Source organism: Giraffa tippelskirchi, chromosome 6 (assembly GCF_054371585.1).
Source record: "Giraffa tippelskirchi isolate mGirTip1 chromosome 6, T2T-mGirTip1v1.2.pri, whole genome shotgun sequence".
In the NCBI taxonomy this organism is placed as follows: domain Eukaryota; kingdom Metazoa; phylum Chordata; class Mammalia; order Artiodactyla; family Giraffidae; genus Giraffa; species Giraffa tippelskirchi.
In genome coordinates, this window is record NC_137280.1 from 37,745,839 (window position 1) to 37,890,017 (window position 144,179).

Consider the following 144,179-nt stretch of genomic DNA (forward strand, 5'->3'; position numbering starts at 1 on the left):
GAATTTGATGAGCTAAGACAAAAGGAATATAACAAAAGCAAAATAAACATTTTCATTTGAATCAAATAAGTAATTTTGTGTACAGATTAAAATCAAATGGATTTTGTGTATTGTCATGCTTCTCAACTAGGGTTTATTTGCTTCTCTATTCATTGAAGGAAGTATGGGCAATATCTGGAGACATTTTTGATTATCACAACTTGTTTGGTTGCTCACGGGTCTGTTGAGTAGGGCCAAGCATGCCAGTAAACATCTTACAATGCACAAGATAGCTCCCTCTATGCCTCTGGTCCCTATCAACAAAGAATTATCTAGTCCAAAATATCAATAGTGCTGAGGTTGATAAATCCTGATGTAATATGTAACAATCAATTACTCATTCAAAGCCTCCATTTGAATATTATTCTTCAAGTAAACAAATTAGATTCTAGGCTTTCCACAGTTTTTTTTTACATTTACTCAAATTTGCCTCTTCAAAAATAATAACTGTCTCAGGTGAAATTTTACAAACTTTATTTCCTCCAAAGTATTTCTTCTGCAATTCTGGTTTTTATCATAAGAAGATTGAATTGGAAATTTGATCTTGAAGACTTAGCTTATGTTAAAATTCTATTCACTTGTATTTTGACTGGAAACCATATAATAAGACAAACAAATGGTGTTTATCTGTCTAATACATTTGTGCTTAATGTGTATATTAGTTTTTTTTAAGAATGACAAAATGGACACAGATATTTGGAGATTTAACATACGTGTGTGCATGTGTGTTCAGTTGCTCAGTCAAGTCCAACTCTTTGTGACCTCAGAGACTGTAGCTGGCCAGACCCCCCTGTCCTTGGGATTTTCCCAGCAAGAATACTGAAGTGGGTTGCCATTTCCTCCTCCAGGGGCATTTCCCTACCCAGGGATCTAACCCAAATCTCCTGCATCAGCAGGCAGATTCTTTACCATTGAGTCACCTGGGAATCCCTTAACATATGTAAGTAATATTTTTTCAGAAAACTCTGTATTAGTTTTTTTCTAATTTCAATTATGACAAACTTAGTGTTAACACGTGTTTATTATCTCATCATTTCTACAGGTTAGAAATGAAGGTGGACTCCACTGAGTCCTCTCCCTAGCGTCTCACAGGGCAGAATTCAAGGTATAGACAAGAATAAGATCCTCACACAATGCTCTGGGCAAGACTTCATTTCCACATTTGTTCACATTAGGCATACCTATATTAACTAGAAATCTCCTTGTTTTATATGTTAAATAAATTTAATTCTACCTCCATGTTATTTTGCCACACAAAGTAACATATTCACAAGTTCCAGCCATGAGGGTATAGATTTTTTTGGCAGGATGAGGAGAGGGGGTGGAAATCTGCCTGCCACAAATCCTATTTTATATTTTTAAAATGTTTTAGAAATAATGACAACAATCTTTGATATTTAATTAATATTCATACGTCCTAGATATTTTAGTCACTTTCATACATAATGTATTTCACTCATCACTGAAGTGAATTATTCTAATGTTTCTAATACAAGCATCATTTGGGTGGATCTTATTAATAACACAGTAGTTAGAAATGGCAACCCACTCCAGTATTCTTGCCTAGAGAATCCTGTGGACAGGGGAGCCTGGTGGGCTGCTGTCTATGGGGTCGCACAGAGTTGGACATGACTGAAGCGACTTAGCAGCAGCAGCAGCAGCAGTTAAAATAGCAATTGCATTGACACATTAAAAATATCCAATGGAATATTTGATCATTTTTACCTAAACTACCTTGTTTTCCCCAAGTAATTCATTGCTACCTGGGAAATTCAGTGAGAGACCAGAACCAATTTGAATCCCATTCTCGAAGGACTTTAGTGAAGAGTTTTCTTCTCAACCAAAAATAGACTTCTGCGGTTCAAATTAAGGGCACTTTCCAAAGTCATTAAGCAAAACCGAAGTTCAGAATATCAGGATGGAAGCAAGAAAGGCCAAAAAACCTAGGATAGAGATAACAGAAGTGTGTAACCAAGACATAATGTCATATATACAGTTCTAAAGTAATAAAACACAGCACAAAGGAATGTGTTCAAAAATTATCATTGTTAATTTCTTCATGACTGCTAATTAAATTTTCTTGCTCTTTTAAGCCAATTGGCTCATAGAAAATCTATTTTTAATTTATATCTTGGAAAATTTCATAAATAGGTAATTATTTCAAAAACAAGCATTCACAGAAGTTAAAATGAAAAATCATAAAAATAGACTAAAAACAACTTTCAATGGTTCAGATGGTAAAGAATCCACCTTTAATGTGGGAGACCTGGGTTTAATACCTGGGTTGGGAATATCCCCTGGAGGAGGTCATGGCAACCCATTTCAGTATTCTTGCATGGAGAATCCCCATGGACAGAGGAGCCTGGTGGGCTACAGTCCATGGGGTTGCAAAGAGAATGACATGACTGAGTGACTAAGCACACAGAGTAGCTTTAAGTTTTAAAATAGATCACTAAAAGTCTATAAAATTTTATATTTAATTTTTAAGAAGAACAAAGTAAACGTCATTACTATAGAACTGTGTTTTTAAATGCCTCTCTATTCAGTTTTAGTCTATACCGTTACACTGCTGAGAGGAAAGATTGTTCGGAATGCTAGCCAATCAGATCAAATGGAAAATCAAAATGAAAATCTGACAAACTGCAGGAAACATTTGGAGCAACGTTAAGTGGGTTCAAGATGATAGCCCTCCTGACCGAAGTCCTTTGAGAACAGAGTGTCTATATACCAGAGATGACATAAACACTGGAGTTAAAGAAGTGAGAAAAGCACCTGTAAGGAATGCAAGTCTATCTTTATTATGGCTTTACAAAGTATAGCAGAAATAATTATTGTTCTTCAGTCACTAAGTCATATCTGACTCTGTGATTCCATGAACTGCAGCATGCCATGCTTCCCTATCCTTCACTATCTCCTGGAGTTTGCTCAAACTCATGTCCATTGGGTCAGTGATGTCATCCAACCATCTCATCTTCTGTCGCCCCCTTCTCCTCCTGCCCTCAATCTTTCCCAGCAACAGGGTCTTTTCTAATGAGTCAGCTCTTTGAATCAGCTGGCCAAAGTGTTAGAGCTTCAGCTTTAGCATCAGTCCTTCAATGAATATGCAGGGTTGATTTCCTTTAGGATTGATATAGGTTACTTTCTTTTTTTTTTCCACTTTTTGTTAGATCAAGGAAAAGGATATCCAGAACAGTATATACAATATTTGAAGGACGTTCCTTTCAGAAAGTAAATTAAAAGACATTTTTAACTGAATATCGAAGTAGCATTAGAAACAAAGCTGCAATTAAAGAAAAACTGCAAAAAGAAGAAAAAGAAAAAGATTGTGCTTAGCATTTTATCAAATGTTCATTTGATTAAAAGACAACATGCAAAAAACTCAAGAAGAAACACAGTAAATTGCAAAACGATATCTGAGGAGGTAAAGACAAGTGAGTTGCAACTGTTAACTTTACTAGCTAAAAAGACATTACACATCCAATGCCCAGGAGATAGAGTTTGCAACTTCTTTAGTTGATAATATTGTTTTTATGATACCATGATACCCACTTGTATTGAATCCATATATATAAAATTCTTAAATCTATCAATCAAATTTAAAAGTCTGGCCAAAAATCCCATGGGCTCAATGTTAAATTTCCCCACATTTGTCAAACCCGCTTATATTGAATTTCCACTTACATCAACCTATTAGTTCCCAGCAATACTGTGTTTTTATAGGGCTTTATACCACTTCCTGGTGCTGCAGAGAAGAGGCAGAACAACAGAGATTGACACTACCAATGTGCTTTTCTACAAATATTGAATTGCTCTGTTTTATCAAAATTTCTGTCTGATCTCCGAAAATTAGATATACAGTAAGCTCACTTCACTTTCTACAGAGTTAAAACTAAGTTGACTGAAATTGTTAAGATACTAAACGTTGATGAAATATTTAACTGCTTCTTTCTGTCTTGTCCTAGTTTTGAAGATTATTATTTTTAAAAATTCCTACAAATATTTCAGGACACTTTTCCTATTGTAGGAAAAGACAGTAGATGAATGTGTTTCCCTTTTAGATTCTAAAATGTGTTTTGTTTTTAATTTATGGTGCATAAATTGCATAGCATCTGTCTTGGGGTTATGTTTGCCACTTAAGACTTGAGAGTGGCTGTAAAAGACAGGATCTTGTAAAAGTGTGAATATTTATATCACAATATTATTTTTGTTGTTTAACCATTCTAGGTTAGGCACACAAATTTTACTTTATTATACTTAAGATATATTCTTGTTTTTGCATTTTTCCTGAAATAAGAAAATCTTTTTTAAAAGTTTCTTAAGAGATAGCATGTAACTTTCATATTCAGAGGATGCATTTGAAACTAGGTTGATTTCCTTGATTATAACATGTATTTTAATTTAATTTGCATAAACCCTGCCATTGAAAATATGTTTAAGGGGTAAATCATGATGAAGAATAATGCATTATATAAAGAATTGTCTATTTTTTTGAGTAAATATGTTTAGGAAATGAACATCCAAATTTATTCCAAATGGTAAGTATCTGACAAATGATGAAGAATAAAATAATTTAAGGACCCAAAAAGTGCCTGCTTATAGAAAACATTTTATAAACCCTGTTTTATGAGGTGTTAGTGCTTCATGGGAGGAGGGCATGGCAACCCACTCCAGTATTCTTCCCTGGAGAATTCCCATGGACAGAGGAGCCTTGCTGGCTAGTCCATGAGGTCGCAAAGGGTGACCGAGTGACTAAGCACAGCAGAATGTTTCATGGGGAGAAGACTTCTGAATTGTTTACATAATAAAATGGAAATTTTTATGTGCATTATAAAAATAAAAATCTGAGCAATATCCTTAACTATTGACATTAATGACTCCACTGAACATAATTCATTATTAATGAAATTATTTTCATAATTTTCATTTTATCAAGATATGTTCATGGTAAGTTCTTTTTATTTCATCACTTAGCAGGAAATGTTGGTTACCATGATTGACTTCTCAAATTTTCTGACACAAATTGTACTCCTAGTAAAAATCTTCAAAATTTTTGAATTCAGCTTAGAAAATGTTAACTAATAGTATGACAAATCTCATGAATGGATAAATATGATGATTTTTGCATTCATTGTTTAAATGACTACTCCTAAGTTTATTGATTCATAATCATGTACAAAACATTTGTGAAGTACCAACTGTGCATGCAATGGAACTAAGTGCAGTAATGGGAAAATAAGAATAAATAAAGTACAATGCTGTATTTTTGGCATTTTATAGTATACAAGAGTGATTGACATACAAATTATATTTTGATTCAAGATATCAGAAGAAATGTATGAATTACCATGTAAGCAATAAAGGAAGATAGCTTTTTTATGATTAAAGGAACAATGTTCTCTTACAGAAATCAGAGCCAACCTCACTCCTATCCCATGGTTAACTTTTTTTTAAATTTATTTTTTTATTGAAGGATAATTGCTTTACAAAATTTGCTGTTTTCTGTCAAATGTCAACATGAATCAGCCATAGGTAACATATACCCCCTCCCTTTTGAACCTCCCTCCCATCTCCCTCCCCATCCCACCCATCTAGGTTAATACAGAGCCCCTGTTTGAGTTTCCTGAGCCATACAGAAAATTCCCATCGGCCGTCCATTTTACATATGGTAATGTAAGTTTCCATGTTACCCTTTCCATACATCTCACCCTCTCCTCCCCTCTCCCCAAGTCCATAGGTCTATTCTCTATGTCTGTTTCTCCATTGCTGCCCTGTAAATAAACTCTTCAGTACCGTTTTACTAGATTCCATACATATGTGTTAGAATATGATATTTATCTTTCTCTTTCTGACTTATTTTACTCAGTATAATAGGTTCTAGGTTCATCCACCTCATTAGAACTGACTCAAATGCATTCATTTTTATGGCTGAGTAATAGTCCATTGTGCGTATGTACCACAAATTCTTTATCCATTCATCTGTTGATGGACATCTAGGTTGCTTCCATGTTCTAGCTATTGTAAACAGTGCTGCAACAAAAAATGGCATACATGTATCCTTTTCAATTTTTGTTTCCTCAGGGTATATGCCTAGGAGTGGGATTGCTGGATTATATAGTGGTTTTATCCCTAGTTTTTTAAAGAATCTCCATATTGTCTTCCAGAGTGGCTGTATCAGTTTACATTCCCACCAACAGTGCAAGAGCCTTCCCTTTTTCTCCACACCCTCTCTAGCAATTATTGTTTGTAGTCTTTTTGATGATGACCATTCTGACTGGTGTGAGGTGATATCTCATTGTAGTTTTGATATACATTTCTCTAATAATGAGCGTTGTTGAGCATCTTTTCATGTGTTAGCCATTTGTATGTCTTCTTTGGAGAAATGTCTGTTTAGATCTTTTTCCCACTTTTTGATTGGGTTGTTTGTTTTTCTGGCTTTGAGCTATATGAGCTGCTTATATATTTTAGAAATCAATCCTTTGTCAGTTGTTTCATTTGCTATTCATTTCTCCTATTCTGAGGGTTGTCTTTTCATTTTGCTTATAGTTTCCTTTGCTGTGCAAAAGCCCTTACATTTAATCAGGTCCTACTTGTTTACTTTTGTTTTTATTTCCATTACTTTAGGAGGTGGGTCATAGAGGATCTTGCTTTGATTTATGTTATTGAGTGTTCTGCCTATGTTTTCCTCTAAGAGTTTTATAGTTTCTGGTCTTACATTTACATCTTTAACCCATTTTGAGTTTATCTTTGTGTATGGTGTTAGGAAGTGTTCTAATTTCATTCTTTTACATGTAGATACCTAGTGTTCCCAGCACCATTTATTGAGGAGGCTGTCTTTCCTCCATTGTATATTCTTGCCTCCTTTGTCAAAAATAAGGTACCTATAGAAGCATGAGTTTATTTCTGGGCTTTCTATCTTGTTCCACTGGTCTATATTTCTGTTTTGTGCCAGTACCATACTGTCTTGATGACTGTAGCTTTGTAGTATAATCTGAAGTCAGGAAGGTTGATTCCTCCAGCTCCATTCTTCTTTCTTAAGACTGCTTTGGCTATTTGGGGTCTTTTGTGTTTCCATATGAATTGTGATTTTTTTTTTTTTGTTCTAGTTCTGTCAAGAATGTCATTGGTAATTTGATAGGGATCACATTGGATCTGTAGATTGCATTTGGTAGTACATCATTTTCACAATAATGATTATTTCTACCCAGGAACATGAAATATTTCTCCATCTGTATATATCATCTTTGATTTCTTTCATCAGTGTCTTATAATTTTCTATGTACAGTTCCTCTGTCTCCTTAGGTAAGTTTATTCCTAAATATTTAATTCTTTTGGTTGCAGTGGTGAATGTGATTGATTCCTTAATTTCTCTTTCTGACTTTTCATTGGTAGCATATAGAAATTCAAGTGATTTCTGTGTATTGATTTTGTATCCTGCAACTTTGCTAAATTCACTGATTAGCCCTAGTAATTTTTTAATACTATCTTTAGGATTTTCTATGTATAATATCATGTCATTTGCAAACAGTGAGAGCTTTACTTCTTCTTTTCCAATCTGGATTCCTTTTCTTTTTCTTCTCTTATTGCTGTAGCTAGGACTTCCAGAACTATGTTGAATAATAGCGGTGAAAGCAGACACCCTTGTCTTGTTCCTGATGGAATGCTTTCAGTTTTTCACCTTTGAGAATGTTTGCTGTAGGCTTATCACACATGGTCTTTACTATGTTGAGGTAGGTTCCTTCTATGCCCATTTTTTGAAGAGTTTTAATCATAAATGGGTGCTGAATTTTGTCAAAGGCTTTTTCTGCATCTATTGAGATGATCATATGGTTTTTAATCTTTCAATTTGTTAATATGGTGTATCACATTGATTGATTTGCATATATTGAAGAATCCTTGCATTCCTGGAATAAACCCAAATTGATCATGGTGTGTGAGTTTTTTGATATGTTACTGAATTCTGTTTGCTGAAATTTTGTTGAGGACTTTTGTATATATGTTAATCTGTGATATTGGCCTGTAGTTTTCTTTTTTTGTGTTGTCTTTCTTTGGTTTTGGTATCATGGTGATGGTGGCCTCATAGAATGAGTTTGGAAGTGTTCCTTCCTCTGCAATTTTTTAAGAGTTTTAGAAAGATAGGCATTAGCTTTCCTCTAAATGTTTGATAGAATTCTCCCAGGTTGCCATCTGGTCCTGGGCTTTCATTTTTGGGGAGATTTTTGACCACAGCTTCAATTTCAGTGTTTTTAATTGGGTTGTTCATAATTTCTATTTCTTCCTGGTTCAGTCTTAGAAGATTGAATTTTTCTAAGAATCTGTCCATTTCTTCCAGGTTATCCATTTTGTTACCATATAGTTGTTCATGATAGTCTCTTATAATCTTTTTTTATTTCTGCATTGTCTGTTGTAACTTCTCATTTTTCATTTCTAAATTTGTTGATTTGATTCTTATCTCTTTTTTCTTGATGAGTCTGGCTAAAGGTTTGTCAAGTTTGTTAATCTTCTCAAAGAACCAGCTTTTAGTTTTATTTATCTTTACTATTCTTTCTTTCATTTCTTTTTCATTTATTTCTACTTGGATCTTTATGATTTCTTTCCTTCCACCAATTTTAGGTTTTTTATTTTTCTTTTTCCAGTTGTTTTATTTGAAAAGTTAGGTTGTCTATTGGATGTTTTTCTTCTTTCTTGAGGTAGAATTGTATTGCTGTAACTGTCCCTCTTAGAACTGCTTTCACTGCATCCCATAGGGTTTGAGTTGTGTTGTCATTGTCATTTGTTTCTAGAAATTTTTTGATTTCCCATTGATTTCTTCAGTAACCTGTTGGTTATTTAGAAACATGTTGTTTAATCTCCATGTGTTTGTATTTCTTACAGGTTTTTTCTTGTAATTGATAACTAGTTTTATAGCATTGTGGTTGGAGAAGATGCTTGATACGATTTCAATTTTCTTAAATTTACTCAGGTTTGATTTGTGATCCAAGTTATGGTCTATCCTGGAGAATGCTCCATGTACACTTTAGAAGGTGTATTCTTCTGCATCTGGATGGAATGTCCTGAAGATATCAATGAGATCCATTTCGTCTAATGTATCATTTAAGACTTGTGTTTCGTTTTTAATTTTCTCTTTTGATGATCTGTCCATTGGTGTGAGCGGGGTGTTAAAGTCTCCTACTGTTATTGTGTTACTGTCAGTTTCTCCTTTTATGTCTGTTAGTGTTTGTCTTATGTATAGTGGTGCTCCTAGGTTGAATGCATAGATATTTACAGTTGTCATGTCTTCTTCTGGCTTGATCCCTTGATCAATATGTAGTGTTCTTCCTTATCTCTTGTAATCTTTATTTTAAGGTCTATTTTTTCTGATGTGAGGATTGCTACTCCAGCTTTCTTTTGCTTCCCATTTGCTTGGAATATTTTTTCCATTCTCTCTTTTTCAGTCTATGTGTCTTGAGGTCTGAGTGGTTTTCTTGTAGACAGCATATATATGGGTCTTGTTTTTGTCTCCATTCAGCCAGTCTGTGTCTTTGGTTGGAGCATTTAATCCATTTACATTGAAAGTAATTTTATATATATATATGTTCTTATTGCCATTTTCTTAATTGTTTGGGATTGATTTTGTAGATATTTTTTCTTCTCTTGTATTTCTTGACTATATTAGTCCCTTTAACATTTGTTGTAAAGCTGGTTTGCTGGTACTGAATTCTCTTAACTTTTGCTTGTCTGAAAAGCTTTTTATTTCTCCATCAATTTTGAGTGAGATCCTTGCTGGGTAGAGTAATATTGGTTGTAGATTTTTCTGTTTCAGTACTTTAATTATATCTTGCCATTCCCTTCTGGCCTTCAGAGTTTGGGCTGAAAGATCAGCTGTTAAGTGTATGAGGTTTCCCTTGTATATTACTTGTTGCTTCTCCCTTCCTTCTTTTAATATTCGTTCATTGTGTTTAGTCTTTGTTAGTTTGAGTAATATGTGTCTAGGCATGTTTTTCCTTGGGCTTATCCTGTATAAGACTCTGTGCCTCTTGGGCTTGATTGACTGTTTCCTTTTCCATGTTGGGGAAATTTTCGACTATAATATCTTCAAAAATTTTCTCATACCCTTTCTTTTTCTCTTCTTCCTCTGACACCCCTATGATTCAAATGTTTGATATTGTCCCAGATGTGTCTTAGACTATCCTCAGCTCTTTTCATTCTTTTTACTTTATTCTGCTCTTCAGAAGTTATTTCTACCATTTTATCTTCCAACTCACTGATGCATTCTTCTGCTTCAGATATTCTCCTATTGCTTCCTTCTAGAGTATTTTTTAATTTCAGTAATTGTGTTGTTTATCTCTGTATGTTTATTATTTAATTCTTCTAGGTCTTTGTTAATTGATTATTGCATTTTCTCCATTTTTTTTTCAAGGGTTTTGATCATCTTTACTATCATTATTCTGAATTCTTTTTTGTGTAGTTTGTCTATTTCCTCTTCATTTATTTGGGCTTCTGTGTTTCTAGTTTGCTCCTTAATTTGTGTAGTATTTCTCTGCCTTTTCACTATTTTTTTTTTTAACTTATTATGATTGAGGTCTCCTTTTCCCAGCTTCAAGGTTGAATTCTTTCTTCCTTTTGGTTCCTTCCCTCCTAAGTTTGGTCCAGTGGTTTGTGTAAGCTTTGTATAGGGTGATATTTGTCCTGAGTTTTTGTTTGTTTGTTTGACTTTGCTCTGATGGGCAAGGCTGAGTAAGATGGTAATCCTGTCTGCTGATGATTGGGTTTGTATTTTTGTTTGGTTTGTTGTTTAGATGAGGCATCCTGCAGGGGTGCTACTGGTGGTTGGGTGATGCCAGGTCATGTATTCAAGTGGTTTCCTTTGTGTAAGTTCTCACTATTTGATACTCCCTAAGGCTATTTCTCTGGTAGTCTAGGGTCTTGGAGTCAGTGTTCCTATTCCAAAGGCTCAGGGCTTTATCTTGATTTCAGCTGGAAGATGGGAGATCTGTTTTTTTTTTGTCAGATCCAGACTCACGGCTTGAAACAGTTCTGTATATTTAGGAATGATTTGTGTCAGAATACTGCTGATATGCCATTCTTTCAGGTGAGTCTGCTCCTTCAAAGAATCTGGGAAGCTCCTTCCAGTGATTGCTGGAAAGTTCAAACACAAACTCACATCTCCATTTGTCTCTCTCCTTGGAAAGCATGCTCTGCCTAGTGAGAGAGCTTCTTTGGATATGCTCCAGCAGCCTCATGCTGGTGTCTATGAAGCCATTCTTGCAGTACTTCGCCTGGGGAATTCCTTTCCTCCTGTACTCGACCATGAAGTTCCCACTCCTCCTTTACCCTAAAACAGGACAGAAGAGGTGGTGGATCACTTGCCTGGAGAAGCTGGGCAGGCCACCTGGTACATCCCATGGTTAATTCTTACATAATTTATTCCATTAATTTATTCGTTTAAGAAACAATTTGGATAACTTTTATGTGCAGGACATACACATATAAAAGCATACTGCAATGTGGTATGATAATCGGTTGCCATTTCCTTCTTCAGGGGGTCTTCCTAACCCAGGGATCGAACCCAGGTCTCCCACATTGTAGGCAGATGCTTTACCACCTGAGCCACCAGGAAAGTCCTTCAAGAACATAGACAGTTAATGAATTCTGTCTGATACACTAGAAAGGGGACTCAGAGAGGAAGCAGAGCTGCCCTTTGGACAGTCTCAGGAAGAAAAAGTCATTTTCATACTAGAGGAGAGGATGAGAAAGTGTCCTGGGCAAATGGGGAACACCATGTGTAAAGAAACGATGTGAAAGACCAAATGTTTAAGAAAAATTTTATATTTTTCAAAATGACATTATTTTTGAGGAAGAGTTACCTAAGCAAAATATATAATCCCCTGGTTCCTGTCCAAGGTATAAATCCTAAATTAAATATATGCCAGAAATTCATTATAAGCATAGTGACTTATTTGTCATGAAATATACATTTAAAAATAACATAAAATGGATGGTATTTTTTCACTTTTTAATTGAAGTATAACTTACACAAACCATGCTAATATTGTGTTCAGTTTCCTGTTCTTTTTACCTATATAATCACTCATATTGCCACCAACTAGATTATGGATGCAAATTTTCAGCATTTCTTTCTCTCTTACTCCTTTTCCTGTTCACTACCTACCTACCAAGTGTAATCATTAGTCTGAATTTTATCATCCTGAATTAGCTTTTGCTGTTTATGAAGTCCATTTAAATACAATCACACATAATGTATATTGTGTCTGGCTTCTTTCATCAAAATTATATTTTGAGATTCTCTTTTGTTGTTGCATGTATCAGCATTTGTTTTGCTTTGTTTTTCATTATTTGAGTTACATTTCACCATAATATATTTATTCTGTTTCATGCTGCTGCACATTTAGGTTTCTTCTAGTTTGAGGTTATTAAGAATTAAATTACTATGAATATCTTTATAATGAATGTTGGCATACATTTCTTTTGGGCATACATTTCTAATGGGTGTGTGTACATGCCACTTTAGTCATGTCTGACTCTTTGTGACCCAACGGACTGTAGCCTGCCAGTTCCCTCTGTCCATGGGATTCTTCAGGCAAGAATACTGGAGTGTGTTGTCATGCCCTCCTCCAGGGGATCTTCCAGATGCAAGGATCAAAGTGGAATCTCTTATGTCTCCTGTATTGGCAGGCAGGTTCTTCACCAATAGCATTACTTGGGAAGACCTTCTAATGGGCATATATCCTAATGAAGTTTTGGAACAAGTTTAGCTCCAGGAGATGTTAGATAGTATTATATTTGAACTTAAAATTTGCTTTTATATTTTCACACTGTAGAGTGTTACAGAAAAACTAATGCTGATGATGTTGTATTAGTTTCCTAGGGCTCCCATAACAAAATACCTGATTGAGGTGGCTTAAGTGAAAGAAATTTTCTCACTGTTTTAGAAGCTGGAGGTCCAAGATCAAAGCGTTGGTAGGTTGGGTTTCTTTCCAAGCCTCTCTTCATGGCTTGCAGATGGCACCCTACTTGCTGTCTTCACATGGCCTTTTCTTTATCTGCATGTAGGTGATGTCTCTCTAATCTCCTCCTGTTATATGCGGATGTCATATTGAAATGGGACCCACCCTAATGTCCTCATTGTAACCTAATTACTTCTCTAAAGGCTCTATTTACAAATAAATACAGACACATTCTAAAGTATTAGGGGTTAAGGCTTCAGCATACGAATGTTGAGAATGAGACACAATTTGGTTCATAACAGAAACTTAGTCAGACACTCTGATTGCCACACATATTTTAATCTCTAAAAAAATCCCTTAAAAAATCTCTTGACTTGGAAAAGAATAACTCCATGGATATTAACATTTAGAACTAAACAGATGTGAGTTTTTAAAAATTTTTTCAGAGAATAACTTAAAACAGTTGGCATTTGCTGTAATATTTAACTCACATTCTATGCACCAATGGGCTTACCAGGTGGCTGGCTCAGTGTTAGAAAATTCACCTCCAATGCAAAAACACACAGAAGATGTGGATTTGACCCCTGGGTCAGGAATATTGCCTGACCACTCAGGAAATGGCAATCCACTCCAGTGTTCTTGCTTAGAAAATTCCATGGACAAGGGAGCCTGGCAGGCTACAGTTCATGGGGTTATGAAGAGTCAGATGCAACTGGGCACACACATTACGTACCAATAAAACAATTAGAATTTCTTAAGATATATTAATCTATTAAAAAAAAAAGTGCTTTCAATTATAAAGAACTTTTACTTATAGTCACATGATTATATACATGTCACTAGACCAAAGTATCGGAGAAGGCAATGGCAACCCACTCCAATATTCTTGCCTTGAAAATCCCATGGACGGAGTGGCCTGGAGGGCTGCAGTCCATGGGGTCGCTAAGAGCTGGACATGACTGAGAGACTTCACTTTCACTTTTCACTTTCATGCATTGGAGAAGGAAACGGCAACCCACTCCAGTGTTCTTGCCTGGAGAATCCCAGGGAAGGGGGAGCCTGGTGGGCTGCTGTCTGTGGGGTCGCACAGAGTCCGACATGACTGAAGCAACTTAGCAGCAGCAGCAGCAGGCCAAATTATAGGCATTCTTTTATTTCTTAAAAATAGAGTCAAAAAGTAATGTTTTTTGGTGTCATCGTTGCTTAGAAAAAATTATTCAGAAGAAAAGTAATGGAGAGCTTAAATAATCTTATATGCAGTTTACATACATTATTTCTTGTTAATCATTCTCTACACTCAGTGACTGAGATATTATATCATCTCAAATTTACAGATGTGAGAACTGGAGACCAGATATGCCAAGAGTTCCAAGTTGGGTGGCAACATCTTTGCTTTTAAGTTAAGAAATCTTTTTATAATATTTAAATTTTAATTCAAATAAATATTTCCATAAAATAATGCCTCCAGTCCATAGCCAATAGACCACATACTTGTCATTCACGCATCATCACTGTCTATCTAAGCACAAAATAGGTATTCACTTACTTGTGCCTGAGACTGAGCTTGTGAAGATAGAGAAATGAACAAGATAGAAAAAATCCCTGTCTTTGTAGAACTTACAATCTAGCATCAAGTTACATAATTTTAGAGAATCAAGTAACATATTTAGTAAGCATATACTGCAACCAATTCACTGTATTATCTTCCTATAATTAAACTTAAATTATATCAGGTTTCCAATTTATTGCTGGAATCATTTTCTCTGAGGATTTTTTCAGATTCTGGAGAATGCTTGGTGCACCAGCTTAGACATGATAGTCAGTGTCATCAATGTGGTGGTCGAGGTGACGAGAAGAGAGGGTTTTCATAATGCATCCATTCATGCCTGCCATATCGTCAGTAATTTTCCTCCCAGCTCTACTTGTGTATATCCACTATATTTTATTCCTACTTATTTCAAATTACAATAACTGTCAAAGGAACATCTATGCTGCTGTTACCTATCTGCAGAATTCTAGGACCGTAATGGAGATCTGGAGCTATTTTAGGGCTGAATGCCTAGAAACAACATTAAGATTTTTTTCCTGCTTTCTCAGCATCATGTAAGGGTAAGGGAATTTAGGATTTGGCCAATTTCTTTTTTTAATTTATTTTTATTAGAGTATAGCTGATTTACAATGTTGTGTTAGTTTTAGGTATACAACAAAGTGAATCAGTTATATCTGTACATATATCCACTTTTTTTTAAAGATTCTTTTCCCTTACAGGGCATTACAGAGTATAGAGTAGGGTTCCGTGTGTTAAATGGTAGGTTCTTATTAGTTATCTATTTTATATGTAGCAGTATGTATACATTTTATCCCTTCTTCCCACCCTGATGCCCTGGTAACCATATGTCTCTTTTCTACATCTGTGACTCAACTTCTGTTTTGTAAATAAGTATATCCGCACCCTTTTTTTAGCTGTCACATATAAGTGATATTTTTCTTTCTGTGTCTGACTTACTTCACTTAGCATGACAATCCCTAAGTCCATCCATGTTGCTGCAAATGGCATTATTTTGGTATTTGTATGGTTGAATAACATTCCATTGCATGTGTGTGTATATATATAGATAGATAGATAGATACCTCTTCATGTACTACTTCATGACAAATATAAGAGGAAAAGGTGGAAGTAGTGACAAATTTCCTCTTCTTGGGCTCTAAAATTACTGCACATTGTGACTGCAGCCATGAAATCAGAGGACGATTGCTTCTTGGCAGGAAAGCTATGACAAACCTAGACAGTATGTTGAAAAGCGGAAACTACTCTGCCAACAAGGGTCAATATAGTCAAGGCTATGGTCCCCTCAGTGGTCACATACAGTTGTGAGAACTGGACTGTAAGGAATCTGGCAGAGTGTCAAGAATTGATGCTTTCAAACTGTGGTCCTTGAGAAGACTCCTGAGAGTCCCTTGGACCGCAAGGAGATCAAAACAGTCAATCTTAAGGGAAATCAACCCTAAATATTCATTGGAAGGACTGAGGGTGAAGCTGAAGCTCCAGTAGTTTGGTGATGTGATGTGAGAAACTGATTCATTGGAAAAGACTCTGATCCTGGGAAAGATTGAGGGCAGAAGGAGAAGAGGGTATCAGAGGATGAGATGGCTGGATGGCATCACTGATGCAATGGACATGAACTTGGGCAAGCCTTCAGGAGATGGTGAGGGACAGGGAGACCTGGCTTGCTGCAGTCCATGGAGTTGCAAAGAGTTGGAGATGGCTGGGTGACTGAACAACAACAGCAGTATATGTACCACATCTTCTTTACCCATTCGTCTGTTGATGTACATTTAAGTTGCTTGCATGTCATGGATAATGTACATAATGTTGCAATGAACATTTGTGTGTATGTATCTTTTCAAATTATAGCTTTCTCCAGGTACGTGCTTAAGAGTGAGAGTGCTGGGTCATATGGTAGTTCTGTTTTTAATTTTATAAGGAACCTCCAAACTGTTGTCTCTAGGGGCTGTACCAATATACATTTCCACAAACAGTGTGAGAAGGTTCCCTTTCTCTCCACACTCTCTTCAGCATTCATTATCTGTAAATTTTTTTAACTGGTGGCCATTCTGATTGGTGTGAGGTGATACTTCACAGTAGTTTTGGTTTATGTTCCTGTAATAGTTCATGATGTTGACCATCTTTTCATGTGATTTTTAGCCATCTGTATTTCTTCTTTGGAGAAATGTCTATTTAGATATTCTGCCCATTTTTTAATTCGGTTATTTGTTTATTTCATTGAGCTGCATGAGATGTTTGTGCATTTTGGAGATTAATCCCTTGTATATTGCTTCATTTGTGAATATTTTCTCCCATTCTGAGGGTTGTCTTTTTCTTTTGTTGATGGTTTCCTTTGCTGTGCAAAAGCTTTTAAATTTAATTAGATCCCATTTGTTTGTTCTTGTTTTTATTATCATTCCTCTACCTACCCTGACTCTGGGACCCAAAAAGGTATAAGCCCTCTTATTCCCTCTCTGATTCCTCTTCTCCCTTTCTCTGGTTGGGGAAGAGCTTTATGTAGCCATGGGCAAATGAAGGGGATGCAATGACTATTCCTTTAACTTATATATACTTTCTGGGTGGAAAAACTCTCTTTTCCAATATATTAAAATACCACATCACCATAAAACTAATCACAAAACTTTAAGAAACATGTGTTGTAGAACAGACTGACCAGGGCTGGAGGCTTCAGAGAATGTCCAGAAAGATTCAGAGAAGCTGAACTTAGGACAGAGATCTAAAGGGTAAGCAGGGATTGACTGGGTAGAAGGGCTGCGTGTGTATAGGTTGGTCCATAGGAGGGAGGAAGTTGGTGACTTTGAGAGAACAAAGTGTTTCTGGGGGGCAAAAGCAGTGGAAAAAGTTGTTAATGACGAAGCTGTTGAGGAAGGCAAGAGTGACATTGTGTAGGACTTAATAGGCATGTTATGACCAAACAGACATATTTGGTCTTTGCCCTAAAAGTAAATGAAAATTGTTAATGATTTTACTTGGGAAAAGAACTTAACCAGATGTGATTTTCTAAGTGATCCTTAAAAGAGATGAGTTAAAGGGAGTGTAAGGAAGATGCTGTAAGACCAGAGACTATTTTTAAAATTAGTTCCTTTCAAGAACAACAAAAACAGTACTAATTATGCTGCAGATAGATGAGAGCTGGGTGCTTCCCAGGTGCCAAACACCAGGTAGCTTTACGTATTATCCCATTGAATTGTCACGAAATGATAAGCCTCCTTTAAAGGTGAGAAAGATGAGTGAGATTAAAGAATTCAAATCCAGGCAATCTACATCCAGATCTCATATGCTCAGCAGGGTCATTGTTTGTTTGTTTGTTTGTTTTCTTTTCAATCAAAGAAAACTCATTCCAAAAGATAACTTTATTTCCTCACTCCCTTGTAATTAATAGCAGATATGTGCAAAATGGTTATAAAGAATTAAAAATAGAAGCTATAGAAAATAGTTTGTCTTCATGTAACCTTTAAAACATCTAGAATATAAACCTAATTAGATCTAATAGAGGATTAACTTGTAACTTAGCAAGTTTTACTTTCTGCTGCCTTATCAATTTAAAAAGAGACAACTTTTTATCAGTATTAGTAATGATCTATGTTTGTAATATAGAATATTTTCTCATATTTATTTCAAGCTACTAAATTGAATGATTTTACATATTTATTTATCAATTTCATTATTTTTTATGTTTAGATAATCCTACTAATACAATATTAAAAAATAATCATATTCCATGTTGTGTTGAACATTTACCTCTCTGAAAACGAAAACATTTACTTTGTACAAAATCACTTTATATCACTATCTGTTCATTGTTTCAAATCCATTTAGTATAGGTTATAGGTATAGTTTCCTTCAAAGTTAAAACAGAATGTTAGAGGAAATCTAACGTTTTGTGAGTAAAAGGATTCTTCATCATTAAAGCCTGATATCATAAAATATTTAAAAGTACCAGAATATACACTACTTTACCATTTTAACTCCAATCTATAAACACAGGATGTGAAACCTCAGAGGTGTTCTTGTTTAATATCAACAATTGAAAAGTGAACCACAACATCTGCTGTTTGTGAATTTTCTCCCCATGATGTCTATTTCAATTTTTAAACTGAGTTGTGTCAGGGCTGGGATTTTTCTTTTAAGATGTAGACTCTTTCCTCCCTTTTCATTTTGGGCTGTGTGATGCTATGAATTTGTATTTGACTACTAGAAACTAGTGGAAGGGAAATGCTGATTTCTACATTGAGAGAAGCTAATAATAGAGTTAAGCAAAATTCTTTACTAAGAGCCAAGTATTTTCCAATTTATTTAATAGTTCTAGCAGCAATCCAACACTATAGCATGGTGACTCAATTTCTGGAGGTGTTCCTAATTCAATTTTCACACATACACAAAATCATCAGATCCTCTCTTTGAAAAGATATAAAAATATGTAGAAAAAATAGGATAATACAATACAACTAAGAATTAAAAACATTTTGTTATAGTTGTATCTGATTATTTTATATGTTTGACAGTACATCAACTACAGATAATATTATAATTATCCATGTTCCCCTTCTCCTACCCTAGAAGCAATAATTAGGGTTAAATTTGAGGCTACTCATTTTTTTTATATTTAGTACCAACATTATCACAGCAGAGATCTATGTATGTACAATATTTATGATTTTTAACTGAAATACAATTGTTTCATAACAGTATAAAGTGTTCTGCATTTTGTTTTGTTTACTCAGTATTAGGTCTGTGAGTCCAATCAAAGTTGATATATATATATATATATGTATACATATATATACATGTATATAAAAATAGTTCTGATTTACTGATTTTTGACAGCTGTGTAATATTTCATTCCTCAGTTAGTCTCTCATTTCTCTTCTGATAGAGTTGATTTGAAATATTGTAATAAAATAGTTGTATGTCTTTGGGACATGTATAATAAATATTCTTTATAACATTTCCTTACTATGCACCCTAAATGTGAATTTTATATCATAAGGCATAACATTTTCAGAAACAATACATAATAATACAACATCCTGCAGGGTAGTTATGGTGATTGTGCCAGCTCTCCTTTTTATTTGTTGATATCTTGTTATTTTTTTTCTTGATATTGCATTTTCCAGTTTTTTCTTTTAAGCTTTTTTATATAGATGAGTCTGAAAAACATAAAAATAAAAAGGTAATAAAGACTATTTAACTTTGTAATAAGGAATTGGATATTTATCTTTATCTAGACACAGTTGGTATACTCATCCAGGGTAATTGCTTTAATACAATCTAATGTGCTTCTAATTTGGGCTTCCCTGGTGGCTCAGAGGTAAAAGAATCTGCCTGCCAATGAGGAGACCCAGGTTCAGTCCCTGGGTCGGGAAGATGCCCTGGAGAAGAAAATGGTTACCTACTCCAGTATTCTTGCCCGGGAAATCCCATGGACAAAGGAGTCTGGCAGGCTACAGTCCATGGGGTCTCAAAGAGACACTATGTAGTAGCTAAACAACAACAACGTGCTAATGACTCCTTAATTTATATTTCAACTCTAGGCTTCCACAAGAACTCCAGACTTATATAAATAATAAACTATTGTACTCTCAACCTGAATGTCTACTAGCATCTCAGACTTTATTATCCAAATACCAGACTTTTTCTTCCCAAACCCACTCCTTTCAACAGTTTTCATCACAGTCAGTGAGAACCCCAACCTTCCAACCTTGGCATTTGCTGTCATTAACTCCTCTTATTTTCTTGTATCCCACATGAAATTGATCATCAAGCCCTGCTGTCTTTATTTTCAAAATACCATAGATTTAATATTCACCCATATCTAATTATCTTCACCATCATCACTGTCACAATCCCCTGCTAAGGAAAACATCTCTTCCCTGCTTGTTACAATGGACTTCTAAATTACCTTGTTACCTCCATCTTTGCAGAGTACATCATGAGAAATGCTGGGCTGGATGAATCACAAGCTGGAATCAAGACTGCCGAGATAAATATTAATAACTTCAGATATGCAGATCACACCACCCGTATGGCAGAAAGCAAAGAAGAACTAAAGAGCCTCTTGATGAAAGTAAAAAAGGAGAGTGAAAAAGTTGGCTTAAAGCTCAACGTTCAGAAAACTAAGATCTGGTCCCATCACTTCATGGTAAATAGATGGGAAAACAGTGGAAACAGTGGCTGATTTTATTTTGGGGGGCTCCAAAATCACTGCAGATGGTGATTGCAGCCATGAAATTAAAAGATGCTTACTCCTTGGAAGGGAAGTTATGACCAACCTAGATAGCATATTAAAAAGCAGAGACATTACTTTGTCAACAAAGGTCCATCTAGTCAAGGCTATGGTTTTTCCAGTAGTCATGTATGAATGTGAGAGTTGGACTGTAAAGAAAGCTGAGCACAGAAGAATTGATGCTTTTGAGCTATGGTGTTGGAAAAGACTCTTGAGAATCCCTTGGACTGCAAGGAGATCCAACCAGTCCACCCTAAAGGAGATCAGTCCTGGGTGTTCATTGGAAGGACTGATGTTAAGCTGAAACTCCAATGCTTGATGCAAAGAGTTGACTCATTGGAAAAGACCCTGATGTTGGGAAAGATTGAGGGCAGGAGGAGAAGGGGACGACAGAGGGTGAGATGGTTGGATGGCATCACTGACTCAATGGACATGAGTTTGGGCTCCGGGAGTTGGTGATGGACAGGGAGGCCTGGCATGCTTTGGTTCATGGGGCCGCAAAGCGTTGGACACAACTGAACAACTGAACTGAACTAAACTTATCTTTTAGGACAGCACAAATTATATGAAAGACACATTCAGTATTTCTTAATTTCATAAAAAATATATCTACTGAATGTTAGTTTTAACAGAAGTTATACACTGTATCACATTTTTAAAATATATAAATTAAAAATTATTTGCCAATTATAAATGTTGAAATACTGTGAAAATGGTTTCTGAAGAGACAGCTTTACAGTATCTCTGAAACATGATTTTTAACCCAGTTGCCATTTAGCAAGTATCAGGTTATTTTTTTGGTTACTTTTTTTATCAATTTATATAGCTACTAAAAAAAGATGCAGACATCTTCCTTTTTGGATATAGTGAAAAATAAATTTTGTGTATTAAAATAAATATTTAAGTACAGAAGCATTCATATCTTTTCAAAATGCTGTTAGACAATATCCAACTCCATGAAGTGTGTCTGTGACACATAGGCAAAGGATATCTTTCATTATGTAAATAAGACATATATTGTTACAAGTCCTTTGCTTGCTGAAGAATTCTTATTCAAATACATTTCCCATATATACATACACACACACACACACACATATATATACATATATATATATATACACACACACACACACACACACACACACACACACACACATGATATACAAATCTGGCAATCTACCAACTTTTTGCTAGCCAAAAGTATTACAAAATGGAATATATATATATACATATATATATATTTCAAATATTTGAATGCCTTGTATAAATTCAGAACACATTACTGAGAAATAGGTGCAAGTTGAATTTATTTGAGAATGAAATCACTTAAAATCCTGCTGTGAGACAATCATTAGAGCATAGTAAGCTGTGGTGGTTGCTTCAGTTTTGCTCACAGTACCTAACTCATTATAAATTTATCCATATTTTCTCTAATTTAAAAGCATTCACTTGTCCACATCATCTCCTGCCTCTAAAATAAGTGAACCACAAACTTTTGATTATGATCTTGCAGCCATAGAAAACTTGGAAAATACAATCACAATTTTAAATTAACTCTTTGTCTTTAGGTTGAAAAAAATGCTTTGAATTGCATACCTTTTCTTAACCACAGGTGATATTTCATAAGTTTAAAGGACCATTTCAAAAAAAAGAAAGTACTTTCAAATAATTTTCCATGTCTTCATTCAGCAGGTAACCCAAACCTTCATAATCCCCAAATGCTGCACTTCAAAGTTATGCTTAGGAAAAAAATATTGAAAAGAACAGCCTCTCTTTCCAGTTGATTTAAAACATCACTAGCTTATTTTCAGTACACATATGGAGTTACTTTTAAAAAGAAATCTTGGAATATTGCCAGACTACATACAGGAAAGGCTTTTCTCCAGAGAGAGCTAAAATTCATTATCTGAGCTTTGGGACACCCATGTTCCTTCAAAATTTGGACACATCTTTGTTCCTCCATGATTAGTGATAGGAGTTTGACTTAAAATAAGAGACTACTCAGTGTGTAACTAGAGTGTGCAGAAAGCAAAGGATTGCCATGTTTTGAATTGAAACTGATTAATAATTATACACTTAAATAAAATATTAGTTCAATAATGTGATAGCTTTTGAAAAAAACTAGAGTATTTTTTATCTGAACTTGTTTACAAACATAAGACACTATGTATTTATAAATAACAGGAAGTTGAAGTTTGGACACTATGTTATTTCTCTTCTTAAATGGTTGGCTTCTTTTATTTAAATCTATCTGATTGGTTTTTTTTTACAAGAAAATCCCCAAATCCTACAAATCTAAAGACAATACAATTATTTTGTTATTGTTGTTAAGTGGTCATTCACAGCAATAAATTTTTAAGAAATTAGACCTATTTGTGATCCATAAAATAAATCCAACAAAATGGACAACAGGGTTACAAATTAAAAGGAAAAAAAACCAAAGTCAACATAGTGATTTCAGTAATAATCTGTAACATTGCACTGTGAAATACTACATAGTGATAATTATTTTCTAGATTACTTATCTAAGTATTTTTTCTAACACGTGGGATACATTTCATTTCTTTCTTTGGTGAAATGTAAAAATAAAATTTGCATAATTGATGAAGAGCCAACAATACAAAACAAAATTAATATACATTAACGTAATACAAATTAATAAGCACAAGCATGTTGTCTCTAAAGCACACAATACTAACCTATGCAGTGGATCTGTACAATAAAGAAGATGTTAAGAGACTATTGTTAAAATGTCAGTCTTACACATAAGAAAAAATAAGCGCATTTTGTTGCATGCTGAATACAGAAGCTAAGGGACCTGCTTATGCCCATTTTTAGTCACTGGGAAAGAAATATGCAGAATTTCAGAAACTACTTAAAGGAAGAAAAAGCTTCGGCATGCTGGAAGTGTAGTTATATCACAATTGAGCATTACATATCAGAGGAGTTTTTAGCCACTGTGATTTTGTCCACAAACAACGTCTGGACACTTTCTGTATCTGCATAATTTGATGGACTCAGGGATTCTGAGCTTAATGATGAATTATTTCAAATGGAACCAAGTGTAAGTTCTATTTAAAAGAGTAATGGTAGGGCTGGGCAGGATTACCTCTGTGAAATGAATTAGAACACTATGAACTGCAATATATCAGTGATAAGTCTAGCATATTTCAGTACTGCTGCTATTGGAGAAATGAGTCTGAATCACTTGAGCATCACAAATCCTAGGCCATATTTTTATTTCCAGTCGTACCCTTTGTGCTGCTTCCAAATACGCAGCTCTAGCTGATTTCAAAGGCAGTAAATGAGAGATAAAGAAGAGTAAGGATTGTTCTACCTCAGCAATTCACGATCCCTCTAAGGTCACTGATTTTGAAAGAATATGGAGACCTTGGTGTCTCAGCAGAATAGAAGCAGCTACTCTTTTCTATTCTACCCCCTTGAGGCAGCACAAACATTTATCCAGTTTACCATAGCAAATGATTCTCCACGTCCAGAAAATTACAACACTCTTCCTCTCTTCACTCCAAGGAGTCATAAAACCTAAATTAAACATAACTGTCCAAAGAATTATTTTCAGCTATGTTAACAAGTCCAAAAAGGGAAATAAATGGAGCTATTTGATTTGAATAATTTTATAATATGAAAAATAATAATTTATAACATTTACACATTGCTTATTAACTTCTAAATTCTTATTTAAAAAATATTTTATGGGCTTAGTGTAGAGCTATATAGTATATTATTAAAATGTATGTTCCTCATTCTAAAATCCTAAAAACTTTCCAAGTAATACTTCTTTCATGTTTCTTATGGATGAATCCCATTTTCCCTTTGAAATTATTCCTCATTTCCGTTTATATACATTTAAAAGACTTGTCTAATTATAATATTTTAGTAATATGTTTCAGTGTTCAAATTACTTATAACTTATCTACATAGTTATGCTAATATTTGATGAAATGGATAAATATTTATAGTTTTATGAACTCCATTAGTTAAAATATCATTTCATTGAAAAGCAGAGACTAAAAGCTACTGAAAGGAGTATACTTTAAGGTTAGAAAACTAGATATATGTACTAAAAATATCTAATATTTACTGAATAGTTCCCAGATTTCACTCACTATACTATTATTATATGCATCATCTCATTTAATCATTGCACAGCCCTGTGAGTTAGCATTATTTTGACCGTTTTAAAGATATTAAAATGAAGAATTACAGAAGGTAAGTAAATTGCTCAAGATGGCGGATGGGGAAGAGTTGGAGCTTGGATGCAGATCTATCTGAATTGAGTATTCTTTTTTTGACAATATTTTATTATTATTCTGGGCTTCCCTGATAGCTCAGCTGGTAAAGAATCCGCCTGCAATGTGGGAGACCTGGATTCGATCCCTGGGCTGGGAAGATCCCCTGGAGAAGGGAAAGACTACCAGTTCTGGCCTAGAGATTTCCGTGGACTGTATAGTCCATGGGGTGGCAGAGAGTCGGAAAGAGCCTCAAAGAGTGGGAATTATTATTCTGATGACACAATGTTCTGGGCTGGAAAAATTCTAAGATACAGTTTCTAGATAGATTGAGTTTTAGAATTATGGTTGTTCAATAAGGGCTTGCAAATTGAATGCATAAAATATATACTATTTTGAAAACATAGAGTCTGTTTTGTGTGTCAGCTATGCGTTGAGTGTAAACTAAAATAACTAATACATGGCCCTAGCAGAAAGGACTACTGAAAATTAGAGCAGTGCACTTTATCTGCAAAGGGTCAGGAAGTAAATATCTTAAACTTTTGGGGGTCACATAGTTTCTCGAAACTAATTCACTCCGTCATTTTTTAGCATGGAATTTGCTACAGAGAATCTATAAATGCATAAGCATTGTTATAGTCCAATGAATATTAAGAATACTGAAATTTAAATTTCATATCAAGTGTCAGTAAATATTATTAATCTTATTATTATTTTCATCAATATAAATGCAAAAATACAGCCTAGCTCACTGGATGGACTTGGCCAGTACCAAGTCACTAGCCATGCATAGCTACTAATCCTCTGTCTATGGGATTCTTCAGGCGAGAATACAAGAGGGCTGTCATGCCCTCCTCCAGGGGATCCTCCCAACCCAGGGATCGAACCGGTGTCTCATTCGTCTCCTGCACTGCAGGCAGATTCTTTACCACTGAGACACTGAGGAAGCCCAAGCACTTAAGTTTAAGTAACTCAAATTGAAATATATTGTAAGTGTAAAATATACATCAGATTTTAAAGACTTAGTATAACTTTTTAAAAATAATTTTACGTTGATTTTTTATTTTGAAATAATAAGCTTTTGATATGATTAAATATATTATTAAAATTAAGTTCATTTGTTTTATTTTTCCCTTTCTCTTAACATAAGTTCTAGAAATTTTAAAATTATACATGTGGATCACATTATAATTCTCTGTATTTTTAAAATGTTACTTTAGATGTAATCATATCTGTAGGTAAACAGACACCTACCTACGTTTGTAGCAATTTTAAGGATTTGTTAGCTATTGAACTAGCATAAAGTGTCATTAAAGAAAATTTTTAAAAGCTCAATCATGCTTTAAAAGTAAAATCAGTATTTTCTGGACAGAAAAGGAACCAAGCACTCAAGACACGGATTCCAGCACTGTTAGCATAAGTCTGGGGAATTAAAAGTTGTTCATACTGCTAGAAAATAAATTATAATATAGAAACAATTGACAAAAGATGATGCTGCATGAGTTAACCAAGATTGGATCATGAAGGATCTGTTTGGCATGCTGAGGATCTTAAACTTTATCTAAAAATGAAGGCACTGACAAATGTTAGGCCCTGGTAGGCACTCTGAACTATTCAGAAAATGTATTCATTTAGATAGAGGGAGGAAGTAGTCAGAGATAAGTCTCATGCCTGCTAATAGCACTGGGTGAACTTCAGTGTCATCTGATGACAAATGAAATACAGCACTAGAAAATGATGATTTCTGTGGTATGTTTGCAGGTTTATTTATCCACTTACTTGTTTTGTGGAGATTGGTGCTCAGGATTGTTAAGACAGTGAAAAAGCATTCAAGTTCAGACATATGGATACTTGGTAGTTGAACGGTAGTTTTTTTGGTATATGGATATTTCAGCTTTGAACCCAAACAGGACTAAGTCATTGACTAATTCTTCAGTCATTATTTTTCATTAAAAAGGGAAATAATGCAAATTGGCAGCATGTTTGAAGATAGAGAAGATGATGTGGTCAAATTTTAGTAACTGGAGCCCATCATGAATCTTTCGCTTCTCAAGATCCGCATTAAATTCTCTGCTAACATGTAACGTGTTAATAGAATTACAATGAAAGCAAACATCTCCATGGAGAGAAAGGGGAAGAAGAATAAGACATGCCTTTGGAGCTACAAAGATATATACATAAAACATGCTGCTACTCCTCAAGAAGGAGAAACAAAAGAAATACAAGAAAAAGCTTGTGTTATTTTGCTCTCCTAACAACTACCTACCTAACAAGCTAACTAAATCACAATTAATGCCCCTTTATATACTTTCTTTCTGCCTTTTCTGCAGTCACTTTATTGTTTCCTAATTGTTTTCATACTCTTTATTCTCTCCTCAGCATTGATCTGATTTTTAGTCTTCCTTAGAGTAAACCTTCTATTTGTCCTGAATCATATATGGCCTCTGGGAAAGAGAGGTCTTTCCATATATACTCTCATATCCAGTGGTTTCTATGGAAGGAGTTGTTTCAAGGGCAGAGAATTGGAGAGAGAAGGAAGGAGATTCACCTATCAAGCTTTCCAACTTTACTTCAATGAATACGATTCTTCTTTTCTTTTTTGAACAAAAGTCAGATTTTATTTTTTTATTTGATGAAATAGTATTACTGTTTAGAAACATAGCCAAATATTTCATTTTGGCTTCCAAATACTTACCAACTTAACTTTCTTCCTCTCACCTCTGTTGCAACCTACTCCAGTATTCTGGCTTGGAGAATCCTCTGGGCAGAAAAACCTGGCCGACTACAGTCCATAGAGTCACAAAAAGTCAGACACGGCTGAAACGACTTAGCACACGTGCACATCTCTTTCAACGAAGTTGTAACATAAGAAAATGGAAGACGTTGTACAGAAAACAAAAAATGTAGATGATTTGAAATGCACAGTTTACTATAGGGACAAATGATGAGTTTTGCAACTGTGGGACCGTGGGTCATATCAGGGAAATAAGGAAGGATTATAGTTTAAAGAGGGCTTCCCAGGGGTCCCGAGTGCTTAAGAACCCACCTGTCAATGCAGGAGACATAAGAGACTAGGATTCGATCCCTGGGTTGGGAAGATTCCACTGGAGAAGGAAATGGCAACTCACTCCAGTATTCTTGCCTGAGAAATCTCATGGGCAGAGGAGCCTGGCAGGCTACAGTCATGGAGGTGCAAAGAGTCGGACAAGACTTAGTGACTAAACCATGACACCACAATAGTTGAGAGAGAGTTGTAAAGCCACATCTTTGGAGAGAAATTGACAAATGAAGCCATTACCTTCTCCAAACTAGAGAGGGCTGAAGGTTCCACATCCTTTACCTTATGTTTTGTGAGAGGGCATTCACAGGCTCCTGGAAAGAATTTGCTCTGGGCCCACTAAACCTAAGTGGGGCCAGGGAGAAAGGATGGTGCCTGACTCACCCTTGGGAAAGCAGTAGGCCAGAAATGGCAGCATTAATAGACCTGCACACCATCATCGTGTCCTACCTAAGAAGAGAGCCTGGGCCACACAGGGACTGCAAAGTCGTTCGGGAGTGACACTGGGTTGGAGTCAAGAGGGTTTCAAATGTATCCTCTGGTGATGGACTCTGAATTTTCCACAAATGCCCTCAAAAAGGGCAAATGTCACCTTAATCAACTTCAAGGTCTGGAAGTGTGAAGTCATCTAGAAAATAAAAACTTCAGTTCTATCCCCAACCTCTCCTGCCTTCTCCCACCTCATCACTGCCATGGGAAAGGGAGGGAATGAATGGGGAGAGTTGAAGTCATTGAACACTCTCTTTCTAGAAAGACACCCCCAGTTACAGACCTTATCATGGTTTAGAGAGGGAATAAGCTTTAAATCTGACTAAAAATAAAATGTTGATGAATATATTGGACTGGATATATTCTAATCGCTGATTAAAGACTCTAATTTGGAACTTAAAATCAGTTTAGGATTTTTATTGTTTAGGTAGCTGCAATTTCAGAGAAACTTTTTATTTTAATCATAGCCCACAAGCAATGTATTTAATATACCATTTATTCAGTGGTTGCTTCAATCACACACATACACACCACACACACACACACACACACACACACACACACACAGACACTCATTCATACATCATTCACCTTTTGAAGAAAACATGATGCATTTCTATTCTTTCCACAGTTGCACTTTTTACATCTATTTTCTTCAGAGAAGACATCACAGTTTTGCAAAGGCCAGCTGTATCCTCATTTCTTATATGAAGGAAACTTAGTTCCCAGACTTAGTGTCTGTGTCAATGGCATTCACCTAGAACTTGGGATGGGACTGTATCAACACCAAGGTTACATTTAGAATTCTTAAAGGAACAGAACATGACCCCCATCCTCCAGAAGCTCACAAGCAAATGAGAAACGTTTGTGAAATACAAACAAGAGGCTCAGGAAAGGACTGGATCCATCATTTATTTATTTATTTATTTTCATTTTCTTATTTCCCAAAAGGAAGTACCAAAAGCTGCCTACCAAAATAAAATATACTGTATTTAACTTCATTTCACTGTGCTCATTCTGATTGGAGAGAGATTTTTCCTTCTCTCTTACCTGGATTGATCAAAAAGAAAAAAAATTGAGCTTAATTTCTGACAAAAGATGAAGGAAGAAATAATAAATTAGGGCATTTAAAATATATCTTATAAGTCCCTATTAATATTTCAACATGAAAAATCAGATATTCCTTAGCCCCAAACAATATAGAGTTTAACTACAATAGCAATCAAAAGAAGAATAATTGAAACTTTTATGGAAAACTTTTTTCAAAGGCTTGAACAATTTTAGTACTCAGTGATAAGTAAAATTTAAATATAAAAGCATTGTTACATGATCCTTAATTTTGATTGCTTATACTTTGCAAATCTTGGTTTTCTTTTCTAATTTTGTATGCTGCTGCTGCTGCTGCTAAGTCGCTTCAGTTGTGTCCGACTCTGTGCGACCCCATAGACAGCAGCCCACCAGGCTCCACTGTCCCTGGGATTCTCCAGGCAAGAATACTGGAGTGTAGCTATTTTCTTGCATTTTCATGTACACATCTCATTTGAATGCAGATTATTTTAGAAACTCATGAGAGTGTGCTTTCCAGATTGAAAATAATAGCTCCCTGTCCAATATGATTACATATATTTATTACGACATTTTTTCTAAACCAATTTTAATAAAAAACATTTGCTCAGACAGAAGCAGGAGTTGAAGAAGAGATTCCTTTGTGGGTTTATCATAGATTTTTTTTTTGGTTTAAAATATGTCAGAGTCTCTTTTGCCTTTACTGAGGCTATTTGGTTATCCTTTAGTTTGGGGTTTTTTGTTGTTGTTGTTGTTGTTTCGGTTTACTTTATTTGTTTTGTTTCATGCATTTTTTTTTTAACTGACAGTAAACTAGTCCAGTCCTGCTTCTATTGCAAGGAGGAATAAGTTCAGGTGCTGAGATACTCTGGGAAATTTTCGAACAACAAAATAATCTAATTTTTCAAACCAAAAATTGTTGTTGTTGTTTATGAGCTAAGTCATGTCTGACTCTTTTGCAACCCCATGGACTATAACTTGCCAGGCTCCCCTGTCCATGGGATTTCCCCGGGAGGAATACTGGAGGGGATTGCCATTCCCTTTTTTAGGGGATCTTTGCAACCCAGGGATCAAACCCATGTCTCCTACATTAGCAGGCAGATTCTTTACCACTGAGTCACCAGGGAAGTGAAAGTGTGAATCGCTCAGTCATGGCTGATTGTTTGTGACTCCATGGACTTTAACCAGGCAAGCTTCTCTGTACATGAAATTCTCTAGGCAGGAATACCAGCGTGCATCGCCATTCCCTTCTCCAGGGGATCTACCTGACCCAGGAATCAAACCCAGTTCTCCTGCATTGTAGGCAGATTCTTTACTGTCTGAGCCACCAAGGAAACTAATAGCAAAGTCAATATTAGGAATTTGACCTAGAAGTATTTTCATGCTTTGTGTATTAACTGCCCCCTGAGACTGACTCTGTGTAGTAAACTTGGAAGTGGATTCTGGTAGAGGACATGTTATTTCCAATCTTCCTCAGAACATCAGCTTTGTAATATAATAAACATTAAACAAAAATCTTAATAGCAGGGTAATTAAAATTATAAGGAAAATAATTTTGAGTTTTGATGCCAAGGAATTTTGATAATTATCTTTATTTAAAATATTATTAGGAACGAAATTGTTTGAGATACTCTCTGGAAATGTCCTCAAGGATATTTTATAGTTTCATTCTTTCTGAGTATGGCTAACATGAAATTATTAGAACTACCACAAAAATGAGATTTTCCTTTTTAATTAATTTGAGCAGTTTTCATTTAAAAGGTTATTCTGAAGAATTATTTGTCTTTTTCATATCACACCAACACAAAACCCTACCTACAGAAGATGTTATATCACATTTCTTGTCAGGGACTTCAAAAACATTTTGAATATTACAGTAGTGTAGAGAAGATATTTCAAAATATTGAAATAGTATTATTATATTCCTTATTCTTTTAGTTCATTCATCCAATTTATTAAGGGCCCAGTAGATCTCATGCAAATTGTAGTTGTAAAGGATTTAAAGACAATATCACTTGCCCTCATGGATCTTATATTCCAGGAAAAGATTACAGTAACACTCTTGTAAGAAAGCATTAGAATTACTACACTAGAAGTACTAATTGTGCATTTTATGATCAAATTTTCTCTCTTTTCAGTGTTCTCAGTGTTCTTAGTATATCAAAATTAAGTAAACTTCAGTTCAGTTCAGTTCAGTCACTCAGTCATGTCCGACTCTTTGTGACCCCATGAACTGCAGCACGCCAGGCTTCTGTGTCCATCACCGACTCCCAGAGCTTGCTCAAACTCATGTCCATTGAGTCAGTGATGCCATCCAACCATCTCATCCTCTGTCATCCCCTTCTCCTACTGCCTTTAATCTTTTCCCATCATCAGGGCCTTTTCCAATGAGTCAGTTTTTTGCATCAGGCGGCCGAAGTATTGGAGCTTCAGCTTAAGCATCAGTCATTCCAATGAATATTCAGGACTGATTTTCTTCAGGATTGACTGATTTGGTCTCCTTGCAGTCCAAGGGACTCTCAAGAGTCTTCTCCAATACCGCAGTTTGAAAGCATCAATTCTTCAGTGATCTGCTTTCTTTATGGTCCAACTCGTACATCCATACATGATGACTGGAAAAACCATAGCTTTGACTAGACAGACCTTTGTCAGCAAAGTAATGTCTTTGCTCTTTAATATGCTGTCTAGGTGGTCATATATTTTCTTCCAAGGAGCAAACATCTTTTAATACTTTAATGTATTAATTTTTCATCTAGAATATGAAAGAAAGAACTTGGAAACAAATACATTTTCCTTTGTATACATAACCTACCTAAACCGAAAGAGAGTTTTAATACTCATTTTAAAGTACGTGAGAAGTCAGCTTTTCACAGGCTCAAAAATATATGTTGAAATACTGCTGTGCTGGTGGGCATGCTTGTAATACAATTTCTTTGACTTCTTTCTGAGAAAAAGAAATCTTTTTTTTTTTCCAAAGGCACTTCATGTAGCACGTTAATTCAGCATTAATTATAGAACATGTCAAACTGTATTTCAGTCAAAGCCCCCCTGTAAGTCTCCAGAGCTTTCTTAATGACAGTAATTATAGGTCATAAAAAGAGTCGGCTAAAATTAACATTTCTCTCATGTCTTGATAGGAAAATGTAAATGGCTGCGCCGTACAGATGTTTTGATTAGTAAAATTTACACTTCCTTTTTTTATTTCAATGCTTGTCAAACTTCACAGTGTTAAACGTAAGGTGCTGCCTTTCTCACATTCCTGAATAGATGAAGGTGCATCAAAGCAGTTGCAGGAGTTCTTCAAATGCTATGCCTTATTATTTTGTGTTGCAATTAAACAAAAATAAATCAACAGTTTCTTCTGCCATAAATGAAAGCATCCTTTAAAAGAAAGAACAAACTGATTTTTTTTTTCTCGCTTTTGAAAATTTCCATGAAAAAAGATTAAAGAACTGCATTGGATGCAAGCTTATAAAATGCTTTATTCCAATATGGAAAAACATCTTGCCAACTTATATATTTAAGTCTCCTGGTAAGCCATATTTTATCATACATCATCAGAAAGAATACATGAAACCTGGTCTACTCTGAACTGTCAAAATTTACTTACTAGAAAATGAGAATGGAAACATCCTGGTTTAAACAATGTTAATATCATCAAACATCCAGGGAAATATAACAAATTAAAAGAGAATCACTTCAAAGTATAAAAGGCCTACACCTTAAGTAATAATAAATCTAATACTTGACATTCATCTCCCTGGAAAGTAAAATTAGATAAACTTTTGCAAGGGCATTCAGAACAGCCAATCCAGTTTATTAATAATTTCCTGTTTTCATATTGGAAGCTCATATTATCTGGTCGCAGCCACAGTAGACCTCCGCAGATATTTAATAAAGCTGCCTTCAGTAATCCTCTCTGATTACCTATAACCTTCCAGCTATAACACACACTGTGCTGTAGCTTCACAGAAGGACAGCACACTGTCACCTGCTATGATGTTTGACAGCTTATTCTGCTACATCAAGCTGGCACAAAATTACTTTTTCCAAATCCATCCCTAGTTAATAACCAAAAGTAATAATGGTATTCAGCATGCGTAATACTCTGAGAAGGCAAAATGAGGCAACAGAAGGGGGAAAAAAAAAGATTAAAGAGTGACTATTATGGAAGGGAGATGAAAAACAGAATCTTGTAACATACAACAATGTTTCAATTACAATGCCATGCGGAGAGTTCTACATATCACCCTACAAAATCCACACTGCAGGACCGAGAAACATGGAAGAGATTTCCTATTTTACTTACACTACGTGTATGATTTTTCTCATTCATACAGAGCAACATGGAGAATTTTCTTTCTAAATTATTCTTAGGCATTCTCTTGGGAGCAAGAAATGACTTACCTTTAGTGGAAAATGTCTAGTTAATAGAATGTATTGCTTTGATCTCATCTGAAAGTTTGCAAGAGTAATAAGCCATTTTGCTTATAGAAAAGATAAGACTAACTTTAATCCAAATTTACAAGCATACCAAACCCAATTCAACCTTTTTTTTTTTGAAGATGAAACACCAAATTAAAAGTCTGAACTGTCAAATGAAAAAATGGATTTGTTTCATCATCTAGCCAGAATCCAGTACATTACATTTGTCTTCATTACGGGCGGGTGAATGACCTTGGTAGAAGGTCAAATATGACAGTGACAATTAATAGGGAAAAAAAATCCTTGTCTCCTTTCTTCCTTCTTTTCTTCTTTCCTTCCATCCCTCCCACTTTCCATTTCTTTCTTTATTCTTTTTTTCCATTACTTCCTCTCTCTTTGTTTTCCTTTCTTTTCCTTTGCAAATCTCCCCACCTTTCCTTCCCTTCCTTCTTCTTCCTACAATATTTCTTGGAAAAGCTTCATATACTTTTTATTTTCTAGGTGACTAACTATATTCAGATATAGAAATATATTTTGAATGAGCACAGATGTAATGAAGTCATAATTAAGTTAAATATTTCATCAAAAACTAAAAAAATACCCATATGTGTTTATATTTACATGCACAGAATAAAGGTGTTTCTCACTTATAATATGTGTTTTATATATCAGATATAATTTGCATACATAATCAATACTTTTAGTGTCTGTTAGGGCCTTCAAAGCAGCTTTCTTCCTGGGGTTGACATTCTCCTAGATAACATGAACATGTACCCAAGTGTTCATGACAGAAATGGTACTATGCTTTTTGACACGTTCCCCTTCTCCTGTCCATAACTAATTCTTCACTCAGTGCTACTGTTAAAATGTCTTTTGAATCCAACCATTTGCTTCTCTACATCCTCTGGCAACATCAGCCAAAGCCACCATCAGAGCCCATAGATTGTACCTAGTAATAGTAGTTTAGTCACCAAGTCGTGTCTGACTCTTGCGACCCCATGGACTGTAGCCAGACAGGTTCCTCTGTCCCTCTGTCTTTTCTTCTTGCCTGAAGAAAAGAATACTGGAGTGGGTTGCCATTTCCTTCTCCAGGGGACCTTCCCAACCCAGGAATTGAACCCAGGTCTCCTGAATTGCAGGCAGATACTGACTAAGCTATGCGGGAAGATTGTACCTAGATGTCCCCAAAAGACTTTATGCCCTTGTTTCACTTTAGACTAAACCAGGACCTCTAAACAAAGCAATCTTTTGATCATATCCCTTCTCTTCCTGGGCTTCCCTGGTAGCTTAGATAGTAAAGAATCCACAAGCAGTGTGGGAAACCTGGGTTCAATCCCTGGGTTGGGAAGATCCCCTGGAGGAGGGCATGGCAACTCATGCCAATAATCTTGCCTGGAGAATCTCCATGGATAGAGAATCCTGGCTGGCCATGGTCCTTGGAGTTGCAAACAGTCAGACACATCTGAGTGACTAAGCACACACACTTTTCCTAAAACTCTTCAGGGTTTCCCATTGCTTTTAGGATAAAACAGAAATTCTTAATATGCCAGAGGAAATGTATGATTTGGCACCTGCCCACCTGCCTTGCCTTACATCACAACAATGTTCACTCTACCAGGGCCATGCTGGCCTTCTGTCCTGCTCCTAAGACTTTCTCTTTGTTTCCCACTTTGAAGAAATCCCCCCATCCTACCCATCTGATTTTCTCCCAGTCATTTTCAGGTTTCAGTTTCAATATTACTTCTTTAAGGAAACTTCCCCTGATAGTCCAGGCTATTTTATCCCTCTCACAAATTTGCTTTCATAGATCCTTGTACTTTTCCTTCATAGAAATAATTACATATCTTCTTAAGTATATCATTCATTTAATGCTTGTGTCTGTCTGTCAGTAGAATTTAGGCAGGAAGAGGTCTTGTTCTTTCCTATGTCCAAAGTTCTTACTACAGTACTTTATACTAAGTAGTTTCTCAATAAATATACATTTAATGAATTCATTGAATATATGCATTTTCTCTCACAAAGAGATCATTCATTGGTTAATTCTAAAATAAGAAAATTATTGTACAGGAGTATCTTTGCATAATATTGCCCTTGGATTGGATTCCCCAGAAATAGACTTAAGAAAAGGATCTGTATGCAAGTGATTAATTAAGAAGTGTTCCCAGGAGAAACTAGTAAGGAACTGAGAGGAATAGAATAAAGACTGGGAGAATGGGGGAAACAAGCAAGGAAGTGATTTCAGGTTGTCTTTTTCTTAGAGGCTAGCTTCAGCCTGATCTTGCAAAAGATCTCTGAAGTGTAAATTATTCCTCAGTGTTGTTTGTCTCGAGGGAAGTTAGTTTGTGTGGAGTGCTGTAAACTCAGGCCCTCACTTCCAGGTCTCTCTGCATCCATATAGAAAGTGACTCCAGTAGAAGGAGGAAAATTCTCTAAAAAAGCATAGTGAGTATGGGCTGTTGGGAGCACAGACATCCAAGGCCAGGGAAATGGGGCAGATAAATGGCAAGAGGTTTTTGAGCCATAGCAGCATCAGTAGCTGTCATCGTATATAAACACTTAGAGTATTTTTGGACTCATTTTTTAAAAGATGTGAACTGACCAACTGTGTTGGTGAAAAGCAAATCACATAAGCTCTGCTAAACTTCCTTTAAAATATATCCCATCATCTTATCTCTTAAAATGTCTTTTCCTCTCTTGTGGAGGAAACATTCTGATTTTCTATTCTTCTTTATAAGCATTTAAGTAGTATTTTAATATGACATCCTCAAGGGCTGTTATCCACAAATTAATCTTTTGTTTGTTTGTTTCAAAGTTATAATCATGGTTTAAAAAAAGAAAAGGAAAGAAAAAGGAAAAAGCTAGTTACACATCTGAAGGACCATAAGAAAAAGAGAGAAAAAGGAAAGGATAAGCCACTCCAGTGTTCTTGTCTGGGAAATTCCATGGACAGAAGAGCCTGGCAGTCTACAGTCCATGGTGTTGGACTACAGTCCATACAATAGCATAAAGAGTCAGACATGACTTAGCAGCTAAACAAAACAATAAGAGAAAATAGAGAAGAAAAATAAGACAGGAACAAGTTTGGACAAAATTTGGTGGCCCTAAAATCCCAGTTTTCTACCCCCATCAGACCTCTTTAGAGTGAAGAATTATATCAATTTTGTGCAAGAGGTTTTGTTTCTGTTTTCTTTTTTTTCTCTCTCTCTTTAAGGTTTATTTGGTGTTTTAGTTGATACAACACTTGGATGGTTTACTGCATTATTATTTGCAAATTTTTTACTTACATGGCAATGTTCACTATTCTAACACATATAGTACATAAAATAAGATTCTTTAGAACAGTTTTGCACAAGATATATGATATTGGATTTACACATCAGATCCCAGGATGTGATTGATTGGAGAAAACAAGTTGGACTAGGCATGTTGGCTAAAGGAACCAGAAGTATAACTGGTATACAACACACAGTAAAGACGCATCTGGTTTGAAGGACAACTGTAGCCTGTGTGACATTGATAGTGGCGCCTCTTGAAGACGTGATCTTAGAGCAATGCCAGGACCTGAAGGCAATACTAAATTTTATATGATTTCAACCATCATTCAGAGCTTTGAAGAACTCTGATGTACCATGGCCCTCATGATTCTCTTAATCTAAGCAATCCACAAAGGTTCTTTAAATTTGACTCCTTCTCCCAGGGAATGCCATGGACTTGAGTTGGTTTAATGGAATATTTCTGATGGATAAAATAATACCTCCCTAGGCCATACCATTCTGTGCTATATAGCACAAAGGAAACTTTTTCAACATGGCTAACATATTAAGTTAGGCAAAGAAAAATTTAAAGATTCCTCATATTCCAACCTTAATTTCTAATTAATATCAGTGGGAAAGTACTATAATATCTGAGACCAGGAAACTCTAAGGGTTTTGCAAAAGTTCCAAACTTGGTAACTTTCTACATCATATTAGAGCTGCTGTATAGAAGGAGGTTGCTTTGAGGTTCTTAATTCCATTCTGCAAAAAGTACAGTATCATTCTGGAATTTTATAGAATATTACTAAAACATACTATAACTGCTTTTTGTTCATTAGATATAGAAAGCTAGCTTTGTTGATAGAGGAGAGAAACTGCCTCCTATGTGTCTTCCTATAGGCATCTTTATCCAAAATAAATGCTTACAACTGAAAACTTGAAGTACAGCAGCCACTTTTGGGTTTAGTGAACTACTCGGCCTATTCTATCTCCAGGAGGAAGAGAAAAGGAAGGATGGGCTGGATAAAATCTTTTAATGGCATCCACCTTCCTGCCTTTAATTTTGAGCTGTTTCTTGGATCTTGACTGGAAACAAAGATATTAACCCATAACCTACTTTCATAGAATTTTAGTTGCATGCCAAACTTCAGTTTGGGGAACACAATCGACATTGATTTTACTCTTAACACATGATAAATACCATGCTCGAGTCTGAAGATACAAAAATGAATAAGACATCGCCTGTCTTTAAAAAGGTCAAAGTCTTCACAATTAGATAATTTTAATAAAATGTGCTAACTTTTGTCAGGCTTGTTTCTGCACAAAGAAGAGGTACATATTTCAGGAATTTAAAAATGATTTGAAAAGTTTCTAGAACCATCCATAAATTCATTCTTACCCATAAAATCTGTAAGGAAGACTAAATAGGTATCACAGGTTGAATTAGCTTTGTAGACCCAAGAGGGATTTGCTCCTACCAGGATCCTTCATTAGTAATTCTAAATTTTGATAACTTTTGATTTACTGTAAACGCTCCTCATAATCAGAAGCACAATTTATCCAGATGGCCAATCTCCAAATGCCAATTGCCTTCTGACCCTAAATAAAGTTAACAATGTGGCCCCAGTCATTGATATTTTCTATTTTTCTCTTCCTCATTCTTTATCTTTTAAAGCTTCCTCTTCTTCCTTTTAGCTGCAAGGAGATTGCCCTTTCATGAAACTGTCTGTTTTATGAAGTGTTAAATTAAGTGTATTTATATCATCTAAATTGGCTTCCTTAATCATTTTTAACACAATAATAATTGAACAGAAGAGAAAACAGAGGCTCAGAAATGCTGTGACTTGCTATCCTCTCTTTCCTGGCCAAGACTCTTGATAGGTGTCTGCACTGATCCCTCCTTATCCCCTATGCACCTTTCAACACAATACAACATGAACGCCATGCTCAGAATGCCGTTAACTTCTTTCACAGAATTTTCTTTTTTTTTTCCCCCAGTCAAAGTCTTATTGTGGCCTCTGCTATAGTAGGGAGGGAGCAAGAACAAAAACAGGTTCCCTTGCTTGTTACCTGAGGGAAGGCAAGCTTGTTCCTTATATGAAGGGAGGATAGGGATGTGTCCAGGAGTTAGACGGAGGGGTGGCTTAGGTAGTTTGCCCACCCCATAGGTAGTGTTGTGTGCAGCATGCTGCTTTTGCTTCTCCACCCTCTATTTTTGCTTCTGGCTCTTCAAAACTGGCAGTTGAGTTTTTTGGTCTCTTTATGTCTTTGTCCAGAATTTGCCTTAACTGCACATGCATGTGTTATTTTTAGTTCCATACAGTTTCTTTGTATTCTGTTGCTCAGGAGAAGTCTGCCCAGATGCAAACACTGCAGCACTGCAACAAATGGTCCCAGGTCCCAGACTGTCTCGTTCCTCTCTAAGAGACACTGCATCCATATTCTTTAGGGTTAAGGGGCTGAAGGTTTCTTCTTCTGAAACTTCTTCCTGCTGGACAGGGGCCACATGGCCTAGTTTGTTTATTCTTTTTGGTTGAGTTTGTGTCTTTTAGGCTCCAACAGTTTGAAGTAAGGTTCATGACAGTTCTAAGAATTCAGCCCATTCCAGAGGGAAGTGTCCAGGTCCCTGTGGGTTCTTGGAACATCATCAGCAAGGGACTTCATGAAGAACTTCTGCTCTCTCTTTATTACTAAACTTCCCTGTCTGCTTTATCGTCTACAGTATTTCACAGTTTTGACCTCTCTCTCTCCTAGCTTACTGTAGTCTAACACTCAAACGGGTCTCCTTCAGTTTCCTTTTCCCACACACTTATGTATTTGTTTGCTTATTTATTCATTCATTTTTTCCTGTTGTTCTTTTTCTAGTCTTTAAAATGAACTTTTTAAGAGACCTTCCCAGGCCAGTGTCTTCTCATTCATTATACATCATTGCATGATTAATCACTTTCCATGGGTTCAATAATTATTTAATTGATGAACTGAATCACTATAATACCTCTCTAGATATTTCTCCTGGAATTGAAGTTGAGGTCTTAACCATTGACATTTAAACAAAAGAGAAAGAGAGAGAAAAAGGAGATAGAGAGAGGTTTCTAAGACTTACCTAAGTTGTTTGCACGAACAGCTCAATACAGTTTAAGGGAATTCATTCTAATGAGAAAATACAAGATTAGAAGAAGGTGTGCAAATGGAGTTTATGCATTCAGTTTAATTTACTAAGTATGATGGACTAGTAGGATGCTGTTAACTAGACCTCATAAGAAATATATGGGAGGGAGATAATAGATTTGAGAGTAATTAGTAGATAGTTGCAAAGGAAATGAAAGAATGGAGAATGGTTAATATAACTCTCAGAGAACATATAGTCTGAGGGATAAAGAGACAATATATGGAAAAATAGATTTGAAATATGATTATGAGTTTAATTTGGGATATATCTATAATACCAAATATAAAGGTCCAGGAGATAACTGTTTTGTTTTTTTTTTTTTTCCATTGGCTCCTCAGATCCTAAGTGTTCCTTAGGAATCAATGTTAGTTACAAGAAAGGCAATATGGTTTCCTTTAAATTGGAGCCTATTTTACACCATGGGGTAAGTCAGAAAGAAAAACACCAATACAGTATATTAATGCATATGTATGGAATTTAGAAAGATGGTAACAATGACCCTATATGTGAGACAGAAAAAGAGTCACAGATATAAAGAACAGACTTTTGGACTCTGTGGGAGAAGGTGAGGGTGGGACGATTTGAGAGAATAGCATTGAAGCATGTATATTACCATATGTGAAGTAGATGACCAGTCCAAGTTAGATGCGTGAAACAGGGCACCCAAAGCTGGTACTCTGGGATAATCCAGAGGGATGGGACGGGCAAGGAGGTGGGAAGGGGCTTTGGGATGAGGGACACATGTACACCTGTGGCTGATTCATGTCAATGTATGGCAAAAACCACCGCAATATTGTAAAGTAATTAGCCTCCAATTAAAATAAATTACTTAAATTTGAAAAAAAAAGAAAGGCAGTATGGGAAGAGTTGGTGACTTTGAGGCTTTGGAGCTTCACTCTCTAAATCAAAGAGACTTCATTGAGACTATTTTATTCGTTTATTTATTGCTGACATAAAGATTTGAAAACTGCTAAAGAAAACATATTTTTTTTAAGCTGAGAAAATTGACACCTGAGAAAAGTTAAACCATTTAACCAAAGTCCCACAGCTTCTAAGGGGCCAAGAATAAACTTGGGTGTTTCTCCATTATACTGTATTCTTATGCTGTTTTATTCATTCAATTTATACTCAAAACATCTTTAAGTTCAATGATTTTATGTGGATCCTCACTCATGCTTTGTTAATGATTTTATGTGGATCCTCACTCATGCTTTGTTAATTAATACTATCTTCAGCTATCTCATAAATTATGGAAAACATGTACTCTAGACTTCCCTCACCCCACTTACCCTACTTCATTCTCTCTCTTCTCTTGTCCTTTTCACTTGTTCTTTCCTCTACTTTAAACTAGATGCTCAGCTTCCATAGAAGTAAATTTTATCACCTTTCCATAATTAACTTAATTTCAATCTCTAGGACACAGAGTAAATATTATCTATTTGGAGAGTGTATTAGTCACAACAAATTGAATGTTGCAACAAACAGCTTCAAACTCTCAGTGTTTAACATGATAAAGTCTATTTTTCACTAGTAAAATCCAGTGTATGTGTCCCTGGATAGACGTTTCTTCTGATGGCCTTTCTTCTGAGGGGTAACTCATGGACTTGACTCACTCTAAATTGTGTCTTCTGGACAGTAGATTCTAATATATATATATGTATATATAAATATATAAAATAAAAAGTCTTGAAAGTGTCTACAAGTAAAATAATACTATTTAAACACAAAATCATTGACTGAACTCTGAACCTAAATATTCATGAAATCTCAATAGAGTTGAACAACAATTATTGTTGTTGCTATTTAGTCACTAAGTTGTGTCCAATTCTTTGCAACCCCATGAACTGTAGCTGGCCAGGCTCCTCTGTCCATGAGATTTCCCAGGCAAGAATACTGGAGTAGATTGCCATTTACAGGGATCTTCCAAACCCAGGGATTGAACCTACAATCCCTGCATTGGCAGGAAGATTCTTTACAACTGAGATACCAGGAAAACACTTGAACAACAATTATAAATTTTCAAATTGTTAATAATTTAGATGCCTTAAGCATCAGTTTCTATCACTATAGCCTCATTATAAAAATACATCTAATTATGGTTTTCTCTGGATTCATACATGCACCCCAATATTCATTGCAGCACTCTTTGCAGTAGCCAAGACATGAAGCAAACTAAATGTCCATTGACAAAGTAATAATGAAGAAATGCTCATGTGCAATGGAATATTATTCAGCCATAAAAAAGAACAAAATAATACCACTTGCAGGAACATGGATAGACCTAGAGACTATCATACTAAGTGAAGTAAATCACACAGAGAAAGACAAGTATCATATGATATCACTCATACTAGAATCTAATTTTAAAAAGTAATATCAATGAACTTATTTACAAAAAAGAAACAGACTCACAAATTTGAAAACAAATTTATTATTACCAAAAGGGAAGTAAGGGTGGGGGATGGATAAATAAGGAGCTTGGGATTAACATAAACAAACTTACATATAAGATAGATAACTAACAAGGACCTTCTGTATAGCACAGGGAACTCTGCTCAGTCTTCTGTAGTAACTATATGGGAAAAGAACCTGAAAAAAATGTAAAGACATGTATAATTGAATCATTTTGCTGTACACCTGAAACTAACACAACATTGTAAATCAACTATACTTTAATAAATTTTTAAAGATAAATGAATAAATAAAATTTAACTCTAAATATATATATGAACCAGGGTCTCCTGCATTGCAGATGGATTCTTTACCAGCTGAGCTACCAGGGAAGCCTGAATAGACATAGTCACTAACTAATTTTAAGATTTATTTTCTTGAGATATTGCTTGTAATAAACAAGTTCACCATAGTTCACCTCAAATTTTTCAATAAAAACATTATTCTTTTTTTTTCCTCAAAATTTCCCCATAGAACTATAAGCAGAATTTCTGACTCCGTGTAAATATGTAGGATCATATTGCTTTCTATGAAAAATTCTGAAAATTTCTAGTCTTAAAATGATCATTAAGGCAATACACTGAAACAGATACACTACTTTATTTTGTAAAGTAATACTTAATAAACAGTGAGGATGAAAATGGACTGCTTAAAATGACTTTCTATCATGTGTCTTTCAGAAGGAACATTTACATAGGCAAAATACTTTTGATAGTAGTTGATTTATTTTAAGTAGAATGAAAAAAAGTTCTTTAAATTTAACAGCCTCAAAAAGCATTATGTTCACTGTTTTGTAACATTTTTATTCAGTAGAATACACTATTTTTTCAATAAACAATGAGTTTTTCATACTGAACTTCCAGTGATATCTGAAAAACATAATTACAGTTATGTTATCACACATATTAATTTTCATTTTTCAAAATAATGCACACAGTTACAATTATGTTTCTTGTTAATATATGCTTTTTCTATAATGCATTAATACAATTGGCTAGCAGCTTTTTCTTGGACTTTGGTTTTGTGATTTTAAAAAGGCAAATATAGCAACTAAGAGCCCAGTAGAAATCCCTCATCAAATTAAAATCAGATGGCAAATTTGGACCATAGCTAATTAACTGTGCTTCTAAGAATTTTTCTGAGAAATGAACTCAATTTAAACTTAAATTAATTAAATGAAAATATATTCTAAAATCTGATAGATCAAAACCTATTAATTTCAGTTTGGCTGGTTCAATCCAGCCAAATCTTGTCTTCTGACTCTGTGTACCTCTCATCCATAACAATTATGCAGTTAGCATGACAAAGGGCAAGGATTCTGCAGTCAAATATGTCAGATACCATTAACTTGGTCTAATAAAATTATATGTAGTGTTGTTATGACTCAAGCATGAATAAAAGTGAAAAAACAAAGTAGTTCTTTTCTTTCTAAAGTGGTCATTAAATGGACATACAGAAAAATGTTTCTACTTTCTCCAAAACTGAAAATTGCTTTTACTTCAAGTATTCACTAAACTGGTCCCTCATACTCATGCTCTGTTGCTCAGTCTTGTCAGACTGTTTGTGATCCTATAAACTAGCCCACCAGGCTTCTCTGACCATGACATGTTCCAGGCAAGAACACTGGAGTGGGTTGCCATTCCTTTCTCCAGGGGATCTTTTCAACCCAGGGATTGAAACTGTGCCTCCTATGTTTCCTGCATTGGCTTTTAAAATGGAGATTCTCTACCACTGAGCCACCTGGGAAGCCCAAACTGGCCCCTACAGCAAGTTTATTACAATATATTCAACAAAGAACATATTGGGTCTATGTTTTTTCCTTCATGTTGCACACACTCTCACTTTTTGTCTGTTGTTTTCCCTCTCTATATACATTTGGTCTCACCACTGTCTGAAAGAAGAGGAAAAAAAATCCGTAACAGCCTATTTTATTCAATTTTTAAAAACAGTTATTATATGAAAGATTTTAAAAGTCCAGAAGGAACAAAATAGTCATAAAGTGTCAAACACCAATCTTTTTTGCTGACAAACTCAGAGGGAGCTATAAGACGATCGTAGGCTAGTTAGAAATTTAAACAATTATATATATGCAATTTCACACAAACAATAGTGAGATATAGCGGAAGAATAGTTATTTTACTTATGCTTCATAATAACCATTATTGGCCAGATAAATATAGGCCAGTAATTTCACAGGACAATGCTGTTTATATTTGTTATCTTAGTGACTTTAATAATTATTAACTTGGTTTGGACCTAAAATTATATAACTTCTTAATTATGAATCTTTTTGTAGGATAATGGTACCAATATTTAGAGAAGCCTGGTCAGTTGCTAGAAAGTCATATATTGTAAGTTTCAAGAAAATAAGAGGAGTCATAAGATGCTCAGAAATATAGAATTAAAGTAAGTATGAATGAAAGATTAGACTAGAATGAGTAGCTCTTGAAGAGTAAAGGGGGGATTGCATTTATTTACAATTTTTAAAAAGTCTCTCAGTAGACTAAGTGTGTGTGTGTGTGTGTGAGCTGCTCAGTCTTGTCCAGCTCTTTGTGACCCCATGGACAGTAGCCTTGCCAGGCTCCTCAGTCCATGGAATTCTCCAGGCAAGAATACCAGAGTGGGTTGCCATTCCATTCTTCAGGGATCTTCCTGCTCCAGGGATTGAAGCCAGGTCTTCTACATTGTAGGCAGATTCTTTACTGTCTGAGCCATCAGGGAAGCCAGAGATTTGAGTAACACTTCTATAGATAGAATTAGCCAGTTTCAGTAATCTACTATAGTGGTCTCCAGAGCTAAGTTTGAAGAGAAACCTAGTTCTATTGATGTTCAATTTTACTTCACTTTTTCCATTCTTCTTTTTGTATATGTTTCATAATGAATATAATAGTATTCAATAGGTTTTAAGTAAATAACTTAGCATGATGGAGACATGATCACAAAATCTATACCTATGGGCTAAGCAAACAAATTGATTTTGCTAAAGCACATCTATTGAATAATATATGTTGAATCTTTATTAGGCATTTTGTTAGACAATATTATGGACACTAACTTATATTCTTATCACAGTCTACAATTTAAAGGCCTTGGAACTGTCCTTTTTACATCTGGACTATATTATCACTATTAATAGTATTATGTAAAAATAAGAATGCTCTCATATACCAGTTTTTTTTCCCCCACTGTTCATGTTTGGCATTGCACCTAATGGCTGTGCTATGCTTAGTCACTCAGTCTTGTCTGACTCTGTGACCCCGTGGACCATAGCCCCACCAGGTTCCTCTGTCCATGGGGATTCTTCAGGTAAGAATACTGGAGTGGGTGGCCATGCCCTCCTCCATGGGATCATCCCAACCCTGGGATCAAAACCCAATCTCCCACATTGCAGGCAGATTCTTTACCCATCTGAGCCACCAGGGAAGCCCATGAATACTAGAGTAGGTAGCCTATCCCTTCTCCAGGGGATCTTCCAGACCCAGGAATCGAACTGGGGTTGCCTGCATTGCAGGAGGATTCTTTACCAGCTGAGCTACCAGGGAAGTCACATAGCACTTAATAGTCTTAGTTAAAAGTCACATGAATGAAGTTTTCATTGCAACAAAACAAATTTTGTTCCCATGATATAGCATGAGAAAATTTAAAAGAGTAATCATTGTTCAGGATATTATGTACACAAAAAGCCATGAACAAAATAACTAAAGTTGTGTGAAAGTGTCAGTATGTAACATTACATCAGCATATGCAACAGTGCTGTTTTGGTTTGGCATTGCTGTTGCTACTGCTACTGCTAAGTCGCGTCAGTTGTGTCCGACTCTGTGTGACCCCATAGATGGCAGCCTACCAGGCTCCGCCATCCCTGGGTTTCTCCAGGCAAGAACACTGGAGTGGGTTGCCATTTCCTTCTCCAGTGCGTGAAAAGTGGAAGTGAAGTCACTCAGTCGTGTCCGACTCGTCGCGACCCCATGGACTGCAGCCCACCAGGCTCCTCTGTCCATGGAGTTCTCCAGGCAGGAATACTGGAGTGGGTTGCCATTTCCTTCTTTAGATTTTTAAAAATTAGCAGTGTGGAAAACCCTACAACTTTAATTTTAAAACTTCCTAAATTCTGGCAATCATGAATTTGAAGACAGATTATACAAAACATATAGTGCATTTACTAACACATCTTTCATGATAATTTTGAAATAGATGTTCAAACTATAGGGTTTACATATGTTGACTTTCTGGCTCTCTTGATGAAGAAATTATAAATTTACAGTCCTTGTTGTACGACAGTATTTCAGCATGTGAAGTTTCTATTTTTGCTTTTAGAGGAATACAAAGTGTAACTCTTGAACAATTTAACTAGAGATATACATTTTTATTTTCAATTTATCAGGCTAAATTTCTTCTAATACCAGCAGAATACTAGCATACAGAAGAGATACAATAAGTGCATAATAATTGCCAAGTTCATACCAGATACTGAAAACAAAGCAAATAAAATCACATGAAACCAAACTTAAGAACCCATAATTTAGGTTGGGTTTATACAGTTGCAGAATTAAGACTAGGTATGATTTTCATAGTTTGTGTAAGAATTTTTTCTGTGAAAGTGGCAAAGGTGCGAGACAAGGGCCTCGGTATAAAAACCAAGGTGATATAAGTCAAATTCTGGTGACATCATGTTACTGATCTGGTAAGCATAAGAGTCCAAATCTCCATTTTAAAGGCTGAAGAAAAATACATTTGATTTCTTTTCTTTAAAGGAAAATTGAATAAAAATACTATGAATAATTTATACCCATTTTAAACCTGTTTCATCTTTCTTTCAATAGTCTAAATGGATGAAAAGATCATAAGCACTTTGCCCAAGAAAATATAAATCCATAAAAATTCTTTGAATGATTTCAATCAGACATTTACTTATTTTAATCATAATGTGGTTATTATGACTAAAGTAGAAAAATATTAACAAAGATAATATTATATAGTACTACTATAAATATATTCTTAAAGACAAAGACATTTATAGTCTGAAGGGAAAAATGATTTTTCTAAATTTTCCTAAACTTGTTTGTGCTTTGCTGTGACCCAAGCCCGTCAATATAAAATGGTTTAATCACACACTAAGAGCGAAATTGGATGACTCTGAAGTCTATGAAATAAACACTGAGATAAATATCTGGAGACAAATTGATAAACACTAGTGTCCTAGATTCTAAGACATGGGGTTATCTAAAAAATTTGTTCAAGAAAAACAAATAAGCAAAAAGTGCTGCAATTTGACATGAATTAAGAATAGTAAGGTTCAAAAATATCAAAATGTTGAAAAACATTCATCTTTGAATTGTGGGAATGTTGTACATCTTTATATGTCTACTTGGGCCTCATCTTTTTAGAAAGTCCTTGTATATAATGCTGTAGATTTGCACAGGTCGATAGACTATCTTTTCTGGTGTGCATAGTATATTTTATGATTTATTATTTTATAATCAAATATAGCCAAGAGGTATGAGCTCCAATTCTGTCTGAATGAGTGACGTAACCTAGTAGACCTCTGGTCTCTTCAGAGTTACAGGGTTTGGTCTGCACTTAAGGAGCTGTAAATTTCTAGCCTTATCTTCACATCAGGGAGAGTGGTGGTGACAGAATTTAGGGCTAGATTTGCTCCTTTGGGGAAGAAATCAGTGTAATTTTTTGAGGAAATCATGGCAGACAAAGCTCTATGTTAAGTCATAAAGGAATTCCTTGTGGAGGTAAGTAGTGGGCAGTGAGATTTGACAGCTGGGTTGTCAGAGCCAGGAGACAGAACACAGAGAAGGAACTTGACGTAGAAGATGGTAGAAGAGAGGAGGTGCACACTCTAAGCCAAGGAAATATTCAGCTGGCATAAGGGATCGATGAATAATAACAGGATCCAAGCCACTATTTGCTGCTACTGGAAAGAGAATAGGAAGTATAATAGTATAGCCAGGACCATTGGTGAAGCTGAAATCAACCTATAACTCTAAAATGTACACTGATGGCTGATTGTTGTTGATGTTTAACAGAAAACAACAAAATTCTGTAAAGCAATTATCCTTCAATTAAAAAAATAATTAATTAAAAAATAAAATACATTCACTGCATGATGGTAACTGAAAATAAAATTTTCAGAAATTCACTCATCTGATATTCTGATATAACTCTAAGGATATAAAAATTTAGCTATATAATTTGTGATAGTTCAAATAAATAAAGTGAAAAAAAAGACATGTTCTCTTTGGGAAGAGCGTATAAAACAATCTTTGGGTGAAAGATTTGAATTTACCCTGCCTTAAACATACACTTGCCTGGAGAAGTCTATAGACAGAGATCACAAAGAGTTGGACACAACGGCAAAGACACTACTGAGTGACTAATAGTTTCACTTTTTTTTTTTTTCCAAACATACACTATAATGTTGCTATGCAGAGTTAACAAGATTTTCTAACTAAATCATTTAACACAATGATCAACACATTCTAAATACTTCTTAAATGATTTAAATATCATTCTCCAAAATAATCTATTAAACCGAAACCCTTACTTTATTTTAAAAATGAAGTTCAAAATGCTGTATTAGGTGCAGTAGGAATTAAAGATGACTAAGTCTCTGCCATCCAAGAGTTGACAAGTTTTTCGTCAAAATTTTGCAACTGAAGTCTTGCTATGACATGAATTTATTATTTAGCCTCTATGGAATCAAGAGCTAGGAGAGAGCTTCAGCATTCCAAAAGTCAAAAGGGAAACTTGTATCAGTTCTGATCCTATTAAGGATCATTTGCTATCAAGCAACTTGTTTGCAGCTAGTAATGACTTTCTTCTCTAAACTGTTATTTTATTTTCTAATCAAAATGAAATAATTGATGAATCCCACTACCAGTAATGTTAGGTTTGCTTCTCTTGTACCAACCATCTAATAAGAACAATTAGAAAACTTAGATTAAAAAATAAAAAGTATGTGTGAAGTTATTGGAGATCTACAGAGATAGCAAAGATTTGAGGAACTAAGTTTCAAGAGAGAAGAAAACCACAGAAAGGTAAGCTCAACATTTGATATCAAAAAATTCAAAAAAGCAGAAGAATAAAACTTATGACGAGGAGACAAATCAATACATAAATCAGAACTGACACAGATACTAGACTTTGCAGACAAGGACATTAAAAGTTATTACCATGTCCCCCATGATCAAAAGGTTAAGTAGAGACATATACAGTGTTAAAAAAAATTAAAAATTAAATCAAGACTCTAGAAATGACAACTGGAGTGTCTGAGATGAAAAATATACTAAATCTCTGTCTTAAATCACTCTTTCAATAAATTCACTAAATACTAATATTAAATCATTTATTAATATCTCAGCTTTCACTTTAAGAAACTAAAAAAAGAAGATCAAATGTAACTGTGAGTAATCAGAAATAGGATGACTATAAATGATAAATGATATAGATGAAATATTTAGAAAGTCTAATAAAAGAGAGTGCCAAAGAATTGATGTTTTTGAACTGTGGTGTTGGAGACTGGACTGCAAGGAGATCCAACCAGTCCATCCTAAGGAAATCAGTCCTGAATGTTCATTGGAAGGATTGATGCTGAAGCTGAAGCACCAATACTTTAGCCACCTGATGCAAAGAGCCGACTTATTGGAAAAGACTCTGATGCTGGGAGAGATTGAAGGCAAAAGGAGAAGGGGGCCACAGAGGATGAGATGGTTGGATGGCATCACTAACTCAATGGACATGAGTTCGAGCAAGCTCCGGGAGTTGGTGATCGGCAGGGAGGCCTGGTGTGCTACAGTACATGGGGTCACAAAGAGTCGGACACAACTGAGCGACTGAACTGAACTGAATAAGAGAAAAATCAATAAAACCAAAGTATAGCTTTTTGAGACTAATACAATTGATAAACCTCTGGCTAGACCAAGAAAACAAAAAGAGACGAGATGCAAGTTACCAATATCATTAATGACAAAACTTGTGTCTCTACAGATACATGAATGTTAAAAGAAAAATAAATAACTGTCATTAAAAAAACTTTATTACGTCAAAAGCTTAGAACTTAGGTGAAAGGGAAAATTTGCTGAAAGGCACTTGTGTAGTCTTATGTGTATTAAATTGGATTATTTGTTAAAACATCTGTTAAGAAATCAATCCCCCAAAAATAACTTCAGGTCCATGCAATTTTCCTCATGAAATGCACTTAAAAATCAAAATATGAAATAATTACAAATTTCTTCTTGAAGAGAAGGAAATGCTTCCTAATTTATTTTATGAATCCAGCATCACTCTTATACCAAAGCTGAAGACATCACAAGTAACAAAAACTACAGACAGCTGTCCTCCATGAACACTGATGCAAATATTCTTAAAATTTTGGCAAAATAAGTGTTTTAAATTATTGTATTTCAATGCAAAGGAGGTTTTATTGTAGAAATACCAACTTAGTTTAACATTTAAAAATAAATTGATACAATCCATTGTATTAACCAGCTTAAAAATATAAAGCTAATAAACATCTTATAAGATACAGAAAAAAAATGAGTTAACAAAAGTTAACATCCATTTCTTCTAGAAACAGTGAAGTAGGAATTGAAATAGGTGTCCTCAGCTAAAGTCATCTAAAAGCATATAGCTAACTTCATATTTAATAGTAAAAGACAGAATGCTTTCCAATTTTAGGAAAAAGTCTAGGACATCTATTCTCACCATTTCTCTTCAACATTGCACTAAAGGTCTTTGCGAGTATAATATGCAGGAAAAAAGATGTATTCAAAGTTGTTAAAATTAACACAGAGAAATTTCACTAAAATGGATTGAAGCAGGAACTCTCATGAAGTTCCACTCAGTGTCAATCATAGTATGAATTGTCAGTTATAGACCCTAACAGAAGAACTATCAATAGGGAAAAAAAATCATCAATTATAGGCCCCAGCAGGAGAATATGTACTTTGCATGTTCTACAAGAAATCCAATACTCCAGTAACTCAACCAATGAAAAACTGTCATCATCCTGAACCCTCACTTTCCTCTGATGGACTATGTGTTCAAAACAGTCTATTCTAAGCTCCTCTTTTTCTTTATAAATTAATGTTTTTCTCCAATGTTTGACTTGCCTATGACTTTTGCTATAGCTTGCTTGTCCTGAACTGCCATTCCTCTGTTATTACTGAATAAATTCCATTTTTGCTGGTAAAATAACTGACTGTATTATTTTTAAAGTCAATAAAGTTTAAAAAGAAAGAAGCAAAACTATTTAATGACAATATGGTCATCTATGTAAATGCAATTCAAGGACAAAAAAACAAAACAAAACCTTTCTATAATGTATAAGAAAGTATATCAAGTATACAAGCCAATATTTATAAAATCTAGTGTACTTTTATATATTAGTAAAAATCAAAATTGAGATTTTTAAAAATATTAAATACTTAAAGTGAAGTCGCTCAGTCGTGTCCAACTCTTTGCGACCCTGTGGACTGTAGCCCACCAGGCTGCTCCGTCCATGGGATTCTTCAGTCAAGAATACTGGAGTGGGTTGCCATTTAGACACTTAGAAATAAATCATATTAAGTTTCAACCCAATTCAATAAAATTTATGAAGAACTTTTTGGTTGACATTAACAAGTTGTTTCTGAAATACATAAAATATATAGGGGACTCCAAAGAATTTAAGATAGTTAAAACAATTTTAAAAAAAGAATAAAGTCAAAGTGCCAAAAGTATCCTATGTCAAGAATTATTATGAAACCTCTGTAATCAAGACTTTGTGATACTGGCATAAAGACATATTAATAGACTAAGCAAAACACACACACAATCAAATGTTTGACAAGGCTACAAAGGCAATTCAGTGAAGAAAGAATCATCTTTGCCAAAACACAGTGCTAGAACAAGTGGTTCTTCATTGTGTGTGTGTGTGTGTTAAGTCGCTTCAGTCATGTCTGACTCTGCGACCCTATGGACTATAGCCTGCCAGGCTCCTCTGTCCATTCTCCAGGCAAGAATACTGGAGTTGCTTCATTAGGAAACAAAAATAAAAACAAATTCTCGTGTCAAAAATTGATTAAAATATATGGTAGGTTGAAAAGTAAAATCTAAAACTATAAAATTTCTAAATGAAAATATATGAGAAATATTGTTATGTTCTTAGTTTTGGCAAAGATATTTTAGATGTGACGCCAAAAGCATAATGCATAAAAGAAAAACATACACTAGATTTCACCAAAATTATAGATTGCTTCTTTTCAAAAGACTATAGTATATACTTTTTTGTGTGGCTTTGAGGAGAAGAAAGGATAGAACATAAAAAAGGACTGTTAGACAACAAAAGCATACTACAAGAAAATGACTTAGAAACAGATTTTTAAAAACTGTAAACCATGTTTTCCAAGAAAAAGATAAAAACCATTTGAATTAAATGGTTTGAATCAAACAGTTTGATAACAAAATTCAGAATTAGAAAAATTCAGAAACAAGATATGAGGACTTCAAAAATAATTACATATTAGAGGGGAAAAACTAGCATCAGCAATGAAGACTAAACTAAAACAAACCAAGAGTAAATAAGCATAACTGATAACACTTTAAAATTAATTAAAAATGAAAAATAAGATTTTAAAATTTATGAGAAATGGAGAAAAAGATAAAGTATTTGAGGGAAGTGACTAATACTGAAGATAAACAAAGAAGATCCAACAACAGATAACAGAATTTCTTAAACAAGAAAATCAAAGCAAGAGAAGAGAGCAAATGAAATTGTATTTCATGAAAAGTATTCTAACATACAGAAATAAACACTAATTGATTTAATACATTATATCACTAAGAAAAAGTGATCCACAGAGACCAACACCAAAATCTTGTAGTGAAATTAGTATAATGTAGAGAAAAATCAAATATTCTTTTGATGTTTATTAAAAATAGCAAATGTTTTATAAGACAAGAAATTGATTAGCGTCAGTAATTTTGACATCTGAAGACAGAAAAAGATAAAACATATTTAAGACATAAAAGAATTTAAAACGTGAACTAAAGACAATTTCTAAACAAGCAAACTTTCAAATATGAAAGAAAATAGACTTATCAATAACCAACAATGTAAGAAATACATTTGATATAAGTCTTTCTTGAAGATTCATCCACTAGAGGATAAACTTCAAGCATTCAAAATTGCTGCTGCTGCTAAGTCGCTTCAGTAGTGTCTGACTCTGTGCGACCGCATAGAAGGCAGCCCACCAGGCTCCCTCCATCCCTGGGATTCTCCAAGCAAGAATACTGGAGTGGGTTGCCATTTCCTTCTCTGTCAAAGTTGCTAAAGAGACATGAAACTAAATACAAACTGTGTGATAAATATATAATTAATTGTATAATTAAGACTAAATCAAAGTTAAAGATGAGAATATTATATATAATAGTTAAATGCTCTGACAACATAGATATAGTGCACCTATAAAAACATAGGAGAAAGTGGATAGTGCATGAAAATAATAAGTACAGTAATTGTATTTGTGGTAGTATAATATTATTAGTCTTAGACTGTTGCCTGTGTAAAACACTTAATAATAGAATGCCCTAATGCTACTCTCCTCTCTATCTATAAAACCAAGCTTCACTGTGTGAAAGGAAGATGATATTGTTATATTATAAAAAGATGTTATATAATCTTTTTAGTCTTGAACAGGAAATATCTGTATTAATCCATGATGATTATATACACATACATATATTTATGTGTATATATATATAACATAATATCTTTTATATCTAAATCTTATTTATGTCTAAGTATAATTGTTTTATATATATATATATGTATAGTCACTCCATCTAGAAACATTAGGCAACTGAGAGGTAATGATCATTCTTGGTACCTAGAGTTTTCTTTTAAAATGCTATTGTTCACACAATCACATACAAAAACAGAGTTCCTTGGGAAAACAACTGATTTTAGGTATTAACAGTTCTGAGAGTATGAAGTGAAGGGAAGTCGCTCAGTCGTGTCTGACTCTTTGCCGCCCCTTGGACTGTAGCACACCAGGCTCCTCTGTCCATGAGATTTTCCAGGCAAGAATACTGGAGTGGGTTGCCACTTCCTTCTCCAGGAGATCTTCTCGACCCAGGGATTGAACCTGGGTCTCCCGCATTGTAGGCAGACGCTTTACCATCCGAGCCACCAGGGAAAGAAAGAAATTACTACTAGAATCATTTCACAATGAATCCACCTATGAAAAGAGAGAAGTCAATGAACTTCAAAAAAGAAATTAATTACACAGTTCAAAACACATCAAATAACTTAAATCCACAAATTCATAATATTATGACACGAAGACTGATGGATAAACTCATTTGAAGTTTTGTCTAACCTTCATGTCTCTCTTTATAAGTTGAGAAGGATTAAAGACCAGGATTGCCAATAAGAGTACATGTGGTATCTTCACGTTCTTAATCTTTACACAGCATTATGACCACAGAATAGTCCAATTTCTTACATGACAAACATCATATGGTATACATTGCTGTAGTTTGAAAATAAATTGTATAGCTGGTAAATTCTCTTAGATCACTGGTTCATTTGGTACACTTTATATGTGTTATATTGCTACAGGTAACTTTTGTTACACTGTCCATAATCAAATACCAAGTCTTTTTTGTCTGCTGTTCTTCCAGTCATCTTGATGGTTTTTTTGCTTTTTGAGTTTCAGCTCATTACCCAATGTCAAAGCCAATACCATATGTTTCAGGTTTATGTTATAGCAGCCCTTCATGTCCAGGTAGAGAATAATTGTTTCTCTTTCAATTCAGAGACATAAAATAATAACTATCTTATTATACAATTGCAGTGGGACAGAATCTTGAGAAAGGGCGAGGAGGGCGATGGGAGGGGAAAGCTTCACTCTGCTTTATGAAGATCAGTTTTAGTTTTTAAAGACTAGAAGACTGTGTGTGATTGACATCTTGGAACTGGAATCGTGTGAATGTTGATTCACTCGTATGTCTGGTGCCTTGGTGGGGAAGACGGATCAGAATTGCTGACCATATATAGCACAGGGAGTCCAACCCGGTGCTCTGTGACGATTTAGAGAGGGGAGATAGGGGGAGGAGAGGGAGGTTCAAGAGGGAGGTGATATATGTATAATTATGGCTGATTTCCATTGTTGTATGGCAGAAATCAACACAACATTGTAAAACAATTTCCCTCCAATTAAAAAAAAAAAAAAAGAATTGCTGACCAGAGCACCTGTAATGACCTCTCTATGTGGTCTTACTTTCTGACAACATAGTGACTTCAAGATAATTAATTAGACTTCTTGGATGGTGACATGGTGCTCCAAAACTAAGTGTTCCAGTGAATAAGGCAGAAATGCATGCACTTTCTGCCTTAACTTTGTAAGTTATATAGTATTTCCACGACATTGTTTTGGTTATAAGGAAATCACAAGTTCACCGTGTTGAAAGGGAAGAAACATAGACCCTGCTTCTCACCGAAAAAAACGTGATGGTCACACTGTAAATGATCATGTAGGATGGGGGGTATTGTGTGGCTATCTTTGAAAAACACAACCTGTCACAAGAAGCACACATATCACTGGTCTCCTGAAGAGAGAAGCACTACCACATACAGTTCATGCTCTGTGTTTGCCAAAACTGATCAAAATCTGTCTTATCAAACATATCTCTTCACATTTCAATAGACTGAAAATGTATAGACTACCTGACCGTAAAAAGTCAAATTAGAAATCAATAACAGAGATTAAAAATTCCAAGAATTCAGAAATTTAAAACATACTACTCATCAAAATTATGAGACATTACTTGAAATGAATAGTAATGAAGATGCATATGTGTGTGTGCTAAGTTGCTCCAGTCATGTCTCTTTGTGACCCTATGGACTGTAGACCACCAGGCTCTTTTGTCTAGAGGATTCTCCAGGCAAGAATCCTGGAGTGGGTTACCATGTTCTCCCCCTGGGGGATCTTCCCAACAAAAGATCAAACCCACATCCCCTGTATCTCCTGCATTGTGGGTAGATTCTTTACCACTGAGCCACCAAGGAAGACCAGTAATGAAGGTATGTCATGTCAAAAATACAAAAGGCAGTTCTTATAAGGAAATATTTGTATACTAGAAATATTCATATGCTAGAAAATACTCCAGATTTTTCTAAATACTGGCAAACAAACTCCAAAATGTACATAGAAAGGCAAAATACCTAGAATTTAGAGTAGGAAAGGAAATCTTCAAAAGAACAAAACTAGAGGATTTGTTAGCCATAAAATTTATTTTCAAACTGCAGCAATTTATACAGTATGGTGTTTGTACGAAGATAAATATTTCAATGGCAGGGAATTACAGATTCCAGAAACAGACCCACATGTATATAGTAACCTGATTTATGACAAAGCCACCTCCACAATTCAGTAGGGGAAACGATTGTCTTTTCAATAAATGGTGGTGGGTCAATTGAATATCCATATGGAAAAAAAAATGGACTCTGACCCTACACAAACCATACACAAAAATTAATTCCAGATGTATCATAGAAATAAATGCAAAATCTAAAACAATAAAGCTTAAAAAGAAAACATAAGAAATTTTCATGAGCTTAGAGTTAATATTAAACAGTATAACATCATTAACAACATTTTTTTTTAAATGTGCTTCATGAAAATTTAGAACTTATTTTCTTCAAATATACAATAAGAGGGGAAAGTCAAGTCACAGAGTTAGTAAAGATATTTGCAATACATATATTCAACTAATGATTCATTCCAGATTATGTACTAGGTCTTACAAATGAAAACTAAAAGTATAAAAAAGAACAAAATGTGGAAAATGTCACTAAAGTGCACTTTACAAAAGATATACAAATGATGATAATCACATGAAAAGTTGTTTAAAATATTAGTTATCAAGGAAATAGAAGCACAACCACAATGTGATATCATGACAATCCTATGAGAATTGCAACCAGGATTTCAAATATCATGGAGGATGTGGAGCAATTGAAACCCTCAGAAATTTCTAGTAAGAAAGTTAGTTGGTAAGCCACATTGGAAAATGGTGTGGAGAGTATCTACCATAGCTAAAAATGTACTACCTTGTGATCTAGTAATTTCACTCTTAGGAATAGCCAGAATAGAAATAAGTGTATGTGTTCATTCTGTGGAAATAATAAAAAACTAGAAATAATTCAAATACACTTGAGGTGTACAGTAGATAAATAAGTAATGGAGTATTCATATAATAGATATTTAAGAGCAATGGGGTGGGGAGGAAGAACTGAAGCTACATTCAGGACAATCATGAATCTTATAATATTTAGGAAAAGAGGCTAGACATGAAAAAGATACATTGATGTACATGAAATTACAGTACATGAATATAGAATAATAGAGCTCAGAACTGTGTTCCTAGGGATGGTAGGTAATAATGGCCTTCTGAGATTGGAACCATTATGTGTCTTGATTTGGGTGGTGGTTAATGAAGTGTATACACTTTAAATGAGCTGTACTCTTAGCATTTGTTCACTTTATTTAATATAACAGGCACATATACTAGAAAAATTTTGTATGTGTTCATTAAGAAAAGTATACTAGAATTTTTCAAAGCAGCCTTAAATATTTATCAACAGAAAAATATCTAAATTGTCACCTTTTTACATGTGCCATAAATATAAAAATAAAGAAATGAGAGTTGTACATAATGAAAATTATAAATTATGGATTCCAAGGATTCAAGCTTGAGGATTGTAGAAGAATACTTGTACTATGATACACTTGTGGTACCACTTACTTTATAAAAATTAGAACCATGCAATACACAATTACATACTCATATAGCAAAATTATAAAGCAATAAATAGTGATGAGATCAGATCAACATTTTGGAAAAGCTATTTTGTAGAAATTTAAAGTATGGCTGGATAAGAGATATTACCAAAAGATAACTGGGGAAGAGGTATTGATTAAGAGGCTATTCCACTGGAAAAAGTTGATGAGGAGGAGATTAATAAGAATATATTCAATGGGAATGGAAAAAGAGGAAAGACATAAAATATTTCAACAGGAGATCAATAGAATCTGTTAATCCATTTGAAATGGGAGGCAAGAAAAGAGGTAATGTATATTTATGAAATATATATGCTTTATATGCCCAGCCATTATGCCAGGTGTTTTACATAAGCTGTGACTTTTAATCCTGATAATAACATTGTGTAATACACATATTTATTTCTGTTTTACAAATGGAAAAAAAATGATTCTCTTGCAGGTTATTTAATTTACCCAAGGTCAAATGGCAAGGAAATGGAGATGCCCTATTTGAAGCCAGGTGTGTTTGATTCAAAGGTCATGCTCTTTTCATTTCACAATGAATTCTAATTCATCACATAGCATTTGAACATTGTTGCCTTGGCAAATGGTGATGCCGTTTTTGAAATGGGGAATTCAGAAAAGTAGCTTGTTCTATAATACACAGAAGGGGAATCTGATTGTTAGATACATTTTAATTTTGCAAACTGAATGTAAGTTAAAAATAAGCCTAGATCTGTGCTGTCTAATACTGTACAGTAGTCCCTGGTCACATGTGGTTATTTAAATTTACATTAATTAAAATTAAGGAAAATTAAAAATTTCAGTTCCTCTTTCACAATAGCCACATTGCAAATATTTTGAAAATTACATGTGGATAATGGCAGCCATATTGAATGCCAGAGTTGTACATTTTCATCATAGCAGAACAGTGTATTGAATAATTCTGGGATCTATAGTGCTCAAAGAGCTTGGATCCAGCAGTCATCACTATGTTAGATTAGAATATATCACTATGAACACTAATGATTATAATAATATTTCCCATTTATTAATTAAAGCTTTTGTGTGTTCATCAGCTCAATCATGTTCTACTCTTTGCAACCCCATGGACTGTAACCCAGCAGGCTCCTCTGCCCTCTAGTAATTCTCCAGGTAAGAATACTGGAGTGGACTTGGCATGTGTCAATAATTTTGCATACACTATATTATTTGATTTTCACTGCAACTCTTTGAACTCAACACACAAATCATTATAGGTGGAGAATGTGAGAGAGACATAAGTTAACACACACTTTTAAGAAAAGAATTTAGAAAGAATAGCCTATATGATCAATTTAAATAAATAGCTAAAAGAGAATATTGGATTTTCCTGGTGAATCAATGGTATAAAACCCACCTACCAATGCAGGAGATGTGGGTTTGAACCCTGGGTTGGGAAGATCATCTGAATAAGGAAATGGCAACCCAGTCCAGTATTTTTGCCTGGAGAATTCCATAGACGATGAGCCTAGCGGGCTATAGTCTATGGGGTCAAAAAAGAGTTGGACATTAGTTTGCGACTAAAAAAAACAACAGCAAAAGAGAATATTACAGATGAAGCTAAAAGAAAAGTTCTTTTTTTTCCAGGAGGACTGTTCCTTAAAGTCAAATATTGTACAGATATTAAGTATTCAAGTAGGCTCTAGATAGAGAAGTTGTTGCATTAGCATTGAGGAATCTCTATTGATGTAGAGAAGGTATTTCAGTAGAAGCTTGAGCAAGCTTATAGGTCAAAAAGTTTTCCTATGAGTACAAAAGAGGAGTGGCTAAAATAAAGGGGAGTTTGGAAGACAGTTTTTTTTTTTTTTTTAATGCATGGAAATCATAGAACATAGCTGTAGTTGGAAGGACACAGAGTTAGTGGACAATGAGAGAATTAACTATTCAAGAAGGAAGTGATAATTAATGATCTAAGACCTCGGGGGAACTAAAAGCTGCAACAACAGACCAGCTGGGTTTAGAACAGAATGTGTCTGTCTTCCCATGAGAAAGAAGGGGAAATGACAGATGAAAATGTGAGTTCATTGAAAAGGAAAATGGTTTCCTTTTTATGAATATTATTTTCACACACACACACACACAAAAGGCCTTTACTCAAAGTTTAGGAACTGTCTTTCCATTATGTAATCTCCTCTGAGAAATCTTCCCTGTTATCTCCCAAAACAACATTCACACTTCTCTTGGTTATTTCTATGGCATTCAAATATGTCCAGTTGTATGGATAACACCCCAGTGACTCTCATTATGCCCAACAATGTCTTATTTTAATGAAGGAATGAATGAGTTCTCATGGGGATGCAATGACCATTATTAGTGTTGTCACTGCCATGAGGGTAAAGCACAGTTAGAGATTAATAATTAATACATTAGGTCTATTTAACCTTCCTAGATGTTGCTGTTTAAAGTAGATGTGAAAAAGAGAAAATATGGATTATGAATTGGAAATTTTCAAAGGATGAAATTCATTTCTATCTCACTTGATCATTCAGAATGAACATTTAGATAATTTTGTGTTTTGGCCTAAAAACACACATATGCATGCACAGACACTGTGTCATTATGAAATGAGGTTTGGTGTTTGGATTCATAATGCTGAGTAAATTTTCTAGTGGATAAGGAATAACAAGGAAATGTGAGTATATGCAATTGTCATATGAAAACCTTACCTTAAGGACATAGAGCTCCATAGTACCTCAGAGAAAAAATGATTAGAAATTATGTTACATCATTCTGTTTCACAAATGAGGCATAAGATGTACAGAAGTTTGTAACCTGTTGAAGAATCATACAGATAGTTGTTAACGTTTAAGCCTGGGTCACTGTGTGACATATTTAAGCAGAGATCCAGCATAACATAAAGAAAAGTAGTGAGCAAAAGCTGTCTTCTGGAACAGGAACTTTCTGGACTATTTATTTTGTGATTGTTGATAATAAGTATTATATTTTATTCTTCTAATATGCTCAAAATATGCACTAACTAAAGAAGAATAATCTATTTTTCTCAGAATATTTCTTGATTTAATTGATTTTTTTTTCCATTAAAGCATGATGTATTTAGGCCAGAGAACAAGTGGCAGAGGAGTAGGTAGACGTGGAGTATATCTCTCTTCACGGATACATCAGGAATGCACCTTCAGACACAGAAGTTCATGCAGAACAACAGCTGAGAGCGGACAGGAGTACCTGACCAGCAGAAAAGAATATGTAGAACCACACAAAACTCAGTAGGATGAAGGAACTAGGGGGAAAAACAGGAGTAGGACTGAACCTGGCCTCAGTGGGTGGGGGAACTGAAGCAGCGGTCCGATCCCCACAGTGGGGCAATTGTCTGAGTCAGAGGAGAAACATTTAAGGCTGAGAGTGAAACAGCTGATCTGTGGCAGCCTAAATGGAATGAGAATCAGACAGTCCTTGCCAAAGCAATACGTACGCTGGGCAGGAACGTGGGTCTTCTGGAAGGGACAGCAGCTGGGAGCTGAAGTTTAGGGATCGTGGAGCAAACCCACTGCGGCTGCTGTTGACTGCAGAGAGAGGGATCGAGGGGATGTCAGGGAGGAGAGCGTGATGAGAAATGCCTATGGAGGGAAGTCAGGCAGCCATACTGCAAGCCTGTACTCTATTTTTGTTGGACTGTACCGCTTGTGGAATCTTTGTTCCTGACCAGAGATCAAACCCTGAGCCTTTGGAGTGGGAGTACTGACTCCAACATCCTAGACTACCAGAGAACTAACACAAAGGGTTATCAAATAGTGAGAATTCACACAAGGGAAACCACTTGAATACAAGACCCAGAATCACCCAACCACCAGTAGCACCCTGTGCGGAACACCTCATCTAAACAACAGACAAAGCAAAAATATAAACCTAATCATCAGCAGACAGGAGTACCAACTCATTCGGCCTTGCCCATCAGAGGAAAAACTAACAAAAAAACAATAACTCAACACAAAGCTCACCCTATACGAAGGTCACACAAACCACTGGACCAACGTTCGGAAGGCAGAAACCAAAAGGAAGAAAGAATTCAACTTTCTTCAAGGAAAGAATTCAACTTTACTTGAAGCTTGGGAAAAGGATACAAACACAATAACTTAAAAAAAAATGAAAAGGCAGAGAAATATTGCACAAATGAAGGAACAAACTAGAAACACAGAAGTTTGAATAAGTGAAGAGGAAATAGGAAAATTAACTGAAAAATAATTCAGAATAGCGATAGTAAAGATGATCAGAAACCTTGAAAACAAAAAGGAGAAAACACCAATTAACAAAGACCTAGAAGAATTAAAATATAAGCATACAGAACAAACAGCACAAATACTGAAGTTAAAAATACTCTAGGTGCAATTAGTAGCAGAATATCTGAAGCAGAAGAACGAATCAGTGAGGTGGAAGATAAAATGGTGGAAATAACTTCTGAAGAACAGAAAAAGTGAAAAGAATGACAAGAGCTGAGGACAGTAACAGAGACCACTGGGACAATATCAAACGCACCAACATTCAAATTATAGGAGTCCTAGAAGAAGAAGAGAAAAAGAAAGGGTATGAGAAAATTTTTGAAGAGATTATAGTTGAAAATTTCCCCAACATGGAAAAGGAAATAGCCAATCAAGTCCAAAAGGCACAAAGAGTCCCATACAGGATAAACCCAAGGAGAAACATGCCAAGAAACATATTAATCAAGTTAACAAAGACTAAACACAATCAAAGACTATTAAAAGCAGCAAGAGAGAAGCAACAAGTAATATACAAGGGAAACCCCACGTGCTTTACAGCTGATCTTTCAGCAGAAACTCTGCAGGCCAGAAGGGAATGGCAAGATATATTTAAAGTACTGAAAGGGAAAAATCTACAACGAAGATTACTCTCCCAGCAAGGATCTCATTCAAAATTGATGGAGAAATAAAAAGGTTTTCAGATGGGCAAAAGTCAGGAAAATTCAATACCAGCAAACCAGCTTTGCAACAAATGTTAAAGGGACTTATATAGTCAAGAAAACAAGAGAAGAAAAAAGATCTACAAAATGAACCCCAAATTATTTGAAAATAGCAATAGGGACATAAATATTAATAATTACTTTCAATGTAAATGGATTAAATACTCCAACCAAAAGACAACTAGATGAATGTATGCAAAAATGAGACCCATATATATGCTTTCTACAAGAAACTCAAGAGATTAGATCTGATAGACAGAGTGCCTGATGAACTATGGACAGAGGTTTGTGACATTGTACAGGAGACAAGGAGCAAGACCATCCCCAAGAAAAAGAAATGCAAGAAAGCAAAATGGCTGTCTGAGGAGGCCTTATAAATAGCTGTGAAAAGAAGTGAAGCAAAAAGCAAATGAGAAAAGGAAACATATACCCATTTGAATGCAGAGTTTCAAAGAATAGCAAGGAGAGATAAGAAAGCCTTCCTCGGTGATCAGTGCAAAGAAATAGAGGGAAACCACAGAATGGGAAAGATAGAGACCTCTTAAAGAAAATTAGAGATACCAAAGGAACATTTCATGCAAAGATGGGCTCAATGAAGGACAGAAATGGTATGGACCTAACAGAAGCAGAAGATATTAAGAAGAGGTGGCAAGAATACACAGAAGAACTATACAAAAAGATGTTCATGACCCAGATAATCACGATGGTATGATCACTCACCTAGAGCCAGACATCCTGGAATGCGAACTCAAGTGGGCCTTAGGAAGCATCACTATGAACAAAACTAGTGAAGGTGATGGAATTCCAGTTGAGCTATTTCAAATCCTAAAAGATGATGCCATGAAAGTGCTGCACTCAGTCGGCCAGCAAATTTGGAAAAAAACTCAGCAGTGGCCATAGGACTGGGAGAGGTCAGCTTTCCTTCCAATCACAAAGAAAGGCAATGCCAAAGAATGCTCAAACTACTGCACAATTGCACTCATCTCACATGTCAATAAAGTATTGCCCAAAATTCTCCAAGTCAGGCTTCAACAGTACATGAGAAATGAACTTCCAGATGTTCAAGCTGGATTTAGAAAAAGCAGAGGAACCAGAGATCAAATTGCCAACATCCGTTGGATCATCAAAAAAGCAAGAGAGTTCCAGAAAAAAATCTATGTCTGTTTATTGACTATGCCAAAGACTTTGACTGTGTGGATCACAACTAACTGTGGAAAATTCTTAAAGAGATGGGAATACTAGACCACCTGACCTGCCTCTTAAAAAATCTGTGTGCATGTCAGAAAGCAAAAGTTAGAACTGGACATGGAACAACAGACTGGTTCCAAATAGGGAAAGGAGTACGTCAAGGATGTATATCATTACCCTGCTTATTTAACTTATATACAGAGTACATCATGAGAAATGCTGGGCCAGATGAAGCACAAGCTGGAATCAAGATTGCTGGGAGAAATATCAATAACCTCAGATATGCAGATGACACCCCCCTTATGGCAGAAGATGAAGAACTAAAGAGTCTCTTGATGAAAGTGAAAGAGAAGAGTGAAAAAGTTGTCTTAAAGCTCAACATTCAGAAAATTAAAATCATGGCATCTGATCCCATCACTTCTTGGCAAATAGATGGGGAAACAATGGAAACAGTGACAGACTTTATTATTTTGAGCTTCAAAATCACTGGAGAAGGTGACTGCAGCCATGAAATTAAAAGATGCTTACTTCTTGGAAGAAAAGCTACCACCAATCTAGACAGCATATTAAAAAGCAGAGACATTACCTTGACAACAAAGGTCCACCTGGTGAAGGCTATGGTTTTTCCAGTAGTCATATATGGATGTGAGAGTTGGACTGAAGAGAAAGCTGAGCATCAAAGAATTGATGCTCTTGAACTGTGTTGTTGGAGAAGACTCTTGAGAGTCCCTTAGATTGCAAGGAAATCCAACCAGTCCATCTTAAAGGATAAGTCCTGAATATTCATTGGAAGGACTGATGTTGAAGCTGAAACTCCAATACTTTGGCCACCTGATGTGAAGAGCTGACTCATCGGAAAAGGCCTTGATTTTTGGAAAGATTGAAGGAGGGAGAGGAAGGAGACAACAGAGCATGAGTTTGTTGGATGGCATCACTGACTGAATGGACATGAGTTTTAGTAAACTCCAGGAGATGGTGATGGACAGGGAGGCCTGGCATGCTGCAGAACATGGGGTCACAAAGAGTGGGACACGAAGAATGACTAAACTGAACTGAACTGAACAAGAAACCTACTTCAGACCTCAAGACACACATTGACTGAAAGTGAGAGGATAGAAAATATATTCCATGCAAATGAAAGGCAAAAAAAGTTGGAGTAGCAATCTTCATATCAGACAAAACAGACCTTATAATAAAGAAGATTACAAGAGATAAGGAAGGACATTACATAATGATCAAGGGATCAATCCAAGAGGAAGAAATAACAATTGTAAATATCTATGCATCCAACATAGGAGCACCACAATACATAAGACAAACAGTAACAGACATAAAAGGAGAAATTGACAGTAACACAATATAGTAGGGGACTTTAACACCCCACTCACACCAATGGACAGATCATAAAAACAGAAAATTAGAAAGAAAACACATCTTAAATGATACATTAGATGAGATGAATCTCATTGATATCTTCAGGACATTCCATCCAAATGCAAAAGTATACACCTTCTTTTCAAGTGCACATGGAAAATTCTCCAGGATAGACCACATCTTGAGTCACAAATCGAACCTCAGTAAATTTAAGAAAATTGAAATTGTATCAAGCATCTTCTCCAACCACAATGCTATGAGACTAGTTATCAATTACAAGAAATAAAAACTGTAAGAAACACAAACACACGGAGATTAAATAACATGTTTCTAAATAACCAACAGGTTACTGAAGACATCAAAAGGGAAATAAAAAAATTTCTAGAAACGAACGACAATGAAAACACGACAACTCTAAACCTATGGGATGCAGCAAAAGCAGTTCTAAGAGGGAAGTTTATAGCAATACAATCCTACCTCAAGAAACAGAAAAACATCAAATAGACAATCTAACTTTACACCTAAAGCAACTGGAAAAAGAGGAAGAACAAAACCCAATATTAGTAGAAGGAAAGAAATCATAAAGATCCGAGCATAAGTAAATGAAAAAGAAACGAAAGAAATAATAGTAAAGATTAATAAAACTAAAAGCTGGTTTTTTTTAGAAGATAAACAAAATTGACAAACCTTTAGCCAGATTCATCAAGAAAAAAAGAGAGAAGAATCAAATCAACAAAATTAGAAATAAAAAAGGGGTTACAGCAGACAATGCAGAAATACAAAGGCTTATAAGAGGCTATTATGAACAACTTATGGCAATAAAATAGATAGCCTGGAAGAAATGGACAGATTCTTAGAAAAGTTCACTCTTTCAAGACTGAACCAGAAAGAAACAGAAATTATGAACAACCCAATTAGAAGCACTGAAATTGAAGCTGTGATCATAAATGTCCTAAAAAACAAAAGCCCAGGACCAGATGGCTTCACAGGAGAATTCTATCAAACATTTAGAGAAGAGCTAATGCCTAGCCTTTTAAAACCTTTCAAAAAGTTGCAGAGGAAGGAACACTTCCAAATTCATTCTATGAGGCCACCATTACCCTGATAACAAAACAACACAAAGACAACACAAAAAGAGAAAACTTCAGGCCAATATCACTGGTGAACATAGATGCAAAAATCCTCAATAAAATTTTAGATAACAGAATTCAGTAACACATCAAAAAGCTCATACACCATGATCAAGTTGGGTTTATTCCAGGGATGCAGGGATTCTTCTATATATGGAAATCAATGTGATACACTATATTGACAAATTGAAAGATAAAAACTGTATGATCATCTCAATAGATGCAGAAAAAACCTTTGATGAAATTCAGCACCTATTTATGATTAAAACTCTTCAAAAAATGGGCACAGAAGGAACCTACCTCAACATAGTAAAGGCCCTGTGTGAAAAGCCTGCAGCAAACATTATTTCAGTGTTGAAAAACTGAAAGCATTCACCCCTAAGATAAGGAACAAAACAAGGGTGTCCACTTTCACCACTATTATTCAACATAGTTTTGGAAGTTCTAGCTACAGCAATCAGAGAAGAAAAAGAAAGAAAAGGAATCCAGATTGGAAAAGAAGTAAAGCTCTCACTGTTTGCAGATGACATGATACTGTACATAGAATACCCTAAAGATAGTGTCAGAAAATTACTAGATCTAATCAGTGAATTTAGCAAAGCTGCAGGATACAAAATCAATACACAGAAATCACTTGCATTTCTATACACTAACAATGAAAAATCAGAAAGAGCAATTGAAGAATCAATCCCATTCACCACTGCAACAAAAAGAATTGAATATCTAGGAATAAACTTACCTAAGGAGAAGAAAGAACTCTACATAGAAAATTATAAAACACTAATGAAAGAAATCAAAGATGTCATAAACAGATGGAGAACTACTCCATGTTCCTGGGTAGGAAAAATCAATATTGTGAAAATGACTATGCTACCAAATGCAATCTACAGATTCAATGCCATCCCTATCAAATTACCAATGGCATTTTTCACAGAACTAGAACAAAAAATTTCGCAATTCATATGGAAACACAAAAGACCTGGAATAGCCAAAACAGTCTTGAGAAAGAATGGAGCTGTAGGAATCAAGCTTCCTGACTTCAGGTTATACTACAAAGTTACAGTCATTAAGACAGCATGGTCCTGGCACAAAAACAGAAATATAGACCAATGGAATAAGATAGAAAGCCCAGAAATAAACCCATGAATCTATGGGTACCTTATTTTTGATAAAGGAATCAAGAATATACAATGGGCAAAGAGACTTCCTAACACTATACACAGAGATAAACTCAAAATGAATTAAAGACCTAAATGTAAGATCAGACACTATAAAACTCTTAGAGGAAATCATACGCAGAATACTCGATAATATAAATCAAAGCAAGAGCCTCTATGGCCCACCTCCTAGAGTTACAGAAATAAAAACAAATGTAAACAAGCAGGACATGATTAAACTTAAAAGCTTTCACACAGCAAAGGAAGCTCTAAGCAAGGTGAAAAGACAACCCTCAGAATGGGAGAAAATAATAGCAAATGAAACAACCGACAAAAGATTGATTTCCAAAATATACAAGCAGCTCATACAACTCAAAGCCAGAAAAATAAAAACCCAATCAGAAAGTGGGAAAAAGACCTAAACAGACATTTCTCCAAAGAAGACATAGAGATGGCTAACAAACACATGAAAAGATGCTCAACATTGCTCATTATTAGAGAAATGCAACTCAAAAGTACAACAAGATATCACCTCAAACCAGTCAAAATGGCTCTCATCAAAAAATCTACAAACAATAAATGATGGAAAATGTGTGGAGAAAAGGGAACACTCTTGCACTGTTGGTGGGAATGTAAATTGATACAGCCACTATGGACGACAGTATGGAGATTCCTTAAAAAACTAGGGATAAAACCACCATATGACCCAGCAACCCCACTCTTAGGCATATATCCTGAGGAAACCAAAATTGAAAGAGACACATGTATCCCATTGTTCGTTGCAGCACTGTTTACAATAGTTAGTACATGGAATCAACCTAGATGTCCATTGACAGATGAAGAGATAAAGAAGTTGTGATATACATACACAATGAAATATTACTCAACCATTAAAAAGAATGCATTTCAGTCAGTTCTAATGAGGTGGATGAACCTAGAACCTATTATACAGAGCAAAGTGAATCAGAAAGAGAAAGATAAATACCATATTCTAACACATATATATTGAATCTAGAAAAATGGTACTGAAAAATTTATTTACAGGGCCACAATGGAGAAACAGACATAGAGAATAGACTTATGGACATGGGGAAAGGGAAGGAGAGGGTGAGATGTATGGAAAGAGTTATATGGAAACTTACATTTTCATATGTCAATTAGATAGCCAATGGAAATTTGCTATATGGCTCAGGAAACTCAAACAGGGGCTCTGTATCAAACTAGAGGAGTGGGATGGGGAGGGAGATGGGAGGGAGGTTCAAAAGGGAGTGGATATATGTATACCTATGGCTGATTCATGCTGAGGTTTTACAGAAAACAGCAAAATTCTGTAAGCCAATTATCCTTCAATAAAAAATAAATTAATTAAAAACTAAAAGCATGAGATATTTAGTTTAATTCCCATGTTTTCTCCTAAATAATCTTGGCATAGTAATCATTGCACCTATATTTTTAAATTAAGAAAAAGCCATTAGTTTTACCTCGACGTACTTTAAATTTACTGCTGGTATAGTTTACACTTATGTAGCAATTACAAATGAAAGAAAATAAATAGAAACCAATGTCATATAATTCTCTATTCACCTATATTAAAGAAAGATATTGGCATAACTTTGTTTTTCCATAATCTTCATACACTCTTCAATCCCTGCATTAGGACACAACTTCCTAAATTATGGGAGACCTGGGTTCAGTCCTTGGGTTGGGAAGATCCCTTGGAGAAAAGAATGGGAACCCACTCCAGTATTCTTGCCTGGAGAATTCCATGCCCAGAGGACCCTGGTGGGGCTACAGTCCATGGGGTCTCAAAGAACTAGACACGACTGGGTGACTTTCACTTTTTCTAAATTATGTCCATAATATGGCTTACAATATTTTTTTTAATTTTTCCGTAATTAAAAAAAATCATCAAGAAGGCTATAAAGAAATTATTCTGTTGATAGAGTTTTTATTCTTCATTAAAATTCCTCACTATTAAAAATAAAACTGTAAAAGATCATTTGTACGTAAAAAGATTTGTTACTTACTCCCTAAATATAAACAATGATAAACCAATATTGTTCAAATCATGTTAAGATACGCCATCATAAGCCTGATAAAATGCCTTATTAAAAACAATTTCAATTTTTTACATTTACGTTTTCATGAATATTTGAAAGTTTGTCACCTCATCTATTCAATGACAATAAAATCCAAGAAATAAATTTAATTAATAGTTTCTGATATTTATATTTATATTATGCAGCTTAATAAGAGCTATATTTTTCCATCAACATCTTTTCATCTTTTATTAATGACTGTTTAGAGGAGACACTGATCTGAATTGCAATATCCTGAAACATGTTAGTATTTACGGTTACAAATTTTGAAATTGCAAAGGCAGAAATCAACTCATAAACTCACAAAGTGCTACCTTTATCCGTTTTTTTTGTTTGTTTGGTTTTTGGACTGAATTGTGGAAAGGTTAGTGGACTAGCAGTTGAACCAGCAGTCATTTTCTCTGTAGGCAAGGAAACAGGAGCCCAAGTTGAGTGCCTCTGGGGGTGGAGGACATAGCAAGGCTTTTGGCATTTTTAGAATTAAAAAAAAAAAAAAAAAAAAAACCCTCAGTGCCTGAAGAGTTTCAAGTTAATAGTTTGATTTACCATCAAAACAGTTGCCCAAATACTGAACCTGTGGGGAATGGTAGGTTAAAGTCTAAGCCAAAAACCCTTGAAAAGCAAAGCAGGTTTTGTAACATTCTCAAAATGCTGAGAATGGAGCATGAAAGTTCAGGTCACACTGCTAGAGGCGCTTTGGGGAAAACAATAGGCTTCCATCTGAATTCCCCGGAGATTTATGCCCCCAAAACGAGGCAAACAAAAGGTAAACAGAATCGTACCCAGAGCAGGGTCCAGTTTTGAATCAAGGCAATCTCGGATTTGATTAAGCTGATAGCTCCTACATGTATCTGCCTACTGGAGGAAAAGATGTCTTCTCTCTGGAGGAAGTTAACGTTATTTGGAGCTACACTCTTTAAAAATACATAAATAAATAAAATATACACCATTAAGTGAAAATTGCAAGTCATTTGAAAGTCTTATCATTCAATACAAATGACAAAAATGATGAGACCAAATGACTCAAGACTAAAAGAAATAATAAGAGATGAAGTTATTGGGGTTATCTGAAAGGATTTTAAAATAATGATTCATATATTCAAAAATAGATGTCATGAGACAGAAAAAAAAATGTTTTAATGGAAAATTTCACCAAATTAGAGGAATCTATAAAATAATTCTAAAACTTAAAATCAGACTAAGAAATTTGAAACCTCAATATATGTGTTTAGAGCAAATTAGAGTAAAACAGAAGCCAGGATTGATTGTTAGATTTGAAGATGGGTCAATAAAAAATATGCAAACTTAAAATAAAGATAAAAGATAAAAAGTATAGATGGGAACATAATACCTATAAATGGTTCAGTCAATTATTCTAGCTTGCATGTTGATGATGTCTCAGAAAGTGAGGAAGGAGAATGACACAAAATCAGTATTCGAAAAGTTGATCTAAGATTTTTCAATACTGAGAAAAGGTATATACCCATAGATAAGCAACATAAATACAAAGAACATCGTATCTACCATAGTCAAATTATGAAACATAAAGACAAAATAAGAAATAAAGTCGAAGAAAAATGAGACATAATAAGACAGAGAGTTGACCTCTCACTAAAAACAATGGAAGCTTGTAAAAAAAAAAAAAAAGATCTATTTAAAGTATTGAGCCCAACAACCACCAATATAGCATTATATATCCAGAGAAAGTAGTTTAAAAATTAGGGCAAAATAAAGTGTTCAGATAAATCACAGCTAAGAGAAATTACCAGTAGTTATTTTTTAAAAGAAATTCTTTGGGCCAAACAACAATGTTCCCTAAGGAAAATACTACAGTCTGTGAGGCATCATAAATATTAACTGTACGAAACAATAATCATACTACCTCCTAGAGTTTCAAATATATGAGAAAACAAAAAACAAAACCAAACAAAGAACCCTGTTCTCAGTAATGCAAAACATAAAATGGAAGTTAGCAAAGTTAAAGAATTTTTGGCAAAGCAATAAAAATGATATTTCAAAAGCTCCATGAGCTGCAAATGCATGTTTTAATATTTAGGATAAACATTAAAGTAATAATAAAGCAGTAGGTAATGAACATGTTAGTAGAGGAAAAGCAAAAATGTTATATCATCTTGTGTTACACAAATGAAGGCAAGGAGCCAGATAAGAAATAGATTAAAATAGATGGGAAAAACATAAAACAAATAGTAGAATGATATAAATGTTACTGATCATTGGTAAATAGATTAAATGCTCCAAATAAAAGATAAACATTGTTATAATAGATAAAACCCAAGAATTTAATGCTTATAAAAGACATGTTAATTATAAAGGTACAAATTGAGTGAGTGACAAGATGGAAAAAAACATCAAACACTAGTGAGCAGAACATTTAGAGTCATTTCAGAAAAAGAAAACTTAGAAAAAGGGAGCATGCAGATAAAAAAAGGACATTTCATAATGATTTATAATCCTCCATGAAGAGATCAAAAATTTAAATTTGTATACTTTCAATGGCATATACATGATCATTCCAAGCTAAGTGCAAAACCTGGAGTATAATAATTATGCAATAAATGATACCTGATTTTGAAATTCACTGATAAAAGATAATCATTATTAGCCCATATTTCATTTTATTCGTGTATCTGCTCATTTATTTATGCACCAGATAGTAATTGAATGTATACCAACTTCCAAGTGCTATGCACTGGGTGGACAACAGATATGAATTTTGTATTCACATAAATTACAGTCAGAGCAGGAGATGTATGTTTAAAAAACAGAGATGAATAAATATCATGAACTCTATAATTTATAGGCAAATATTATGAAAGAAAATTTTGGCAAATATCTATTAACCCTATTATGTAAAGTCTCATTGTAAGGTCAGGTATGTTGCCGTTGGCCAATTATAATTAGTATAATATTTAAAATTTATTAACACTTTTCAATGTTCAATAAGCAGCACAATTTTTTCACAGACTTTTTTTTCTTGCTTACATACTGATTGTAAATATACCACAAAGCTCCCATTACATTCCATGTATATAAAATAAGGGAACACAGAAATATTCTCCAGTAGAACTTCCACAGGGTGTGTTTACATTTAATTAATGACATTAACAATAAATTAAAATTCAGAATTCTGAAGTTTTTCTAATTTCATTTATGATAGAATTGATCATTTTAAGTATTTACGTGGTTATTTTGATTTTTTTTGTATGAATTTGCTCAACCTATCAAAAAATAGTTGTGAATCAAAAGTTTCACCTTTCCTTTTCTATGGAAAGAAAGGGAAGGATTGAAAAGTCATTTTTGTAATTTCTAAGCTGTGATATTATGCAGTTTATTTTTTAATATTTAAAATTTTGTCAGGATGTGAGACAAAAAACCTCAAACAAATCCCACACAAAAGAAATGTGTGCTCTAGCAGTGCACAAAATACTACTGAAAGTTACACAATTGGCTTGCAAACCAAACCACTATTAATTTTTCTTTTAATTTAAAAAGACTCTATGGTTAAGATTTAAATTATTTTTATATATGCTTTTATCGCAAATGTGTTTTTCCTTTGCAAAACAAACCACAAGTGAAAATTGAACATTTTCTTTTGTGTCTGTCTCTTCCGTTTGATATAGGCTTCCCTGGTGGCTCAGATGGTAAAGAATCGGCCTGCAATGCAAGAGACCTGGGTTCGATTGCTGGGTCGGGAAGATCCTCTGGAGAATGGAATGGAAAGCCACTCCAGTATATTTGTGCCTAGAGAATTCTTTGGACAGAAGAAGCTAGCAGGCTACAGTCCATGGGATCACAAGGAGTTGGACACTACTGAGTGACTTTCACACACACCATCAGGAAAGGAATTGTTTTGTCTGCTTGATTTCCTGTCATAATTCTCAAGGATTTTAAAAGGTACCTGGCACACTGCACATATCAATAGATATTTGCTCTGTAACAAAATGAGTGAATGACTAAAGGAATATTACACATAAATAATGTATTTTGATATACCACATAAATATAAATATATGTATTTGAAAATTACACTCCAAAACCATAATATGAATGAAAAGAGACCTATGAGGAAAGTAACAAATTCAGAAATATTTGTGGTTCCAAGTGAATGGTAACTACTCTGTCTGGTTTCTTAAAAATAGAGTGCACTACTCATATAAGGAAACATAATATAAACAAAACACCCTACATAACCATGAAGAATACTATTTTAAGAGCCTATCTGTTGCTCATGTATATATTTTTGTTCTTTATTTGAATAGTGTTTTATGGTTTCTTTGATGGATGTCATCAACACTGCATATACATATATATGTATGCATGTATATATATATATATATATATATATATGCAGATAAACAGACACAACAGTACTTATATCAGTAACATCTATGAGAGGAAAATATTGTGATTGAGCTGCTTTTAAGAATATATATGATTTCTCTGAACTTACAGGAAAAAAATCAGTCTCTGCACACCACCAATAAGATTTTTCACTTTTGCTCAAAAACATGGAATTCATTTGTACCTAGCAGTTCACGCATGAACTAAACATTTCTAATTATCAGGAGCTATTATAATTTCAGGTAAATATTAGACTAACCTGTGTTAAAAACTGCTTAGTGATTTATTATTTGTAGTCTAAAGAACTAAAGAGACTCTTGATGAAAGTGAAAGAGGACAGTGAAAAATTTGGCTTAAAACTCAACATTCAGAAACTAAGAACATGCCATCTGGTCCCATCACTTCATGGCAAATAGATGGAGAAACAGTCAGGATTTTATTTTTTGGGGCTCCAAAATCACTGCAGATGGTGACTGCAGCCATGGAATTAAGACACTTGCTCCTTGGAAGAAAAGCTATGACCAATCTAGATATCATATTAAAAAGCAGAGATATTACTTTGCCAACAAAGGTCCATCTAGTCAAAGCTATGGTTTTTCCAGTAGTCATGTATGGATGTGGGAGTTGGACTATAAAGAAAACTGAGCACTAAAGAATTGATGGTTTTGAACTGTGGTGTTTGAGAAGACTTTTGAGAATCCCTTGGACTGCAAGGAGATCCAACCAGTCCATCCTAAAGGAAATCGTCCTGAATATTCATTGGAAGGACTGATGTTGACATGAAACTCCAATACTTTGGCCACCTGATGGGAAGAACTGATTCATTGGAAAAGACCCTGATGCTGGGAAAGATTGAAGGTGGGAGGAGAAGGGGACGACAGAGGATGAGAAGGTTGGATGGCATCACCAATGCAATGGACATGAGTTTGAGTAGGCTCCAGGAGTTGGTGATGGACAGGGAAGCCTGTGTGCTGCAGTCCATGGGGTCACAAAGAGTCAGACATGACTGAGTGACTGAACTGAACTGAACTGAAAATAATATTATAGAGGATTCATATCATGAGTATGTTTTATAAAAGTAAAGATTACCTTGTCAATTATTGCCTGAGATTTTTCTTTGTAAAAGTTATTGTGAGTTTTAGTTTTCTAATTTTCCATTTTGTATACTGCAGTACACAGAAAATCACACTAAATAGAATAGTATAGTACAAAGAACAAACACGTTTGATTATCATGCTGTAACAAGTTTTACTGTAGCTTTATTAATATTATCTTAATCTATAAATATAAAGAAAGAAATATATTGTATCATGATCATAAGAATGTTTTCATGGCTAATGTTGATTTTCTTAGAGGAAATCCAACATATCTTGCCAAATAATTTCCTCACGTGACAGTGAAAAAGAAAAAAAGAAACCTAACACATTAAAATAAGACAGAAACAGGAAACCTTGCAATAGATTGAATGAGTATTTCTATTTCTGGGAAACAGACATGTTCTGTGGGGACAACAATCTGAGGTTTAGCATATATTTGGGTTAAAGTATGATTTCTGTCTGTCTGAGTCAACACTTATTGGACGTCCACTCATGCAGAACACTGCTAGTTGCTTGGACTATACAGAGGGGCAGAAGACCTGGTCCCTGCCCTTAGATGAGTTTACTAATAATTGGATCATTGTTTTCAACCGCTGAACAGGGAGAAGACCAAGACTAATGAAGAAAATACATTTTTTTCCAAAATCCTATTAAATCTTATAGTGTTATGAGTCAAGTATAGTATAACTGAATAAATGTTGGCCTTGACATTAGAGGTCCTAGATTTAAAATTCTAACCTGCAGCTTATCAGTTAAGTGACCTCAACAGAGTTAAATAATATCTCTGAATGCTTCTGTTCACTTGTAAAATAATCACATTGAGACTGTATTTCTGATGTATGAAGGTTTCCAGTAACATTCTGGTAGGACATGTTAGGAACTTATTTTAATAAATGTTTAGTGCTTGCATGTATTATCAATGAATCCAGAATTATAATAAATTAGATCAAATTTCACAAGAGAGAACTTGACAAGATGAGTTTGAACAGTTTTGCTTTTTGTAATCTCTAGGCTGATGATTTGGTTGGGAAGAAGGATTTGTCTATCCTACTAAATGTTGCAGAAAGGTTTTCCTGCACTAAGCAGAAGAAGCAATCAGGGAAGTTGCTAATTAAAGGTTTGGTGTCTAGAGAGAAGAAACAGGAGCTCAAAACTTCAACCATGTGCACCAAGCTCAAATATACAGATTCTTCCAAAAGTTTAATCTCTCAAAACCTCCTAATTCCAATATATGATGGAGTATTGTTAAATTGAGCTTCCCTAGTGGCTCAGTGGTAAAGAATCCACCTGCCAATGCCGGAGATATGGGTTCAATTCTTGGGTCAGGAAGATCCCCTGGAGAAGGAAATGGCAACCCACTTCAGTGTTCTTGCCTGGGAAATCCCATGGACAGAGGAGCCTGGAGGATTATAGTCTGACATGACTTAGTGACTAAACAACAACAACATTGTCAAATTTGGTACCACTGTGATAATGTTCTACAGAATGAAATGACATTGCAACAAAACTTTAATTAATGATTTTAAGCTGGAGAGAGGGGGATATTACTTTAAATTTAGCTTCTGCATCTGAAAAATTTGCTTTAACTTGTATCTCATTGACTATAGTGTTTCATGGATGTTAATTTAATTACTACTCATAGTGACATTTTAGTAGTTAAACTTAATAGAGCCTTAAGTTGAAGCCTAAATTTTTCAAAATCTCTGTTTATACGTCTGGACAAAATATTCTAGCTATTTAGCTCAAGATCCAGTGAAAGGAGCAAATTAAATTTAAAGCCAAAGAAAGTGCTTAAATCATTCAACCACTTATTATTAGATGACAAATATCACACATCGTATGGAGACAATAATCCTGACCTATCTCAGGAAATTGTGAGGACAAGTCTAAAACATATAGCCACATGCTTATACAATATGAAGCAGCTATGCTGCCATATATATCCAGTGCTATGTATCTGTATATATATGTATATATATCCAGTACTATGTATCTATGCAACCTTCAATTTCCAAGTCTACACTTCCTGGACTCTGCGATGATTGGCCTAAAATGTAGGCTCAGACTCAGAAAATAGTACAGCAGTGTAGGGTAGTGCAATTAGATTGTAAAAGTGGAACCATGTTCCGAATAGGAAGCAGATGCATTCTCTGAGAAAAACAAAAAGAATGTGAACTCTTGTCAGCAGCAAATTAATCAACCTCTTTCTTCTTTACAGGGATTATGTTAAAACTATATCTAACATAGTTAGCAAAATACTAAATTTAAGAGACTGAAAGTTTAAAGAGAATAGTTCTAGACAATTCTAAGAGACCCAGATTTTTCTTTTCTCTAATGAGGTTAATAATATTGCAAATATGATGCTGCTGAGTTGTGGAGGAAGAGCCTTTGTTTTCTTGAGAGCTGATACTAGTCAATAACCAAAAAGACCCTTATTTAGGGGTTGCCAAAGGCTCCTTTATATCCATTTAAGTAAGGGCAATATCCTCTAAATACATTAATCTGTTTAATCTTGTATCCATCATGGCTCCATGCAGAGGTTAATGGTAGAGTTTTGCTGTTAGAAAATGTATAACATGTTGTATCTTATGAAAAAGAACCTTTATTTCTAGTTTGATAATGTCTACCAGTAATTGAGAATCATGACTGTGTCAGGCACAGTCCATGCCCTCTATAAAATTGCCTATTTTCTTGTAACATCCCTATGAGAAAATATTATTATCTCCAAGTTAAAACTGAAAATACTGAGTCTTAAAAACAAAGTAATTGAGGAACTTCCCTGGTGGTCCAGTGGTTAAGACTTTGAGCTTCCACTGCAGGGGATGCAGTTTCAGTTGGAAAACTAAGATCCTAGATGTGCTGTGGGACATGGCCAAAATAAATAAATAAATAAAGTAATTGGTTCAAACTGGTTATAGCTTAAAATGATTCAAATTCAGGTGTATCTGAACTCTATTATCCATTATGAGATGCTACTCTAGTCTTAGAGGTTCACTCTATTGTTTTTAAGAAAAAAACAATTCATTGAGTATTAATCTAAGATATTTTTTTAGTTTTTATAAAATTTATTTTTAATTGAAGGATAATTACTTTACAATGCTGGTTTTATTTCTGTGAAATATTTTTTATAAACCAAACTGAATTTTGTGTGGCACTAACCATACACATTGCTTACAATTATTTCCAGTAAAAATCTTTGAAGAATCACTCCTGTATTACTACTGAAATGAATGTATTTGTTCACCTTATGTCAGCTTCCTCTGTGAGCAACTGAGGGCTGTGTTCCTTTATCTACAACAGTCAAATCCAGGTAAAAACATTTGAGGCTAGACATCTCAAACTTTCTCTAGTGTCAAGCAACATTTCTCTTTAGCCCAGTCAGGTTCAGTTTTGAGCGTTACTGTGTAATTTTAATGACCTATTATTTTTAAAGGCGGGGAAGGGGATGGAGATTGACTACGTGACACAACTTACCTGAAGAGGTTTCATTTCAGAAAAAAATGAATATTTCTTTGGATAAATGTATCACCATGAATAAGTGCTTTCATACTACTGAGTGCTCTTGATTCCTCAAGGTCATTTATTAATTATAAGAAGAAAAATAATATGCTACATTTTACCTCAGTGGAATTCATTTCTTGCATAAGTAACAATTTACTTTAACCTCAAGTGCAGAATATCATATTTGAAATATTCACCTAAGGCTAAGAATTATTTGGTACCTTACATTCTTACTGCTTATCTACTGAACTTTAACTTTCAGACTCAATCTAAGCCATATGAGGAGGAGATAGAGTCCTTTGGTAAACACATTTTTATAATGGTCAGATTTCATTTAATGGAGCTCCCAATTAGAAGATTATTGAGGTCTGTCAGAAAATCAGTGTTCTGGTCTCCCATCACAAGGCAGTGAGTAGTTCACAAACTTTGTCTATACTTTTGTGTGTGTTCAGTCTCTCAGTCATGTCCGATTCTTTGCAGGCCCATGGACTGTATGTAGCCCACCAGGCTCCTTCTGTCCACAGAATTTTTCAGACAAGATTACTGGAGTATGTTGCCATTTCCTTCTCTGGTTCTCTATGTTATTTCTTCATAATTAAAAAAAAAAATGGGATGGAATATCCTGCAAACCTCCATGCTTGATATATGTATTAATTTTCTACTGAGATAACATAAATCAAAATTCCAATATATAAATGAGGCTAAAATACACTGCAAGTTCAAGTTGACATCTTTCTTTTATTTTTTCAATCTTGTTCTTTTCTTCTTTCTGTGCCTTTATATTTCCTAAATGCTAGTATAAGTTCTCTTCAACTACAGGCATGGCACTGTGGTACCTTTGCTTGTCTAAGCATGCAGCTGAATTTAAAAGTAGAGTTATAGGCAACTCTGCATAATACTCCTAAGAATCTAAAAAAGAGTCGATATACATATATGTATAACTGATTCACTTTGCTGTGCACCCGAAACTAACACAGCATTGTAAATCAACTATATTTCCACAAAAATTTTAGAAGTGGGGAAGAGGACTTCTCTAGTGGTACAGTGGTTAAGAATCCCCTGCCAAAGCAGATTTGATCCCTCATCCGGGAAGATCTCACATGATGCAGAGCAACTAAATGTGTGTGCCACAACTACTGAGCCCTCACTCTAGAGCCCTGCTCCACAACAAGAGAAGCCACCACAATGAGAAGCCTGTGCATGACAAGGAAGAGTAGCCCCTGCTTACCACAGCTAGCAAAAGCCCATATGCAGCAATAAGACCCAGTTCAGCCATAAATAAATAAATAATTTTTATTAGAGTGAGACTTCCAGATTCATCAGGGGAAAAAAATAAAAGCTCTTCCATAGAAAGTAGTACTCTCCTAAAGTATCTTCACTTGTTACAGAAGCTAACTTCTATGCTCACTGAGCACAAAGCATCTTGAAGGTGAGAGAGCAGGGGAGGGGTTCTAATAATCAATTCATTCCTATGGAGGCAGCGGCAAGGTTTCAAAAATTCCCTTTTGTTTAAAAGAAAAAAAAAATTGTTTACAATAAGACATTAGACCAGAAAACCTGACTAATTTGTTAGGAGGAAAATAAATCTAGGCAAAGCAATGTATATTTATTCAAGTGTGTAACTTGAAAATAAGAGCAAATTTTCCTGAAAAGTCTTTTACACAAGCAAACAAACTCAGTCTTGTTAAGTCATAAATGACAGCACAACACTATCTGGACTTCAAAAAAATAAATAAATAAAATAAAGCCCTGCCTACTTGTTTTCTCAAAAATACCAACGGTTGATGATTCTACAGCATCTTTTTGTGTGTGTGTGTGTGTCCTTTAAAATTCACCTTTGGTCCATTTTGCCAGTGGAGTTACAATCCTTTCTGCAAACAGTTCGTGGTCCCATTGCAACCTCAAATGTGTCAGGTTTTTTCAGCATAGTGGGACAGGGTGAATCTCCCTTATTTTTTCCTTCCCATTTCAATATTTCAAGTTTGCCCCAGGTGTCTTGTCTCAAGTAAAACTGCAGCATCAGACATACTGGATTTTAGGCCAAGTATTAGTTTATTGAAGTCAGATGCACAAATGAAGTGATTTTCACAGCTAGACACTTCCTACAGTCTTTGCGCTTTGTTCTTTTTGTTGTGCTGTTTGTCATTTATTTTGATTGGAGAAAAAAAAAGAGAGATTTAGTTTTATCTTTCCAATTCTTTTCTTGGACTTAATAAACTAATGCATCAATATATATTTTATATTTTGAGAATATATTTGTGAACATCATTTTACACCTTAAGAAATTTAAAATTCACTGGAAGGTGAATATTCAGAATTTTTCTCAAAGCATCATAGAGTCTTAGCTCTGTTAAATGTCTACCAAGTATACATGGAACTCCATTTTCAGGGTATTAGTCACTCAGTTGTGTCTGATTCTTTGTGACCCCACAGACCATAACCCACCAGGCTCCTCTGTTCATGGGATTGCCTAGGCAAGAATACTAGAGTGAGTTGCCATTTCCTATGCCAGGGGATCTTCTGACTCAGGGATTGAACTTGCATCTCCACAGTCTCCAGCATTAACAGGCAGATTCTTTGCCATTGAGCCACATGGGAAGCACAAGCAATAGGTATTATATCGGCAACTGAAAGCACGGCTCAATTAGATGAATAGGTTAGGAACAACGCCATAGAAACATTTGCTGTTGACTGTGACAGGAAAGTCTAAACCCTTTCTAAGTTCTATATTTATCATTTGTCATTCTTTGACATTAAATTATTTGATATTAAATTAATTGGTTAATGAGTAGATTCTTCTGTGCTCTCTTGAGATATCTAGTTAGCCTTGGTTTATCTGTTGTCTTAATCCAAATCAAGAATAATCCAGACAAAGAGCAATCACCGCTAGTTTGAATCCATCTTTAATCAAGTGTTTTGTGAACGGACTACGGAGAAGACAGCTCAGGCTTCTAGGAGAGTAAAGAGATTCAGTGCCAACAATGATAAAAATAGAATAATTCTAACATGAAAATTAAATTGACTTTACTGGGAGCAGAAGAAGCACGGTGAGGAGAGAGGATCCTTAATCTTTCTGTGCTATAGTCCAGAGGTTCTTACTTTTTGGATTCATCTCTGTAAGTGAATCCATGAGATCGACAGTAAAGAGGATGGCAAAAAGAAGAAAAATTTAGATTTTAGAGTTGCATCAAAATTAAAAGAGAATAAAAAGATACAAGATGTTTCCAAATAAAAGTGAAAATGTGATTTGAGTATGTATTGTAATGCTATGTCAATCATTGTCATAAAGTTTTCATGGCTTTTATTATAAAGAAATATTAAAATATTCTCTTTTCTAGTCTTCAGAAGGAATGCAAATCATCAAACCCAAAGAGATGGATTTCTGAGGAAAAAATATTCCCAGAACTGGAAGATACTATGCCATTCAAGCACTTTCACATCCCTAATAATGAAGTCTTTTTTAATATAACAAAGAAAATTATACATAGGACCTATTGTATAGCACAGGGAAATATACTCAATACTATGTAATAACCTATATGGAAAAGAATCTTAAAAAGTATATATATACACATATTTATTTATAAAATGTGTATATATATGTAACTGAATCACTTTGCTGTGCACCAGAAGCTAACACAACTGTATTTCAATAAAAGTTTAAAAAGATCAAAAAAGAGATAATTATAAAACCCAAGAAAGATACAGGCTTCATTGTATGATTTTGTTGAACATTTTTTTTTCCTTTTTTATCTGACACCCTGCTAGAATGTAATCTTTTTGAGGGCAAGGATTTAGTTCTTTTGTTCACCGTTTAAACATAGGATCAATGTTAGCTGCAAAGCCGGATCTAAGGAAATAATTGTTGAATAAGCTAATTTGGTATTTTCAAATTCACTTTGGCTCAGTAATCCTTGCCCCTCAATATCTTACGAGTCTAATTTTCCTTAAGCACACACACATTAGTATATGCTGTCTTCTCATTTTCCACTCAGTTCTCAATGGTTTGAGTCATTTTTGACCGTCCTGTTTACAGTCCTCTAAACGCCTGCTATACTCATTCTGTCAGATGACTTTATTTCAAAAGCTATTCTCATTTTCCTGACATCTGTACCCACCAGTCACTCATATCTTCTCTCAGATGTAAAAGATACCCTTTTAAGTGTCTGTCTTTACACTTCATAAATGTCTACTCTATGTTCTGAATGCTTGCCCCATCAGTGACCCACTTTCAGTCTTGTATCTTCACGTTCTCTTTATCTGTCGTCAATCGTCCAATTCAAGTCGATGTTGCGTGAGGACTTAGTCCTTCCTCACTCCTTTTAATCAGCTACTCTACTTTTTCTCTCTTTTCTTTCTTCCCACCTGTCTTGGTGACTTTGGGCTATTATAACAAAACACCATAAACTAAATGGATTATAAAGGGCAGAAATGTATTTCTCAGAGTTCTGCTGCTGCTGCTAAATCGCTTCAGTCATGTCTGACTCTGTGCGACCCCATAGAGGGCAGCCCACAAGGCTCCCCCGTCCCTGGGATTCTCCAGGCAAGAACACTGGAGTGGGTTGCCATTTCCTCCTCCAATGCATGAAAGGGAAAAGTGAAAGTGAAGTCGCTCAGTCATGTCTGACTCTAGAGGCTAGGAAATCAGAGATGGAGTCACTGGCAGATTTCATGCTTTGTGAAAGCCTGCTTCTTGCTTCATACATGACTGCCTTTTTCTTACGTCTTCACAGGATAGAAGGGGCAAGGGAGCTTTCTCAGGGTTCCTTTATAAGAACACTAATTCCATTCATGAAGGCTGTACCCCTATAATACAATCACCCAAAGATCTCACTTATTAATACCACTGCTCTTTGAATTAGTATTTAAACATGAGAATTTGAGGAAACACACACATATAGACCATAGCATCACCAAATATTTAAAGCAATAATGCAAGTACCTCTTGCTTACTATACATTTCTGTGTCAATTTGTTGCAATTTACCAACTCTCATCCATGTCAATAAAGCTTCCATTTTCCAAATCCATTTCTCTCAAGCTTGAATAAGTTGTCTGACTATATCTCAGCCAAGGGTTAATATTGTTACTACCCTTAGATAAAAATCAAGTCTTCTTTTAATATTTGCAATACATGCTAGAAGTCAGGACAGCAATTCTGAGTGTTTCACTAGGTGATGGATGATATACTGAACCAGGCACATAGCTAAGTTTATTCCTTTCAATAAGTACTAGTTTACCAAAAATTAGTTAAAAGAGTGCAGTGCCTATCATGGTCCAGGAAGGTAGTAATGAACACAGAGCTATCCGTTGGGATAAATGGGTCTTACCATTACAGTAGGTAAAATAAGGTGAGATGCTCACTATAGTAGTGTATGCGTTAGGTCCCATAGAGAATGTGAAATATTTAACATAATTCAGTTTGGATTGAGTGAAGAGGCAGTCACAGGGAGGAGGTGACCTAGATACCAATATTTAAGGATGAATAGGAATTAGCTAGGTGAAATATTAAGAGGAAATAGTGAGAGATTCAGTCCATTGCTTCTCTAACATTAGTTCAATTATATGCCCTTGACTATTACAACTCTTGAAAATCTCCCCATTACTTCTAAGCAAATTATAAATTCCCAGAAGTCGCATAGAGACTATCTGCAATGTGGTTTTCAATCTGCCTTTCTGTACATCCAACTGTTCTCTATAAAATAAAATCATTTACCATTTTCTAGGCCAAAAACACACTTTCTTGTTGTGTTTTTGCTCCTCAATCTTTTTGTGCATGTAAACATCTCATCCAGCTCAGCGGTAAAGAATTCACCTGCCAATGCAGGAGACACAAGTTCAATCCCCGGGTCAGGAAGATCCCCTGGAGAAGGAAATGGCAACCCACTCCAGTATTCTGGGTTGAGAAATCTCATGGACAGAGGAGTCTGGTGGGCTACCGTCCATGGAGTCACAAAGAGCGGGACATGACTGAGTGACTAAACAACAACAACAAAACATCCCATCAAATATTTACACAATTTGAAAAGATAGTTTCCAATTGTTGCCTCTTTAATTAATTACCCCTTCTGAGGCAATTATTTCAATACTATGATAATTATCTTTTCAATTTAAAGGACAAATCACACATTACCTAAGTTTGTGGATGTTCGTTATCATGTACCTTCCCCTTATTAGCTTATGAGTGTGTGTGTGTTATTCACTCAGTCGTGTTTGGCTCTTTGAGACTCATGGACTGCAGCCCACCCCTTCAGGGTAAAAAACTCTACCTTAGCTGTTTTTTGTGTTCCTCACAACCTGAAGAAACAGTGCCTTTAAAACATTAGCTTTTCAATAAACTGTGGGCCAATATATAGTTTGATCAATAAATTTTCCTAAGAAATACGGTTCTGGTCATTTTGTTTTAGTTAAGAAAGTAATTCAAAATTTTTGCCCTAGACCTCCGTGATTTTATAAAATTCTTAGTTAGTTACTTCATTATTAGTCCAACACAGCATTAGCTTGAAAACAAACTGGAAATGTTAGATTCACTACAAAAGCCAAAGACCTGCAATGAATCTCGGTATAACTACCTCATTTAATTTTGCAACAGAATACAAAATGTGTCATGGTGGAAAATATTGCTTATTACCCTAGAAAAACAAATTTCCTTATTACTCAAGATAAATACTTTCTCTCAAAGGGGCCCCAAATATTTGAAGTAAGAAGTAAAGCACAAAATGTTTACCAATTTACATTCTACTAGGTACATTAAGGAATTGAGGAGCAGATCCTTATGATCATAGCTAAGAAAAACCATGTTAAAAGTTTTGGAGAGGGAGGTAGTGTATTTTCAGTCCTAGTCATTAATTTTAAACAACATCTAATCTGTACAATATAGAGAAGAAGCCTGTATTTGTACTGTTTTGCTTTTGACCTCTGCCTCTTTTGTAAAACCCAGAACTTCCAATAATATGAAAGGATTTTGATACTGTACTTTAGTTTTAGCTTTTATAGGAGCATCAAGTTACCTCTCTTTGATTTGGCTTTTCCCTAAATGCCGATTCTATGCCTAAGTGTCCACCAGAGGCCAGGCTTTCAGGTTTCCCTGAAAATGCGATGCATCTAAAAGATGATAGCTGAGTTAATAAAAATTTCAAGTTAGAAACATTACAATGAGCATGTGTTTCCATTCATAAAGTATGTCTTTAACACAAACAAACTATTTTTTGTCATCTGGTTCTGCCTCATTTCAAAATTATTCTCTGCTGTTAATTAGAAGTGACTACAATTTGATTAATCTCAAACATGTGTCACGTATAAACAATGTGTAGAACTGAATTCAATTTTTTTTTCACTTGGAGTATGCAGGGTGTTCACAGAAAGGAGACAAATATGTTTTTCAAATAGTTGGAAATCTGACATTATCACACTAACAGGGTATTATCAATGTAACATATTCTCAAATATAAATACATCATATTATTTGATGTATTAAATTCACAGGAGAACTTAATTATAAGCAGGTTCAGACTGAAAATGTAAAAATTAAGAAGACTTCTTTCTCATTTGTTATACTTCTAAAGCTTTTGATTCTAGAATCTGTTTCTTCACCTTGAGAATTCACCTGATCTTGGTCTCTGTTTGGTTTTTGATTTACTTCTTTTGTCAATAACGTCTCAGTGCTTGCAAACTCACACTAGACAAGTATACATGGATTTTGCTTAAAGAAAGGAAAGGTTCAATTAACACAGAGAAAATGTCTCTTTGGCTTAATTTGAATTATAATTATTGTTAAAGGATATGTACTAAAACACTCATTTTTCAATGTGCTAATTAAATTTCCATAAACTCACTCAGCCTTTAACCAGATTATAAAAGAAAAATTTTATGATAAAGCAGTTGTGATTTAAGAAACAATGATTCCAGTTAGGTTTTTCAGTTCAACTTTCTAACCAAAAAATGGTTTTCTTTCTTATTACACAGCCTGCAGTAATAAGTGAAATATAATCCTAATTAATTTTTCCTACAGCTGTATATAAATCAATAGTTGCAACATCCCAAAGGAAACACACACTACAGTCCTCCAGGTTCCTAATGAATGCAAATAGAATGACCTTTTTCTGACAACTATGAATATTGTTCCACAATTTTACCATTAAAATTGCTGCTATCAGCAATTCATACAGCAAACATGGAGACTACAATAGTTGTAAATAACCATTCATTATGGCAAGAAAGGAATGGGAAAAACTAAGCCTAAGTTATGCAACTTTTAAGCCTCAGCCTGATTTTTATATTTCATTTTTCTTATTTTTTCCCACATTTGATCACAGTATTTATTTATACTTCTGACTCATGTTAGAATTTATTTTTTGTTTTTTATTTCAATTTTTACTTTATATTGGAGTATAGTAGATTTATAATGTTCCATTCGTTTCAAGTGTACAATGTGATTCAGTTATACATATACATATGTCCTTTCTTTTTCAGATTTTTTCCCATATAGGTTATTATAGAATATTGAGTAGAGTTCTCTGTACTATACAATAGGTCCTTCTTGATTATTTTATATTCAGTAGTGTGTAAATGCTAATCATTTTGATGTGGAAATTCTGTCTGTAACCAGTCATCGTTTAGATTCTTTCTTCTCTATTCCAGATGAAAAGAGATTAAAATAATTCAATGTTTTATATTATTTACTTGAGAAGTTCAACATTGAAATGTTTTTGCAAATGAAGTAAAATCACCAGTCAATAATATTATAAGGCTCTAAATACTATTAGGAGACTGTGATAATATTCCACAGACATGTCTGTACAGAAAACCCTATTGGTATACTTAACATATCAAGACACAGTACCATTCATGTAATGAGCATGTGGATGAATTCAGAAGCTATGAAAACAGATAATGACATAAGGATGACATCTATGGGAACCTGAAGAAAAGGTAAGAAGCAATTCAACTGCATTATTGAAGAACCACTTTATTCCAAAATGCAATAACACTGTGTGTACTTATGTTAGGGTATATTTAGTTTCCCATGAAACTTCATTATAGCCATGAAGATGTCTCATTAAGTGTAGAAGTTAAACTCAAATTGTATAAGAAGAGTAGTTAAGTTTGTTAAACTTAATTCTGTCGGTCATAGATCTATATACTGGAAATTCCAGTTGTTCTCTACAGTCAAGAATATAATTAGCCGATAGAATTAAAATACTCATGAAAAACAAAACTGCCCAAATTGCAGCAAGTTTCAGAAAGAAACTCACCACAACAATAGTACATTTTCACAAAATTCCAAAACATATTTCTTCCTTCCCTTCTTCTATGATTAACTGATATACTTTTGTACAAGACTGGAGACCACTATCATATAATTATTTGATATCTCAAATATGTATTAGTGACATGAGTTTACATAGACTACGTTTATAGAGAGATATTAATTGTCTTTGGTAAGTAGTTGTACCACTATTTTAGTATAAAGTCAACCTACTCTACTTCCAAGTTGAGAGCTGTTTTAAACTTCATTCAATTTCTTGAAACAGTTAAGAGAGCATTTCTGTGAGTGTGGTTTGGGAATATCAGGCATAGATGGCATTTTTTAACTGTATTAAACAATCTCCTCTCGATGGCATCTCTCCTGAAGATGTCTATACTCTCACACCTGTAATGCTTTCATGTTCAAAATGAATCCCTGCTACATCTCACTCAATATTGATCTTTAAGGCATTTCTCCCAATCCTTTTCCCAGTGTGGTCACTGAACAGTATCAGAGTTCAATAGGAAGATCAGCTGCTCATCCACTTTTTGCTAAAGCAATTTGTATTATGGATTTATTTTAGCAGTCTACAGTGGCAGTTGCTGTTTTTACTATTTAAATGCTTTGATTATCTGACCTTGCTTACTTTATCTTTCTAAGTGCTATGCATGGGCTTTAAAATTGATCAATAAGTGGGGATTCCTCTACAGGATTATGCTGAAATCAATCTCAATTCAGACTTTTCGTATTTTATGTTTATTACTAGATTCGTCTTAATTGCATTCCTCATTTTGGTAAATAATTTTAAAACATCTAGTTGATTACAGAGGTAAGAATCTTTCAAGATCGATGCATATTATAAAATAAATTGTATTCTTTATATGTTATTTTTGTCCATTCTTTCAATGTGAAGTAGGAAAGAATTAACCATAGATATTTTATTCAAATATCTTTGCATTATAAATGAAGATCTATTCTATTAGAAGAAAAAACACAGCTTTATATATATATATGAGTAACTGAAAAATCTAGACACACATTAATGTACTATATTAATTGTGATAACTGTGAAACTTCAACCAACACAGTCTATATACGTATTTTGCACATAAAAGTGTTTATAAGACTTTTAACAGGGTAAATTAATAGTCTTGGAAGAAAAATCAAAGCAAATTCTCAATATTTGTATTTCTGAAAATCAATAGGAAAAAAGCTATAAGCTTGCTGAGTATCAAAAGAAAGGAATATTCAATATGAGAAAAGATTTTGTTTCACACTCTCACTACTAAGATACGATGTTTTGCACATTTCTTTGGATTGAAATAGAAGTAAATTAGAACCTTAAGATGCCTCTTAACTCAAATTATGAATTTCATAACCAAAATTCCATATTAATTATTCAGGAATAATTAATAAAATAAATAAAGATAAGTAAAGATAAAATTCCTAAAATTAACTATGTGAGACACAAACATTAAGGAATATGAATTATCTTGCATATCGCATATCTATTAAAGCTTGTGCTAAATTTTTGGTCTAATTTAGTTACATTTCATGATTCTGGGTGGTCACATGAAGCTCCTGAATTTTATCTTTGGATCAATTTATACTTACATTAGATTTTTCAAAGTCATAAATAAAAGAAATGCAGATACGAGTTAAAAAAAGAAATTGATGTCATCTTTTTTAGTCCCATTTTAAAATCCAATCTAATGTCTAAACATCTCTGTCATCAACTCTTACATAAAATTGCAGTGAAATATTTACGTGTATGTAAATGAGAGTATAAAATCTGCAATTTGTTTCAGAGGCCAAAAAAGCAAGCAATAAAGAACCTGAGGTAAATAAACATTTGACTATATACAGAAGATGTGCAATATTTTCACCTGTGCAAATACAATCTTTTTCTGCTCAAATAATTTTAAAAACTCTCATAGGACTAGAGAAATAGCACACATGTCCAACAGGTCTATATTCACATATTCATATTTTGGAATTATTGGCCAAAATGATTTAGTATGTAACAGCTTTCATTTTAGACTAAATTCTAGCCTATTTTTACAATAATTTTTTTTCTGCGGCTTACATTAAATGAGACGTAAAGTACATGTGAATGAAAGCAAAGCCATCACAAGATATTTCATTTTAACAGTTACATGTACGGAGTTAGGGTAGGAAAATTAAGATTCCTGAATACGAAAAGAATGAGGAAAATAAGAATTTTAATTCTAAATAGTTGCCATCATGATATTTCCAAAGACTGTTACAACCAGTTACTTCCTTTCTACTGTTTGTAGTGGAATAGCACTTGAGATAAATCATTTTTCCAGAAAGTTTTGCATCTTTGTAGATCACAGCCCTGGCAAGACATGTCCATACTTTCATACTTTTTTCCTCAAGTGGATAAATGTTAAGAGAGAAGAATCCAAGTTTCATGATGCAGCAACACAAAGCTGGGAAGTGAAAATTATGTTGCAGTGGAGTCTTGAAAATATGACTGTAAAAGTTAATCAATAAAATGTCTATTCCTGTCTATTCACCAGAGGCCCCAGCTGCATAGCTTCACTCAATCGATACTACAAATTATTACGATTTCCAGGTTCCCACTGGACATTCAGAACAAATCTTTCAAGTGTAACAGTCTTATACTGAGTATATGGTGTGTGTTCTCTACATTTATTTCAAAAAAGAGAAGGGGAAAAATAAAATCTAAATCCTATGTGTTCTTTAAAAATTCAGCTCTATGGAAACTAACTTACGGGTCACCTTTTAATGTTAAAAACATCTTCCTTTTGATTGCCAAGTTTTGTGCATGTTTCTTTTTTAACTGTTTCACATTTAGTTAAGAAATGACTTCACCTAATAATGGATGTAGGTGATATGCAACCTGTTTAACTCTGAATGATTATCCCAAAATAAATGAATGAAAGAAATACCTTTGGGATAACTTATCAAACAGTCACTTGAATACATTATCACTGTTAGAGAGATACATATAGGACCCTGACTGACAGGTATTTCAAATTGTAGCAGATCCTTTTAAATACACCTTCTAGTTATTGTTTTTATGACTTATCCCAACACATTTAAAAAAAATCATGTTTGAGGTATTCCATTTTTTCTATTTTTTGTAAAATAAAAAATTATAATTTCAAAAATGAATTGCTGTTTTTCTAAATAAAAATACCAAAATATTTTTTTCTAAGTGAGATTGTCTGCTCTCTGCAGAAAGATTCTGTATTGATTATAAACTCTAGAAGTTACTCAAGACCTTAAATTTACCCTCCATACATTTTGTTCCTGTATCTGATAGTCAAAATTCAAAGAGTTTTCCAGCTAAAGGGATGACAGGTTAAGGGAACTAACTATAATACTTTCATGCCTTATGACACCTAACATGGTCTTTCTTTCTTCTGACTGGCAAAGCCTATGGTGTCTGGCACTGCCCCAAACCAAATCAATTGGCAAATTTGATCAATCATGCCACCTGTCGATTGAATGGGAAAAAAAAATCAAAACTAATAAACAGAATATTTTGTTTGCTAACCCAAAAAGGTTTTGATTTTTATTTGACATTTAAACAATAGTGTATTTTTCTATGTATCGTGGAAAACATATAGACACATATATATAACATGTACTCATATCCTGTGACAATCTATGTTGTGGCTATACTTGAAAAGAAAGATAAATGTGTTCCTCCTAAGAAATCATCACTGTTTTGATTATGATCATTTATCAATCCCTTTAAACTTTAATAACATTTTCTTATGCCTTAATAATATTTCTAATTTTATGACTTTTAAGATACTTAATTGCTAAAAACCATTTCAAATAGTTAGATTTGAAAACATGCAGTTACAATTTTAAATACTCTCTTAGATGATATCTGTATACCTTGCCAGCAGTTTCACATTAAGAGAGAATACCATACTTGATTTCACGATGAAGCTATATTAGAAAATAAAGTAGATAAATATAGATCAAACATATAGAACTTAAGTTTGATTTTTCATTATAATTTAACTAGATGAATCAGTGTCTAGTTTATTTACTTATAAAATTCAAGATTGAAAGCAGATCACTGCATGTCAGTTTTCAGATCAAAAATTATATTTTTGTGGGCATACTGAATAATGTGCCTTTATAGTACTATTTAACTGTAGAAAGAATGTTGGCATTATTTTAATAGCAATATGCTAACATCAAATACTATCATTAGTTTTATATGAGTTCATAATCATTTTTATATATTTCTTATTTTATAAACATATCTTAGGCATATTATTCCCCTAATAAAATTTTGCTTTTTTAAGACACCATAATATTTATAATAATAGTACATTACTATATGCATTCCCAAAGAAACTTTGCCCAATATGCTTTTAATACTTGGTACCAATTTCTACCTTTTAATATTTGTTAAATGTGTCTTTTGTTGTTGTTGTGTATGTCTTGGCATCTGACTAAAGATACATGAATGGCAAACAGGGTTTATTATAGGGTTTGATTTTATTTAGAAGCACACAAAATGTTATCCTAGATTTTATAATTGTTTTAGTGCCTCATAATATTAAATCATTTAATAAAGCATAAATAAATTGCTCATGAATAAATTTCAAAAAATGTGTTTTTATATTTTATGTGCTCTATAAACTACAAATCAAGAAAGAAATGTTTACTATATGCATTATTTTGAAATCCTCTTGATAGGTATATCAAGATATGCATTAAGGAGTATAAGTTTAGAATTTGACTTCCAAAGAGGAGTTAAGATCAAATAAAACAGGCAAAATTTACTTCTGGCTGCAGGACTTTGTTCAAAGGTGTGAGTGACAGGGGAAAAAACTTTAGGTGTGGATGCTTTATCTAACTGCAATTACTCGATTCAAGCAAGTTCAACGAGTAAAGTGTAATTCTTTACAAACAGAAAGAGAGAGACTGAGAGAGATTCATCTGGGCTATGCTACTTTCAATTTGTGTTTTGAAAACAGACTAAGAGAATGAATACAGAAAAAAAAAGACACAGACGATAGAATACTTAAGTATCAGAACACTAAAGTAAAAAAGAAACTAATATTTATTTGAATAGCCAATGATAAAATCTGAAAACATTGCAGAGATATAAAGTAATTGCATAAAGATTTAGATAATAAAAACAGAAATTAAATACTAGATGCTTCACTAAGGACAGTTTTCATGAATGTTTCAGAACAACATAAGTCTTTATTACTTTTCTTCATAGTTTCTTACATGCCTCAATGGTCTGATCAAAAATTTTCCACTCTCAATGTCTCCCAATTTAACAGTGTCTTGCTTAGAGCTGCTACTTTAACAAAAAAGAAAAGCAACAAGAGCCATATGTAACCTTTGGACTCTGAAAGGAGAAAGATGAGAATGCCATTGGCAGATAGGTGCTACAGAAACACAGTGTACTCTTTCCCTTGAATCCTACCTTGAACATTTCTTGATAGTTAACAAGAAAGTTGACTGCCACATCATTATTCAGAATATGGAATAAGACAGTTACCGTTTTCAACGTGTGCCATTTCAGTTAAGAAATGTTGCAGACTGAAAGTTTATCTATTTTGGAAAGAACAATATATTGAACAAGCTAGAATATTTACACATAACCTTTTGCAAGACAGAGAGAATTAAACATTTAGCAACTACAGTCAAAAGGACTGACTTGATTTCAGTTTGTAAAGTAAAACTTTCTGAAAGACTGAAAAACAACTCACTTGTGATCATTTTTTTCTTCTTCAGAAGCAATAATCCCTTCTGTCACTGTCTTCGGCTCTGCCTGGGGTTTTCTACTGTTCTGTTCTTGGCGAACTGTTTCTGCTATTTGCTCAGTTAGCTGCTCTTGAGTAGCCTTAAAGCTGGATTCCATTAGAAGAAGTTTTTCATCTTGACTGGCAAGTTCTTGGGCTGAAAGATAAAACAAGAACATTGCCTTTTAAAAAACCAAGCTAATCTTTTTTTTTTTTTTTTCTTTTGTTTTTGGTTTAAATTTTATGCAATGCAACTCTGAGAAAGATTTAAACAGATCCTTCTTGTCCAAATACAAATTTGTGTATTCACATTTTCAGATCCCTTTATTTAAGGCACAAGTAAACTAAGCTTATGTACGAAGAAATACAAGATGCTTGTCAGTAATCTAGAATTTATAAAACATTTGAATGAAAAACTTAAATATCTTCATCAGACAACAATTCCCCAAGATAATTTGTAAGACTTTTGCTGCAATGTAAGTGTATTATAAAATAACATTAATGTATAGTACTCTTGTTCTTTCTTTAGCATAGGCCTTGGGTATATGTATATGTATTCACATAGACAAAGACTGACACATTATAAATTATGCCAAAATGATGACTCTCCACTGATTTATTTTCATGTATAATATTTATGAAATTTAAACACTTTTTCAAGGTCATCCAATAGATGGCACTCTTTCATTAGACCAAAGCAGACAGGCGGTATGCTTCAAGCTCTCAAAAAATAAGTGATTTAAGACAAAGACATTTTTCCTTTGTTCTTTGTTGACTGTATTCTTAGAGATATATATCTGTATATTTTATTCAACTATTCCCCCTTTATAAAAATGTTAATCTGTTTTTTTTTTTCTTTTCAACTGGCTCAAATACATATCATCAATTGCAAATGTTATCAGGTTTTAAATTTTATTTTTAATCATATGTTTGGATTTGTTTATTTGCATTATTTTAAAAGTATCTTTTTAGAAGTATTCTTAAATATAACTGGATTTATAATCCATTGCATTAAATATCATGATATTTTATATAAATTAATAATTCCAGTCTTGCTGTCCAACTGAAGAAAAAAAAAGAAACTCTTTTTAGTATCTCTAAATCAATAAAAATAGAAATAGAAATGGAGAAGATCAGATTTTTATAAAAAGAGCATCTTCCCTTTTAATCATTCTCATTTTATGTCCAAAAATGGTGTTTATTTTAAGCTTCAATAAAGTTGGAAACCATGGTATTACAGTCTTACATCAGAGGTATCTTTTACAGTCAACCTCATAAAGAAGAAACTCATATAAATATTCTGCATTTATCACTCATCTTTGAAGTTGAATGATGTCTCCTTTATACATTAGATCTAAGAATATCTGATTCTCAGTTTCTCATTTATAGATTTTTTAAGATTATAGATTATTTATAAAGAACTGTGTGTTTATATTTTAATAAATATATACACACATGTTTGCTTTGTTTTCTTGCAAATATTCAAAATGACCAGTTTGCCCCAGAAGAAATTATGGCATCTACTATTTTTATAACTTAAACCTGCTCTATATTAACAGTTTAAATTTGTGCCTCAGGAAACCAAAGAGCTAACACAAACAGCTAAATATTTAACAAGGAAGAAGGCATCACCCAGAGCTCATCTTTATTAAATTTCAAATACATCGAAATCTCTCTGAACAAATGAGCTAAATGTTTAATAATTTCAACACATGTTAAAGCATGGGGGAAAAAAATCCAATAAAGAACTTACAAGCTTGATTTCAAGATTTAAAAAAAATCTTTCAAGCTTAAAACATATATAAAGGCACTTTAGCTTTCCTTGATCTTGACCAATAAAAAACTATAATCAAGTCATCAAGTGAAAATAATCAATATTTTTATAGTGATAGATTTTTAACATTGTACATGTAGTTCCATAAATAAAGTATGATATTTCATTTTATATGCTTTTTCACCTTTCACAATATACATATTTCTTATCAAAAATAAAAAAAACTGCACCAAAACTTTTTCTGTAAGTTTAAGGAGAATTTTCTCATATTGAAATTGAGAGGTTGATGGCCATGACTTTGAGCAATCAAGCTATGTACAAAACATTGCAGATATAACATTGTTTCAGAAGTTTCTTGTTTGAAGAACCTACTTGTACCAATAGACTGACTTCTAGACTATTAGAGTCAACTTGTGGCATACGTGCAAAAAAGACCTTTTATCAACTATGTATGTTGTGAATTTTCTATGAAGTTTGCCATTTCAAAATGACCAAGAGATTTATGCCTCACGGTTCTCCTAAGAGTCTATTCTAATTCATTATATGCTGATTAAAAAGGGGTAAATTATTTTAAGTTTACCTATGCCTTGGACTTGAGCTGGAGTTGATCCCAAGCCAGAGGCACTCGCAGCTGCATGCTTTATTTACAATCCCTTTGTCAGACTTACAACTGCCCCAGGCTATAACATAGTGTACCTAATGTTCAAACTGGCAGGTAATCTTATGTCAAACATACTTCTTTGATTTAAAGTGATCAATAGATTCTTGTAAAGAGGTAATTTCTCTGATGTTTCCACCTTGCCTTTTTTACAGGTGATTCACACAAAAGCCTGCTTATATGATGTACGAACAATAAACAGAAAGCTATAATCATGTTTTTTCAGATGTTTCCGGTGCACAACGATTTTGGATCGATACACTGTGTAATACAATTATCTGCAATGATCTGGTTGTATTGAAAAAGAATTTACAGGAGACCTCTAGGGGGTTTTATCCAGAAACACGTATTTGGAAACGTTGTGAATAGTAGAAGGAAAAATTAAGGGGTTGATGATGACTGTCTATTATGTACCCAATGACTTCATTCATATTCTAGTTCATAAAAGTATTATACCACAAACTTTAGCCAAACAACATCTCACAGGTAATAATAATAATCATAATTCTCATAGCTTCATGCTATTTATTTATATGGGAAAAAAAACCTAGCAAACATATAGACTTTTAACTATGGAGATTCAATGTTGTGTGAATATTATGTGTCATAGATTACAAGTAATACCGATGACTTATTTTTGCTACAAAATAAACTATCTTATTTCTATCTTATCTAAGTTACGTAAATACTAGTGCCTATGAAATTCTTTGATGTCTCTTCAGTTACTGTTTTTTTGTTAGAATAGTAAGATTCTAGACAGAATATCAGTTTGAACTGCTTCAGAGCACTCTATAATAAACCCTTTATTTCAAGCTTTGTATTCCCAAATGAAGATTTTTGCGACATCAGGGGAAAAGCAGCTAAGATAAAAAGTCTGTATTCAAAAGACATTATACATTTTCTGCAAAGATCTCTGTGTATGGAAGCAACTCAGTTTTATTTTTATGGTTCTCCGGAAGATGCTGACTCTTTGCAGCATCTTCTTCAAAGCCTGAAAAGATCCACATTTTCTATTTTGAGCCTTAATCATATACCTGGAACAGGAAATTCTCTTTTGTCAGGCTGAACAGATTTCCATTCTGGTGAAGCTCACAATTTGGGGTACATTGGTTTCTCTCACAAAACCCTGCTCTCTGCAGACTCTGCATGTCCCCACGTGGCTGCTGCAGACCTGCTCTGACGAGGAAGATTGATCTTACTAAGGCTTCCCTCCTCGTAGATTCTGGATTTTCTTTCAGTCTCTTGACCACACTGTCCAGGCGCCTCCCCATCACCCACTTTGACTTTGATGGCTTCGTGTGCTTGCAGGAGACCAGCTTCTGACTTTCTTACAAAGTCCTATTTTTTTTTTTTTACGATGGACTTTTTACACTGCCATCCTGCTATTTTGAGCTATAGGATACTAGAGATTATTCAACCCCTCATTAGCAACTGGGTCAAGTATCTACTTCTTTTCTAGGATCAAAACCTTAAAGGGACTTCCAAAAAAGGAAAAGAAAAGAAAAATAAAAAGTCAGTTGGAGAGAAGATTCACCCACCATTATCCTAAATGAAGTGTTAATACATAGATGCTCCAAGACTAAAGAATAATATTTCCCATGATTCTTAGGGAATTAAAAAGGAGACTTGTTAGATCAAAATGAATTCTTTCTCTTTAAACTGTAGAGAAGAATTTAATGAACACAGAAAGTGTATTTAATCTCTTGTAGTTAACACCTATGTTTTTTTCATTTAGCTCTAAAGCAAACTACTAGTGTAACACACAGGGAAATTCCTTCACCATAAAGATAATTGTGATACCCTCCTAATGACTTCTCCACATCACTTAAACTAATTAGCTGTAGAAGAACACAATATTTGTCACTTTCTTTTTCAATTTTATTATCTTTCTAACACACCAGGTCTCAGCTTTAAATTTGAGTGAAGAAAGGCATAAAAAGTAATCTAAGACTAAAATGATGTGCTTCCTTAAAAGAAAATTCACCAACCATTACTGGTGCTGTTTTCATATCCATCAATATGGTATTCCTGGCTGTGTCTTTTTTTTTTTTTTGGCTCTCTGCCACACCTTGACTTTCTATCATGCTCCATCATGCTTGTTTTAATCTGAATATTTAGTGTTCTTTCATGTCTTAATTACAGCAAATTGCGGCACAGTTGGCACCATTTCTTGAAATTAATCCCAGAGTACTTTGTTTCTGTCAAGCAGTCAAAGCCTTGGAGAATAATAGTAAATGTTATTGCAGATCTAAATTTAAATGACTGTCTATGTATTTAACTTAAGCCTTTAATTATTCTTGCCAAACTGTTTTTGGTTCAAATGTTAAACATTATTCACTGAGAATGTAGAATTACATTAGACAGCTTAAAACCTGCAGACATGTTTGGCTATATTTTTAACATAACAATTATCTATATTAACATTTTCTCAGGTATACAAAACTTAGTAAATGATATGTGATATCTTCTTATGGATATGTATTTCATTGTTCCATTACTACTGTTATTATTAATAAAAGGTATGGTTTAGGTCTATTTGATTCTACATGGCTTTTCCCTAACCAACGGTTAAATAGTAAGTTCAATGCTAGAATGATTTGGTATTACTATAGTTAATAGTCTTTAAATAATTCAACATAATGAAGCACTTCAACAGTTGTTACAAATGTAAGAATTATATTGTTTTGTTTGTTTTCTATCTGAAATTTCAAAGTCCTAGATCTCTCAGTGGCCATTTCTTTGATACCCTTATTCTGAGCAGCTTGTGCAAATATCCAGACTAAAAAAACAAAAACCCCAAAACACTGCATTATAAAAGTTATATAGTGAAACTAGCTTGAAAAGAACTAGAGAGTAGAACTCATTTATCCATGTTTTGTGAATATATGCTTAAAATTTAGAAATTGAAAAATTCTGGAACATAGAGATTACATATTTGTTGATTAGATTTCAGATAATTGATTTTCATGCTAATTTTTTAAAAAGGAAAGCTACTCTTAATGAATAATAAAAATTGCATACTTAGTAAAGTGAACCTGCATACTTTTTAATGAACATAATAGTAGCCTGTGTATCACACAGTAGTCCACTCAATGAACTCCTATCAGGACATAAGCTCCATGTAGATCAGGACTTGCCCTATTTGCCTATCTGTGTGTTGCCAGCATCTAGCCCAGAGTCCTATATTTAGCTCTCTATACAATAAGCGCTTAGTCAATTGAATTGGATAGATGGTGTTAATTTCACCTGTCAGACACATGTCATTTTCCCCACTAGGAAAAATGTGTCGTTTGCTTTGCTTCTGAAATACAAAGTGAATAGGGAAGGATTTACACTTACAGTTTTGGCAGATTTATCTTCAAGCCATCTACAGGCATAAGTTAATAAATACTGCATTTTTATTTCATTTTAATCTCTATCTAAATGAAACTTGATGGCATTTCTATTACCAGCACTTACGGTATATATTGAATTTAGAGACAAACAACAAGAGAAAGATGGATTCACAATATTTATGGCCAAATAGATACTTCTCAATAATTCAGAAAAAATGAACAAAGTAGTATGTTTCCAGTTCCCTCTCTTTATCAATAGCAATGTGATTTTTTAACAGATATCTGCTTCCCCGTGTCTCACAATCTCAAGGGTGTAGCTGATCTTTCTAACTACAAAGTTTCCTGGCAGCTGTAAAGTTGCTTTCAAGCTGTGTTATCTGCTGTTCTAGCTGAGCAAGTTCCACTTTGTGTTTCTGTTGGTTAGCTATTACATCCAAATGCAGTGACTGCAAGGTCTTTTGTAGCTTTTCAATGGTAAGAAACGCTTTCTCCCCCACATGTGACCTCAGATACAAGTATATTGGTCAAGTATATTAGCCGTTTCAGCTTTCTCTTCCTCTGTGAACTACTCACATTCTTAAACATAGTTGTTTTCATTGCATTTAAAAATCATGGTTAAAATAAGAAATTAATGTGCATGATATGAGATATATTCTGTCCATTATATTCTCTAAACATTATTATAGGTCTACTTAGAAAAAATAAACAAGCCTGCCTCTGTTAGTACAGTTAATGTAAATGTAGAAACTGAGGAATATAAAAGCGAAACCAATATCTCAGCCCTGAGGTAGTTTCATATCTACTGTTTAGACATCTTAGGGAGTCAAGAAGCTATCTAAAAGTAGGACTTCTACACACTTGTTTTGTATAATTGAGATATTTCTCCTCTCATAAGAATCATTCCAATATGTTTAGTCAATTTGATGTTCTATTTTTACAGTTAATTACCAGATAGTTATCTGAGTTAAAACTATGATTGCATTTTACAAAAGTGTTTCATATGACTTTCTTATTTTGTCCTTATTGTAAATTTGTAAAGTATTATCACTCCATTTTAGAAACTAAACTTCAAATCCTTTTGTCTTTCTACTATACCATGCTATTATTTTTCTTGAGAGATCAGTTTCATGATACCCATTGATTAATAAAATGATTTTTAATTAAAATATGTTTACATTTTAATAATCATAATATAACATCGAGAATGATAACATTGTTCCCAACATACATCACAAATCAGTATCAATCATGTATCTAAATGAGTCCTCTCTAAAATTTTGGCATTGTGATTTGAGCTCTGCCATGCACTTATTTTGAATGGAAACTACAATCTCCACTTAGCAATAGAAAATAAATCTGTTTCTTGTTTTTTAATGGGGCTAGATTTTTCCCATTTGCATGGTGGAGGATTTCCTTGAAACCAGAAATACAATCATTATCAAAAGCTAGATAACACCATTAACTGCTAATATTTAGTTTGACCATATTGTAAGTGGGATATTGGTCAGAAGATAAGTAAAGATAGAAACATGCTTAAGAATAACAGAATAATTCAGAGTCCTGAAGAAATGGGGATATGACCCTGACAGCAGTTGGCATTGTGTTTCACAAAGTAGAATCAGATAAGGTAGTCTATAGGCAGTTAGTAAAAAATCATCTGGTGGAATACTAGACTGCAAGACATCGAAGATTATAAGTTAAAATCAATAGATATTAGGCTGTAGGCAGAGAGTACCCAGTAATGTAAGTACAGAGCAGAGTCAGTATTTCCTTTAAATCTCATTTTACAAAGGGCCCTAACTGAAAATTGCTGCTGCTTAATGTGTAATAAAATCTGAAAATTCTAATTCTAGCCAGTTCCATTATTAGGAGCTTAACTAATCATTTTTGAAATTCAAAAATGAACTTCTGTAATTGCTACTCTATACAGTGTACTGTGCTGTGCTGAGTCGCTCAATTATGTCTGACTCTTTGTGACCCCATGGACTGTAACCCACTTCAGGCTCCTCTGTCCATGGGGATTCTCCAGGCAAGAATACTGGAGTGGGTTGCATGCCCTCCTCCAGGGGATCTTCCCAACCCAGGGGTAGAACCCAGTTCTCCCTCAATGCAGAGAAATTCTTTACCATCTGAGCCAGTGTACTAGAATCGGGCCTTTACTGAGGGTAGGAACTGTGTTGTTTTTCATTCAGCAGCCCTTGCTTTGGTTTGGCACATAGAAGTTGCTCACAAAGACCTGTTGGAGTGAACTGAAGTCTTCAGCGGCAACAACAAATGTGATAGTGATCTGTTAAATATACACCCAAACACTATGTATGGAGGATAATATCCACAAAGAGACAGTATTATATAAACTGATAAATTCACTAAGTTGCAATTTTATGTAATAAAAATTGTGCAATAAAGAACTCATAGTTTCCAAAATCTGAAAAATAAATAGGTAGTGAGTAATTGTAGTTAGACTTAAAATCTATAATATTCTCTCATAAGCATACAATGAATTTGTGAAAATAAATGTCTAACTCTGAGGAATAACCATGAAGATCATATTTATCACAAAGAGCATGTAAGTCTTTTAAAAACACAATTTAGAAAAAAAAAATCTCATAGCCAGTCTTGTTAAGATATACAAAAGTGATAGTTTTCATGTGTTTTCGAAAAATGGTCTTTGTTCTTTAAATACAGGGTATATGACTGTCAGAGCTATACTGATTCTCACTGAAATTTCTGTCTCTGTGTTTTTTTTTTTAATTGGAATTTAAAAGTAGCCAATATCAAAATATCATGATATTGAACTGGAATCCAGAAGAGGGTTTCCAGTCAGACTTGTTTCCATCCAAGCTTCACTACTTATTAGCATGTAAACTTAATTAAGCTATTAAGCCTCCTGAATCTCAATTTGCTCACCTTAAAGTGAAGCTATAATATTTATCTCATAGAGATGCTAATATAAAAAAAGAAAATTAGTAATATATCTGGTACATTTCTGACACTGTAGGCACATAACAAAAGTCTGTTAATATTATCATAGAGTGATCTTTTACATTAAAAGTGCATTTGAATTAGAGAGTTTAAAAATTATTATAGAGCCGCTATGTATAAAAATTACTCTATTTTTTAATCTCATTTCTGCAAAATGACTTTCTTCTTAGCTTCTTATATCAGTATCTTTTGAAAGATTTCCCCAACAATAATGTGTTTAAGTATCTCCTTGATATATTTTTATAATATAAAATAAATATATCAAGGGAAGTCTACGGAATTTTTAAAAACAATGTGATTTTAGGTTAAGAAATCAGTCACAATTCAATTAAAAAATTACCTTTGACAGAACAATGCACCATTATTATTTTTTGCTCATTTTCAAATGGAAGAGTCTGGTGCTTTTTCTCAGAGTTGGCAGTATAACTCTGGTAAGTAGACATTAACCCTACATGATTTAATCTAGAGGACAGATGTTAAGGAATATATGTGTGTATGCTCAGTTGTTAAGTCATGTCCAACTCTTTGCTACTCCATGGGCTGCAGCCTGCCAGGCTTCTCTGTCCATGGAATTTTCCAGACAAAGGTACTGGCGTGGGTGGCCATTTCCTCCTCCAGGGGATCTTCCCAATCCATGAATGGAACCCCCGTCTCTCACATCTCCTTCACTGGCAAGCAGATTTTTATACCACTCTTATAGCACAGCTGGTACAGACAAATAAAACCAACAGGTCAGAATTTGGTTGTCAAGTCAGATATAAAAACATAGATGCTATGATATTGGCTAGAAGAGAGGGGAAAAGATTCTATGCAAGTATATGAGTACAGCTGTGATGGGATCCTGAAAGGAAAAGAATTTGGGTCAGTGAGAGTGAGATTAAGACATGAAAAGGGCAGAATATCCACAAAGAAATAGGTACGAGCAACTAACTTCTCCTTTTTAGCTGTGGCCAGTAGGTGACGTTTCTGCTTACCCTACTTTATCAATGAAGAATTCTGGGATAAACTAATATTATTTACAACCAAGCAAAAATAAACATCTTGTTGTTTCACAGATTGGTTCATGAACTTTTTTGATTGTTTCTATTAAGTTGAGTTTGCCTCTCTGACATGTACAACTAAGGGATATACACAGAATTATTCATCCAGTTAAGTTCAGTTCAATTTAGTTGCTCAGTCATGTCCGACTCTTTGCGACCCCATGGACAGCAGCACACCAGGCCTCCCTGTCCATCACCAACTCTCAGAGTTTACTCAAACTCATGTCCATTGAGTCAGTGATGCCATCCAACCATCTCATTCTCTATCATCCCCTTCTCCTCCCACCTTCAATCTTTCCCAGCATCAGGGTCTTTTCAAATGAGTCAGTTCTTCCCATCAGGTGGCCAAAGTATGGGAGTTTCAGTTTCAACATCACTCCTTCCAATGAATATTCAGGACTGATTTCCTTTAGGATGAACTGGTTGGATCTCCTTGCTGTCCAAGGGACTCTCAAGAGTCTTCTCCAACACCACAATTCAAAAGCATCAGTTCTTTGGTGCTCAGGTTTCTTTATAGTCAAACTCTCACACCCATACATGACTACTGGAAAAACCATAGCCTTGACTAGATGGATCTTTGCTGGCAGAGTAATGTCTCTGCTTTTAATATGCTGTCTAGGTTGGTCATAGCTTTTCTTCCAAGGAGCAAGTGTCTTTTAATTTCATGGCTGCAGTCACCATCTGCAGTGATTTTGGAGCCCCCAAAATAAAGTCTCTCACTGTTTCCATTGTTTCCCCATCTATTTGCCATGAAGTGATGGGACCAGACATGCAGATGACACCACCCTTATGGCAGAAGGTGAAGAAGAACTAAAAAGCCTCTTGACGAAAGTGAAAGAGGAGAGTGAAAAAGTTGGCTTAAAGCTCAACATTCAGAAAACTAAGATCATGGCATCCGGTCCCATCACTTCATGGCAAATAGATGGGGAAACAGTGGAATTAGTGGCTGACTTTATTTTTTTGGGCTCCAAAATCACTGCCAATGGTGATTGCAGCCATGAAATTAAAAGATGCTTACTCCTTGGAAGGAAAGTTAAGACCAGCCTAGACAGCATATTAAAAAGCAGAGACATTACTTTGTCAACAAAGGTCCGTCTAGTCAAAGCTATGGTTTTTCCAGTAGTCATGTATGGATATTAGAGTTGGACTATAAAGAAAACTGAGTGCAGAAGAATAGATGCTTTTGAATTGTGGTGTTGGAGAAGACTCTTGAGAGTCCCTTGGACTGCAAGGAGATCCAACCCGTCCACCCTAAAGGAGATCAGTCCTGGGTGTTCATTGGAAGGAGTGATGTTCAAGCTGAAATTCCAATACTTTGGCCACCTGATGCGAAGAACTGACTCATTTGAAAAGACCCTCATGCTGGGAAAGATTGAGGGCAGGAAGAGAAGGGAACAACAGAGGATGAGATGGTTGGATGGCATCACTGACTCAATGGACATGAGTTTGGGTAAACTCTGGGAGTTGGTGATGGACAGGGAGGCCTGGCATGCTGCAGTTCATGGGGTCGCAAAAAGTAAGACACAACTGAGCGACTGAACTGAACTGAACTGATGGGAACAGATGGCATGATCTTAGTCTTCTGAATGTTGAGTTTTTAGCCAGCTTTTTCACTCTCCTCTCTCACTTTCATCAAGAGGCTCTTTAGTTCTTCTTTGCTTTCTGCCATAAGGGTGGTGTCATCTGCCTATCTGAGGTTTTGGTATTTCTCCCGGCAATCTTGATTCCAGCTTGTGCTTCCTTCAGTCCAGCATGAATGTACTCTGCATATAAGTTAAATAAGCAGGGTGACAATATACAACCTTGACATACTCCTTTCCTGATTTGGAACCAGTCTGTTGTTCCATGTCCAGTTCTATCTGTTGCTTCTTGACCTGCATACAGATTTCTCAGGAGGCAAGTCAGGTGTCAGGCATTCCCATCTCTTTTTCCACATAAACCCCAGTTTACATAAGTATTCATGAGCCTTTTACTGATAGATGAGAAGTAGCATCAGGAGATATACATAAAAATAAACTTTAAGCATGTTAAATAAATTAACATAGTACTAGAGAAATTTCCATTGCAACCACTTGAAAAACAATCAATTTGAGCTCGGAAAGCAAATACTTTTCTGCTCTTACTCTCCAGACAGGGCTATCTGTGGGCGTGGAGCTGATGGAAACATGACTACAATCAGTAAGTGGTGTTATTCAAGCTTGCTTCCCTAGGACATCTTAGGTGGGCTTTAAAAAATATTTGTGTAAACCATAGTTGCTTGCATGCATGCTAAGTCCCTTCAGTCATGTCTGACTCTTTGTGATCCTATAGACTGTAGCCTGCCAAGCTGCTCTGTCCATGAGGATTCTCCAGGCAAGAATACTAGAGTGGATTGCCATGCCCTCCTACAGGGGGTCTTTCCAACCCAGAGATTGAACCTTGTGTCTCTTAGGTCTCCTGCATTGGCAGCGGGCTCTTTACCACTATCGCCACCTGGGAAGCCCAAACCGTAGGTACTACCTTAAATTAATATATTTCCTTGTAGTTATGTGTCAAGGATTATTCTAAGTATAATTTTATTGATTTCACTTAACTAAGAAAATTAGAAGCATACTGGGAAAAAGTTCTGTAGATAAGGTGTTGAAAAAGTAATGATTGATTGAAATGTTCTCCAGTAAATGGGCACTAAATTGATAAGGAAGATAGAAGTCACTTGGAATATTTGTTGTCAGTAGCTGCCCCTGTCACAAAGAGAGGAAACTGATGATAACTGCTATCATTGGGAATCACTAAGAACTAAGAATCACCCTGTCATCCACCTGTGTTTCCTGAAAGAAGAGGCTTTGAAAAGCACTAACAGGAACGAATGGTTTGATCATAATGCTTTTGCATTCAAAACACTGCTGCATAATATATGATATTTGTTTTTCTCTTCCTGATTTATTTCATTCTGTATGACAGACTCTAGTGGAAATCTAGAAAAATGGTACCGATGAATCTATTTTCAGGGCAGGAATAGAGATACAGATGCAGAGAATGGACATGTAGACACAGGGTGGGGAGAAGTTGAACTGAGAGATTGGGACTGATTCACGTGCACTGCCGTGTGTCAAACAGATAGCTAGGAAACCTATTGTACAGCACAGGGAGATTAGCATGGTGTTCTTTGATGACCTAGATGGGTGGGATGTAGGGGGCAGGGAGGTCCAAGAGGGTAGGTATATATGTATGCACACAGCTGATTCACTTCCTTGTACAGCAGAAACTAGCACAACATCATAAAGCAACTATACCCAAATTAAAAACAAACAAATAGTAACAACAACAAAAAACTGCAGCTTAATGTTGATCATACATATAGTTTAAAATTTAAAATGAACTGTGTGACTTTCAGGCTCCATCTATCTCAAAAATGTCATTTCCCCATGCTACACACTAAAATCTCAGTTGTGCTGGTTTTCTTTTAGTTCTTAGAAAGTCCCCAAACTCTTTTCTTTCCACATCAGGCCCTGGTGCATGGTGCCCCTTTATTTTGAATGCTCTTCCTTCACCCTTCCTTGCTTCTATCAACAGTAATCCTGTTATCTCCTTCATTTTTAAATATCTTAAATCACAACTTCTCAGAAAACCCTGTCTACCTAATCCACTAGATGAAGTAAGGCTTCTCTGACATACAATCTCCTTGATCTTACACATTTTCATAGGATCTTAAATAATTGTAAAATTTTAAAAATGTCTCATTATGTGTCCAATGCCATTTTATCCTATGAAATTTTATGTTCTTTGCATGTATAAAATTCTAACATGGGCAATTCTAACATGCACTGTGTTCCCTCTACCTAGCTTAGTGCTTGGCAAAGGCTTGTAATCATTTGCCTAGTATCAATTACGTGAACAACTAACAAACTGAGTACTTACGTAAGTACTAAACAAAAACAAAATTAATAAACAAAATTAAACATAAACAAAATTAATCCCACTGAAAAAACTATCATTGGAACTGTGTTAGGCTGCTAAATCCATATGTGATTCAGCTATGACATACAAATGGAAGTTAACAGTTATTATTTTCCTTTCTCTTTGGAGAACTTCTTATAACCATTCTTTAAAGGTAAGTAGGCTGATGACAAATTCTCTTAGTTTTCCTTCATCTGAGAGTGCATTTATTTCTCAAGAATGTTTATGCTATATATAGAATCTGAGGTTAATATTTCTTTTCTTGAAAAACAAATTGCACTTCCTTCTGAAGCCATAGCTTCAGATCAGAAATATGCTGTCATTCAAACCATTGTTCCTGTATAGGAAATGGATCATTTCTATTTAGCTGTATTTAGGATTTTTTCTTTGTCTTTAGTTTTCAGAAATTTGATCATGATGCAGCTCAACATGGACTTTTTCTATCTTTTCACTTATTAAAAGAGTTCATAATTGTTCATGAAACAAGTAGATGATTTATTGTTGTTGTTCGGTTGCTAAGTCGTATCCAACTTTTGCCGCCCTATGGACTGCAGCAAGTAGATGATTACTTTTTTCAAATACTTGTGAGAAAATTCCAATAGCTGAGTTATTTCAGTGTTGGCATGTATAGATTATCTTTCATCATTCAAGTTGTGATTATTCTGGTTCTTGGATTGGTGTGTGACTTTGGATTGTATTTTGGACTTCTAGGATATGTTGTGAGATTCTGGCTTCACAATTTAATCTGTTTTAGTGAACAGTCACCCTGTTTAGCGGTGGTAGAGGTAGGGGTGGAAGTGGGGGTTCAGATGCTCATCGGGCTCTACTGAAGCTACCCCTGAAAGGGCAGAGCATGGCGTTATACTACCTTGTTACTGGTGGACAGGGGTAGAAATTCAGCCCTTTATGATCTCCACCAATACTATCCTATCAGCAAAAGCAGAATGTCATTTAGTGCTGCCTCACACCATTTTGTACTTCCTCACTGCTGACAGCAGGGTGGAGAACAGTGAGGGTGGAGGTTCATCACTCCACTGAGCTTCACTGATACTAGCGCAGATGTCCAGAGTGCTGGATACACCAACGAGCACTGCTTTATTCCACATTTTTGCTGTCTGGTAGGGTCAAAGTTTGGCTCTTTGCTTAGCTCAAACAAGAACAGTCTGGTGTGATAATCAGAGCACCATCTGTTGCTGTCTATTGTTTGTATGGATGAGGGGAGAGTATGTGGAACTTTGGCTCAGTGACACCAAGAAAGGGGACAGGAAAAATTTTCCACTGGTATTTAGGTAGAGTACAGTGGGTATCGTCAAAAATTTTACTACTCTGTTAAGCTACCATTTTCCTTCCTCTTTGGCTAAGTAGAGCAGGCTTCTCTTAGGGTTTTTGTCTACCTCTTTTGATAGTTCCAGGTTGCAGGCCCCTGTGCCTCATCCTGGCTATATAAAAAGTGAAAATGACAGCCAGGGAGCTCACTGTATTTTCATTCATCAAATCCCGTTGTCCTAAGTCAGCTCCACATTTTCTTTCCAATCAGTCAGAATCTTCCTATGTTTGCTTGTTGTATTATGTTCAAGTTTTTAAGTTGTGTCAGGAAGGACCATTTTTGTCTCTACTTTCATAGTTTTTTAACTCATCTAATAATTAGATTGACATAAGACAGATTAACAGGAGAAAAACAAAATTAAGTTCACGTGCACAGGAACCTCCCATAGACATGAGAGGTTCTCAGACACTCAGGCAATTGAGACTTATATTGACCACACAAGCAAGTATGTCATCCTGAACTAAGGAGAAGGTAAGGGTCTAGGCCCTCAAATGATGACAAATCACAGCAAGATGGAAAGAGCAAATGTTTGCCAAACAAGTGTATTCCATGCCAAGCAGAGACAATGGGACGAAGAGCGGAGTTTGAACAGAGCCCGCTGATCTCCCCCAGCTCACCACATGTAACCCATTCTCTTCATAGTTATCTCGGGTGACAGTTTCTTCCAGGAGCAGACCCTTTATTTAAATTTTTTTAGGCAGTTAAGGTGAAGGCAAGAAAGTTTTTCTTAAATCTGCTCTATCTTGATTGCCTGTCACTCAAAACTACCCACATGCCAATATGGCACCTTCTGAGGCAGTTTTTCTATCTTCCTTTCCCAGGTGGTGCTGGTGGTAAAGAACTTGCTTGCCAATGCAGGAAACATAAAGCGATGTTGGTTTGACCTCTGGGTCTGGAAGATCCCCTGTAGGAGGACAAGGAAACCCACTCCAGTATGCTTGCCTGGGTATTCTCATGGGCAGAGAAGCCTGGTGGGCTACAGTCCATGGGGTCACAAAAGAGTCGGACATAACTGAGTGACAAACATACAAACAAAAGGGCTTCCCTGGTGACTGAGATAATAAAGAAACTGCCTGCAATATAGGACATCCAGGTTCTATCCCTGGGTTGGGAACATCCCCTGGACAAGAGAACAGCAACCCACTCCAGTATTCTTGCCTGGAGAATCCCATGGAGAGAGGAGCCTGGTGGGCTACAGTCCATCGGATCATAAAGAGTCAGACACACTGAAGTGACTGAGCACACACACATTCTACTCTTCAGTTGATAGGAATTACAACTTGAAATTACATCTTCAATGAAAACTGTACATATTCATATACACCTCCATATATTTGTTTATATATAAAGCTATATATATCTGTATATATCTGGATGGAGAGATATATATTTAGATAGTATATCTCTATATATGCAGTGTATGTATAGTGGCATTATATATTTTCATGCACCTATATAGAATGTGTCAGTACCTATGAGTTATATTTAAAGGATTTTTGTTTATTAAAAAAAAAAAACAACAAATGTGTTCCTGCAAGTAGCAAATCATTAGTTGTTTTTGTTGATGTTTTGAAAAATGGAATAAGGTAGAAATTTTATTTAGCAAATTTATTCTCTATTAGCAGCATTCTATATTGCATAATGAAGCTCAGTTTGTGCTAGGAATCAGCAATATGATTATTAATTCTTTCATTACAACTCATGACTCTAGGCAAGTTAGAGAATCTCCCTGAGTGTCACATTTCTCATTTGGAAATGGATTTTGTGGGTATGTAATAGAATATATTATCTTGACAATCGTTCCTAGCTCTCAAGTTTTTTTTTTTTTAATTTTTAAAACATAAAATTTAAAATTTGCATACTTATTCTTTAGAGATACTAGAAACAGAATGTTACTCAAATCTTTAGTCAAAAACAAACTGCATTGTATATTTAATAGGAAGGATGAGTGTTTAACACTATCTCACCCAGTAAATTTTGCTTTTCTTAGAGACAGTCTCATTTATAATAAAATTTTCCTTGGTCCAATCCTTCTATGACAGCCCCAGCTGTGCCTTCTCTGAGCCCTCTCCACTCTGGTGGGTGGCCTGCTGTTTTACTTTAGGAAGCCTCAGATATGCTCTTGCTAATGCTTAAGACCTATCTCTCAAACTTGAGCCTTATCTCTCTAATGAATGCCTGTTCACCCTCAGAGCCAAGTGCCCAGGGAGAACCAAACCTCTTGATCCTTGCTTTAAGAACATTTACTTACTGGATTTCAGGGTCAGAAGCTCTGTGATGTAGTCACTCTGGTATTGTACTCTCTCCAGGAATCTAGGGTTCAAACAGCCCCTGCAGCTGCTAACCACTATGGCGATAGATGGCCTCAAGCTGGTTTGACTGTTCCAGACTTCAGGTGTATCAATCCCTGTATGTCTGGACTTGCTACTGCCCTGCTCTCAAGCCATAGTATTCCTTCTGCTCTCTCTGGGCAGCCTATCTTTAATGAGGTGCTTTCCCAACACCTTGGCTCCCATTTTATCCCAGTGTCTTTATGCCAGTCCAGGCAAGACCCAGAGTGAACCACCTTATTTTTAATGGCCTTCTGCAGCACCAATTCTAGTCTCATTCCTTCTTTCAATAAGAAGAGAAAATGCAGATAAAAGCCATGCATTATACTCATTTCTTATTATACCATGATATACTTTGATACAAGGCTGTGGTATTTTTCTCCCAATCAAGATAGACATTTACTTCCATTAGTAAGATAATTAGATGATTTCTATTGCCCTCAGAAAAGAATCTGAATGTACAGCTTATCCTAAAAGCCTTTTTAGAACTTCTGTGAGAGTAGAAGTTTAAGGAATTTCAAGGAAATGGTTAGATAATAGCTTTATAGAAAGAGAGATGCATAAACATAATAGACTGATATAAGAGAGGGGGAATAAAAAGAGAGATGCAGAAAGTTGTCAATCACTATTCTAGGTGTACTAGTTTAATAATTGGCCTTTTTGGTTTACTTATTCTTAAAATTTGAAAAATGTTGCATTTAAATATTACATTGGTGTTTTGTTTATTTTGAATGCAAAACTCTCAATGTATACATTGCATTTAATGCAAAACTACTGCTATATATCTAATTAGTTAAATAAGTTGCATACAAAAGTAAATAGTGTAGAAATGAAAGTCCTAACAATTAATTCTGGTCCAGGGAAACATCTGCCCCTTCACACAAACACAAAACAAACCTGAGATGAAATGTAGGATAGAATGCAAAGGAAAATAGAACACTTGGACATTTCTGAGTCTTGAAAGAAGAAATGGAGAATCAGTCATTCACTATGAAGTCATTTACTAAAGAATAACAATGATTCAAGTCACCTAAGAGCTACCTGGACATTAGGTACTCTGAGCACAAGTGAAAAAGCATTGAATGTTACCAAATATTATTTAGATGCTGTAATGTTGCAGATGTTGGTGCTAGAGCAGTCAAGTTCAGGGAGATAACAGAATAGGTACATACATGGAATAAGTCTCAGTCTTAATTAGTATGCTTCTGGGTAGTATTTGGTAGGTTTTATTTAATGTTGCTGTAAATTGTTGTCATGGTTGAGATTAGTTTAGAGTTCTCTTTATTTTTCTTCATCTTTTTGAAAGTGTAGGGGACTATGTAGCAGATAGACTTTATTTTTTTTTTTATCACTGTTTTGTGTTAATACTTTTCCACCTTGGTAAAAAAGAGTTGGAAGCTCTTTTTGTGCTTCAAAGAATTTTAAATAGCTTTAGAATTAACTGTTTTTTCATGAACTGCTCTGGGAAACAGTTGTTTTTTGTTGGTTTTTTTTTTAGTACATCTCTTTGGCAAATCTGTTTTGTAGTTCATATTACTCAGTTCAAGATTATCTGTCTGTTCTGTGATTGGTGGTGACATTTTACATTTTCCTAAAAAAAAATAAAAATAAAAAAAAGAAAGATACATACACACACATACACACACACATATCTATATACACATATAATTTAAGTTTGTAAATGTGTAGGCATAGAATGGAGAAAATTAGTCTCATGATATAGTTAGCATCCCCTATATCTGTGATTATTTCTATTTTTAGTGTGTATGTCATATATGTGTGTGATGTCAATTTTCCTTGTTTGATTTAAAAAATGACATACATTTTGTTAATTTTCCCCCAAGATAGGTCATTTGTTTATTAATTTATTTATCATAATTCATTTATTTCTGTATATATATATAGTTTCTTTTCAGTTTTTCTTATGTTAATTTTTAATTTCAAATTTGTTGAGTTGAATGATTAACTCACCTGTTTTTCACATTTTTGCTTTCCATTAACTAAATATGTTAGGTCATCAGTTTTCTTCCCCAAAAGCTTTAGTTTTATTTCATTAATTCAGAAAAAGAATTTTAATTATTTTATATGCATTATTTACACACAATTATTATACATAATATATGCATATATGTAACATTGTATGTAATATATACATAATACTTTATCTTTCATACTATATAATACGCAAGACTACATATATATATAAATCTAAAAATGAGCAAAAGATTTTAATAGACATTTTACCAAAGATGTAGAAATGGACAGTGTGCGTGCATGCTAAGTTGCAACAGTCATGTCCCACTCTTTGAGACGCCATGGATCATAGTTTGCCTGGCTTGTCTGTCCGTGGGATTCTCCAGGCAAGAATGCTGGAGTGGCTTGCCATGCCCTCCTCCAGGGGATCTTCCTGACCCAGCAATCTATCTCGCATTTCTTAAGCATTTCGCATTGGCACGTGGGTTCCTTACCACTAGCACCACCTGGAAACCCAAATAACGTAGTCCTGTGGTTTATAATAAGAAATACATATTTGGTCTTTCTCCAGTTCCTGGCCCAGAGCTTCTGAAACTTTTGGAATTCCCTAAGCAGGGAAAGCATTAAGGGCTTCTTTTGTTATGTTAGTGAGGTGACTTTTGAAAAGCCCCTAGGTAACGGAGGGTGAGATCTGGTTGCCGGGGGAGACCATTCTGTATTTAGTTGGTTGGTCTTTCAGTCCCATCCCACCAGTCCCTCACCTCTGAGGAAGGGAAAAGGGTGGAAATCGAGTTCCGTCACCAAGGGCAATGACTTAATCAACCATCAATCAGTTCAGTTCAGTCATACAGTCGTGTCTGACCCTTTGCAACTCCATGGACTGCAACATGCCAGGTCTCCCTGTCCACCACCAACTCTTGGACCTTGCTCAAACTCATGTCCATCAAGTCAGTGATGCCACCGAACCATCTCATCCTCTGTCATCCCCTTCTCCTCGTGCCTTCTATTTTTCCCAGCCTCAGGGTCTTTCCCAATGAGTAAGCTTTTTGCATCAGGTGGCCAAAGTATTGGAGCTTCAGTTTGAGCATCAGTGCTTCCAACAAATATTTAGGACTGATTTCCTTTAGGATGGACTGGTTGGAACTCCTTGCTGTCCAAGGTATTATCAAGAGTCTTCTTCAACACCACAATTCAAAAGCATCAATTCTTCGGTGCTCAGGTTTCTTTATGGTCCAACTCTCACATTCATAAATGACTACTAGAAAAACCATAGCTTTGACTAGATGGACTTTTGTCAGTAAAGTCAAGTCTATGCTTTTTAATATGTTGTCTAGGTTGGTCATAGCTTTTCTTCCAAGAAGCAAGCGTCTTTTAATTTCATGGCTGCAGTCACCATCTGCAGTGATTTTGGAGCCCAAGAAAATAAAGTCTGTCACTGTTTCCTTTGTTTCCCCATCTATTTGCCATGAAGTGATGGGACCAGAATCCATGATTTTCATTTTTTGAATGTGGAGTTTTAAGTCAGCTTTTCACTCACTCTCCTCTTTCACTTTCATCAAGAGTTTCTTTAGTTCCTCTTCCCTTTCTGCCATAAGGGTGGTGTCATCTGCATATCTGAGGTTATTGATATTTCTGCTGGCAATCTTGATTCCAACTTGTAGTTCATCCAGCCAAGCATTTCATATAGTGTACTCTGCATGTAAGTTAAATAAACAGTCTGACAATATACAGCCTTGACATACTCCTTTCCCGATATGGAACCTGTCCATTGTTCCATGTCCAGTTCTAACTGTTGATTCTTGACCTGCATACAATTTTCTTAGAAGGCAGGTAAGGTGGTCTGGTATGTCCATCTCTTAAAGAATTTTCCACAGTTTCTTGTGATTCACACACTCAAAGGCTTTAGCATAGTCAATGAAGCAGAAGTGGATGTCTTCCTGGAACTCTCTTGCTTTTTCTATGATCCAACAGATGATGGCAATTTAAGCTATGGTTCCTCTGCCTTTTTTAAATCCAGCTTGAACATCTAGAGTTCTTGGTTCACGTACTGTTGAAGCCTAGCTTGGAAAATTTTGAGCATTACTTTGCTGATGTATGAGATGAGTGCAATTGTGCAGTAGTTTGAACATTCTTTGGCATTAGTTTTCTTTGTGACTGGAATGAAAATTGACCTTTTCCAGTCCTGTGGCCACTGCTCAGTTTTCCAAATTTGCTGGCATATTGAGTGCAGCACTTTCACAGCATCATCTTTTAGGATTTGAAATAGCTCAGCTGCATTCCATCACCTACAGTACCTTTGTTTGTAGTGATGCTTCCTAAGGCCCATTTGACTTCATATTCCAGGATGTCTGGCTCTAGGTGAGTGTTCACACCATGGTGATTAACGGGTCATTAAGATATTTTTTGTATAGTTCTTCTGTGTATTCTTGCCACCTCTTCTTAATATCTTCTGCTTCTGTTAGGTCTATACTGTTTCTGTCCTTTGTTTGCCCAACTTTTTCATGAAATATTCCCCTGGTATCTCTAATTTTCTAGAAGAGATCTCTAGTCTTCCTCATTCTATTGTTTTCCTCGATTTCTTTGCAATGATTACTTAGGAAGACTTTCTTATCTCTCCTTGCTTTTCTCTGGAGCTCTGCATTCAGATGGACATATCTTTCCTTTTCTCCTTTGCCTTTCACTTCTCTTCATTTCTCAGCTATTTGTAAGACCTCCTCAGATAACCATTTTGCCTTTTTGCATTTCTTGGGAATGGTTTCGATCATTGCCTCCTGTATAATGTGATGAACCTCAGTCCATAGTTCATCAGGTACTCTATCAGATCTAATCCCTTGAATCTCTTTGTCACTTCCACTGTATAATCGTAAGGGATTTGATTTAGATCATACCTCAATGGTCTAGTGGTTTTCCCTACTGTTTTTTCAGTTTCAGCCTGAATTTTGCAATAAGGAGGTCATGATCTGAGCTGCAGTCAGCTGCCCATCTTATTTTTGCTGACCATATCTTCAGCTGCAAAGAATATAATCAATCTGATTTTGGTATTGAACATCTGGTGACATCCATGTGTAGAGTCATCTTTTGTGTTATTGGAAGAGGGTGGTTGCTATGACAAGTGTTTTCTCTTGGCAAGGCTCTGTTAGTCTTTGCACTGCTTCATTTTGTACTCCAAGTCCAAACTTGCCTGTTACTCCAGGTATGTCTTGACCTCCTACTTTTGCATTCCAGTCTCCTCTGATGAAAAGGACATCTTAATTGGATGTTATTTCTAGAAGGTCTTGCTAATCAACCATACAGATATAATGAAGCCTTCACAGAAAACTGAAAAGGACAGGATTTTGAGAGCTTCCAATGAAACTCCTCCCACAGAGTCCTAAGCTACATACTTTTATAAAATAATCGTATGTAAAATGTTTCCCTAAATCCTGTGAACTACTGTAGCATATTAACAGAACCCAAGGCTGAGTGAGTAAAGAATATGCCTACATGCAATTCAGGAGACACAGGCATGCAGGAGACACATGCATTTGATCTCTGGGTTAAGAAGTTCCTCTGGAGAAGGAAATGGCAACCCACTCCAGTATTCTTGCCTTAAAAATCCCAAGGACAGAGGAGCCTGGTGGGGTACAGTCCAAAGGGTCATAAAGAGAGTGATGCAATTGAATGATGAATCACAAGGAGAAAGTTATGGGACCCTCCTATCTATAGCTCTTTTGTCAGAAGCACAAGCAGCAACCCGGACTTGTGTTTGGTCTCTGAAGTTTGTGCATTTGAGTGGAGTGGGGGGCAGTCTTGTATTACTTAACCCTTTAACCTGTGCAATCTCATGCTATCTCCAGGTAGATAGTGTCAGGATTAAGCTAATTGCTTGGTGGCCTTGAAAAAAAACACATCAGAGTTCTTAAGTACAAGTTCATAATTAGAGAAATATAAATTAAAACTACATGAAATATTTTATATCTACTAGATCAGCTATACAAAAGAAGACTAACAATAACTAACAGTGGTGACAGTGTAGAGAAATCTCTTACAGTTTATGGGAGAAAAAGAGATGGTACAAAATGGAAAACAGTTTGAAAGTTTCTTATAAATTACTGTAGAGTCTAACACTCTCAAGTCTATAGCCAGGTTATATGAAAACACGTGTCCACACAAAGACTTGCACATGAATATTCACAGCAGCATTATTCACAATAACTAAAATATGGAAATAACCTAAATGTCCATCAATTGATAAATGAATAAATAAAGTGTGGAATATCCATACAGTAGAATAGTACTCAGCAATAAAAAGGAAGAAACTCTTGGCCATGCTGTCTCATGGATTAATATCAGAATATCTCATTCTAAGTATGAAAAGCTAGACATAAGAGACACAACATGTTATATGGTTCCAGTTACATAAAATATCCAACAAAAACAACTTTACAGACAGAAAGTAGATTAGTGGATGCCGGGGACTAGAGGTGGCAATTGGGGTGGGAACGGGGTTGAAATATACATAGGCATGAGGAACCTTTTGGGGACATGTAAAAACACTCTAAAACTGACTTACGGTGATCACTGAAACTGCCAATAAAAAAATTGAATTGTGACTTGAAATGGTATGATTTTTCGCTCTTTAAAATACATCTTAATAAAGGTGTTAAATATATGTTTATATGTGTGTGCGTGTTAAGTTGCATCAGTTGTGTCCGACTCCTTGTGACCCCATGAACTGTAGCCCTCCAGGCTCCTCTGTCAATGGGAATTCCCCAGGCAAGAATACTGGAGTGAGTTGCCATGCCCTTCCTCCAGGGGATCTTCCAAACCCAGTGATCAAACCCAAGTCTTGTGTTTCCTGCATTGCAGGCTGATTCTTTACCCATTGAGCCACCTGGGAAGCCCGTAAATATGTATATATACACACATGCATATTGTTTTTAAATGCAAGAGTGTACTTTTTACAGTTTTGTGCTCTCTTTAATCAGAGGGTATAGTATACAATAATTTGAATTTTCAAAGTTTATTGAAGTGTTTTGTGACACTACATATGACCAAATTGGGAAGTTCATAGCAATTTTTAAAAGAATATTTTCTATTATTACAGTACAGAACTTAAAAATGATAAGTATATATTAATAATATTTTATAGTCTGCATATTTAATTGTCTTAAATTTTTATTAAACTGAAATTAGAAACAAAAATAAGAGTTTGCAGTTAAAATGTGTTTCTGTTTCTGATTCAATATTGCTAATCCCACTTTTTTTTTTTTTATTTGCATTTTTTTGGGCTGGCTAGATCCACGTGTTCAGTCGCTCAGTCATGTCCGACTTTGTGACCGCATGGACTGTAGCCCTCCAGGCTCCTCTGTCCATGGGATTTTTCAGGCAAGAATACAGGGGTGGGTTGCCATTTCCTTCTCCAGGCTATATCCATATTTTCTATATTTGGCTTTTCTGGGTTATTTTGTAATTTTTGTATTTTTGTATATAGCATATTACTAGGTTTTGTCCTTGGTTCTAATAAAACTTTTTTATTTAAATGGCTAATTTAAGCCCATTTATATTTATTTAAATGATTTACATGTTTGGTTAAAATGTAATTTATTTTTTCCCACTACTTTTTAAAATATGTCACTATATAAACAGTGTTTGTTTCCTTTTATGTATGTTTGTGGGGCTTTTTCCTCATAATTTGGAAAAGTTATACATTTTTCAGAGATTTTCTTCATAAGTGTTACTTTTAGCACTATACTTAGTTATTTAAATCTTTAGACAGTATGTTTGTTATCTAAATCTATACTTTCCTCTTTCACTATGTCCCAACCACTTATTTTGGGTCAATCAGATAAGACTAGATTATACTGCAGTAACAAGAACGCAACATTTCAGTGACTTATCACAACAAAGTTTATTTCTTGCAAAAAGTACCCTACAGTCTGGGTACCCTCCAGTGCAGTTATTCTCCAAATGCAGAAAGTGCCCTCCAGAGCAGCTATTCTCCAAATGGCAGCTCAGGATCTTCTGCTGCTTTGATCTTGTGGCCCCTACTTCTCAATACAATGCTTCATGTCCACTCTGCATGGGTGGGGAGCACAGAGGAACAGGAATTCAGCATGTCAGCCAGAAGTGACAGCAGTTATTTCTGCTGATATCCCTTTGGCCATAAACCAAGTCTTAGGAAGGAGTCAGTACTCCTTGCATGTACCAAGAAGGAGAAGTGAGCCAGATATGAGTAAATGCTTATAATACCCCTACATGACTTCAACTATATTACTTTATTTAATAAGTCTATTTAATGTCCTTAAATATATATATAAATATAAATGTATAAATATATATCTTGCATTAATACTTTTAACACTTCTTTGTGATCCTTGATTATAAAATGATTGCTTATTATAAAATATGAGAAAACTGTATCATTTATTGTATCTTCCACTTTCTGTCCCTTTCCCATCTCATTTTTATGGTTTATAGCATTTCTACATAATCAGAGGTTATAAAATTCTTCACTGTCTTTTTTATGAAAAATTATAACAAGGCCTTCCTTTACTTTGTTTACTTTTAGCATAAATACCAAAGATAAATTGGACAGTTTGTGATGAAATTTAGAAAACTTTTCCACAAACCAAACGTATAAATCTTTCCCTTTGGCTCTGACTTCCAATCCCCCTTCACTGTGATGAAGACATATCAAGTTCTTCCTGATTTTTGGTTATGTGAGTGGTTTCTCAACTTACTGGTCCTCAAGGTATGTAATTCTTGTACTGGGTTTTATGGTCACTGTATCTATGACTTGTCCAAGTTTGAAAATGATCTCAGACAGTTCATGTCTTATATGTTTTGTCTGTAGGACAGATGAAGTTCTGAGAAGCACAGTATTCCCAACCATGCACTGATGAACATTATCGCACTGTTTTTGGAAACGCAAGGTTGAAGTGTAAATTCCACAGGCATAAACCTCTTCACAGGCATATTTAATACTTGTAGTATATGACTTGGTATTAGTATTTTGCTCTTGCAATATAGAAGTGCAAGTAAAACAATGAAAATGATTAGAACCTAATCCTTTTGACTTTATTGATATTCTCGGTCTTATTTCCCTAATCACATTGCAAGTTCTTTGTGGTGGGAAAAGTGATATGTTTTTCTGTAGCATCTAAAAATTAATGAGGAAGAAAAATTAATTTTTAATAGTTTTTCCTTTTTTTTAAGTTAGCACCGTGTCAGTTCTGAATGACCTTCCAGGGAGAACTTCCTGAAGTTCTGGGGCAATGTAGAGTAAACACAACAGACTAATTAGTGCAACTTTTACCCAAGTGTGGTAAATGGAGGTGTAGAATATGATTTTAAACTTAATTAGGTTTTACTATCATCATATGGAATTAGAATGGGAATTAGACTGCAAAATTATACATTCTGTTTTAAATCAAAGATTTCTAAATTTTATTTTTTACTCTGTTTTTTCCAGTATAGTTTTCAAATTAGAGACCTGTTGAAATAAACGCATGTGATAAAATTCTGGAAAAGTGTTTGACTGAATCAGAACAATGATGTATGAGTCAAACTGTCCTCACTAAGAGAAAAAAAAGTAAAAAGTTTTTCCAGAGATCCCATTTTCCATCAATACTATGTCTCTCTATATATTTAAATCTGTATATCTATGTGTCTCATGTGTATTGTGCTCAGTCCTGTCTGACTCTTTGCAACCCCATGAACTGTAGCCCACCAGCTCCTCTGGCCATGGTATTTTCAAGGCAAGAATACTGGTTGGGTTGCCTTTTCCTCCTCCAGGGGATCTTCCCAACCCATGGATCGAACTTAAGTTTCCTGAAACTCCAGCACTGCAGGCAGATTCTTTACCACTGAGCCACCAGGGAAGTACATATGCAATACATATATATCCAAATGTGAAAAAAGAAATCCTAAAAGTATATGGGACATATCTATGCAAGTTATTACTTAAAATCTATTGAATATCCTTAATATACATTATTAAACTTCCTAATTTAATACATAAGATAGTACTTTACTCTCCTAAAATTTACTAAGATTGTTTTGTCTATTGAAACTAAAAGAGTTAGTCCCTTAATCATGTGTACTCTGCGACCCCAGGAACCGTAGCCAACCAGGCTTATCTGTACATGGAATTCTCCAAGCAATAATACTGGAGTGGGTTGCCATTTCCTTCTCCAGATGCATTCCCAGCACAGGGATCAAACCCAGGTCTTCTGTATTGCAGGAATATTCTTTACTGTCTGAGCCACCAGGGTATCCCATTTCGGTATCAGCAATATAAAACAGAAAATAAATAAATAAAGGAATTTAAAATCTATTCATCAATTTCCAATGTAACTTTTGATATTAATAAGAACTTCTGACTATTGAAATAAAGAAAACAGAATGCAGAGATACTATCCATATTATTGAACACTATCCAAGTCACCTGTGCATGCTAAGTCGCTTCAGTTGCACTGGACTCTTTGAGACTCCATGGATCGTAGCCTTTCTATCTCCTATGCCCATGCAATTCCCCAGAGAAGAGTACTGCAGTGGGCTGCCATGTCTTCCTCCAGGGGATCTTGCAGACACAGGGATGGAAACCGCATCGCTTATGTCTCCTGCACCAGCAGTGCTAGTGCCACCTGGGAAGCCCCCCAAGTGTTAGTTGCTCAGTCCTGTCTGACTTTCTGCAACCCCATGGACTGTAGCCCGCCAGGCTCCTCTGTCCATGGGATTCTCCAGGCAAGAATACTGGAGTGGGCTGGCAGTTCCTCCTCCAGATCTTCCTGACCCAGGACTTGAACTTGGGTGTGGGACAGTCCAGGGTTCTCCTGCACTTGGGCAGATTCTTTACTGTCTGAGCCACTAGGGAAGCCTTCAAGTCACCTAAGAAAATATGATTCTGAAACCTGTTTATGATGTTAGTCTACATAGCCAAAAAAAAAAAAAAATACTATAAAATTAAAACAGGATAAATACAGAAAATAATACTTAACATACTCAAAATTCTATAAATAACTTAAAGAGAAAAAAATTTTAAGCAACTAAAAGAAAAAAATTAAATGAGCCAACATAGGACTAAATGCTAATATGTTAACAAAATTGATGGAATATCAGAAATGAATGGAATAACATCAATACATTTTTGCCCATATGCCTCCATTATGAAATAGCTTTCCCTTATGCCTGAACATTTTTAAACCTTATAAGCTTGCACACTTTAGCCCTTCAAAGTGAACACATTTTTCTTATTCAGTTAAATTTAGTACCATGATTTAGGCGTCCCTGGTGGCTCAGATGGTAAAGAACCTGCCTGCAATACAAGAGACTCAGTTTTGATCCCTGGGTCAGGAAGATTCCCTGGAGAAGGGAATGGCTACCCATTCCAGTAGTCTTGCTTGGAGAATTCCATGGACAGAAGAGTGTGGTGGGCTACAGTTCATGGGGTTGCAAAGAGTCAGACATGACTGAGAGACTAATACTTTCACTTCTACCATTATTTAGACATTCTCTAAATATTTAGAAGAAACTTTGGGTATTTTAAATCATAAATAGTTTATAGACCGATTTTATTTCTCATATTTTAAAGAACAATCCCACTTACTTAAACTATTTTTTTTAAATTGGCATTTTAAGTTGTATGTTGTAGTGTGTCATCCCTATACAATTTTTCTGAGTCCTTCCTCTCCAGGAAAGAATTGAATGTTCTCTCATTGAGTACCTGTTTAGTAAAGTACAGTATTTTTATTTTAATTTTGATTTTATTATTCTGAAACTGTTTAAACATTCTTTTCTAATAAACTATGTGCCCTTTGAGGGCATAAACATTTTTTCTTAGGTCATCATCTACCTAAATGACTGATACAGACTAAGTACTCAGTAAATATCTGGTTTATGAATAAATGAATAAAATGTAAAAATGTTTTACACTCCTTTAAGATTCAAATGACTATGACTAATTTCCCAATTCATATCCAGTATTCTTCACCAACATATTTAGTCAAGTTTCCATGGAAGGTAATGTTGTTGCATTGCCTCCTTGGTGGCTCAGACGGTAAAAGCGTCTGCCTACGATGCGGGAGACCGCGGTTGGATCCCTAGGTTGGGAAGATCCCCTGGAGAAGGAAATGGCAACCCACTCCAGTACTTTTGCCTTGAAAATCCCATGGATGGAGGAGCCTGGTAGGCTACAGTCCATGGGGAGGCAAAGAGTCGGACATGACTGAGCGACTTCACTTTCACTTTTCAATAAGGTAAAACATGAAGAATGTCATATGAAATGAGTAAATAAAATGACTTGACTTGTCTAAATTAGAAGGCATTCTATCATCTTTTCATAAATTGCATTTGATATATTATAACATTGTAAAGCTCAATGCCATATATTGATTTCAAAGGAAGAGATATAGTAGTTAGGCTGTCCTCACTTTGAGATAAAACAATTAAAAAAAAAAAAAAACAGGGAAATTCTTGGTGGTCCAGTGGTTAAGAATCCACCTTCAAATGTAGGAAACTCGGGTTTGATCTCTGATTGGGAAAGATCCTACATGCCATGGAGCAACTAAGCCCGAGCACCACCACTACCAAAGTGTAGCCCACATGCCACAACTAAAGAGTCTGTGCTCCACCGTCAAAGACTCCGAGTGACACAGTGAAGATCCTACATGCTGCAACTAAGACCTGCAGCCAAAAATAAATAAATGCTTCTTTTAAAAAACTGATTTTCGCCAGTGCAGGTTTGATGCGTGTGGCACGGTGCTCAGGGCTGATGCACTAGGATGACCCTGAGGGATGGGATGGGGAGGGAGGGGAGAGGGAGGGTCAGGATGAGGAACACATATATACCCATGGCTGATTCATGTAAATGTATGGCAAAAACCACCAAAATAAATAAATAAATAATAATAACAAAATTAAAATTTTTTAAAAAAACTGATTTTCCAGTTTTCTTTTGCCACTTTCACTTTTCTACTCATCCAGTTCCTCTCCCAGCATACCCCATCATGGAGTGAAAAATCACTTAAATGTGAACACATTAATTTATTAAAGCTATCTTCTGAGCATCTAATATCACACCCCTTCCTACAAAGTTTGGAAACAGAGAAGACTGATGAAATAAAGTCTGCACTTCTCACTGTGAGAACCATAGTGCTCTCACTTACATACATGGCGGTTCTATTTCTGGCCTCAAGTCTCACTGGTGTTGACTCCTAGAGGCCTTCTGCTGCTCCCAGTAAGGCTGCTGTCAAGAATTAACAGTGGTCTCTTCTAGAAATGGTTCTGTCATCATCAGCACCCTCAGGGAATCCCTGTTATCTCTTGATGTTTTCAGCTTTCCTGAATGTCTGGTGTACAAGAAAGTCCAGGGCCATACACAAACAGCCACATTTGGAGAGCACCTATAGGAGATTCCCTGAGGAAAGTTCAAAGTTATCCAGCTGGACAGCTCTTTGGAGAAGCTGATTTATATCAGAAAAAAACTCTAAGGCACTACAGTGTCACCTCCTACACCTCTGCCACTTTTTTCCCTGCTATGGGACAGGAAATATTTACCTAGCTCTTCCTGGCTTAGAGTAATCATAGATATTTGATGGCTGAAATGTTTGAAGAAGTGTGATCTGTTTTTCAACTGTATGACCTTGGGCTTCACTTCCCAAGTAAAAGAGAATAATATTTTACCAGACAAAATAAATGTATAATATTATATTAGTTTCAAGTGTATAATGTACCAATTTGATATTTGTACATGTTGAGAAATGATCATCATAATAAGTATAGTTAAAATCCATCACTTTACAGATATTTTTATTGTGATGAGAACAACCCTCTTAGGAACTTTCAAATACATAATAGAGTGTTATTAACTATAGTCACTATGCTGTACATTTCATCCACAGTACTTACTGATTTTATAACTGGAAGTTTGTACATATTGACCACCTTCACCCATTTTATTTACTCCCCACACCCCACCTCTGTTAGCCACCAATATATTCTCTGTGAGTTCAGTTTTGTTTTTTATTTTGGTTTGCTTATCTGTTTCAGATTTCATTTGCAAGTGAGGTCATATGCTATTTGTCTTTCTCTGACTAAATTTACTTAAAATAATACCCTTAAGGTCTGTCCTTGTTGTCATAAAAGGCAAGATTTCCTTCTCTTTTTTTATGACTGAATTACATATGTGTGAGCGTGTGTGTGTGTATACTACAATTTCTTTATTCATTCTTGGCTACTGTGAATAATACTGCTATGTATACTTGGGTGCATATATCTTTCTGAATTAGTGTTTTTGTTTCCTTCACATAAATAGCAGAAGTGAAGTTGCTGGATTATAGGATATTCCTGTTTAAATTTTTTTAAGAACCTCTATACTGTTTTCCTTAGTGGCTGCACCAATTTACATTCTCTCAAATAGTGCATAATGGTTTCCTTTTCTCCATATTCTCACCAATACTTGTTATTTCTGTCCTTTTGATAATTGCCATCTTAGTAGATGTGAGGTATATCTCAATGTAGTTTTGATTTGCATTTCCCTAATGATTAGTGATATTGAGCACATTCTTGCGTACCATTGGCCATATATCTGTAGTTCTCCTTTAGAAAAATGTTTATTCAGATCCTCTGTCCATTTTTTAATCAGATTGCTTTTTGGTGTTTTAGATTTTTTCTTTTGATATTTGTTTTTGTTTTGATATAGAGTTTTATTAGTTCTTTATGTATCTTGGATGTTTGTGTGTGTGTGTGCTCAGTTGCGTCTAACTCTTTTTGACCCCATGGATTGTAGTCCTCCAAGTTCCTGGGCCCATGGCATTTTCCAGGCAAGAATACTGGAGCAGGCCATTTCTACTCCAGAGGATCTTCTCAACTCAAGGATCGAACCCATATCTCTTGCATCACCTGCACTGGCAAGTGGATTTTTTATTATTGTGCCACTTATTAAGTTGTATGAGTTCATGTATTTTGCATTATAATCTATTATTTGTGATAAATTATTTGAACATACATGAGTGGATTTATTTCTAAGCTCTCTTTTCTTTTCCATCAATCTGTGTGTCTGTTTTTATGCTAATGCTATGCTTTTTTGTTTACTATAGCTCTGTAATAGAGTTTAAAATCAGGAAATGTGATACCTCCAGCTTTGTTCTTTCTCAAGATTGCTTTGACTTTTGGGATCTTTTGTGTTTTGAGTAGTATGGTTATTTTCAAAATAATAATTCATCAATTTCTTTCATCAATATCTTATATTTTTCATTGTGTAGGTCTTTCACTTCCTTGGATAAATATATTTCTAGGTATTTTATTTTTGAGGGTGCAGTTGTAAATGAGATTTTTTTAAATTAATTTCTTTCTGATAGTCTTGTTATTGTGTAGAAACAAAAGAGCTTTTTATGTTGACTTTGTATACTACAACTTTACTTAATTTGTTTATTAGTTCTAACAGATTTTTGGTGGAATAATTAGGATTTTCAATAGAAATATTATAGCATCTGCAAATAGTGACAGTTTTACTTCTTTTTTTCCTCTTTGGATGACTATTTTTTCTTTGTCTAAGCTACTTGACCTGTGGCTCATACCCATCCCTGGCATCCTCACCCTTAGATCCAAGGCCTAACCAGGTGTTGCAGAGTCAATGCCAGTTCTCACCCTGCAAGAAATTCATTACCCTCAGCCCCTGCCAATAACATCTTGGGCTCCACCCACCTCCAACCCAAAAAGATGCAGGAGATAATGGACTAGACAGGGTTCTCAACAGTTCCAATGGAGATTTAAGAAGCTGAACTTAATAAACTTAGGGATGGTTAAACCATTCCTAAAGAGAACTTCAACAAAGTTCCAGAATTGGAGCTTGACAAAATATGATCCAAATAGCCATCTGACTTCTTTGATCATATGAAAGTGTGCAAGGGGGTCAGTGACCTGGCCCAGGAGGTCAATGTTGAGGACTTCCTGATCATTATGTCTTACTTCCAATCCATGGACACCAGAGTAGTGGAGGAGCAGATGCAGGTGCACCAAAGAAACCCAAAAAAACTAAAATTTATTTTCCATGTGTATGACTCAAGGAATAACACTGGAAGACTATCAAAATGTGATTGAGAAGCTTCTCTCCATAAACCATCACATTAAGAAATATTCTACTCACTCCATTGCAGAGGAGGCCATAATGGATCGACCAGAATCTGCAGAAGAGCCAGAATCTGCATGTGGCAGACAGAGCCTTATAAGGTGTTGGAGGGGATCACACTTAACAACTCCTTGAAGCCCTGGCTGGGGGTAGACTGCAAGACCAACATGCATGTCTGCTTCTTTAGCATGGAAACCATCACCCTCTGCAATGGGGCAGCATCCCTGGGTGACCTGGAGTAGCCAACATCCCTTTGCTACAGTCATTGTAAGATCTGTTGTTGATATGTTCTTATTATATTCCATATTGGTTATGGGGGGTGACTAGAAGGAGATAGGTAACATATCTTTTAGTTTAGAAGATGCTGGGATATGATAAGGCAGATTCAGACCTAACAATTAGGACTACACATTTTCCAGAGATCCTAGAATTTGAGTAGGACACAGTAACTGGATGGAACACTGAGGCGGATGAAATATTGAGGGTTATTCTCTGGAAAAAAAGGCAAGTGTGTTCAAATGCATGAAAAGACATTTACAAATGGATATTTAAGAGAAGGAAAGTGTAAACCACAGCAGTGCCTACTATCTGTCCCTTTATATATTGTTTTCTTCTACATTAATAGAAGTTTTAGTTGAGCACTTGGCTCCCCATGGAAATATTACATTTCTACAGATTGCCTGAAGTTGAGTGTGATTATGTGTCTAATTTCTGTTTCATAGCATAGGAGCAAAAGCTATGTGTACAATTTCTAGTCAGTGCCCTTCACACAAGTAACCATCTCTTTGTATTTCTTCCTTCTGTAGTTGGAGTGGAGATAAGGTGGCAGCAATTGGAACAAGCATTTCAGACCAGAAGATGAAAGCTAGAAATTGAGAGTGACTAGCATCAAGGTAGATCAAACCTGGGACCCTGATGACTTCATGAAGGAAAGCCTTGAACATAGAGGACCTTTTAAAGAAAGAAAATTAAACAATAAATAAATTTTTATGAGTCAAGCTCTTGTGAACTATTGTTATATTTTTCAATGGCAAAACCCACATCAGATTTTGCAAATTAAATTGGTTTACTGTATGGCAAGTACATTTGCAAAATCTGCGATAAAGAAGAAAATGCCTTCAAATATATGGTGGTCAAGAATAAGAATTGTTCACAAAGAAAATACAATCAATCTTGTTTCAAAACCTGGTCTTGGGGTATATTCTCCAATTTCTTTTGTTCGAAGAATGATTAAAAACTTTTATAGTTAACAAAAATATTGTTTGTATACAAAGGAACTAAAAAACATTCTCAGTTATGAAACGACTAGAAAACATATTACTTATGTTACTCCACCAATAGTATTTTTTATTAAAAATATACTAACTGTTATGTGAATATGATTTGTGTCACCTTCAAAATTCATGTGTTGAAGTCCTAAATGCAATGCCTCTGAATGTGACCTCATTTGGTGATGTGACCATTACTGATGTAGTTAATTAAGATGAAGTCATACTGGAGTGATACAGGCCTAGTCCAATATGACTGGTGTCTTTATGAAAAAGAAGAATTTGGGTACACACACATATACACACTCATGGGAAGAATATCATGTGAAGATGAGGGCAGAGATTGGAATAATGCAGCAGGAACTCAGGAACACTAGATTGTCAGGTGGGAGAGAAACATACAACACACTCTTCATCAATTTTAAAAGGAACCAACCCTGTCAACATCTTGGTCTCAAACCCCTAGCCTCCAGAAATGTAAGGCAATATATTTCTGTTGTTTAAAATACCCAGTATGTGTTACTTTGCTCTAGAAGTCCTGACACTCTAATACATTCACTCAGTTGAGATAGCAAGAAATGTAAAGAGCTCATAAGGGAAATCTGTCATATAAAAGAACTAATTATGAATACCGAAACCAGTTAAACATGGAAATAACCTCTAAATGATTATTGTGAATATGTTTACAAAGCAGTGGAAATATCAAAATGTTATCTTAAAAGAGACATAAGAAAAATATGCACATATGGATGTGAATGATAGATCAATCACCTTTATCAACTCCAATTTCTTTTGAAATTGCTTGCTCCTAACTCAGAAATCTTTCTCTGTAAGTAGCTAAACATAGACTTGTAAGTATTTCTTTCATAAAACATGAGTATATCAGTATGCAAAACTGTAACAGCTTTAACAGCATTTACTTGGTAATAAAGTTTGTGGTCACTGGAAATGCACTTAGAGTCAAAAAAATTGAGAAATTATTAAGTTGGGTGTGTGACCTTTATGATTTTTGACTCTATATCAGAACCCTAAATGTAAAGGCTTAAAATTTAAATATCGGTCTTTGAAATTATTTTTAAAAGGTAATGTATAACTGGGGTTTCCCAGGTGGTTCTAGTGGTAAAGAATCCATCTGCCAATGCAGGAGACACTACTTCGATCCTTGAGTTGGGAAAATCCCCTGGGGGAGGCAATGGCAACCCACTCCAGTATTCTCGCCTGGAAAATTCTATGGACAGAGGAGCCTGGCGGGTTACAGTGTAACCCGCAAAGAGTCAGACATGACTGAACACACACACACAATGTATAACTGAATGTATAAGCATTTTATTCATACTTGATTTACACAGAAGATTTAACATTTATTCAGTGAAGCTTGCATATAATAATAGTATGCTTGATGCTTTAAAAAAATCTTACTAAATACCACTTAAATAGAAAAAAATCTGTTGGAATTCAGTTCCAATATTTAGCTCATTCTACACTATGGTTTTCACTGCCTAAAACAGGCTTCATTTGAACTGAAAAAGATCTTTTATACACTTTATATAAATATTTTATATATGTATTTATAACTAAAAAAATAAAGCAAAGTTAAATTATTTCCTCTCACCTTTTTCATGGAGCATTTTTTGGGGGGGCCAGTTTTTGCTTCAATTCTGAGTTTCATTTCTTTGATATTTTTTCAAATGTAAGTAGATTCTTCTGGCAATCCCTAGTGACAGAGTAACTTATTTCTGCAGTAGCAATATTTTGTTATTCTATTAAGCTCATTCAGTAACCTGAAACTGTTCAACTGAGTCTGCTCTAAATATAAGTACCACATAACTTTCAACTTTTTACAAGCCTAAAACTTTCAGAATTTTTTTCCTTTCATGGGCACTCAGGAATTCTCAAAACCCAAAACTTAGAATCACTATATACTTTAAACAAAAAGCTTGGCAGGGTTTTCATAATGTTGGTAAGACAAAAATTTAAAATATAGTCTTGCAAGTTTTGCTCAAGATCAGATAACAAAAAGCAATTAAAAAAAAAGCACAGTTTTAGATAACGATTCAGCATTGTCACTTCCAAAAGGGTTGTATAACTTCAGTTAGTAAAAGATTTACTCTGCTCACGTGAATGTTAATTTTCCAAAAATTTGTTACCTTGCAAGGAAAAATTTATTTGGGAACTATGATGAAATAACTAAGTCATATCTTTGTCCTTATGTTGATTATTCTTATTTAATTAACATAATAAAAAGCCATATTTTAGGGATTATGAAATTTTAAGTGTGAGAGCTGGGAAGCTACTGTCTGTATGAGGGGAGAGAGTTTATTTTTATAGGAAGGTTTTTTTAAGTTGTTTTTATTTTTCTTTCTTGAAAAATACCTTTATTTTGTATTAACACAATAAGAAAAACTGAATTTTACAGGAAGAACATCACTCCATTATGTATTTCCTTACTCTGTTCCAGAAGGTACTTTTTGAAGTGCAGCATTATTACCTTAAGTTTTAATTTTTCTGTAAATATGTCTGATATTGACTGGGTCAGTGATAAGGGTTAATATCCCCATTTTGCTGAAAGAAACTAAGAGACAGGATATTCATACTCTGGCTAATTAGAATTAATTTTTTTAAAAAATTATTTTCGTCACTACATCTTTGATTACTTTGTATCATTCTTTTTTATTTTAGCTATAGTTGATTTATAAATACTTTAATTCCATTTATGCATGAAAGGCTAGACTTACAATTCCCAGAATGAAGAACTTTTTTAGATCCATTCAAAACTTTTAGAATCAATAGCTATTTGATTTTAGATAAAAAAGTAAAAAGAATTATCCAATTTAAAATTCAAATATTTGTTCTTTTATGTCTCTAAAAATGGTCAAAGCTAAGTTACCCACATATGAATTGTCACAGCAGTTTTATTTTGAATGCATCTACTTACTTTAAAAACAACAGAGAAATATGTGTATTATACAGAAATAAAAAATAAGCTGTTAATGAGTAAAAGGAAAAAAATCAATATGCATGAACATGATATTTTTCCCTATAGTTTGATGGGACATAACCATTAGCAATAATTTAATGTATAAGTTTTCATCCTTTTATTTTCTATAAGAACAAAAACAAAAAACTCAAAATTTTCTGAGCTCATTGTACTTATACAAACTAGAGATAATGTTACATGTTCATGACTAATAACCTTATCTAAAAGATTAAAATTCAATTGATATACACTGTCCATTTTAACCTTATTTCTAATATTAAAATAAATATATATACATGTGTAAACTGACATGTACATAATTCCTATATATTGCATTTTCTAGGTCCTTTGGCATGCCCATGTAAATACATAGGTGTGGATGAATTAAAGATAATGGAATTTAAGAAAAATTACCAAATATTTTTAAGATGAATTTTCTCTTATACAGTTTCACATCCTCAATAATTATTTCCTTACATTGTTTTATAATCTTGAACATTTTTTGAGAGAAGACTGCTATTAAGAATTCATCTGTTCTTAATTTACCCCTTACCTAAAGCCACAGCACAATGTTCTACTTGTAATATCAAGGCAGTTGTGATGTGAAAAAGGACATATATTAATTACAGAAAATTGTCATCAAATGGAAAAGAAAAATGAAGAGTCTTATAGAGGTTTAATCCTGATTACAACTTCAAATTGCTCTCTCCATTAACACAATTGACACTGGCAACTAGCAAATTTTATAGAGGAACAAGTAAGCAGATATTTTCTATGGAAGACCTTTTCTCATTTCTATTTTTTTTTTTTGATTTCTGTCAATTTAGCAATTGTTAACTTTTAATGTCTCATGCACAACTTTATTTTAAAAGTATTAAGAAAAAAATTACCTAATTATTGACATTTTAAATTTTTTAATATGCATATGTCCAGTGGTTGTAAAACAGCAGCTACACAAACCCACTGGCACAAATATTTTAGATATAAGTTTAAACACGAAAAAAATGGTATTAGCCAATGTAAACAGTCACTAAATATACACATTTTAACCATGTAAATTGGACTAACTTCAAAGTATCAGAATGACGTTTGGTAAATAATCACTTCCAGTTATATTATTGAACTGGAGCCTTCGTATTTGGGGAAGAGATAATTCACACCTTTCTGGTGCACAGTTTTCTCACTATAGAGTCAAATTACTGTGCAATCAGATCTAGTACCTTATATTCATGGGACACCTGGTTTGAGAAGTTAAAGGTATTTCAAAACATTATTTCAGCTACCTTCACAGCACCATCTGCCATATTAGCCACTAGTCCATTCCATCATCTATTCAGCAATTGCCCGAGTTTATACTAACTTACCTCCCTGGGCAAAGTAAGATATGAGTTTTCACAAACTAAGTAGTGGAATGCAATCCTTGTACAGTGTCCTTTGGTATCAGCACATCTATTTATCCTTATATTTTGAGCTCTCTGCAGACAACAGATAAGAAAATACAACCATAATATTGATGCTGAGGACAATGAAAGTTTTAAAAGTTTTCTTTTCACTGACATAAAAGATAAAAAGTGCGATAACTTAAAAAGTTTATTTTTGCTTTCTAATAACATCAGGTAGTTAACTTTTCATATTAAATATTGAATTTCACCTTTAAACTTTTGAGATTCAGTCTCTACTCAATAGCTTCAAGGTGTTCACCTATAATTTCAATGTCACCATTTCCAGTTGAGAATATGATCAAGCATGAATCAAGGAGAAAGCTTAAGTTAGAGAAAACTACATTCAAGTACTAGTCTTTTTGGAATTCTTCTTCTAACTTAACAGTTTTCCACAGTTGCTGGAGTGCTAATGCCTTTTTACACATGTGACTTTTTTGGGGTGGAGGGGGCTCATGTGCCTTCTATTGAGATATAATTTGCATATCACAAATTGACCTATATTGAATTCACAGTTCACTGAATACTAGTATACTTACATAATTGTACAGCTATACTACAATCTAATTTTAGAACATACCCATTATCCTAAAAGGGAACTTTGTGCTCATTTATAGCCACATCTTAGTCCTACACTTAGCACTCAGAAAACAGTAATCTATTTAGTCTCCTTAGATTTGCCTTTTCTGGACATTTCACATAAATGGAATTATATAAGATGTGTCCTTTCATGGCTAGATTCTTTCAATCAGTGCATTGTTTATTAGGTTCATGCCTGTTGAAACATGTATTAATCATTTATTCATTTTTATTTGCGCCTGTGGTTTTTGACACAATTTTAAGTACTTTGTTTCCAGTGAAAAATGTTGCGTAGAGATATGTGTAATTTTTTTTTAATTTCTTGGAGTATTTTTTGATAGAACTGTTGGCTAATACAGACAAAACGTGTGTCTCATAACTTTAAATGAAGCATATTTTATTATTATTAAGAATATTATTAGGACAAATAAATAAAAATTTAAATCAAGAAAAAGGATGTTATAAAGCATTCAGAGGGTATGCATGCTTGTAAATGCATTCACGTTATAAAGAAACAGAGGGTAGTGGTTAATTGCTTTAAATTTCATTTAAAATAATTATTTTTTGAATGTCTTCTAAGATTAATTGTATCTTCTAGTTATTGATTGTGTCCTTTATGGGCTGGTTGCTACTTATGCCTTTAATAGCAAAGTCTAATCCTTTCCTTTTTATTTAAAAGTTGAGTGTTTTTAGCTCCTCATATAAAAGAATTGTGTGATATGAAAGAATATATATATAATTTTACCAGGACAAATATTTGAAGTACAAACAGATCTGGAACAACTTTGAAGATATCAAAAGTGATGTAATTATTTTATAAATATATAATTATTTTAGATTGAAAAAATAAATGAATAATATACTTAAAGGTATTATGATGACTAAAGAAAATTGGTATTCTAGCTCCTGGAAGGAATTATGAGGACAGTGAGTAAATTCCCTGTATTAGTTCAAAATCTTTATAGGTATATTCTACATAAGGCATAAAAACATTATAAATAAAACATTTAATTGTACTAATTGAACTTGAAATGGATCTGTGAAAAGGGGGTGAAATAGAAGAGTGAAACTGTAAGAGCTTCACATATTCATGAAAGGTGATAGTGCTTATGATATAAAATATAAAAATGAATATAAAAATGAAGACTTTATGGAAAAGTGGATATAATTTTTGGATGGAAAAATGTGTACTTCAAAATTGTTATGGTGTAAATATGCATGCTGAATTTGTTAAGTAAAGTAAGTAGAATGACCATTAAAAGTGTCAGATTACATGTAAGACTTTTTAAAAACTGATATTAAAGATTTGCACAAATTTAGGAAAGGATCCATCATTTTTTTAAAGATTCAGTTAACAACTTCTAATATAAATCTTCTTTATAATAAATAGGCCAAGTTTATTTGAATGCAATAATTCAGATGTAGAGACTACAATCAACAGACACTGAATCAGTGAAAAATTAATCAGAGCAAAATTTGTTGAATATCCCTAAAAACTTTATGTCTTTGAGGATATGAAGAACAAAAGTCTGGAAAGAACAAATCATTGTGAGATACTTTTTTTTTTTCAAAACTTTAATTATTTATTTATTTATTAATTCAGTGCATCTACTCATTATCTGCTATGCAATTTAAGTATTCTGAAAGGCATTGAATATACAAAGGAGAATATATAGAAAAAAAGGGAGCACAAAGTTTTTTGTAGTATCAGGTTTAGCTGGAGATTATTTTGCAAAATCATTTTTATTTCCTCCCAAATTTACTTCCTTGTGACACCTGACTCTTTTCAATAATGCATAAATTAAATATAGTGTGCAGAAAGAGTGCTACTAAAATAATTTTGTGCTCACAAACGTATATTAAATAACATATGAATTTGTTTTTTCTTTGTATTGCAGGTATTCTCTTCATACACATAAATGTTCTCTGCACATGATTGGAAAAATAGTTGGTATACTCTATTATTGCTATTGAATCTAGTTTATGTCCATCAATAATTCTATACCTTTCATAGGGAATGAAATAATGAAATTTTAGGTTATACCATCATGGATATTAAATAGCGTACTGACTATAAACTAAACACAACCAGAAACTTTCTGTCAGTGAAGTAGCTGAGCTATTTTGAAAAAATAATTACTTTGAACAGTATCTCATTTGTACTCTCAATGTAGATAACTTATTTAAGAAGTTCCATTCCAAGAGCTTTGTAATATGTCAACATTGAGAGGAATTCAGAAAAAAATATCTACAAAGATACAAAAAGAAGAGGGAAGAAAGTTAGATTCAATATCCAAAGCAATGAATTTGATTATTCAGGAAGGGAAAAGAGAGGATAGAGAAGAAAGTGGACCATTAGTGCCTACTCTGTGGGACACAGAAGACAAAGTTTGAAGGGATAGAAATAGATTCAGTAAAGTAGATTCATTAAAGTTCAAGTATGTAATGAACTGTTTTCAATATCATCTTATTTAAAATGGTTGATATTCTTCAGAACGAGAGTGACGTGATCACATTTGAGTCTGAGTTTTTAAATGAGCATTTTCTGGGACTTCCCAGGTGTTACAGTAGCTAAGATTCTGTGCTCCCAATGCAAGGTGCCGGGTTCAATCAAAGATCTCTTATCCTGCAGTTAACACCTGGCACAGTCAACTAAATAAAATAAATAAATGTTATTTAAAAAAAAAAATAAATAAGCACTTTCTTAAATGTAAAGAATAAAAATCCAAGGGGTGCGATACTGAGAATGAGGAAACATTAAGAGACTTGTAAAATAAAGTCACACCTAAAAAAACCAAATTAGATGATAACTTTAGCAAAAATACTGTTCCATTTGCCATTCATTTTGAGTTACCTGGATAAAAATATTTATCTGAGTAAGGTAAAAGTATACCTATTGGATATCACTGTGACATGGTCTCTTCTATATGGAAAAAATGATTTAAACTGTTAGATTTTGTTTACTCTTAGCAGAATTTTCATGAGCTTTAAAAGGTTAATATGTACTGCAAATTTCTCAGAGGGAGATACAAAGTAACATTTTCCAAATTTACTTGAAAATGTAACATCCAGTGCAACATCTCCCTCCTCCAAGTATCTTGAGCTTTTATTATCTATAGCATAATTTAGAAAATATGAAATGTTCTAAAGAGTCAATAATAGGCATTATTAGACAGATGCCACCATCATCAGTTCAGTTCAGTTCAATCGCTCATTCTTTTCCAACTCTTTGCAACCTCATGGACTGCAGCACTCCAGGCTTCCCTGTCCGTCACCAAATCCCGGAGCTTACTCAAACTCATGTCCATCAACTTGGTGATGCCATCCAACCATCTTATCCTCTGTCATCCCCTTCTCCTTCTGCCTTCAATCTTTCCCAGGATCAGGGTCTTTTCCAATGAGTCAGTTCTTCACATCAGATGACCAAAGTATTGGAGTTTCAGCTTCAGCATCTGTCCTTCTAATGAATATTCAGGACTGATTTTCTTTAGGATTAACTGGTTTGATCTCCTTGCTGTCCAAGGGACTCTCAAGAGTTTTCTTCAACACCACAGTTCAAAAACATCAATTCTTCGTCGCTCAGTTTTCTTTATGGTCCAACTCTCACATCCATATGTGACTACTGGAAAAACCATAGCTTGGACTGTATGGACCTTTGTCGATAAAGTAATGTCTCTACTTTTTAATATGCTGTCTAGGTTTGTCATAGCTTTTCTTCCAAGGAGCAGGCCACCACCATAATAGAAGTCTATGTAAAATAACTCACTGAACCTTTCAGTATTAACTATTTCAAGAGGTAATTTACAAATTTATTTTTAATATGATCTAGAATATTTTCTAAGTATTATTATGGGTTAAAATATAACCAGAGTTTCAATTGAAGAACTGGGATGCTTCACAATTCCAATCAAGGAGAGAAAATTGTAAAATGCAATTAATTTGTAATGTACACAAGGCAGTATTATCATAATGAAATTCTGATCTGAGTAGACTAGTAAAACAACAATTTCTCATGAGACTAAAGCACCATCATGGACACAGGGAACCATAATCTGAATGAGTGGACAATCAATTAAATGGTTATAATATTCATGCCAAGATACAAGGCAAGAGTTCCCCTCTCTCACCACTTCATGTTGATAATTTACTGGAAGTTCTAGTTAATGTAATAAGACAAAACAAGAAAAAGTTTTTAGACTGAGAATAAAAAATAATAAATCTTGTTTTGGTCACGGATTACATAATCGTTTATATAGAAAATCTGAAAGAACTTACAACAAATCCTTCTAGAACTTGTAAGTGATTATAGAAGGATTGGAAAACACAAGGTTAATATACAAGTTATACAAGTCAGTCCCTTTTCTATAAATGAACAACAAACAAGTGAAATGTGAAATAGCACAATATCTTTTATATTAGAACCCCCAAAACGAAATAGTTAGGTATGAACTGACCAAGATCTATTTGAGGAAAACTAAAAAAAGAAAAAAAATTCATGAGAAAAATCAAAGAACTAAATAAATGAGATAGTCTATGTTCTTAGATTGGAAGATATCAATATTGTCAAGATGTCAGTTTTTCCTAACTTGGTCTACAGATTAAATTCAGTCTCAATAAAAACTGCAGTTAGTTATTTCGAGATATTAACAAATGGATTCTAAAGTTTATATGGAGAGACAAAAGAACCAGAATAGTCAATACAATATTGAAAGAGGAAAAAAAAGATGAAGGACTGACACTATCCAACTTTAAAGTTTGCAATAAAGCTGTGGTATTCAAAACAGTGTGGTATTGGTGAAAGAAAAGACAAATAGATCAGTGAAGTAGAAAAGAGTGCCCAGAAATAGATCCCCATAAATACATAAGACTAGTCTTTAAAAAGGAGCTAAGGCAATACAATGGAGCAAAGATAGTCTCTTCATCAAATAATGCTTGCACAACTGGACTTGTATATTTAAATAATGATTCTTTACACATATCTTACACATTTCACAAAAAAATAACTCAAAGTAGATTAAAAAAACCTAAATGTAAAATTCAAACTTAAAAAACTCCTAGAAGATAACATAGGACAGAATCTAGATATCTATCCCTGAGAAAGTTTGTGTCTTTTTTGATACAACATTAAATGCATGATCCATGAAAGAAATAATAGATAAGTTGGACTTCATTGAAATGAAAAATGTATTTTCTGTGAAAGACATCTCAAGAGAATGAGAAATGATGAATGAGAAAATATTTACAAATAACACTTCAGACTTAAAAACAAACAAACAAAAAACTTCATCCAAAATATATAAAGAACTCAAAACTTAGTAAGTTAAAAAAAAAGAAACAAGAAAAAAAAAACCCATTAGGAAATGGAACAAAGACCTTAACAGACACCTCACCAAAGATATACAGGTAGTGACTTATCCTGTGAAAAGATGCTCCACATCATGTCATCAGAGAAATGCATTTTAAAACAGCAATGAGGTACCAGTACACACCTATAAGAAAAGCCAAAATCTGGAACATCACAACGTCAAGTATTGATGCAGATGTGGAGCAACCAGAATTCTCATTCATTACTGGTAGGAATGCAAAGTCACAGCCACTTTGGAAGTGTTTTCTTGCAAAACTAAACATACTCTTAAGATACAGAAATGCTGCATCCTGCACAAAGAATTGCCAAAGCTTGGAAGTAACCAGGATATATCATTGTGCCACCTGGGAAGCCCAGAATGACAAATATGTATCATTGTACATTTTTCCAAGCCTATCAAGTTTACAACACCAGGACTGGCCTCTAATGTAAACAGTTGAGTTGGATGATAATAAAGTGTCAATGTAGGTTCTTCATTTCTAACAAATGCACTACTCTGGTGGGAAATGTTGATAATGGAGGAGACTGTGTGGGACTGAAGGTATGTGGGAAATCTCTATAACTTCCTCTCAATTTTGCTGTAAATCTAAAACTGTTGGAAATGTACATTTGTGTGTGTGTATGTGTGTTAGTCACTCAGTTGTGTCTGACTCTTTGCAACCCCATGGACTGTAGCCTGCCAGGCTCCTACAGATCTTTTTTTAAAAAAATATAAAATGTCACCTGGATCTGTGTTATACTTAGCTTCTAACATTGAAAATAAATATAACATTCAATTCAAGAAATTAGAATATAACTAAGTAAAATGAGAGAGGCAAAAGGCAGAAATTTATAATTAAAAATAAGAGAAATAGACAATGCATCTCAATATTGGATTCTTGGGAGAAATTCAGGAAGTACATAGTACTACTATAAAACAAAATTTGTTGATTGTTTCATTAAAAAGAAAACTAAGAAATACAAATTGAGAAAGAACAACAGTTACAGAGGATAGTAAATGAAAAGAGAATTATTTGTATAAAATGGTACTAATAAATATGAAAACAACAGAAAGAGGAAGAGTTTATATATCACTCAAATAGAACAGAAGCAGTTGAAAACTTAAATTATCTGAAGGTCACGGAAAAATTTTTTTAAAATTATGTTTTTAAAAACATAAAAACAAATTCTGTTTTTAAAAACATTGTTTCCCCATCTATTTGCCATGAAATGATGGGACCAGATGCCATGATCTTCGTTTTTTGAATGTTGAAGAAAAATTAACAGTGTATTTTAAAAGTGATAAGAACATATAGCCACTTATGCCTTTATAATTGTTTATTCTCATAGTTCTCCCTGAAAATATTTGTAATATCTTCTATTTTTTAATATTTCTAAATATTTAATGTTTCTGTCTAGATATTTAATGTTTATAAAGCTACCTAAGCTCAGATATTTGAGTGTCTAGGACTACCTTATTCTAAATTTTTAAGTAATAGCTTAGACTGCTATTCTGTTATTAGAGTTAGAGAATCTCAATTCACAATTTTAAGTCACAACAATAGGTACTGACAATAAACCATGAATAAATTTGTCAGAGAGTTAAAGATATTGAAAAGGAAAACTGATTCAGAAGTTACAGAGTAATATCTAACTGGGAACAATGTATGCTGAATTCATGAGTTTTTAATATTAAAGGGTACAATTTTTAAAAATATGACCAATAACAAATTAATAGGTAGAATTCTAAGATGATTACCAAACCCTCATCTACACGCTTGTGCAGTCTCTTCCCCTTGAACTTAGACTGTGACTTATTTCAAAGGTAAAGTAAAGTAAAGTCGCTCAGTTATGTCCGACGCTTAGCCTGCTTAGCCTCCTCTGTCCATGGGGTTTTCCAGGCAAGAATACTGGAGTGGGGTGACCAAGTTTAACTCTTATGATTGGGTTATATTACACAGCAAAGTGAAGGGATTTCACATACATAATAAAGGTCATTTAAAATTGACTTTGAATCCATCAAAAGAGAGATGGTCCTGCTAGCTTTGAAGAAGTAAGCTCCTACGCTATGAGATGGCTTATGGAGGGGACCACAAACAAGGACCTGACAATGGGCTTTAGGAGCTGAAAGCAGTCCCTGGGCTGACAATAGGTGAGAAAGCCAGGATTTCAATCATTCAGTCTGCAGGAAATAAGTCCCACAACAACCTGAGTAAGTTTAAAATAAGGTTCTTCCTAGGTCCAGCCTCCAAATAGGAACACAGCCTGGCTGATGCTTTAATTGCAGCCTTTTGAGAATCTAAGCAGGAAATCCAGTTAAGATTTGCCTGGATTCTCGATCTCTGAAAACTGGGAAAAGTATGTGACATTTTAAAGAGCTGGGTTTGCAGTAATTTTTTAGTAGCAATTGATAATTAATATATGTGTGACATATATATATATATATATATATATATATATATAAAATATGTTTGTGTGTTTGTGTTTTTATTCCGGGGACTGGAAAACAGAATTTACCTTTTGGAAGAGATACATTGTCATTGATCAAGCTATTTGCTTATCTCCTTAAAATGCTACAATGTAACTGTCAATATTAAAAACATAATAAATATATTGACTCTGGTGTGATAGATTAAAGCACTTTGAGATGCTAAATTTATTACTGAGTTATGTCACTTGGATGCACTATCACAGAAATAGAACTAACACTTTTAATGTCATGAAAAAGTGTTTATCTGTTTTATAAACTAGCATGAGGATTTTCCACAAGACGCATGTTTCAGAATGGAAAAGCAAAATCTTTACTCTCTGAAAGCTGAAAAATATTCTCTTGTTAGCTGTGATTGGAAGTTAGTTCATTTCTAATACACAAATTTTAGTATTTCTTTTAACATTGAAACCATTCAAAAAAGCCCTGTTGGCCCTTTCCAAATATTCTGTTTGGAGGACCATTTAGAAATTTCATTTAGGGCAGATTCTTTTTCAGTGATTGCTGCTCCAGTGAAATTTATTCCAAGTACCTTTCTTAACATCATTACTCCAAAAATAAAATATAAGTGTTATTAATTATCTGCACATCTATCAATTAAAAAAAATCAAACCCCTCTTTGACTATGGCTTTCCAGTTATAAAAGAGAAAAATGTCATTCTGTCACATATTATTTATCTCTCTTGTATTATGGCAACTTGCTAAGAGAAGTTCATACTCTTTTTCATTGATGGAGTCATCTGCCTGTAAAGAGAAATATCTGCCACCCCATTAACTCCATGAAGTTCTTTCCTGGTATATTTGCCTATGGTATTATGCCTTGTATCACTGTGCTACTTGGTGAAGGGATTTTGTTGATAACCAATAGATCTTCTTCACTGACCATGTTTGTCACATGAGTTGCACTAACTTTATGAAGTTCTCAGATATACCGTATCAGTCTTCTTTTGTTACAGGAAATGCAACTTTGAAAGGTGCTGTTATAGTTTTGGTCTCTTTTTTACCTTTTTACCTCTTCTTTTACTTTTTAAATTTCAACCTGGACATAGGGAAGCAGTAATGAAACTATAGTTTCTATGAATTGTATCAATGATTTCATTGATTCATTGGCAATAATCCGTGTTACTTGCAGATGGAGCTAGCTTTTCTTCTTGAGGAGCAAGAGAAGTATACTAGGGTGAACAAAGGATCTTTCAGTTTCTCATTGATCCTTGCTGGTGGAAATATTCCTCATTATCCCAAGTTAAAAGTGACTCCTCTATCAGTATATATTAACCTGAATTGAATAATTTGAAATAAGTATACTTGTTTGCTCATGAGAAGTAAATGGTTACACGGAAGCTGTGTTTTACATTTTCTTCTGGGTGAAAAGGGCATAATTATGGCTGATGCCCCAGGGATAGAAAGAATTTGACACAGTCAATTCTTCTGAACAGACAAATGATAGACCTCTTGATGAAAGAAAAGTTGGTATTTGTTAAAGGGAGAATTCTTTTCTATGACTATACAGGACCTAGGATTGCTGATGGTAAGCAAATCTGAAATCTTCAAATTCACCTGGCAGGAATCCTCAGGGCCCCCTGGAGAATGTTACATAATCTATGTAAGTAAGTATAAGATGAAGATGTTTCAGGACCAAAATCACTCCTACACTGAGTGTGTGTGTGTGCTAAGTAGCTTCTGTCATGTCCCACTCTTTGCCACCCCATGAACTATAGCACGCCATGCTCCTCTGTCCCAGGGATTCTCCAGGCAAGAATGCTGGAGTGGGTTGCCATGCCTTCCTTCAGGGATCTTCCACACCCACAGGATCGAACTCATGTCTCCTGTGTCTCCAAGCATCGCAGGTGGATTTTTTACCTTTGAGCTACCAGAGAAGCCCAGTGTGTCTGTACATATTATTAAAGCTCTTACAGATTATCTTGTTTGGAGTGCTTTCTAAACCAGAGGGAAGAAGGGA